Below are 144179 nucleotides of genomic sequence, written 5' to 3'. Positions count from 1 at the left end.
GCTGCCTCCTTCTGTTACTGTTTCTATTTCTCTTCCTCTTTATTATTTAAATACCATTATTATTTGGGTCGTTACATTCTCCCCTCCTTATAAAATTTTGTCCTCGAAATTTACTATTCATATAATTCATCATCCCTTATTAGGCAAAATGGTCTACCTATTTTATTACTTACCCTCACTTATGGCAGAAGAATACAGTGGTTACATTCCAAGTCTTCGGAGATTACATACACAAAAAAAAAATTTCCCCAAAAACTAAAATACCACTTACTAACTAAAGCATTACATATACCTGCAAAAGAAATACTACATATTTATTTACATCTCCTAATTACATTTGATCTTCCTGGAACAGTTGCAGGTATTTTTGTCTGATCTGCTCCTTGAGCTCCCAAGAAGCTTATTCTATTGCATGATTCCTCCATAGAACCTTTACCAGAGGAATTTTCTTATTATGTAGTTCCTGTCCCTTTTGGTCTAGAATCTGCACTGGTACCTTCTCATAAACTAGCGAATCACTAAGCTCCAACTCACCATAACTGATAATATGAGAAGGATCTGGGACGTATTTCCTCAACATGGATACGTGGAATACGTCATGCATCCTGGATAGTGTAGGTGGCAAAGCTAGCCTACCACTTTCTCTAAAATCTCAAACAAACCAATAAATCTAGGGCTAAGTTTACCATTCCTACCAAATCTCATAACCCCTTTTAACGGAACTATCTTCAAAAATACATGATCACCCACATCAAATTCTAAATTCTCGCGGTGATTGTCGGCATAACTCTTTTGTCGGCTTTGAGCTGTACTGATTCTATCTCTGATAAGCCGAACTTTATCGTACACCTGCTGTACCAGCTTTGGCCCCACAACTCGCCACTCACCCATCTCATCCCAATACAAAGGAGATCGACATCTCCTACCGTACAAAGCCTTAAACGGTGCCATGCCAATACTGGACTGGTAACAGTTATTATACGCGAACTCTACCAGCGGCATGAATTGAGTTCAACTACCCCCAAAATCTAAAACACATGCTTAGAGCATATCTTCTAGTATCTATATCGTCCTCTCAGTATGCCTATTTGACAAAGGATGGAATGTCATGCTGAAAGATAGTTGAGACCCTAAAGCTTCCTCCAAGCTTCTCCAGAACCATGACGTGAAACGCGGGTCTCAATCTGACACAATAGATATAGGCACTCCATAAGAACGAACTATCTCCTAGACGTAAATCTCCACCAAACGGCTGGGGGGATAGCTGATCTTGATAGGGAGAAAATGGACAGTCTTAGTCTACTATCACCCAAATTGCATTCTAACTATGCGATGTCGATGGCAGCCCTGACACAAAGTCCATGGATATATGATCCCACTTCCACTCTGGGATAAATAACGGCTGCAATTGATCTACTGGCCTTTGGTGCTTAGCTTTTACCTGCTAGCATGTCAAACATTGGGCTACATACTCGGCAATCTCTCCCTTCATACCACTCCACCAATAAAACTCTAGAAAATCCATATACATTTTCGTACTGCCGGGATGAACTGTATACAAAGATCTGTGAGCCTCCCCCAAAATAGTCTTCCTAATGTCAGTATTGGCTGGAAAACATAATATGGAACGGAACCGTAAAGCTCCATTGTCTGCAATACTGAATTCCTTCCCCTGACCACTCTGCACTCTGTCCATTACCTCTACTAATTCTGGGTCTTCTTTCTAAGCAACTTTAATTCTTTACTGCAGAGTAGGCTGTACCACTACACTGGTGATACATACTAAAGGATTACTCTTGATCAATTCAATGCTGAGTCTCTCCAGATCCATCAAGGTAGGACGCTAGATCTCCATAGCCGTCAATACTGATTCCCCAGACTTCCTACTCAGTGCAACAGCTACCATGTTTGCTTTCCCTAGGTGGTAACTGATAGTACAGTCAAAATCCTTAATCAACTCTAACCATCTTCTCTGCCTCATATTCAATTCTGTCCGGGTGAAGAAATACTTTAAGCTCTTGTGGTCAGAGAAAATCTCACACTGCACGACGTACAGGTAATGCCTCCAAATTTTCAATGTATGTACCACTGCAGCCAATTCAAGATCATGGGTAAGGTAGTTTTTCTCATATTCTTTCAACTGTTTGGACGCATACGCCACCACCCTGCCATGCTGTATCAATACATAGCCAAGTCCTTTAAAAAACGCATCACTGTAGATAGTATAACCCTCACCCCCTGAAGGGATGACCAATACAGGTACTGTGACTAGCCTCTACTTCAATTCCTAAAAACTCTGCTCATAGCTGTCGTCCCATTCAAATCTGGCATTCTTCCTAGTCAATTGTGTCAGAGGCCCTGATAAAGTTGAGAATCCCTTAACGAAACGACGATAATAACCGGCTAACCCCAAGAAAGTCCTAATCTCCTAGACATTCCTCAGTCTAGCCCAATTCATTACCGCATCAATCTTACTGGGATCCACAGAAATTCCATCTCCTGAGATAACATGCCCCAAAAACACAACTTTCTCAAGCTAGAAGTCGCATTTACTGAACTTTGCATACAACTTCTTTTTCCTGAGCATCTGCAAGACCTGCCTCAAATGTATCTCATGCTCCTCAGCTCCTCGAATAGACTAGTACATCATTAACAAAAACAACAAAAAATTGATCTAAATATGGATGAAAAATCCTATTCATCAAATCCATAAATATCGCAGGAGCATTCGTTAGGCCAAATGGCATAACCAGGAATTCGTAATGCCCATACTTGGTCCTAAAAGCCGTCTTCGATACGTCTTCTACCCTCACCTTTACTTGATGGTAACCTGATCGGAGGTTGATCTTAGAATATACTCGTGTACCATGGAACTGGTCAAACAAGTCATCGATACGGGGTAAATGATACTTGTTCTTGATAGTCACTTTATTAATCTCCCTGTAATCTATACACATCCTCATAGACCTGTCCTTATTTTTCACGAACAACACTAGAGCTCCCCACGGAGATACACTAGGTCATATGAAACCCTTATCAAGCAAAACTTACAACTGATCTTTCAATTCTGCCAACTCTGCTGGTGCTATTTGGTACGGTGCTTTAGAAATCGGCGCTGTACCTAGAAGTAGATCAATGAAAAAAATCTACCTCATGATCAGGTGGCAAACTTAGTAATTCATTTGGGAACACATCTGTAAATTCTTTCACTACAAGCGAATTGATAAGTTTCAATTCATTTTCTGATATTTCCTTCACAAAAGCCACAAATCCCTGACAGCCACTCTAGAGCAGCCTCCTTGCCTGAACAGCTGAGACCATCTAAGGTAAAGATTGCACTCGTGACCCTGTAAATCTGAATTCTGGTTTCCCTGGAGGCCTGAATATTACTTCTCTTACACGACAGTCTATAATAGCAGAATTAGCTACTAGCCAATCCATGCCTAAAATAATGTCAAACTTGTGCATATCCAGCACCACCAAATCAGCAGATAAAATTCTCCCCTGAACATCAATTGGACAACCATGAAGCATCCTACTACATCTCACCGCTGACCCGATCGGTGTAGCCACTAATAACCCGACATCAAGTGATTGTGTTTCAACCCCACATAATTTAACACACCCCAATGACACAAACGAGTGTGTGGCACCAGAATAAAAAAGTGCAATAACTTTAAATGAAAACATATTGATCGCACCTGTCACCACGTCGCTGGCTACCTCAGTATCACCCGGCGTCAAAGCAAAGATCTTGGCTGGGGCCATATTCCACTGCTGGCCTCCACGTGGTGCTTGGTAGCCTCCTCAAGCAGGTCTAGGAGCAAGAGCAGCACCAATCTGTGTTGGACACTCCCTCATCATATGTCCTGGCTCCTCGCACCTGTAGTAAACACCTCGCCCGACACGACACTCCCCCAGGTGTCTCATCTCGCAAGACGGGCAAGCTGGAGATGGCTGCACACCTTGAAAACTGTGATTCCTGGTCTCTTACCTCCGATCTCTATAGTAGCCACCTCTCTTCCACGAACCATGGCCGATTCCCTATTGGGAACCAAAAGGTGTGGATCTCTTCTTCTGCATCTACTCCTCAGCCTCCAATCGCTCCCCAATCTCCGCTATAGTGGCTTTATCCACTAGCTCAACAAAATCCTGCAACTTCAAAATCGATACTTGCTTATGTCTTTCTCTCCTCAGACCTCTCTCAAACTTCCGTACCTTCTTTGCTTCATCTGGTATGATGTACGGGGCGAAGCGAGATAATTCGATGAACCTCGCCGCATACTGTTGTACGGTCTGCTGTCCCTACTTCAAATTTAGGAACTCCTCAATCTTCGCCCTGGACGAAGCCAAAAAATACCTGTCAAATAATATCTCCTTAAACCGCTCTTACGTCATCTTTGCAGGTACTGTCCTCTGCTGCTCTAATAATCTCACTGCCGACCACCATCTCTCGGCCTCTCCAATCAGTTTATATGTATCAAATAGCACCCACAGATCCTTTGAACACTGCAGCACCGCAAATATTTTCTTTATCTCCTACACCCAGTTTTCAGCGACTGCAGGATCTGTTCCCCCTAAGAAAGCTGGAGGATTCATCTTTATAAATTTCTTTATCAAACTACTATGGCCTGCCGATGGACCACCTTGTTCCTTGAACTCTTGGCAATTTATGCCATAACCTGCTGTGCTACGCTGCATAAGAAGGCCTCCGAATCACTACCCGCAACGCCTGAGGGTCCAGCTCCCTCATTCCCACTGGCATGGGCACTATTGCCACCAGGGTCTATCCTGAAAAACAAATAACTTAACTTAAAACCCTTTTACTATACATATCACCCAACCAACCAATATAGTATATATTCCTAATTAATTCATCCCTCCTGATCTTAATTCAAGGTTCAATCCTGCAACGTAGATACCCAACCTGACGATAGTTTACCATGACTTTCCTGAAATCGTCACCCTAGGAAAATCACAATAACCACCACGGAAGTCCTGCATCTAAACTACAAAACTAGACCTCAAATTTCCTAATCCTATACTTTGGTATTATTACTGCTACACTCTAGAGTTTATAGAACCTAGTATCCTAGACTCTCATACCAAACTGTAACGACCTGCTTATCTTAATATAAAGTGAAACATAATAAATAAAATGGTCAACTCGAACCCATGGGTATCAGAGACACTTGTCAAACACAGCGGAAACCTAAGCAGCAGTAAATTTAAATCACATTTTCGTAACCATAAAATCCAAACACCAGAGTTAGCTACATTACCAAATACCTGTGTTTATATACAATCTCCCAAAAATACCAAAATAAACCTAGGATCTCACAACAAAAATCTCCTGATCCTAGATCAGAACTTACCCTTCTAGCAGGGAAGTTCAACTCACTCAGCGGCGGCCCTGACCCGCCGGTCCCTCTGGGTTTCCTGAAAAATCATTTAATATGCAGGGTGAGACACCTCTCAATAAGGGTAGATAAATTAAAATCATCTGTGTGGTAACATGAATATTTAATGTTGTAATACATATACCATATATTTCACATACCGTAAACATAAATCATAATATGATTAAATAAACATATAATTTCATACTTTCAAGTAATCATACTAATCATGTGTTATCTGATATAATCTATAATACTGAAAACTGCCCAAGATATATATCTAGCTGATGTCATGTATTACTCCCCATGATGGGTTGTGCAGCCCGAAGGTGAGACTCGACATTGGCTGGCCGACCACTACCAAATCAAAAATGTCTGTAAGTATGATGGGCCTGCCACACCCTGGTCCGGACTACCAAGTGGACGTCTATACTCTACACTAAAAGCCACATCAATTATCATCTCCCACCCCCTCATGGGGTGAGCACCAATCTGATCATAAATATGCGATCTATAGGCTATGGTACCGTGCTCCTGAAACTAAACTAAACTAACATCCGGGTTCTGATAACATATAGTACATAAACATATACAGTTTATCGTAAATCAAATAATAGCATTTTCTAAATCTTACATCAACATAATAATTACGGCCTCATGCCGAAAACATGAATAAATATGGCCTGGCACCGAAAAACATAAGTAAATATGGCCTCGCGCAAATCATCAATTACGGCCTTGCGCCGAACATATCATATATTCCGAAATCATAATTTACTGTGTTTATCACGTTATTCTGAAAATATCTATCAACATACTTTATATTGTAAATCTAACTTAACATGGTATAATATATACATAAAATAATATTCATGCCACACAAATTAAATAAAACCATAAATTCCGTTCTGAAAACATATTTTCTGTACAATTGCAGTATTTTCTCAAACTTACACTTTCTCAATTATACTCATATATAGTCATATGCTTTCTGAAAATATTCTACTATTAAATAAAAATAATTTTAACGAAAGGTAACTGTTTTAATTTAACCCCTTACTTGGCAACTGAAAAGCCCCTCTATAATACTGGCCTTACACCCATAGGAAACCCTAAGTAGTACCCTGAAAATGATATTTCCCAAAACTAAACTTCTGTATTTATTCGAGTACGTCATTTGCTTCAACTGTGGAAAGACCAGATTTCGAATAAAAAGTCTTATCTCAACTCAGGGATGAATTCCAACTTGCTTCTACCGACGATCCGCTCCGGCAGATTTGGAGAGAACTTCCCCAAGAGCGTCGTGGTGGCCTCAGATTGTCGATCCGGCGAACGACGGAGCCGAAATCAAAGAGAGAGGAGAGAGAAACCATAGGGAAAGAGAGAGAGTGATTTTTTTTCTAAATATCTACGTTAAAAATATGAGTTTTACTATTTATAGGGCCGAATTCATCGATGAGACACATCATCTAGTTGACGAGTCCTATAGAAAGTTCGTCAACAAACCTACACCATCGTCGATGAATTTCAGATTTCCCCAAAATCCTTTCTCGATATCTCCTCATCGACGAAACTTGTGTTCGTCGACGAGGCCTTTTTGTACCCTCGTGGATGAATCCCTTATGTTCATTGATGAGAACCTAATGAGTTCCCTCGGTTAATACTCCCAAAGTGCAATCACGTTCGTCCACGAAGTCTGCTGCCTCCTTCTATTACTGTTTCCATTTCCCTTCCTCTTTATTATTTAAATACCATTATTATTCGGGTCGTCACACGACACCAAACCTCTGAAGCCACCTCGCCTTTACTAAGAATGTAATCAATATTTTCCTGATTTCTCTGGATGCAACAATCATATGTTGAAGCCATCGATATTCCTTTGGCCTAAATTCTATCATCTACTGCCAGGCATCTGAACCACGCTTTCTATAAACACATTGAGATTCTTCTGAGTAATAAAGAATGCCAAAACCAGTCACTCCACTCAAAATTATCACTTCTGCTCCTCACTGCCTCCTATGCCGTTTTTGTAGAGAAATTACCATCATGGGCAGGCTTCCAAATGAATATATCCTGACCATTTTTACCAATCGGCACATTATGTAAGATTTCCATTGTTCTATCAACCCTAACTAATTCCAATAATAAATCAGAGTTCCAATTGTTATTCAGCCAGCAATCCTTAATACACAGTTTCTTGTTAGAAATATCCTTAGTGTGCACAGTTAATGGGCTTGATGTAAGCCACCTATCGAACAAAAAAGAAGAGTTCCCACCTCTCACCAAAATTTTAACATTATCCATAACTTGCAGAATGGTGACCATCATTGATCTCCAGAACCAAGAGTCATTTCGTCTCCCCTTCCTTATTAATAAATGATCATTTCTACAATATTTAGCCTTAAAAAAACCGGACCATAGATTGTTAGAAGTGAGTAATCTGAAGGAAAATTCCATAAGAAGAGATTTCTAGACTTCTTTAAGAACTCTTAAGCCCATATCCCCTTCCAAGGTAAGGATACGAATTGAAAAGTAAGGTGTACTCCCAAGAGGGGGGAGGGGTGAATTGGGATTTAAAACTTTCTTTGAACTCTTTTATTAATTCTTTCTCAACTCTTCACACATGTATTGTTTGACTTTCAATCACAAATTCAGCCAAGCATCAATTTGATTTTAAGTCTTTATGGATGAGTATATCAATTTGAATGCTTTGCAAGTTTCTCAATACTTCTTTCAGAAAATTAAACCAAAACTGAATAAGTCAATTCAATCAATCAAGATAAGCTTTACAATATGAAATACTATAACAATTCCAGCAAGCTTCCAAGATTCAGTCTTTTGATAATAAGCTTTAGCTGATGAATGACCTGTATAATGAACGTACTCCCTTAGAAGGTTTCCGCGAGATTCAATCAACGTACTCCCCTTTATTCAAGGTTTCCGCAATTCCCAATCATAAAATAATTTCCAACAATTTAAATAAGCATCCACGCAGTTTATATGTGCTGAAATTTAAAAGAGAATAGGGGAAATAGTGTCATCAAGATTTTTACGAGGTTCGGCTATACTCGCCTACATCCTCACCTTAGGTACACCACCCAAGGATTTCACCATACCACTCCTTTAACCGGGCGGAGCAAACTGTTTACATACTCCTTCCAGTAGGATGGAGCCCTCCTCTCCTAACGATACCCCACGCTTGGTAATCCAACGATTCAACAATCCTGAACCATCAAAAACAACAAAAACAATAACAATTCTTGTGTACAAAGATCACTCTCAAAATAGAGCTGATTAATACAGGTTAAAGCATGGCTAATATACTTCAATTTAAAATATCAATAAATAATTGAATTGAAGCTTAGAAAATTTATCACCGGGATCTTCTTTCTTTGATTGAAAAACTCAGTATATGTGCGCAAAGAATGGTGAGAATAGATAAGCAAGACTTAGTAAAATCTTAGCAAAGAGTGTGAGCAAGAAAGCTTTTGAAGAGTATTGGTAGTAGGGCTTGATTACTGAATGTAATTCTTGATTGTATGTAGTTGTGTAAAATCTTTTGATTTTCCATGTATTTATAGAGATAAAAAGCATCTATTTCATGTTCCCCAAGTTACTTTGAATATTTCCTAAGTTTTTACAAAGATTGGGGTCCAAGAAATCTATTTTGGAAACTTTTTTTCATTGTTTAAAAATAGTCGTTACAAAGTTCAGTCGACTGGACTCACAGGGGTCAGTCAACTGGGCCTATTCTGTCTTTCGAAATTAATTTAGCATAAATGTCAGTTGCCTGGACAAGCAAAAATTTATGCTTTTATATTGTTTTTTCCCAAAAACTTTTGTGAGCTTTTACTTGCCAAATTACTATGAGTCTTTTAAAGATATTTTTTGGGGTTTTTCAAAATTTGGTCTCTAAGTCAATAATTAATCCTAGTGAGTTTCAAAGCATCCATATTGACTTTTAATTGAAGTACTTACATAAGACTTTAAGACTTAAAAATAATCTAAAAGCGAAGTCTTCATGTATGTCTTTCTTTGAGTCCATCTTGACCTTAAGCTATAATATTCTTTAAACTTGCATCAAATTGGTCTATCTTTGAACAATTAGTTTGTAGAGATCTCGAAAATATAAATAATAAGAAAAACATAGAAAGGAAGGAATTTGGTTGGTGTAGACCAAACCATCTACAGTTTGGTGGGGGTGCAAAAAACCGTTGACGGTTTTGCATTATTACGGCCAGGTTAAGGGTAAAATGGTGAAAAGGTTAGGTTAAAAAGCCAAACCGTTGATGGTTTTGTCCGGGGATAGCTTGCATATAAAGGGAACTTAAGCTCATTTTGAGAAGGAAAATTAGAAGATTCTCTCTCTCTCTCTCTCTCTCTCTCTCTCTCTCTCTCTCTCTCTCTCTCTCCATTTACTCCCTCAAAACTCGCCCAAATCGACGATCGGACACCACTACGGGGTTCTAGGGTCAATCCTTGTTAACTTAATCGGTGCAGAATTGTGTTTTGAGGATCCTAAACACCACTCTAAAGTTGAGGTAAGGGAGTTAATTATGTGATTGTTATAAGATTTTATTGATTAATGGAGTATGTGGGCCTAGGAATGTTAAATAAGTAAAATTTTGTGGTTGAGCTATTTAAACTTAGGCATGTGAATACAAGGAATTGTGCGAATGCCACGGGCGTCAGTTTAGGATACTTGCATGCACATTCTCAATAAACAGGTAAGGGGAATAGGTTATGTCAGGGAATTTTCAGAAATATTAAATATATGTTTTTGTGAATATACATGCATGTGGGAAATGATATTTTAGCAAAATATATATTTTCTTGGGTTGATATAATATTATAATTTACCAGACAAAAATTGTGTGGCATGAGGGTGATGTTTTTATGAATTGGATAAATATGATGATTTTACTAGTGATGATATGATGGCGATGATGTCGAGTATGATATGTGATTTATACTAAAACTGAAAATGATGATTTTATATCGAGATATGTTTTAACTAGTTGTTGATTTATACTGAAATTGAGAATGATGATTTTATATTGAGATGTGTTTAAACTGGTAGTTGATTTATACTTGAACTAAGAATGATGGTTTTATACGAAATGTGATTTGACTGGTTGTTTACAAATTTATGAAAATGAGATTTTGGTAACTGTTGATATGAAAACCATAATATAACGTTAGCAGAATATGAGGAGTTCGTTATATTATATGTTTTATGAATTTATGGAAACCGCAATATGACGTTGGCAGGATATGAGGAGTTCGTATATATTGTTGGTTATGAATATGATGTTGGCAGGATATGAGGAGTTTGTTAAATTCTTCATTATATATACCAATATAACGTTGGTAGGATATGGGGAGTTCGTTATATTGATATTATATAACACTATGTAAATGAAAATATATATGAATTAAGAACCCTGGTGGACGATTGATGTGAAGAGCACGGTGTCGTAGCTGCAGTGTTAAAGGAGTAAGTGTAACCACACTGACCTAAGATGGTAGTGTAAGTGATTGATAGTCGATTGGGCTTACGTAGAGATGTTAACCGCCCTAGGTCCGGACCAGTTGCAGTAGGCCAATCGTACTATAGACATATATTGAAGTTGACTTAGCCCGATGGTGGCCAGCCTCGGCTAAGTCCAGCTTTCGGGTCGTGCAACCCTGTCATTGGGGGGGGGGGGGAAGCATGACGTTAGTCAGTGAAACCCTACAGGGGAGGTTCTTGATGGATTATATGTTTTATTTATATGGAGACATCTTTATTGAACTTAAACATGTTTTGAGAAAAGTATATGTTATCAAAATATATGTTTATATACGCGACTACAATTTTATACCTTTTTCTTTGTTGAAATTAATGATTAAATGGATGTATTTTATTATATTAAAACTCATGTTGTCACACACTGATAATAACCTATCCCGTCTTACTAAGAGTTGTCTCACCCTGATATTTAATCCGCTGAGTTATGCACTCTACACGTTACTACCTTATGCCTTTTCTTTTTATTTTTCAAGTTTTTAGCCAAATGCTCTTGATTTTCAATGATTTATGCTTAGCTTTGTAAGATTAGGCTCAAAGGATCAAAAAGTCACGATGAATATCTCTTTAGGTGAGCTAAGCCTATTATGCCTCTTTTCTTATAAATCTCAACTCGTGAGAGGCTTAGGTTTGAATGACTTTCCATTTTAACTGCTCGTGCATAGGTCTCTTTGAACTATGAATTGTTCTCTAGATAGAAACCTATTGCAATCTTCTTAGCCATTCAATATTATTCAAAAGCTTTAATTGATTTGATTTAAAGACGAGAGCTTGTAAAGGGGAATATGAATAACTACTCTTAAATAATTCAATAATGAGTTCAGAAGACTGTTCAGACGAGATTTTCTTTTTGACTTAATCATATTGCGCATAAATACTTTGTAGTTAATGATTGAGTGTGGGTTCTTGAATTAGAGTTTGGAGAGCCCATCTTTTGATACCATCATCCAAACTTTCCACTAAATATGTTCAGAGAAAAAAAATGTGGAAAGCTAGCAACACTAGATTATGATTTAGCATTAAATCTCCAAGATGAGTTTGGATTAGGTGATACATAGTCTATGATTTGTTCCCAAAAGTTCAATATTATATAATGGACAAAATATGGTATATTTAAGATGTTCATATTTAAGCATGTATGTAGCATTGTGAATCATTTATCAAGTAAAGATGCATTTGCCCATTTAGAAGTGGATTTTCTTAAGCAAATATTAACCAGTCATTATGATATATATATATATATATATATATATATATATATATTAGGTGAATGGTTTTTATATTTTCACTTTAATTATCAAGCACAAACTACTTCCCAAGCCTTTACTTATCATAACCTCTTTTTATATCAAATTCTAAAATCTAAGGAAGAATAATTCATTTAATTTCTTTTGGTGCCCAGTTTTCCTTGATTCTTAAAGGGGCTTGCTTTCTTGACAACCCAATTTTCTTTGAGTCTCTGCAGGTAAAAACCCGGTGTTTCTTTGACTCTCTAGACTTGTTTGGGTTTTACACCTTTTCGTTTGAACGGGCAATCAAATTTGATATGACCCTTCTTTTTGCACAAGTAGCAAGTGATGTGAGCATAAAGACCGGATGAGGTACTAGCATAATGTTTGGTTGCTTTCACAAACTATCCCATGTATAGGTTCTTTCTTCTCCTATTTTCAATTCCATTATAATCTATACCTTCCTTATCTAAGGTCATCTTTTGGGAACCTAAGAGCTTATCAAAATTTTCTTTGCACCTAGTAAATGTGTGGATGATCTTAGCTTAGTCCTCTAACTTTCTTTCTAAGCCTTAAATTTTTAAATCCTTTAAGCCTTTGCAAACAGCTTGTATTTTACAAATTCTTTGGTCATTTTGTTTGCTTTACTTTCAAGTTCAAAAATTTGAAGATCCTTTGCATTATCACTAGAAATCTTGGATCACAACTCTTTTAGCTCTTTTGCCATCATATCATTCTTGTTTTCTAATTTCATGATTTTTAAATCCTTTTCTTTTTCAACAAAAATTTTTTATTCTAATTCCTTTAGTGATGCCTGTTGGAATTGGTGTATTCCCAAGAGGGAGGGTGAATTGGAAATTTAAAAATTCTTCCTAAGTTTAGATAATCCAACGGGTAGTATTTCACAAACCTAGGATCTTTCTATGTATTTACAATCCCAAACAAATATTCAAATAATAAACATAAACATATAAGTGCAGAACGTAAATTGCAAAAAATAAAATCAACCCCAGATATGTTATTGGGGTTCGACCAATACTACCTACATCCCCACCTCTAGCTCGCAAGTCCGAGAATTCCACTACTGCTCACTTACCGGGTGGAGTGACACCGTTTACAACCAAGTCAATTAGCGGCATTGACCTCAACCTACAACCGCACCTTACCAGAATTGTGCACTTAACTTTCCTAATTGAGTCTAAGCCAATCTGGGACTATTCAACAAGACTAGTCTCCCTCTTCAGGCCCGCGCCTGGAATAAAACAAATTTATACGATAATTTGCATACACGTAAAATGCTTCTTACACTAAGCAGATATGTACCAATAAGATTAAACAAATAATGCACTCACATATGATAGGATATTAAGGTCAAGTGAGATTTTGTTAACCACTGTGTTAACTCTCAACACAAGATATATCAATGTGTGTATGTGAGAGTGAGACTTTTGATCTTAAGCTAATATTCTTCTTGTGTGAATAATCAAACAGCCTCTACAACCCTAAATAAATATCACAAAAATATTTCTCAAATATAAGACACAGTAGATAATAGGGTTTTAAGCTTTCTAAAGATATTTTCGTCAAAGCACAAATTAAGCTTATGAATCTTGCAATGAGGATGTAAGATCTTAAGCCAAGCAAGGATTTTTCCCAATCTTATTTATGAGTGAAAATATTATGGGAAAAATCTTAAGAAACTCTCTAAAAATCAATACATAAGTAAATATAAATGAGAGAGAGTTTAAGCTTGTATGAAGATTATGTAAAAACAATCTCACTCAAAATAAATAGCTAGATGAGTATAGGAAAAGAGATTTTGGCAATGAGTATGAAAAATATGGAAGTATAAATGATTTTGGCCAAAAAGATTTTCAGACGAATTTGGCTAATCTCAAAACCCTAATCTTATGTTAATTTTGCAAATGAGGGCCTATATATAGAATTTGGAAAAATTATAGTCATTGGGGACACCCTGGGTATTTTATAAAAATATTAAGTGAGTTTAATTAAAATTAACCTAGTTTAAACTCGATAAAAATTGGGCAACCCAAGAGGGTCGGTCGACCATCTTGATGGTTCGGTCAACCGTGGTGCCCAGATCAGTCAACCAGGGATAATTTAAACTACGAGTTCGGTCGACGACCAGACTTGAGGTGATTTCTAATCTCCGAGGTTCGGTCGACCAAGGTCTTTTGAACTTGAAGTTTCGATCGACCAGAGCGTTGGGACATCCTCAGAGGTGGTTCGGTCAACCAGAACGCTGCAGCTCATTTATGGTCGATTGACCAAAGAGTCAACTTGTTGACCCCAGGGAGTTCGGTCAACTAGGACGTTGGAGTACATTTATGGTTGGTTGACCAAAGGGTCAAAATGTTGACTCGGTGGAGGTTCGGTCAACCAAATGCTTTTGTGCATTACAGTTCGGTCAACCGAACATGCTTTGTTTGAGCATTTCGGTCCTAGTCCCTTTATAAAATTATCCCTATTCATATGATGATTGAATTTAATTCAATAGGGTATATTTTAATGTAGTCATGAGGGTCCTATGGTCATCCTAAGTCCTTGAACTTATCTATCCTAAAAATCCGACGTCGATCGACCTTTGGTCGACCGAAGGGTGCCCTAAGGTCATTCGGATCTGTTAGCTTTACAAGGCTTAAAATCTTTTTTTGATGCTAACAAACAAGTGGAACTTAACATTTTCGGTTGAGTGGTGACATTTCAGAACTCACAAGGATCACATATGTGAAAGCAAGGTCAAAGTGCTCACAAGGATCAAATGAAGTTTAAAAGAGTCAAAGCATGGATTTAAAGATGATATTTTAAAGCCTGAAGAAAATGAGGACAATGATGGTTTGTTAAAAGCCAAAGAAAATTTAGAAGTCAAAAGAGCCAAAGAAAAGCAAAGTGAGAGAGCTCAAAGAAAGACAAAGCATGAAGACTTCAAGAGTTGAAGGAATCTTAAGAAAACTTTATGTAAGTACTTCATTCGATTTCAATATAGATACAGGGAACTCTTAGGTTTATTTATTAGACCTAGAAACCTTTTAACATACTTGCAAAATATTTTTATAAGGTCAAAAATTATTTCAAAAAGGTTACAATCATTTTTGGAATGAAAAGCACAAAAAAGAGGATTTCACAATTGCTGTCTTTTTTTAAACATCCTCATTGAGGTGCATTTTTTTCTATCAAAAACTCATTATTTTAAAATATGTTCAACATGATAGTTGTATTATTTTCTCTTAGATTTCTTTTGACATCAAGAAAACCTAATTTGGAGTTGTATATAAAAAGTTATGACTAAAATTCTAAAGCGGGGTCGAAGTTATCAGCCAACTGAACACTGTTCACAGCGGAACATCAGAAGATTGAACTGGACACTTCAGTCGTCTGACCCTTGACCTCGGTCATCTTAAGAATATCTTCAGTTGACTGAAGATTAAGTTCAGTTATCTATAGTTTTTGCTGAAGGTTTTTTAAAGAGGCAGAACCACCTCACACGACTAAACCCGAAAGTTCAGACGTCTAAACACTGTTAACGGACATATGTTTTAAAAGTTTTTAAATTCAAACTTATATTTCTTGTGCTCCAAAATTTCTATAAACTTTGGAAACACTCCAAGCCACTTGGGGAACACAAAATAGACTTGATTTATCATCTATAAATAACCCCCAAGGCTAAGGATTAATTACACCAAGAAAATACAGCAAACAAGCTTTCTTGCTCTCAAATCTCCCAATTCTCTCAAAGCTCTCTTGTGCAATCAATTTCCAAGCTTCACTACTGAGATTTTCTATGAATTTATTAAGAAAATTCTGAGTCTACTCTTAATTCTTTCAACTTAGAAAGAAGGCTTATGGTGATATCTCCTTGAGCTTCATATTTCCATATTGTGAATTTGATTGAAGTATATAGATTTAACTTGTACTAATCAGCTCTTTGTGTGAGCATTCTTTGTACACATCTTTTGGTTTTATTTCTTGTAGATTAACGATTCCAAGGATTGTTTAGGCGGGCTCTAGCCTATTTGAAGGAGTGACTGAACGAGGGTACATCATTTGGAGAGGCGGGTTCTAGCTTACGAAAGGAGTGTATAAACGGTATTGTTCCGTCCGAAAAAAGAACTAATTTTAGTAATCCTTTGGTGGTTTGCCAAAGGCGAGGACGTAGGCTGGGTAGAAGCTGAACCTCGTAAGAATCCCGGTCTCACTCTCTCTTTTCCTTACTCTTTAGTTTCAGTACATATAAAATTGTGTGGATGTTTTAAATTTCTAAATCATATAACCTATGTAATTTGGAAATCAAATAAACTAAAAGTTTAATTTTGATTTGGGTTGCGGAAACCGAAAGGGAGTACAATGGTTATACCATATCTTGCGAAATCCATACGGGAGTACGTTACTTGGTTAACATTTCAAAGATAAATTAATTGAGAGTTTAGTTGAGTTCTAAATATTGAGAAGAGTGTGGATATTGTGTTGATTGATTTTATATTACACATCATATTAAAGAGACAAATCCATTCATACAGGGCTTAATTTAATTTTATATCCAGGGCTGACAACATAAGTTATATTGTGATTGAATGGTTTAAAGTTTGATATTGAGTGATTTGTGCTTATATTCCAAAGAGTGTTGAATCTTCCATTAATCAAATAGTGTTGCAGTTAACTTATACTTGACAAATCATTTGGTTGTTTGGTTTAAACATTGTGCTTGATTGGTTTGGTTGAATGATTGATTACTTGTTTGACTAAACAATAGTGTTGTTGATTGGATAAAAGAATCTAAGTTCTTTTGTGATTAAAGAGTTAAACAAACAAGTCAAAAATTGTTTAAAATAAATAAAAGAAGTTTAAGAATTCTCAAAAAGAATTAAATGAAAGTTTTAAAATCCAATTCACCCCCCCTCTTGGGACTATACTTTGCTTTTCAATTGGTATCTGAGAGGGGTTATAGCAAATCTTAATTAGAAGCTATAAAAAGATCTTAATGGCTCACTTCAGTGTAGTTCCCTTTGGAGAGGGACAATCTTGAACTAGGCCACCAATCTTTTGTTGACACAACTATGTTGGAAAAAAAGAATGCAAATATACCTTCAAACCATGGATTGGAAAGTTTGGGAGGTTGTCCCGGATGGTGATCTAATTCCTACCACATTAGTAGACGGAGAACAAATACCTAAGGAAAAGAAAGACATGACTAAAAGAGATTATAAAATGTTGCAAATAAACTGTAGTACTATGAATGTTTTATATTGTGCTTTAGATGCTAATGAATTTAATAGAGTAATGACTTGCAAATCGGCTAAGGAAATATGGGACAAGCTAGAAGTCACTTACGAAGGCACTATAGATGTTAGGAATAATAGGATCGATATGCTTACAAGTGAATATGAAGCTTTTAGGATGAACCCGGATGAATCCATAACTAATATGTTCACTAGGTTCACTTACATAATAAATTCCCTAAATGCAGTAGGCAAAACCTACACTACTTATGAGATGATAAGGAAAATTCTTAGAGGGCTGTCACCTAAATGGGAACCAAAAGCTACTGCCATAACAGAAGGAAGAAATCTGAAAACCACTTCCTTAGATGAACTTATCGGTTCTCTCCTAACATATGAAATGACAATGAATGATAGAAGTGGAAAAACTAAAGCCCAAGAATCTATAGCCTTCAAAACTTCAAAAGAAAACTTTAGTAGTGAAGAAGAGATGGATGAAGATGAAGTAGCCTTCATATCTAAGAAGCTAGCAAAAATTCTAAGAAGAAAATATAAATTCAAAAGAAAATCCAAATCTGAATTAGATGAAGAAGAAGAAGAAGAAGTTAGCAAGAAATCAAAGAATAAAACTCCTACGTGTTACAATTGCAACAAAGTTGGATATATAAAACCAAAATGTCCACTACTACTAAAGAAAGAGTCTAAAAAGAAAAACAAAAATGTCATGAGAGCCACTACTTGGGCCAACATGAGTACAAGTAGTTTAGAAAATGAATTAAGTGACCAAGAGGTTGCTTATACTTGCTTTATGGCTTGCGACAATGAGGAAAGCTCCTCATCCAAATCCTTAAATAATTCTTTTAGTGATTCATCAAATGAATCCAATGATGGGTGTATGCCATCTTATGATGAATTAAAAAATGATTTATTCAAAGTCCATAAGATGCAAATGAAAGTAACTAAACAAAATACTTCATTGAAAAATAAGAATGAAGGTATAATGAAAGAGTTAGAATCTCTTAAAACTGTTGAAAGAGAAAAGGATTCAAGAATCAAGAATATAGAAAGTAAGAATGAAGCTTTGAAAAAGGAGTTAGAAGCTAAAAAATCTTGTTGAAAATGAAAAAGAGTTAAAAATTAAAGAATTAGAAAGCAAGAATGAAAAAATGATAGAAGACCTTCGATCCCTATTCTCTATAGAATATAAGAAAGATATATATATTTTTGAATTAGAGGATAAGATAAGAAAACTATCTCTAGAATTAGAAAAATCACTAAAGAAGGTTGACAACAAGAAAGAGATAGAGATAAAAGATCTCAAAAATCAGGTCGAAGATAAAAAAAAAATCATTTATAACTTTACAAAAGGAAAAACAAACTTTGACAAGATGATAGACTCACAAAGGATGACCTTAAATAAAGAAGGCATCAGGTTTAATGGGATTAAAAATAAAAAGAAAAAGAATCTTTATATGAGATATTTTTCAAAAGCAACCAAAAACTATGCTATCACATCTAGTAATGCCTACACTAATACAATATGCTATCAATGTAAGAAAAAGGGGCATATCAAGTTTGAATATCCATTCAAGAGGAATGGTGTGAAAATAAAACAAGTATGGAGAATAAAAGAAAAATCAAGTCTCATAAAATCAACCGGACCCAAGAAAGTATGGGTACCAAGATGAAAGACTAGTTCATAAACAAAAAACTCCATAGATTAAGTCATTCCCCTTTAAAAATTGAGAAAACAACTTAATTCATGATCAACAAATGAACTAGTTGAAATAGAAAAACTTAAAGATGAGTTTAAAAGCTTATTATAACAAATTCAAAATGATATTGTTGGCCAAAATCATAGGATGATTTTTTGCAAGGCTTAACTTAAGAAAAATATTAAGAAATATCAAATTGAGTGTATTACATAAGTGCTTTGATTAAGAAAAAGATATTTGAGAATGAAAGCCTATATGCTACATGCTTACATGCTTATATGATATGCTATATGCTACATGTGTATGACTTGACTTGATTTAACTTATATTGAAATTTTATGGCTCGCTATGTTGAAAATTTGAGCATGAGATTTTTGAGCAAAAGCATGAATTTTGATATAAGATTAATCCTTGACCATGCATGCTATTAATGAATCACATGGATATACTTACTGCTCTTTATATTGGTATCCATGAGCTATGAATGATATTTTTTATATCCATGAACTATGCATGATGTGATATTAACTTTGGTATCTATAAAGTATTTTTGGTATCACATTTTAAAAATTTTAATTGGTATCACAAATTGATATTTAAGAATGATAAGCATACTTGAACTCATGAGCATGTTATGATAGTGATGATAACATGAGATTAGTATTTGATGATTGTGTTCATGAGAACATACAAGATATGAATCAATATATGAAGCATGGATAATAAACTTAAAAACATAATTGGTATCAAATCTAAATGTATTAAATTCAGGGGGAGTATTATGACTTATTGCTTGTATTATGTTTCTTCCCTAATTATTAAATTGGAATCATGGAATAAATAATTGGTATCATGAATTATTATGCATGCTGAAGTTTAAAGTACTACACTTTTTATGGTTGCTCATAGTCTTAGTACTTAAAATCTTACTCTTTTTGATTGATGTCAAAAGGGGGAGAAGTTTTGGGCCGCAAAAATTGAGCATGATATAAAAAATTGAGCATGATATATATATATATATATATATATATATATATATATATATATGTATATCAAAAGGAGGATAAGTACTTGATATTGATTGATATTGATATTGAATAATGTGACCAACATGATAGTAAAAGAGTTTTTGAAATTGATCATGATATTGTTAAGTTTGTCAATATGATGCTTATTGTAAAGGGGAGTCTTCTTAAGGCTTACTCAAATTTTTGTTTCTTATTTGTCATCATCAAAAATGGGGAGATTGTTGGCTTTACAAGGCTTAAAATCTTTTTTTGATGAAACAAGTGGAAAGCTTTATGTAAGTATTTCATTCGATTTCAATATGGATACAAGAAGCTCTTAGGTTAATTTCTTAGACTTAGAAATCTTTTAACATACTTGCAAAATATTTTTATAAGGTCAAAAATTATTTCAAAAAGGTTACAATCATTTTTGGAATGAAAAACACCAAAAAGAGGATTTCACAATTGCTATCATTTTTTATACATCCTCATTGAGGTGCATTTTTTTCTATCAAAACCTCATTATTTTAAAATATGTTCAACATGATAGTTGTATTATTTTCTCTTAGATTTCTTTTGACATCAAGAAAACCTAATTTGGAGTTGTATATAAAAAGTTATGACTAAAATACTAAAGCGGGGTCGAAACTGTCAGCCAACTGAACACTGTTCACGGCGGAACATCAGAAGACTGAACCGGACACTTCGGTCGTCTAACCCTTGACCTCGGTCATCTAAATAATATCTTCAGTTGACTGAAGATTAAGTTCAATTATCTAAAGTTTTTGCTAAAGATTTTTTAAAGAGGCAGAACCACCTCAGACGACTGAACCTGAAAGTTCAGACGTCTGAACACTGTTAACGGACATATTTTTTAAAAGTTTTTAAATTCAAACTTATATTTCTTGTGCTCCAAACTTTCTATAAACTTTGGAAACACTCCAAGCCACTTGGGGAACACAAAATAGACTTGATTTATCATCTATAAATAACCCCCCAAGGTAAAGGATTAATTACACCAAAAAAATACAGCAAACAAGCTTTCTTACTCTCAAATCTCCCAATTCTCTCAAAGCTCTCTTGTGCAATCAATTTCCAAGTTTCACTACTGAGATTTTCTATGAATTTATCAAGAAAATTCTGAGTCTACTCTTAATTCTTTCAACCTAAAAAGAAGGCTTATGGTGATATCTTCTTGAGCTTCATATTTCCATATTGTGAATTTGATTGAAGTATATAGATTTAACTTGTACTAATCAGCTCTTTGTGTGAGCATTCTTTGTACACATCTTTTGGTTGTATTTCTTGTAGATTAACGATTCCAAGGATTGTTTGGGCGGGCTCTAGCCTATTTGAAGGAGTGACTGAATAAGGGCACATCATTTGGAGAGGCGGGCTTTAGCCTACGGAAGGAGTGTGTAAATGGTATTGTTCCACCCGGAAAAGGAACTAATTTTAGTAATCCTTTGGTGGTTTGCCAAAGGCGAGGACGTATTCTGGGTATAAACTGAACCTCGTAAGAATCCCGGTCTCACTCTCTCTTTCCCTTACTCTTTACTTTCAGTACATATAAAATTACGTGGATGTTTTAAATTTCTGAATCATATAACCTACGTAATTTGGAAATCAAATAAACTTAAAGTTTAATTTTGATTTGGGTTGCGAAAACCGAAAGGGAGTACATTGGTTATACCATATCTTGCGAAATCCATACGGGTGTACGTTACTTGGTTAACATTCTAAAGATAAATTAACTGAGAGTTTAGTTGAGTTCTGAATATTGAGAAGAGTGTGAATATTGTGTTGATTGAGTATATATTACACCATATTAAAGAGACAAATCCATTCATACAGGGCTTAATTTAATTTTATATCCAGGGCTGACAACATAAGTTATATTGTGATTGAATGGTTTAAAGTTTGATATTGAGTGATTTGTGTTTATATTCCAAAGAGTGCTGAATCTTCCATTAATCAAATAGTGTTGTAGTTAACTTATACTTGACAAATCATTTGGTTGTTTGGTTTAAACATTGTGCTTGATTGGTTTTGGTTGAATGATTGATTACTTGTTTGGCTAAGCAATAGTGTTGTTGATTGGATAAAAGAATCTAAGTTCTTTTGTGATTAAAGAGTTAAACAAACAAGTCAAGAATTGTTTAAAATAAATAAAGGAAGTTTAAGAATTCTCAAAAGGAATTAAAAGAAAGTTTTAAAATCCAATTCACCCCCCCCCCCTCTTGGGGCTACACCTTGCTTTTCAATTGGTATCAGAGAGGGGTTATAGCAAATCTTAATTAGTAGCTATAAAAAGATCTTAATGGCTCACTTCAGCGTAGCTCCCTTTGGAGAGGGACAATCTTGAACTAGGCCACCAGTCTTTTGTTGACACAACTATGCATTTTGGAAAAAGAGAATGCAAATATACCTTCAAACCATGGATTGGAAAGTTTGGGAGGTTGTCACGAATGGTGATCTAATTCCTACCACATCAGTAGATGGAGAACAAATACCTAAGGAAAAGAAAGACATGGCTGAAAGAGATTATAAAATGTTGCAAATAAACTGTAGTGTTATGAATGTTTTATATTGTGCTTTAGATGCTAATGAATTTAATAGAGTAATGACTTGCAAATCGCCTAAGGAAATATGGGACAAGTTAGAAGTCACTTACGAAGGCACTATAGATGTTGGGGATAATAGGATCGATATGCTTACACGATGGCATGTTATCATTATCGGATTCACCATGAGATTCACTACAAGAATTATCACAATATATATCACAAGATTTATCACAATTATCGCATGAATCATTATGAGAATCATTATGAGAAATAGAAGAAGAGGAGTGTACCTCTTCGTCGATTAATGCAACTAGGCCACCATTTTCCACCACTTGATCATTTGAGCATGAATCTTCCTAAGTGGTGGACTTCTTTTCTTTGGTCTCTCCAAATCTTCATGGCACCAAAATTTATGGCACCGAAATTTACTTGCATTAATTCCATGTCATTTTTATTTAACTCATTTTCTAATTTTGGAATGTCAACATTATTAACAATTTTCATGGGCAAAAAATTCCCTTGAGCAATTACTCTCCAAGTCCTCCAATCCATTGATTTGATAAAAAACAATCATTCTTAGTTTCCAATCGGTGAAATTTATACTATAAAACATTAGAGGCCTTGCAGAGATTTGTCTCACACAAACCGAGAATACACCAATGTGAGCCATTACGATCTTTTACAAAAACGTTTAAGTATAATGCAACGAGGCTCTGATACCAAATGTGATTTTAGCTGTAATCCTAACGGGGGGGTGAATTGGGTATTTTTAAAAAATCTAGGTCTTTAAGTCCTACTTTTAAAGACACACCCACAAACAACACAAGCTTGGAGATATATGGATTTTAGTATTACACAACCAATCTCAAGTGCAAGGAATATTTAAAGCAATCACAATGAACAACTATGAAATAAATATAATCATACACAAACTGAAATAAAAGAGATATGGGAGAGAGATGCAAACTCTAGATTTCACAAGGTTTTGCCAAACCCGGCCTACGTCCTTGCCTTGGGCAAACTGCCCAATGATTCCATTATTCCGCTCCTTAAACCCGGGACAGAGCTTCCCGTTACAATATGTTGCTTACACGAGGTGTAGCTACCTCCTACAATCCGCTGCTTACACGAGGCATAACTACCTCTTCCAATCCGCTACTTATAAGAGGCGTAACTACCTCGTCCAATCCGCTGCTTACATGAGGCGTAGTTACCTCTTCCTCCGGTTCCCAATCTGAACCGCAAATTCAAATGATATAAGAAATTTGAGTACAAGAAGGTTAAGTTAAAGCTTAACACTCAATCAAGCAAGTTTGTACAACCGTAAACCTTAAACACTCTCACAAGATTTGAGTTAAAGCTCAATAGAGTTTCGTGTATATCTCAAATGGTCTTTAGCAATATAGGAGAGAATATAATCTTTGAAATATATACATATATATATGATGAGTGCTTCAAAGATTCAACCCAAAAAAAATAATTTCTCCCAAAAATGATATTTCAAAAGATGAGTGTAGGGAGTCTATGGTTTTTCTCTCAAAGAACTTTTGCAAATAGAAATAGAAGAGAAGATGAGCTTTGATGTGCAATAATGAAAACCAAAGATGAATGCTCCTTCACAAACACAAGAGCAAGAAAATGATTTTTCAAAACAGATAAGTGAATGCTCTTACAATGAAAGTAAGAATGCCCAAAATATGTTTTTATATGAAGAGTATACTTGCAAAAGTTATAAAATGACTTTAAGACATGATATTTATAGATATTTTTGGCATATAGCTATTTTATGGCCATTGGAGCATTAGAAAAATATTATTTTCGAATTTTATGGCCATTGGGGCACTAGGGCGTCAGTTCTGCCCGTTGGACTCATCGACGAGTGGCACACTAGTCATCATCGACGAGTGGCCTTCATGTGATCATTGACGAGGCCAAGACACCAGTCGACGGGTGCTCTTGACTAAGAAATGATAAGCCTAGGTATTTACTCGTCGACAAGTCTCCTACATTCACCAGTCGATGAGACCAGGGGACTGGTCGACGGGTGACCTACTTCTCAAGCCAATAATGCCTTCTAAATGACTTAACTCTTTGAGTAAAATATTTTCATGAAAACTTTGATTACCTAGGGTCAATCTAAGGTCATTTTTTAGCTTTATCAAATTTTGTGTAGCATGCATATACAATTTAAATTAAAACAATACAACTGAAGCAAAAAACATGTATTCACTCCTTTGCTCTTGCATTCTCATGGAATACACCATATGAATTGATCTTTGTGCTCCTGGTGGCTTCCATTTTGCCTTTGCCATAAGTGTGTGCTTAAAGTATGAACTTGTTCAAGTACAAAACGCACAAATGAGATATTTGTGTTTTGTCATTATCAAAACGGGATCAGATTCAAAAGTTCAACAACTAACCTAACTTAATCTATTCGAGTATCAAATAGATCCAAATTGCATCTGATAGGATTTGACTTAAATTTGAATTCTTTCTCAAATTGACCTAGTCATATTGGTTAAAAAATTGAGCTAAACCTAACCCATCCCAACCCACGAATAACCTTACCTTAATCTCCTTTATTCTTAAAATTCAATGATTTACAACAGAGTATGTTTGATAGACACCCCACAAAGGATGAATCTCATTGAATATTCTAAAGCATCTACCACATGTTTGCAACGTCATGCGTTGTTTGTCTTCTTATGCTTTAACCACGAGTTCTGAACTCATGTGGCCTACAATTTATATTTTTTTAACATTAGATGAGCTTTGATGTGACATTTTTTCATTGGAGGATGATAATTCTCTCAAACATGCATCCCCTAACCTTACAATTTTCTACAAAAACTTAAAGTCTATAAATAAGATTTTCAATTTTTATCAAAATTGATAAAAGAAATAGAAAACTAATTGTAGTGACCCAAAGAATTGTGGTATTTAAATAATGAAAGAAGGAGAAAAAGGAATCGTATTTGGAGTTTTTAAATAGAGTCTCATCGACGAACACAGGGAGTTTATCGATGAGCACATATGAGGGGCTCGTCAATGGGGACACGTGTCTTGTCGACGAGAAGATGCCACGAAGTTGTATTCAGCTTTGAATTTCGTCGACGAGTGATAGGTGTCCATCAACAAACTTCTTTCGTGGCCTCATCGACGAAGTGATGTGTCTCGTCGACAAAATCCAATGTATAAATAGTCCTAAACTCGGATTTCAGTACAGATTATTCAACAAAAATAGACTTTCTCTCTCCTCTTCGGTTCCCCTCCCTTCTCTCTAGGTTTCTAGGTTTGTTCTTCGTCGGATCGACGATTCGAAGCCTCTACGACACTCCTGGAGAAGTTCTCTTCAAATCTACTGGAGTGGATCGTTGGTGGGGCTAGGTTGCATTCCATCCCAAGTTTAGGGTAAGGCTTTTTATTCAGTGTTTGAATTTTCTACATTTTTAGAAAATGTAAAAGTCGAGAAAATACTGAAATTTTGTTCTACGAGATGTTGTTTTTAGGGTGTTGAACGGGGAACCCTGCAAGAGCAGGATCGGTTTATTTTGGGGGCTTTTTCAGGAATCAGGTAAGGTGTAATGACCCGAAGAATAATGGTATTTAAATAATACAGAGGGAGGAAAATGGAAACAGGAACAAAAGGAGGCAGCAGACTTCGTCGACAAACGTGAAATGTTGCACTTTGGGAGTAATAACTGAGAAATTTAATCAAGGACTCGTCGACGAATACAGGGGATTCGTCAACGAGGACAACACAGGGTCTTATCGACGAGGGTATGTATCATCGACGAGAAAATACCGAGAGAATTTTGGGTGACTCTGAATTTCATCGACGAAGGGGAGAGTTCGTCGACGAATTTTCTGTTGATCTCATCGATGAGGTGACGTGGCTCGTCAATGAGGCCCAGTGTATAAATAGGGCTAACTTTCATTTTTGGCCAAAATCTTGCACAAATATTTCTCTCTCTCTCTCTCTCTCTCTCTCTCTCTCTCTCTCTCTCTCTCTCTCTCTCTCTCTCACGCCCCTCCTACCTTCTCTCTACGATCTCAGGCCGGATTCTCGTCGGTTCGACAATATGAAGCCACCACGATGCTCCTGGCGAAGTTCTCTCTAAGTTTACCGGGGCGGATCGTCGGTGGGGCTGAGTTGGAATCCATCCCAAATCGAGGGTAAGACTTTCTACTCAGTATTTGGCTATTTAATAGTTATAGAAAGTGTAGTATGCGTAGAAATACTAAACTTTAGTTCTGGGAAATGTCATTTTTTAGGGTGTTGAGAGGGGAACCTTGCGGGTGCAGGAGTATTTCTTTTAGGGGCTTTTCAAGAATCAGGTAAGGAGATAAGCTAAGCTAATATTTTATGAAAAATATGTATATTGTTATAGCATTTGATTTCAGGAAAATAAATATATTTATATATGTTTTACATTTAGGAAATACTACTGAAAATGATGGTATGTTAAATATACGAAAAACCTGTTTAGTGTGGCATGAGTAGAAATTATAATGAAAAACTGTTTTTTTGGAATGTGTTAATGATACAGATTTTTATAATGAAAAAACCGGCGTATGGGCCGAGATTTTTATATATTTGCCGACGTACGGGCCGAACTATGTGTATAATTTGACGGCATACAAGCCGAGTTATGTGTATGATTTGCCAGCGTACGGGCCAAGCTATGGATATGTTTTGCCCGCGTGCAGGCCGTGCTATGTATATGATTTGTTGGCATACGGGTCAAGCTATGAATATGATTTGCTGGCGTATGGACCGAGCCATGGTAAATTGTGAAATACCGGCATACGGGCCGATGATTTTCATGATATACGTATATATGAAAAATGATATGATTGATTTGATAATTAATGGTATGAAATATCCAAGTATCACAGTTTCAGTATATGTTATATAATATCATAACCTGGTTGGCTTGGTCTAGGCTAGCACTTGCACGGTACCGCTGCTATGTGTCCATGGTCATCGTGATCATGATATCTGTGTTAATGCCACTGTACGTAGTGGTGTGAGATTGGATGGTTGATGTGGTTTTTAAGAAGTGTGTAAGCACCCCTCGTGTACGGATCAGGTCTGGCAGACCCATCTGACTTACAGACTATACTTTTGACTTGGCAGTGGTCGGTCAACCATTGTCAGGTCCCGCCTACGAGCCACACAACCCAGTCATGTGGGGGTAATACATGACAATAGCCAGTTAACCTACCAGGATTGTTTTATATTATTATTATTATAAAAGATGAAATATGTTTATGAAAATGCAGTATGTTCTGCCATGCTATGATGATATATATGTTTTCCCAGATATGATATAATAGTTTACTAAATATATTTTGTATGGTATATGTATAACACGAAGTACTCATGTCGCCACACACTAGTATTATTTTATTTCCCTTACTGAGAGGAGGTGTCTCACCCCAAATTTCATAAACATTTTAGGAGCCCCTAATAGGGGAGCGGGTAAAGCCCCGTTGATCTAGTACGGTTGATCTGTCCTTCCAAAAGGGTAAGTGTTTTGATAGGGTCGGGTGTATTTTGTGGGATGACCCTAAGATATCTTTTGGGTTGTGTACTGTGTGTATATAAATATAGTGGTTGTAGTAACTCTGGTATTGTGATGTATGGTATAATGAGATGTATATGATAGTATGTTTCATGCTTAGGCTTCCGTTATATGTTCTGATATGTCCCTAGTACCCATGGGTCCAGGTAGACTATGATCTGCTAAGCTTTGTAATGTTGTATTTATATTTTGAAAAAAAAAAAAGGAGGTGAAAATTAAGCAAGTCGTCACATAAGGGGATAAATTAAGTCAATTGCTTTTCATAGAAATATATGTATAATTTTATAGCATTTAATTTCAGGAAATTAAGTATATTGTAGTATTATGTTTGGAAAATACTGTTGTAAATAATGATATGATTTAAATATGAATAATACTTAATTTGTGTAGCATGGGTAAAATTTACCATGAAATATTATGTTTACAACAAATATGGTTCACTATTTCAGGAGAATGTTAAAATGATGCAGAGGTTTTTATATAATATGTCGGCGTATGAGCCAAGGGTTTTGTTATGATATACCAGCGTACAGGCCAAGGATTATCTTTATATGATATATCAGCGTACGAGCCGAGGCTTCTATATGATATGTCGGTGTACGGGCCGAGAATTTTATTTAATATGTAATATGGCGTACAGGCTGTGGATGATAAAATACGAAATGCTGGCGTAAGGGCCGAAGATTTTCATGTTATATTATGAAAATGATATGATGATATTAACTTGACAAATATTATTATGAAATAGCCATGTATCATTATTTGGAAATATGCTATATGTTATCAGAACCTGGTTGGCTTGGTTTAGGCTTTCACGAGCACGGTACTGCAGTTATATAATCATGATAATGATATGTTAGTGCTACCGCTAGTCATACGGGGTAGTGGGAAAATGGCAATCGATGTGGTTTATTGTTGTGTTGGTGCCCCTAGTGTAAGGACCAGTAGAGGCAGACCCATCGTACTTACAAACTTTGCTTTTAATTAGGCAGTGGTCGACCAACCATTATCGGGTCCCACCTTGGGCCGCACAACCCAGTCATGTGGGGGTAAGACATGACACCAGCCAGCTAACCATCCAAGATGTTTTCTATTATTATTATATGAGATGAAATATGTTTATGGAAATTCAGTATGTTCTACCATGTTATGATTATATATGTTTTCTCAAATATGATACAGACTGTTTTACCAAGTATGTTTATGTACTGTACATGTATAACACAAGAATACTCATGTTGCCACACACTGGTATTAGTTTAGCATCCTTTACTGAGAGGTGTCTCACCTCAAATTATATAAACATTTCAGGAGCCCTAGATAGAAAGGGAGATAAAGCTCTGTAACACTAGAGTACGATAGTCCTACCTTACCTGAGGGGTAAGTATTTTGCTAGGGTCATACGGATTTTTGGGTAGCAACCCTAGGACTCTTTTTGGATATTCTTAAGATGTATATATTTATATGATGGTTGTAGTAAACTCTGGTATTGTATTGAATGATATTTTGATTTGTATATGATATCACGTTTCCTACTGTTTAGGTAATGGTAATAAATTTTAAGTTACCCCTGGTATCTTGGGTCCAAGTGGATTATGGTTTACCAAGATGTTATTATGTGGAAAAAAAATTATGGTAAATAAGCAGGTAGTTACAGTTTGGTATCAGTCTATCAGAGGCAAGTTTGCTAGGTTTTGTAGACTTTAGAGTGCAGCGGAAATGATACTAGAGTATAGGAAAATGATTTAAGGTTGTGTTCTACAATCTAGAGGCAGGACTTCCGTGGTGGTTTCTGTGTTTTTCCCGGGGTGACGAAATCAGGAAAACCATAGTAAACTATTATTGGGTTGTGTTCCTAGAATGTAGGACTAGAGCTAGGAATAAGCTGAGGATGTTAAGATAAAGGGTTAGGTTAGGTGAGTAAATTATAAGGATAGGGTTTCTAAGTTACATTTATTTTTTTTTCAGGATGGATCTAGGAGGAGGTAGTGCTCATGCGAGCGGCAGTGGTGGAGCAGGGCCCTCGAGTGCAGGCGGGACTGATTCTGATGTAGTATTACGCGGTGTGGCTCAATAGGTTATAGCTAAGATCTCTAGGAGCTCTAAAGAGCAGGGAGGTCCGTTCGCAGGTCATGGGTGCACAATAGAGAAGTTTACTAAAATGAATCCTCCTGCATTTTCAGGAGAAGTTAATCCTGCAGCCACCGAGAATTGGATGTAGGAGATCGAGAAAGTTCTGACTGTGTTACAGTGTACGGAGGAACAGAGGGTCCTCTTCACCACCTATAAATTGACAGGAGAGGCCGAGAGGTGGTGGACTGCTGTGAGACTTCTGGAGCAGTAGAGGATGACGCCGATAGTTATGACATGAGACCAATTTAAAGAATTATTCTTTGACAGATATTTTCCAATTACTGTTAGGAAAGTTAAAGTGGAAGAGTTCCTAAATCTAAAGCAGGGACAGCTGTCGGTTCAGTAGTATGCGGTGTGGTTTATAGAGCTCTCTCGCTTCACTCCACATATTGTTCCTGATGAGGTAAAGAAAGCGAGACAATTTGAAAGAGGATTAAGGCGAGGCATATACAAGCAGGTGGTAGTGCTAAAGATACAGGACTTTGCTGTGTTAGTCGATAGAGCAGCCTTGGTAGAGGTTAGTGAGCATATGGATGCAGAGGAACAGGGACAGAAGAAGAGAACTGCATCTTCAGGCTACCAGCAGGGTTCTAGGCAAGGTCAGTGGAGAAAAGGAAACCATGGTAGAGGACGGAGGTAGGAGACTGGGGGTCGTGAGGTTTAGATAGTGCAACATCCTCCTATCTGTCAGACTTATGAGAGGAGACACTACGGAGAGTTTCGAGCAAGGAGAGTTGTCTACTATCACTGCGGTAGATAGAGACATTTGGTGCGAGATTGCCCTACACCACCAGATGCTGCTCCTGCTGCTAGACCGTACTAGGGAGGCTATCAGGAACCACATAGAGGCCAGCAGAGGAATATGGCTCCAACCAGAGTTTTCTCTTTGACACTGGATGATGCTGAGACAGCCGGTGATGTGGTGATAGGTATGGTTAGCATGCTTTCTTTTAAAGTTATTGTATTGTTTGATTCGGGAGCCACCCATTCGTTCGTGTCCATGGAGTGTGTTAAATTGTGCGGGGGCAAAAACACAATTGTTAGATACTGAATTATTAGTGAGTACACCGACCGGGTCAGCAGTGAGGTGTAGTAGGGTTTATAGAGTTGTCTAGTTGATATTCAAGGAAAAATTTTGTTTACAGATCTGATAGTGCTACATATGCATGGGTTTGATGTAATATTCGGTATGGACTAGTTGACAGCCAATTACACCAGCATAGACTATCATTTGGAAGAGGTAATATTTAGACCTCCGGGGAAACCAAAATTTAGGTTTGTAGGGTCGCGAGTGCAATCTTCGCCCTAGTTAGTTTCAACTATTCAGGCGAGAAGACTGCTCCTGAGTAGTTGTCAGGGATTTATAACATTTGTGAAGGAAATGACAAGAAATGAATTGAAGCTCACTAGTATGCTAGTAGTAAGGGAATTTACTAATGTCTTTCCAGATGAGTTACCAGGCTTGCCACCTGATCGGGAGGTAGATTTTCCTATTGATCTGCTTCTAGGTATAGCGCCGATCTCTAAAGCACCTTATCGAATGGCGTTAACAGAATTTGCAGAATTAAAGAATCAATTACAAGATTTTCTTGACAAGGGTTTTATACGGCCCAGTGTATCTCCGTGGGAAGCTCCAGTGTTATTCGTGAAAAAGAAAGACGGGTCTATAAGGATGTGTATAGATTATAGGGAAATTAATAAGGTGACAATTAAGAACAAGTATCCTCTACCCCATATAGATGATTTATTTGATCAGCTCTAGGGTACACTGTTGTATTCTAAGATTGACGTTAGATTAAGCAATCATCAGGTGAAAGTGAAAGCATAAGATGCCTCGAAGACAGCTTTCAGGACCAGATATGGGCATTATGAATTTCTCATTATGCCGTTTGGTTTAACGAATGCTCTTGCGGTATTTATGGACTTGATTAATAGAGTCTTCCACCAATACTTAGACCAGTTTTTTTTTTTTTTTATTAATAATGTACTGATCTATTCGAGGAGCTATAAGGAGCATTAAATGCACTTAAGACAAGTTTTATAGACACTTAGGGAAAAGAAGTTGTATGCCAAGTTCAGTAAGTGTGAATTCTGGCTTGATAAAGTTATGTTTTTGGGGCATGTTGTCTCAGGGGACAGAATTTCTGTGGATCCTAGTAAGATTGATGTTGTAGTGAATTGGGCTAGACCAAGGAACGTTTAGGAGATCAGGAGTTTCTTGGGACTAGCTGGGTATTACTGTCGTTTTGTTGAGGGATTCTCAGCGCTATTAGGGCCTCTGACACAACTGATTAGGAAAAATATCATATTTGAATGGGACAATAGCTGTGAGCATAGTTTTCAGGAATTGAAGCAGAGGCTTGTCTCGACACCAGTGTTGATCATCCTGTCAGGGAGTGAGGATTATGTTATCTACAGTGATGCGTCCTTGAATGGACTTGGCTGTGTATTGATGTAGCATGGTAGAGTAGTAGCGTATGCTTCCAAACAGTTGAAAGAATATGAAAAGAACTACCCTACCCACGATATTGATTTGGCTGCAGTAGTATATGCATTGAAGATTTGGAGGCATTATTTATATCGATGTGAAATCTTCTCTGACCATAAAAGTCTAAAGTACTTTTTCACTCAGAAAGAACTAAACATGAGGCAGAGAAGGTGGTTGGAGCTTATTAAAGATTTTGATTGTACCATCAGTTATCATCCAGGGAACGCAAACGTGGTAGCTGATGCGTTAAGCAGGATGTCTGTGGGACCAGCGTTGGAAGTTTTGGAGATCCAGTATCCGATCATGATGGATCTGGAGAGATTCAGTATAGAGTTGGTTGAGAGTGATCCATAGGCATGTATTTTCAGTCTGGTGGCGCAGCCTACTCTGCAGCAAAGGATTAAAGCTGCTCAAAAAGACGATCTAGAATTAGTAGAGGTATTGGTCAGAGTGCAGAATGGTTAGGGAGAGGAATTCTTTATTACAGATGACGGAGCTTTACGGTTTCATTCTAGATTATGTGTTCCTACCGATGCTGATATTAGGAAAACTATTTTAGAGAAGGCTCACAGATCTTTGTACACAGTTCATCCTGACAACACGAAAATGTATAGGGATCTGCGAGAGTCGTATTGGTGGAGTGGTATGAAGAAAGAAATTGTTGAATATGTAGCGCAGTTTTTGATATGCCAGCAGGTAAAGGCTGAGCACTAGAGGTCGGCAGGCCAGTTGCAGCCTCTTTTTATTCTAGAGTGGAAATGGGATCACATATCTAAAGATTTTGTATCAGGACTTCCGTCAGCATTGTATGGCCAGAATGCCATTTGGGTGATTATGGATCGTTTAGCTAAGATCGCCCATTTCCTTCCTATCAAGATTAGCTACTCCCTAAATCGCTTGGCAAAAATTTATATTCAAGAGAAAGTCTGTTCTCACAGAGTGCTAGTATCTAAAATGTCAGATCGGGACCCGCGTTTCACGTCACGATTTTGGAAGAGTTTGCAGGAAGATCTAGGGTCTCAATTATCTTTTAGCACGACATTCCATCTTCAGTCAGACGGGCATACTGAGAGGACGATACAGATATTAGAAGATATGCTTTAAGCATGTGTGTTAGGTTTTGGAGGTAGTTGGACCCAGTTTATATCGCTAGTGGAGTTTGCATATAATAACAGTTATCAAACCAGCATTGGCATGACACCGTTTGAGGTGCTCTATGGTAGGAGATGTCGTTCTCCTTTATATTGTGATGAGATGGGTGAGTGGCGAGTTGCGGGGCCAGAGTTAGTACAACAAGCGTATGATAAGGTTCGACTCATCAAAAGATAGAATCAGTGCCGCTCAGAGCCGACAGAAGAGTTATGCAGATAATCGCCGCAGAAAGTTGGAGTTTGATATTGGTAATCATGTGTTTTTGATTAAAAGGGGTTATGAGGTTTGGAAAGAAAGGTAAACTTAGCCCTAGGTTCATTGGTCCATTCGAGATTCTGGAGAATGTGGGGCCGGTTGCTTACAAGTTAGCTTTATCACCTGTGTTGTCTAGGATACATGACATATTTCACGTTTCTATGTTGAGGAGATACGTCCGAGACCCTTCTCATGTAATCAGTTATGGTGAATTGGAGCCTAGTGATTCACTAGTTTATGAGGAGGTACCAGTACAAATTATGGATAGAAAAGAGTAGGAATTATGTAATAAGAAGATTCCTCTAGTAAAGGTTTTGTGGGGAAATAACGCAATAGAGGAGGCTTCTTGGGAGCTCGAGGAACAGATAAGACAGAAATACCTGCAATTGTTCCAAGAGGTTTAGTCATAACCAGGGAAAGTGTAAGTGATTGTATAATATTTCTTTTGCAGGTACATGTAGTAATTTAGTTAGTAAGTAGTCTTTTGGTTTTGGGAGAATTTTTATTTTGTATATGTAATCTCCCAGAACTTTGAGTGTAACCACGGTATTGCTCCGCCATAAGTGAGGGTAAGTAATAAAATAAGTAGACTGTTTGTTTTCAAAGGATGATGAATTGTAGGAATAGCAAATTTCGAGGACGAAATTTTATAAGGAGCGGAGAATGTAGTGACCTGAAGAATTGTGGTATTTAAATAATGAAAGAAAGAGAACAAGGAATTGTATTTGGAGTTTTTAAACAGGGTCGCGTCAACGAACACAAGGAATTCGTCGACGAGCACACATGAGGGGCTTGTTGACGGGGACATGTGTCTCGTCGACGAAAAGATACCGAGAGGTTGTATTCAGCTCTAAATTTCGTCGACAAGTGATAGGTGTTCGTCGACGAACTTCCTTCGTGGCCTCGTCGACAAAGCCTAGTGTATAAATAGATCTAAACTCGAATTTCAACACAGATTATTCAACAAAAAATATAATTTCTCTCTCCTCTTCAGTTCCCCTTCCTTCTTTCTAGGTTTCTAGGTCTGTTCTTCACCGAATGGACGATTTGAAGTCGCCATGACACTCCCGGGGAAGTTTTCTTCAAATCTGCTGGAGTGGATCGTTGGTGGGGCTAGGTTGGATTCCATCCCAAGTTTAGGGTAAGACTTTTTATTCAGTGTTTGACTTTCCTACAGTTATAGAAAATGTAAAAGTCAAGAAAATACTAAAATTTTGTTTTGGGAGATGTTGTTTTTAGGGTGTTGAACGAGGAACCCTACGGGTGCAGGATTGGTTTATTTTGGGGGCTTTTTTAGGAATCATGTAAGGGGATAAACTAAGTCAGTTGCTTTTCATAGAAATATATGTATAATTTTACAACATTTAATTTCAGGAAAATAAGTATATTGTAGTATTATGTTTGGAAAATACTACTGTAAATAATGATATGATTTAAATGTGAATAATACTTAATTTGTGTGGCATGGGTAAAATTTACCAGGGAATATTACGTTTACAACAAATATGGTTCACTATTTTAGAAGAATGGCAAAATGATGCAGAGGTTTTTATATAATATGTCGGCATATGGGCCAAGACTTCTATATGATATGTCGGCGTACGGGCCGAGAATTTTATTTGATATGTAATACGGTGTATGGACCGTGAATGATAAAATACGAAATGCCGGCATAAGGGCCGAAGATTTTCATGTTATATTATGAAAATGATATGATGATATTAACTTTACAAATATTATTGTGAAATAACCATGTATCATTATTTGGAAATATGCTATATGATATCAAGACCTGGTTGGTTTGGTTTAGGCTTTTACGAGTATGGTACCATAGCTATATGATCACGATTATGATATGTTAGTGCTACCGCTAGCCGTACGGGGCAGTGGGAGAATGACAGTCGATGTGGTTTATTGTAGTGTTGGCGCCCCTGGTGTACGGACCAGTAGAGGTAGACCCATCGTACTTACAGACTTTTGCTTTTGATTCGGTAGTGGTCGGCCAACCATTGTCGGGTCCCACCTTCGGGTCGCACAACCCAGTCACGTGGGGGTAAGACATGACACCAGTAAGCTAACCATCCAGGATATTTTCTATTATTATTATATGAGATGAAATATGTTTATGGAAATTCAGTATGTTTTATCATGTTATGATTATATATGTTTTCTCAGATATGATACAGACTGTTTTACCAAGTATGTTTATGTACTGTATATGTATAACACAAGAATACACATGTTGCCACACACTGGTATTAGTTTATCTTCCCTTACTGGGAGGTGTCTCACCCCAAATTATATAAATGTTTCAGGAGCCCCAGATAGAAGAGCAGATAAAGCTCCGCAGCACTAGAGTACGATAGTCCTACCTTACGTGAGGGGTAAGTATTTTGTTGGAGTTAGACGGATTTTTGGGTAGCAACCCTAGGACTCTTTTTGGATATTCTCAAGATGTGTATATTTATATGACGGTTGTAGTAAACTCTAGTATTGTATTGAATGATATTTTGATTTCTATATGATATCACGTTTCCTTCTGTTTAGGTAATAGTAATAAATTTCAGGTTACCCCTGGTATCTTGGGTCCAGGTGGATTATGGTTTACCAGGATGTTATTATGTGGAAAAAAAAAATTTATGATAAATAAGCAGGATGTTACACTAATAATGTAACAAACACATTATTATAACTATTTTTCACGATATAGAATCTTTTTTTTAAAAAAACATGATACAAAATAACCCTCATTTATTTGTATCTCTCACTATAGAAAACTCACTTTGAACCAACATTAAAATAGTACAAAAATTCTTTGAACTAATGTATATTATTATGTTCAATCTCAAAAAGATTATCTAATTTTTCTCTCTACGTCCTCTATATTACATGTTATATTGATTTATATCATTCATTACTAGCTTTTTCCTTTCTTTTTTTTTTTTTTTTCTTTAAGAACTCTTACTTTGAGTTTGAAAGCATGAATTTCAGTCTTAAATTTGAATTTATGTAGAATTAAATGGAGTTCAATATAATTGTATATTATATTTTATCCAAATTCATCCAATTTCAAATTTAAGGCTTTTTCTTAGTATGGACTTATAAAAATTCAAACTTTCCTTGGGCAATGTACAATTTCTAATTTTGAAGAATTTTACAACAGGGATATGGAAGGGCAGGGGATCCCCTACCTCAAGGGAATGTGGAAACTTCCAGAAATGGTGAAAGATCAAATTGGTCTAACCTAGGCTAGAAGAAAAAAAAGAAAAAGAAAAAATGACAGGGGTGGGGGGGGGGGGGGGGATCTTGTTGGCTGTTCAAACAACAGGGCAAATCCCCTACCTCAAGGGAATGTAGAAACTTCCAGGAGTGGTGAAGGATCAATTTGGTCTAACTTAGGCTAGAAGAAGGGGGAAAAGAAAAAAAGGAGAGGGGTGGGGGGTTAGGCTTCTTATTGACTGATCAAACAACAGGGCAATTTGGGCAGGGAAAGCCTTGCATCGGTGGGCAATGGAAACTTTCAGGAGTGCTTCAAGGGTCCACGGCCGGCTCAATGCAGCTTCGCTCCCCATTGGGTTATTTTCAAATTTCAAACTTGGAAGTTCAAAGTTCAAAATCAACGCACACACCCAAATGGCCTCTCTCTAAAGCTAAACAGTCCGTCTGTCCACTCTATTCTCTTTTGTCCTTTTTTTCTTCCCCACATTAAACCCTCTCTCTCTCTCTCTCTCTCTCTCTCTCTACATCTCAGAGATGGAGAGCGCTTTTGTCTTTCTCCTCCTTCTGTGACAAAGCCCAAAACCCTTTACTTTTCATACACGGAGAGAGAAGAGAGAGAAAGAGAATGGAGACTGAATCTATGGCAGTCGAAGTGAAGGGTGTTCCGACTTATGGCGGAAGATACGTTCAATACAATGTTCTGGGGAACCTTTTTGAGGTCCCTGCTAAATACGTTCCTCCATTGCAACCGGTGGGTCGCGGAGCATACGGCATCGTTTGGTAACTCCTGCTTTTCTTTCCCCGCCCCCAGCTCGGAATCTCAACTTTCTCCCATCTTTTTTTGTTAGTACTTTGTGCGAATATGCTGTGCTCATGCCGGACGGAAGGGCTTGTTGATTCTGCATCTTTGCCTAATGTTTCTGTTTGGTTGTTAGGAAAACGTTTGAAAATGAAAAGGAATCGAGATTGGGGATATTGGGTTTTTCATTTTTTGATATGTCGATAAAATTAATTGTAATTATCGTTATTGTTAAAAAAAACCGGGGTTAACTGGGTTCAGTACCTGCGTAGTGGCCGTGAGATATTCATTTTACGGAATTGTAATTTTAGTCGAGTAGGAAATGTAATTTTAGGGTCTTATAATTTTGCATTTGCTGTTCAAATGAACGAAATTGTAAAATATTGCATTTTTGTAAGTCTATTTCGCTGCTTTAGTTCCTGGGATTATAAATGTTGGTTGATGACTTCTTTGGGATGTTCTTAGATTCATGTATAGGTCAAAATTTTTAAACCATCTTGTCAAATACATGAGGTTGTGTTTGGGAGCATGGGTTTTGTACCTTGGATTTGGATTTGTATTGATTTGGATGAAACTCAATACAACTTTCTTCTATGTTTTGTCCAAATCCAAGGCCTGAAATTGATGCTCCCAAATACAAGGGAAGCAAATTCGAAATGCATACATACACCTGTTTGATTAAATTTGGAAAGCCCAAGCACAAATACACAGTTCAATTCAATTTTAGAGAGGTGAATTTGAATTTGGATAAAATATTCAATGGATTCCCTGATCTAGGGGTGTCAAATTACCGATAAATCTAGGAATTTCAAAGCCAAGTCCATCCTGAAGCCTCTTGACAGTTGCCACCTTCAATAGAAGCCCCTCCTGCAGGCCACAAGTTTTCAGCTGAAGCTTCTACCCATGTACAGTCTTCATCTCCTCTCCCAACAGATGCCCCGCTGAGTTGGCCATGAGTTGAAATGCCAGGCTCAGCATTCCTCAATGATTCATAAGGTCCACTTGAAGGAGCTGAACTGGTAGGTGAAAACACTATATGCATAGCATTGTCACCTCAATGGTGTTTGCATTGTTGCTGCTCATCCCTAATCCATGTGACATTAGTGATTAGTCACATTACACTAATTACTGTTTTTAGATTAAAGGAGTGGGCATGGAGAGAGAGAATCATGACAATGATGATTTTATGTAAGATTATGTGAATTAATGTTGGGCGGTGAAGATTGTACTAATTTCTTATTCTTGAAGAGAAGATCAGCTGTACAGCTCTCACTATAAGTTGACGAAGATTGTAATTTCTTTTTTGTTGAAGAGAACAGTTGTACTCACCACCTACTCTCTCTCTCTCTCCGGGTGCGCGCATGCAATCTTTCATGAAATTTTGCTTCCTGCCTCCTTATATTAATCCTCGCAAATCTCTTTGATCCTCTTCATATAATTTGAGGCTTCTTTCTGTGTGTGATATTGCAATAGTTTATATCTTTAGATTAGAGGGGACATGGGATGACCATGAAGAGAGAATCACGGTGATGATGGCCCTTACATAAGATTCTGGGAATTAATGTTGAGAGATGAAGGTTGTACAATTCTCAATTTTGAAGAGAAGACCTGCTGTCCTCTCACCATCAATTGATGAAGATTGTATTTTTTTTTTATAATGTTGAAGAGAACAGTCATCACTTGTCCCATAATCACTTTCTTGAAGTGTTACTCTATTCTCTCTCTCTCTCTCTCTCTACACGCGCACACAATCTTCTGTGGAAGTTTTGCATCCTTCCTCCTTAGATGAAGTGACAAATCTCTTTAACCTTCATCTTATAATTTGAGGCTTCTTTGAGTACTTTCCTTGGTTCCAAATTCAAATACACAGGTTTTTAAACTGTCCAAACATGACTTTTTAAACTCATGCTTTTCAAATACACAGTCCTTAAATATTACCCAAACAATGCCTTTGTAAATGTATATATTTCAAATTCAAGAACTTGAAATAAATGTATTTAAAATATGCATGACAACTTGACAAGTGCAATTTTTGCATTCCCAAATGCTGCCTAAATTTGTAAAGATGTAACAACTTATGATCTCTGGGTCAATGCTTACAGTTTTGTATTTTTAAAATTCTTGCATATGTGACTAAGATGGTTACCATTTCCTTATGACAGCTGTGCAATGAATTCAGAGACAAATGAAGAGGTTGCAATCAAGAAAATTGGGAATGCTTTTGACAATAGAATTGATGCTAAAAGGACACTGCGTGAGATCAAGCTCCTTAGCCATATGGATCATGAAAATGTAATAACTTGAGTTATAGAATTCTTTCTTTTTGGGGTCACATCTTTGCCAATTACTTCTTCTATTTCTGCAATGTGTTAATAGTATCATGCTACTGTTTGTTGTGGCTGATTTGTTTTTCATTCTCATTGGTTTTATGTAGTAATAGAAATGTTTAAACACATAATGTTATCATTAATAGCTGCAAAATACACAAAAAAAGAATAATAATAATAATAATAATAATGGAGAATTATTTGTGCTTCCTCCCTTTCTTTAATCTTATGCTGTCCGCTGGAGATGATCTGTATGATACTGTTGTGTAGATTATCAAAATCAAGGATATTATATGGCCGCCGGATAAGGAAGCTTTCAGTGATGTGTATATTGTTTATGAATTGATGGATACTGATCTCCACCAGATAATACGTTCTAACCAGGCCCTTACAGATGATCACTGTCAAGTAAGTTGATTCCTTTTCCTCAATTGCAAACTGCAAATGATCTCTATAATGGCAGAGATTTATGTGTGGTCACTAAGTCCATGGACACAGCCCATGATGTATGATTTTTGTGTGATTCTATGCTGCGGAATAATCAATTCTGCACCTTACCCCACTTCAAATGTTTACACTTGAATTGTGAAATAATTCATTTTGTTGCTCAAACTGTATTTATGGGTATTGGCAGTATTTTCTTTATCAATTATTGCGGGGACTGAAATACATACACTCTGCAAATGTTTTGCACCGAGATCTGAAACCAAGCAACCTGCTTCTCAATGCAAACTGTGACCTCAAGATTTGTGATTTTGGGCTTGCCAGAACCACCTCAGAAACAGATTTCATGACAGAATATGTTGTTACACGATGGTATCGGGCCCCTGAATTGCTGCTCAACTGTTCAGAATATACTGCAGCCATTGATATTTGGTCTGTCGGGTGCATTTTCATGGAGATTATTAAGAGGGAGCCACTTTTCCCTGGCAAAGATTATGTTCAGCAGTTGGGGCTTATAACTGAGGTTATTATCCTTTCTTTTCTGTACCTTGCTAATTTTTCTATTTGATGGATGCAATCTGAATAGGTATGGCCATGGCCTGGGTTTTATTATGGACTAATATATTTTTGTAGAACATGGGCTGCATATCTTCAACGGATTTATCTTATGAAATACTGTGACATGTGATCGATAGAACTCTCTGTCTGATATTTGCCCTGAAACAGCTTTTAGGTTCACCAGAAGATTCAGATCTTGGATTCCTAAGAAGTGATAATGCTAGGAAATATGTAAAGCAGCTTCCTCATTTCCCAAAGCAATCTTTTTCACAAAAGTTCCCAAATGTGTCCCCAGTTGCCATTGATCTTGCAGAGAAAATGCTAGTATTTGATCCAAGCAGACGCATTAGTGGTACGACTCTCGGCAAGTGTGTTAATATGTAAACATATTAGCATCTGATTTTTGCTATTTCTTTTGCTGATAAATATTATTATTTCTCGCAATGTCTAGTTGAGGAAGCATTGAAGCACCCCTACTTGTCAAGTCTCCATGAGATCAACGAGGAACCGACTTGTCCATCTCCTTTCAATTTTGATTTTGAGCAATCATCCTTGAGTGAAGAAGATATAAAGGAGCTCGTATGGAGGGAGGCTATGCACTTCAACCCAGATAAGATGCTGGAGTAATTGAGCAATTATCCTTGAGCAAAGAAGATTTAATGGAGTTCGTATGGAGGGAGGCTATGCCCTTCAACCCGGGTAAGATGCTGGAGTAATTACATCGACAAGGTTCCCTACTTGGTTTCAATCTTTTAGTTTTTGTAGTCCTGATTGAGAGTTTAATTTGGCTTGGAAAGTAATTTTAATGTATAATATGTTATTGGGGTTTCTGTATGAGCCATAGTAAATTGGGAGATGGGTTCTCCCTTCTCTGTCCAGAGGCCAAAATGGCAGTTTATGTATTGGTATGATGTGGGTTACTGGATTCACTAGGAGTTTTCAGTACCTCAATAGGGTTGGTATGCATAAGAGAAAGCGAGCTCCTAGCTTTGTTGTCTTTAGTTCCGTTATGTATATTGTGTACTTGTTTGATCTATACAGCAGAAAAAAGATGCAAGAAGGCAAAAATAGTATGATTATTTTGCTTTCTATGAAAATTATGGAATGCATCCATGCCCATTTACAAACTTCCATCTTCTGTCTTTTTTTTTTTTCCCCCCTTGATTGTGACATGTTAACATCCCTTTTTCTTAGTGTGACCGATTAAATTCAATTCATTGAGTAGCATTTTGATTCTTTGTTTTCTAAATTTTAAAATCTTGCACTTACCATCTTTAAGTTATTGAATTTGCATGCATTTTAAAACGACAATTTAAAATAATGTAGTATTGGCCAAATTTGTCAGTCTAAAAAAATTAGATTTTTAAAATAGTAAAATTAAAATTTTAGTTGAATATGAGGATAAAATTGAGACTTAAAGGATTTAGAAATGAAATGTCACTTTATTAATGGCCAAGTGAGGATATAGGAGTTGACTGCAAAACAAATTAAACTTGAGAGAATGATTTTTGCATACTTAAAATTTTAGGGGAGGTTCATGCAAAACACAAAACCTTTGGGTGACATTGCTTCATTTCATCATAAAGTGGTTTTTGAAAGGCTAACAAATAGAAAGAAAAAAAATTGAAATTAAAATTGCAAAACACAGTGTGGCTCATCTCGGTCCAAGTAAGCCCCACTTCAAGTATAAACCAAGCTTTAACTAGCTTATTTGTTAAATGAGGAATAAAATCAAGCTTTTAAAAATCTCATAAACCTTTTCTAAAATTTTCGAAATTAGACCTCTCTTTAAATTTGATTTTTGGAACCTCATGCTTAACATCACAAACCACTGTGTAACAGTCTTACCCTAACTTCGGTGAGGTATTGTTTGCCTTGAGCCACAGGCCTCATGATTTTATCTTTAAGAAGACATTTAATATAGTTGAAGTCCGAACAATCTTTGTAAGCCCAAGATCCATTCTGCACACGTTTGATGTGGAATCGTGGTAGACTCTCTTGTTTAATCTTTGATGCCCTCATGCTAGTGGCTTTATACTCCTATGTGACAACTACACTTCAGCATAGGATTGGCCCACATACCCCTCCAAGGTGATACTGATACCAACTGTATCAACTTAACTTAGGTGAAGTATTGTTCACTTTGGTCCACTAATTTCACGGTTTTTCCTTATAAAAGACTCCTCACATATGACAAACCTTGTTCCAACTAAGATTGTCACTAAAGAACCATGACTCGAATAGTAAGTATGTTCAACTTGCAATCCACAAGCATTGCAAGTAACTCCCATCTCATAGCATGATCCTCATGTAAAAGCACTCATCACTTGCCACCACTAGCTAGAGTTAAGGGAAGTGATATCATAGACTACTCGAGTCAAACATACAAAGGATCAATGTCCCTCGATAGTTTAATTAGATGCGAGACAGCATTGCCAAATACCTAAGAGTCAACATGAATGTAAGTCCCAACTTTTGGGTTGAGAGTGACGCATGACTTCTTTCTCAAATAAGTCATCCAAAGGGCTCTTGACAACCCTTGAGGATGTCTAGAGCCCGACCCTAATCGCTCCTCAAGGTGCTTAGTTAGTACCCAAAAGGATACTAGGGAGTTAGGTTATGCACTTGGTGTTCTCCTAAAAGATAAGTCCTTCCACATTTCCACTTACATACAAGTAAACCATCCCCATAGGTCTAATGATCAATGCATCACAATTCGAGAACACAACCATGGCAATTGTTAGGATTCACGACAACGTCTTAGTGACATTCAAAATGCAACTCATGACATCTCCATAATCAAATTCATTTAATCAAAATTCCTTGAAGAACCTATCCAACATGAACACAATATCATTCCAAGATTATTCAACAAGTCGTTCGACATCTCTCTCTCTCTCTCCCCCCCCCCCCCCCCATCTGATCAATGTTCTCATTAATTAAAACACATCTTTATCTTCTGCAGAAACTTCCATAAACCATAAGTAAGAATTCTTGAAATAATCAAGCCTACACAACCTAGAGTGCATTCTTGCACACAAAATCCTCTTTCGAACTAATTTCCAAACTAATATTCAACTTCCTTTGAAAACCACACTATGATCTTTTATTCCTCAATGAAATTTCCATGTCTACAAACATTGTTTAGCCTTTCTAGCCATTAATCATCCTCACCACTACAAAATTCCTAAAGATACAAATCAATCCTCCTAGAACTACACCTCATTAATCTTTGATGCGGATCCCTAAAAAACCCAAACTCCCTCACAAGTATAGAAGGTTTGTCATCTGATTCACCAAAGCAAACTCCTTTGCCAAATTCAACCTCATCATTGAAATCATTAAGATCCACATTAGTTCAACCCAAGAAAACTTCATACTTGAAATTTCATGTTATGACTTTTGTCCCAAAATCAATATTTGGAATCCTTTCCAAATGCACACAACTTGGAGGTTGTTATAAATACTCTTCGTTTGCAAGGAAGTCCATCCTATGTCTCATTTCTTAGAAAGTTATTATACCAAAGGCATCATTATTTTACTTCTTCCCATGTTTTTGTCACTGACAAATAATTCCCACGCATGATACAACATAATGGCTCAATTACAAAATTACACTCAAGGATAACACTCCAATGTTTAATTCAATGGTCAAGTCTTGCAACATGACACCGCTTGTTCAATTGAGATTTTCATTGAGGAATCATGACCCAAACAACAAGGGTGTTGAACTCATAATCCAATAGCACTAAGGGTATCTCTCATCTTAATCGCACAATTTTCGTGTAAGAGCACTTCTCACTTACCACCCATTAGTCAAAGCTAAGGGAGCGAGACCATACACTTCTCAGGTTAGACATACAAAGGACTAACATCTCTTGATGGTCCAATCGTGTATAAGATGACACCACCCAACAACTTATCCAAAGGCCAACATGAGTGTAAGTCCCAACCTTCGAGTTGAGAGAGATGTGTGACTTCACTCTCAATTAGTCGTCCATAAGACTTTTAATCCCACATGAAAGCACCCCTTGAGTATGTTAGAAACCCACCACAAATGCTCCTTAGGGTGTTCACTTAGTGATGTAATTGGTGTAATTCCAAGAGGGAGGTGAATTGGATATTTAAAATTTTTAGGTCAGGTTTATTCAATTTCTACCCACAACCAATATAACTCAACATAGGGTCTTTTCTAAACGATTTCCAATTCAACAGATACAGAGACATTCAAATAAGCAAGACAAATAAAGCAGTTAAAGTATTTCTCAAGCAATTACAAATATGTGTCTAAATATAGTGCAATGAATCTAGCAGGTAAAATTAAGCAAGCAAGTGCAAGTATGTAAAGTAAATATAAGAATAGTGACACACGATATGTTACCGAGGTTTGGCAATAGTGCCTACATCCCCGCCTCTAGCTAACCAACCTGAGGATTCCACTAATGCTCACTTACAGGTGGAGCGACACCAGTTACAACCTCCTCTCCTTACTGAGCGAGGAATATCCTAGCTCACATTCACAAGACTGAGCCCTACCTTTATAACTGATCCTTATAGGCAAAATCAACACTTCCTCAGGTCACTCCTGGAATACAATAGCAAGTATAAATTTTGTGTACAATACAGGTGCTTCTATACTAAATAAATATGTACCACAATATAACCAATGCACTCTTGTATGAGAAAGATTTATGCTCAATAAAGTCTATGTGAATATATTTCTTAAAAAGGAATTTTTGTGTAAGAGCACTTGCTCAATGATCTTTGAGTTAAAAGGAATTTTATATATTAAGAACTTTTCAAAGATCTAATGCACAAATAATATCTCAAAAATATTTTAAAGGAAAGTGTAGGAGATATTAGATATTTGCTTGACAAAAGATATTTAGCAATAAGCACAAAGTAGGCATTTGAGTCTTGCAATGAAGATGCAAAAAAAAAAAAAAAACAGACTCACAAGCAAAGAGGAGATTTTCCTAACAATATTTATCAATATGAAATAATATAAGAAAAGTCTCAAAGCTGACTCTCAAGAAAGATTTTCAAATGTATATGGATGTGTGAGAGTATTAGCTTAACAGATAATGTATGAATAAGTCCACAATAACAAAAAAACAATCACTCTTTAATTTGCAACTGATATGCAAATAAGAAGTATGAAGATGATGATGCTCTCTTCTCAAAAATTAATTTTGCAAGAAAGAATTTTGAAAATAGAAAGTATGTAGCTACAAGAGAACAAAAATTTCAAAGAGAATTTTACTAATCAAATTGCTAATCTAGTTCTAATCAGGAGTAATGATGGGGTATATATAGAATTCCCAGAATTTATGACCGTTAGGGACACAATGGGAATTTCCAAAATGTTTAATTAAAATTTGAACTCGAATTAGTGCAGTAAAAATTTGAGAACCCGAGAGGTTTGGTCGACCCAGGGTTTCACCGGTTGATTGTCCTTTGTAAAAATTTGAATTTTCAAGTAGGGTCGGTTGACCAAGGGAGACACCGATTGAGTGGCCGAAGGCTATTCCGAACCCTTTGTAGGTTCGGTCGTCCTAGGCTCAAGGCTGGTCGGCTGTTCATAAAGGCTGGTCGGTTGTGGACAATATGAACTAAATTGTCGGTCGACCGAGGCAATTGACTTTGGTCAAATTCAAAGGCCGGTCGACTAAGACTTTCATGCACAAAGATGGCCAGTCGGCCAACCTTGCAATAGTCGGTCGACCGGGGCAAGTAAAAATATTATTTTTAACCCTATTTTTGACCCAAAAATTTCACCCCTATGTGTATGAGTATGATATTTTAAATGAAGGGTTTTGAATCCTAATGGTCAATCCACGGTCTTTAAGTTTGAGCATTCAATCCTTATCATGCATGAGATGCAATTATTACAAACCAAGAATTAAATACTTTTACAATTTGAACAAAAATTAGGTCTGCATTCCCTTTGTTCTTCAAATAGCCATCACGTGATGTGAGCTTTTGAATTCATTATGACTTCTATTGTGTCCTTATCATTTGTGCATGCTAAGAGTTAATCCTATTCAAAAGCTCAATGCACAGATAAGAAATAAAGTGATTTGTCATTATCAAAATGGGATCAGACTCATAGAGTCAACAATCTTCCACTTTTTAATAAGGACAAATACACGAGCAAAAATAGGTAAAACCTTAAAAGGCTCCCCCTAAGAATATGCATTTAAATAAAAACTTAACATTATAGTTCAAGCATATGCATAATAGAGGACATGAAATTAGGAATAGCTTCCCAAGGGAGGGGGTGAATTGGCTTATAAAAATTTCTTTTAATTCCTTTTTAGAATTCTTAAACTTATTTTATTTCTTTTAACCAATTTGTGACTTATTTGTTTAATTTGTTAAGCACTCAAGAACTTAGTTTCTTTATTTAATCCTTAACCATACAAACAATCATTCAACCAAACCAATCAACTATAATTAGAAAGCAAACAAACAAGCTAATATACAGCACTTATGTAATATAAAAACTCAAAATGGTTGTTTGTTGATATTAGCCAAATTTGAACCAAGCCCTATAGTGAATGAGAATTTATGCTTGCTGATGTAAAGCTCTGTATAAATGAATCCAATCACTCTTTCCAAATATTTAGAATTCAAATAAACTCTTGGTAAATTTATCTTTGGGGTGTTAACCAAATAACATACTCCCGTAGGGTTTCCGCAAGATATGGTGTAACCAACATATTCCCTTTCGGTTTTCGCAACCCAAATCAAAATTGGACTCTAAGTTTACTTGATTTCCAAATATGTGTAGTATGTATAATTTAGATATTTAAAACATCCACACAGTTATATATGAATTGAAAATAAAGAATAGGGAAAGAGAGAGTGAGATGGAGATTTTTACGAGGTTCGGCTTATACCCAGCCTACGTCCTTGCCTTTGGCAAACCACCAAAAGATTCACTAAACCTGTTCCGTTGACGGGTGGAACAAAACCTTTACGAGCGATACCCCACACTCAAACACTCCTTCACTTAGGCTAGAGCCTGTCTCTCCAAACGATGTCCCCTCGTTCGGTCACTCCTCTAGGCTAGAGCCTGCCTCTCTTAGCAATATCCCCTTGCTTAGCCAACGATCTAAACAATCCTTGGAACGTTAAAGAACTACAAGAAACACAAGATAAGATCTGTGTACAAGTATACTCTCTCAAAGAGCAAGTCAGTACAATTTCAATACTATATACTTCAATTTAAAATATCAATATGAAATACAATGAAACGTAAGTGTAGAATTCACCAATATCCTTCTTAGATGAAGATTAACAGTAGGAATTCAGAGAAGGAAGGATTAGCACTTCAGAATATCTTAGCAAAAGAAATTTGCAATGAGTGAGGAAGAGAACTTTGGAAGAACAAGAGTGCTTTCAGCTTCTTAAAATAGAATTTTCAATTCTTGGATGCATTTTGATTTGCAAAACCATGTATTTATAGGCTTTCAAACAAGTTTCCTTGTTGCTAAAGTTTCTTTAGAGAGTTTCCCAAGTTGTTAGAAAATTTGGAGCTCAAAATGGCTATATTTTAAAATATTAGAATTTAAAAATTTTCCCGTTAAACAGTGTTCAGATTTCTGAAGATTCGAGTTCAGTCATCTGAAGTTCTTGAAACCCCTTAAAGAATGAACTAGACACAGGGTCAGATGTCTGAAGTAGGGTTCAGACGTCTGAGGTGTCAAGTTCAGATGTCTGAAGATGTCGGGTTTAGACGTCTAAACAACTACTGCCTCTTTATTTTTTTTTAGAAAATATTCAGACATCTGAAGTGACGAGTTCAGAGGTCTGAGGTGGTTCTGTGTGCTGTTCAGACAGTTGGAGTCCCTCCCATGAACAGTGTTCAAATGTCTGATAGCAGTGACCCCGCTTCAGTGTTTTGGCCATAACTTTTTCTGTATAACTCCAAATTAGGTGTTCTTGGTGTCAAAAGAAATATAAGAGAAAATAAGACAACTTGCATGTTGAACACTTTTTAAAATGAGGAGTTTTAGATAGATAAAAATTCACCTCAATGTGTATGTATAAAAACTAATAGCATTTGGAAAAACTCTTTTTGATGCTTTTCATTCCAAAAATGACTCTAACCTTTTTAAAATAAATTTTTTGTAATGACCTCAATTTCTTAATAAGAATTATAACATAATAAATGGAGAAGTCAACCTGAACCCGTGGGTAACGGGGACACCTGTCAATCACAGCGGAAACCTAAGCAGCAGTAAAATAAAATCTCAATCATTCAACCATGAAACATAATACTAGAGGAATTTACATTCTCAAAATACTGTATTTATTTACAATTTTCCAAAAAGTCAAAATAACACTAAGATCATTCAACACTTACCCTTCTAGTAGGGAAGGTAAACCCACTTAACAACGGCCCCGACCCGCTGGTCCCTTTGGGCTTCCTGAAAATCATTTAATATTTGAGGGTAAGACACTTCTCAGTAAGGGGAAATAAACTAAGTACAGCTGTGTGGTAACATGAATATTTAAGGCACTTATACATATACAGTACATTTCATAACTCTGTAAACATTCATCATATCATATTGGATAATCATATAATTTCATATTTGTTAATAAATCATAACATACATAAAACATTTGTTATAACTGTAATACTGAAAATATACCCAGGATGAATAGCTAGCTGGTGTCATGTATTACCCCCCATGACGGGTTGTGCAGCCCAAAGGTGGGACCCGACAATGGTTGGCCGACCATTGCAGAGTCAAATATGTCTGTAAGTATGATGGGCCTGCCACACCTTGGTCCGGACTGCCAGGTGGATGTCCACACTCTACTGAAAGCCACATCGACTATCCATCTCCCACCCTCTCGTGGGGTGGTTAGCACTAATATGATTATAAACATATGATCTATAAGCTACGGTACCGAGCCTTTGAACTGAACTAAACTAACATTCTGGTTGTGATAACATATAATACATGATCATACTTAACATCATTACGGCCTCGTACTGAATATATCGTAATTACGGTCTCGTGCCGAACAAATCATAAATACGGCCTCGTGCCGAATACATCATAATTACAGCCTCGTGTTGAATATATCATAAATACGGCCTCATGCCGAATATATCGTAATTACGGCCTCGTGCCGAAATCATCTCAGGTATATACATTCTGAAAATAAATCGATTATCATACATTCGTCAAAATCATCGTAACATAACATATCTTTTCATAATACCTGATAACATACTTTGCTCATATAATCTTTCATATCATAATACGTTCACATAAAATAATATTCATGCCACACATGCGCTGTATAAAATTATACTTCTTATTCTAAAATCGTAATTCTCTGGCATCTCATATATACATATACATTTCAACATAATAGCAGTATTTCCCAAACATACATTTCATCCGTAATATACAAATATAACATATGCTTTTCTGAAAATAAATTTACTCATAATTAATAATAATTTGCATAGAAAATAACTGCTTTAATTTATTCCCTTACCTGACTATTGAGAAAGCCCCTAAAATATCCTAACCTGACCCCCGTAGGATTTCCTGATCAATATCCTGAAACTGAAAATTCTCAGTATTAAACCTTAGTATTTTCATGCGTACATCATTTCCTATAACTATTGTAAGACCAAATTCGGCTTAAAAAACCTCACCTCAACTCAGGGATGATTTCCAACTCGCTTTCACCAACGATCCGCTCCGGCAGATTTAGAGAGAACTTCCCCAGGAGCGTCGTGGTGACTTTGGATTGTCGATTTGACGTAAAACTAGCCCGAAATTAAGAAGAGAGAGAGAAAACCGAAGGGAGGAGAGAGAGGGAGAGAGTAGCTTAATGAAGAAGATAAAATTTTGGATTTTGATACTTATAGAGCAGGGAATTCGTCGACGAGCCACGTCATTCGTCGACGAATCCTTCATTAATTTCGTCGACGAAATTCAGTCCTCATCGACGAAATTTAGTCAGCTTAAACCTCTCTCGGTATTTCTTCGTCGACGAATCCTGTCTTTGTCGATGAATTTTCTAATACCTTCGTCAACGAATCTCCTGTGTTCGTTGATGAATTCTCTTACACCTTCGTCGACGAATCCCCTATATTCGTTGATGAAGTCGACTTCCTCCTTCTGTTACTGTTTCCCATTTCCATTCTTCTTTATTATTTAAATTCCATTTTTTTATTCGGGTTGTCACATTTTGACTTTATAAAAATATTTTTCAGGTATTTTAAAAGGTATCTAGGTCTAAGAAGTTAACCTAAGAGCTTCAAAATATTTCAAACGATATTTTAAACATGAAAACTTCTAAAACTTTTCTCATTCTAGGTTCTTGAGTCTTCATGTTTTGTCCTTGGATTGAGTCCATCTTTTCTTCAAACTTCCATCTTTTCTTCAAGCTTTCATATTCTTTGAGCTTTCTCATTTTGCCTTTCTTTTGCTCTTTTGACTTTAACATTCCTTGACTTTCAACAAATCATTCATGTCCTCATATTCTTCAAGTTTTAATATATCATCTTTAAATCCATGCTTTAACTCTTTTAAGCTTCATTTGATCCTTATGAGTACTTTGACCTTACTTTCTCATATATGAGCCCTGAAACATCATTACTCACACAAATATATTAAATTTTACTTGTTTGTTAGCATCAAAATAAGATAACATGATTTTAAGACTTTTAAGGCCAACAATCTCCCACTTTTTAATGATGACAAACAATGGGCAAAAATTTGAGTAAGCCTTAAAAAGGCTCCCCCTTTCAATAAGCTTCATCTTAATTAAATCAATATTAATTTCATCAATCATGCTCATCACTTTCTTTTGGTTTTACAAGCTTTTTCAATCAATATTAAATACTTAAATACTTCTTTTGAATAGATATTATGCTCATGCTTGATTTTTACTTCACAACTTCTCCTCCTTTTGACATCAATAAAAAAAAATGATTTAAATTCAAATACAAATCATTTTAAGCATATCAATAACCATGTATTCCAAAAATATGTACACACTCAAGTTATTGTCTTTCAATATAACATGGGTAGTGTGTAGCTCACTACATTTATTCAAGATACCAGCTGATATTAATTTGATGGTTTTTATGATACTAATTTAAAATTTAAAATTTAATTTATGATATCAATTGATTAATGATTCATGACACTCCCCCTGAATTCAATACATTCAGTTTTGTTATTAATTTTTCTTTTATCATCCCATGTAAAATATTGAATCATATCATGTATCAAATATCAATATCATGTTAAGATCATCAATGACACATCATGCTTATAGACATAATCATGCTCATAAATAATTTGACTTTGTGATACCAAGTGAGTTTTCAGATTTGATATCTATTGAAATTTTTGACATGTGATACCAAAAACACTTTAGATACCAAAGCTTAATATCACATAATATATAGTTCATGGATATCAATATAACTACTATATCTTTCATAGCTTATAGATAAAAAAACAGTATGTTTATCCATGTGATTCATTTAAAATCATGCATGTACAAGAACTATCCTTATATAAAAAATTTATGCTTAAGCTCAATAATCTCATTCTTAATTTTCAACACAGTGAACGATACTTTTCAATGTAAATCAAGTCAAGTTTAATTAATACACATGTAGCATATAGGATATCAACACATCACATGTAGGCAAGTAAGCATGTAGCATGTAACATCAAGGTGCTTATATAATAAGCTTAGATTTGATATTTTCTTTATATTTTCTTAAGTTAAGCATTGTAAAAAGTCATCCTATGATTTTAGCCAACAATGTCATTTTCTATTTTATATATGTGTGAAATCATTATTTCATTTTTGGTACCCATATTTTCTTGGGTCCGGAGGATTTTTCAAGGGAGGTTTCTTTTATTTTTCATACTTGTCTGGTTTTAACACATTTCCTCTTAAACGGACATTCAAACTTTATATGCCCATTTTTCTTGCATTGATAGCATATGATGTTTGTGTAGGCATTAGAAGATGTGCAAGTATAGTCTTTGGATTCTTTCGAGAAATATCCCATGTAAGAATTCTTTTTCTTTTTATTTTCAATTCCATTGAAACCAATGTCTTCTTTATTTAGAGACATTTTTTGTAAGTCAATGATCTTATCAAGGTTTTCATTTCCTTTTGTGAAGTTGTAAATAATTTTATCCTTATCTTTGATTTGATTTTTGAAATCATTTAACTCTATGTCTTTCTTGTTATCAACTTTTTTTACTGATTTCTCTAATTCTAGAGATAATTTTCTGATTCTATCCTCTAATTCAGAAATATACATATCTTTCTCATATACGGTAGAGGATAAGGATCGAAGGTCTTCTATTATTTGGTCATTCTTGTTTTCTAGTTTCTCAATTTTCAAGTTATTTTCTTTTTCAGCAAGATTTTTGGATTCTATTTCTTTTATCGCTGATTCATACTTATGTTCTAATTGCTTGAATTTTGAGTCTTTATCTCTTTCAAAATTCTTTAGGAATTCTAATTCTTTCATTAAACTTTCATTCTTATTCTTCAATGAGGTGTTTTGTTTATTTGCTTTCATGAGCATCTTATGTACTTTGAATAGATCATTTTGAAGTTCATCACAAGATGGCATACCTTCATCACTTAATTCATCACTACAAGAATTATTTGAAGATTTAGTTGAAGAGCTCTCTTCGTTATCCCATGCCATAAAGCACGTGTAAGCAACCTCTTGGTCGCTTGATTCAAATTCCGAACTACTTATACTATCCCAAGTAGTGGCTTTCATGGTCTTTTTGTTTTTCTTCTTAGACTCTTTATTTAGTAGTGGACATTCCGGTTTTATATGTCCGACTTTATTGCAATTATAGCATGTTGGAGTTTTATTTTTAGATTTCTTTTTGCTGATTTCTTCTTCTGATTCATCTAATTCAGATTTTTGATTTCTTCTCTTGAATTTGTTCCTCCTTCTTAGTATCCTTGCTAGCTTTTTAGATATGAAGACTTCTTCATCTTCATCCATTTCACTACTTGAGTTTTCTTTTAAGGCTTTAAAGGCTATTTTTTCTTGGGCTTTAGTTTTCCCGCTCTTTTCATTCATTGTCATTTCATATGTGAGGAGAGAACCTATAAGCTGATCTAAAGATGTGTTTTTCAGATTTCTACCTTCCGTAATAGCAGTAGCCTTTGGTTCCCACATGGAAGGAAGACCTCTTAGAATTTTTCTTATCATCTCATAAGTAGTGTAAGTTTTTCCTAATGCATTTAGGGAATTGATTATGTGAGTAAACCTAGTAAACATATTTGTAATTGATTCATCCAGGTTCATCTTAAAGGCTTCATACTCGCTTGTGAGCATATCAACCCTATTATCCCTAACGTCCGTTGTTCTTTCATAAGTAACTTCTAGCTTATCCCATATTTCTTTAGCTGATTTACAAGCCATTACTCGATTAAATTCATTAGCATCCAAGACACAATATAAAACATTTATAGCGCTTGAATTTGTTTGGAGCATTTTATAATCTTGATCGGTCTTATCTTTCTTCTCTTTTGGGATTTGTTTTCCATCTACTATTTTAGTGGGAATTTGATCTCCATCTATAACAACTTCCCATACTTTCCAATTCATCGTTTGGAGATAGATTTGCATTCTCTTTTTCCAAAACGTGTAGTTCAAACCACAAAAGATAGGAGGCCTAGTTAAAGATTGTCCCTCTCCAAAGGGAGCTACACCTAAGTTAGCCATTACGATCTTTTTATAGCTTCTAGTTAAGAGTTACTATAACCCCGCTCTGATAACAATTAAAATTAGGAATAGCATCCCAAGAGAGGGGGTGAATTGGCTTTTAAAAATTTCTTTTACTTCCTTTTTAGAATTCTTAAACTTATTTTATTTCTTTTAACCAATTCGTGACATATTTGTTTAATTTGTTAAGCACTCAAGAACTTAGTTTCTTTATTTAATCCTTAACCATACAAACATCCAATCATTCAACCAAACCAATCAACTATAATTAGAAAGCAAACAAACAAGTTAATACACAGCACTTATGTAATATAAAAACTCAAAATGGTTGTTTGTTGATATTAGCTAAATTTGAACCAAGCTCTGTAGTGAATGAGAATTTATGCTTACTGATGTAAAGCCCTGTATAAATGAATCCAATCACTCTTTCCAAATATTTAGAATTCAAATAAACTCTTGGTAAATTTATCTTTGGGATGTTAACCAAATAACGTACTCCCGTATGGTTTTCGCAAGATATGGTGTAACCAACGTACTCCCTTTCAGTTTCCGCAACCCAAATCAAAATTGGACTCTAAGTTTACTTGATTTCCAAATATGTGTAGTATGTATAATTTAGATATTTAAAACATTCACGCAGTTATACATGAACTGAAAATAAAGAATAGGGAAAGAGAGAGTGAGACGGAGATTTTTACGAGGTTCGGCTTATACCCAGCCTACGTCCTTACCTTTGGCAAACCACCAAAGGATTCACTAAACCTGTTTCGTTGGCAGGTGGAACAAAACCTTTACAAGTGATACCCCACGCTCAAACACTCCTTCACTTAGGCTAGAGTCTGCCTCTCCAAATGATGTCCCCTCGTTCGGTCACTCCTTTAGGCTAGAGCCCGCCTCTCCAAGAAATATCCCCTTGCTTAGCCAATGATCCAAACAATCCTTGGAACATCAAAGAACTACAAGAAACACAAGATAAGATCTATGTACAAGTATACTCTCTCAAAGAGCAAGTTAGTACAATTTCAGCACTATATACTTTAATGTAAAATATCAATATGAAATACAATGAAACTTAAGTGTAGAATTCACCAATATCCTTCTTAGATGAGGATTATCAGTAGGAATTCAGAGAATGAAGGATTAGCACTTCAGAATATCTTAGCAAAAGAAATTTGCAATGAGTGAGGAAGAGAACTTTGGAAGAACAAGAGTGCTTTCAGTTTCTCAAAACAGATTTTTCAATTCTTGGATGAATTTTGATTTGCAAAACTATGTATTTATAGGCTTTTCAAACAAGTTTCCTTGTTGCTAAAGTTTCCTTAGAGAGTTTCCCAAGTTGTTAGAAAATTTGGAGCTCAAAACACCTATATTTTAAAATATTAGAATTTAAAATTTTTTCCGTTAAACAGTGTTCAGATGTCTGAAGATTCGAGTTCACTCATCTAAAGTTCCTGAAATCCCTTAAAAAATGAACTAGACACAGAGTCAGTTGTTTGAAGTAGGGTTCAGACGTATGAGGTGTCAAGTTCAGATGTCTGAAGATGCCGAGTTCAGACGTCTGAACAACTACTGCCTCTTTATTTTTTTTTTCAGAAAATCTTCATACGTCTAAAGTGACGAGTTCAGACGCCTGAGGTGGTTTTGTGTGTTGTTCAGACAGCTGAAGTCCCTCCTGTGAACAGTGTTCAAATGTCTGACAATAGTCACCCCATTTCAGTGTTTTGGCTATAACTTTTTCTATATAACTCCAAATTAGGTGTTTTTGGTGTCAAAAGAAAGCTAAGAGAAAATAATACAACTTTAATGTTGAATACTTTTTAAAATAATGAGTTTTAGATGGAGAAAAATTCACCTCAATTCAGATGTATAAAAACCGACAGTATTTGGAAAAACTTTCTTTGATGCTTTTCATTCCAAAAATGATTCTAACCTTTTTAAAATAATTTTTGACTTTATAAAAATATTTTTCAAGTATTTTAAAAGGTATCTAGGTCTAAGAAGTTAACCTAAGAGTTTCAAATTATTTCAAACGATAGTTTAAACATGAAAACTTCTAAAACTTTTCTCATTCTTGGTTCTTGAGTCTTCATGTTTTATCCTTGGATTGAGTCCATATTTTCTTCAAGTTTCCATCTTTTCTTCAAGTTTTCATAGTCCTTGAGCTTTCTCACTTTGCCTTTCTTTTGCTCTTTTGACTTTAACATTCATTGGCTTTCAACAAATCATTCATGTCCTCATATTCTTCAAGTTTTAATATATCATCTTTAAATTCATCATTTGACTCCTTTAAGCTTCATTTGATCCTTGTGAGTACTTTGACTTTACTTTCTTATATATGAGCCTTGAAACATCATTACTCACACAAATACATTAAATTTTACTTGTTTGTTAGCATCAAAATAAGATAACAAGATTTTAAGCCTTGTAAGGCCAACAGGACATCTTAAACATTTTTGCATTCAAGTTTGACATTAAAGCTTAAACACCAAGCATGTACATGGGAGAAAGAAAAATCATGAAAGTTAGATTACTCCAAAAAAAAATGTACCCAATTTTGCATACTTCTCCCCCTTTTGGCATCAGCAAAAGGGCTAAGGTAAGAAGATATAAGCATGAAATTAACCTTAGTTAGAGAATCATACAAAATCATACACGAAGTCATAGTCATTTTTAGTATGTGTTTTATTTTGGGAAGAATTTAACAAAATTTCGACAGCATGTCATCTGTAAATAGAGTATTTCTAAAAAAAAAATCTATTCAGTAAGAACCTAATTGTTTGCAGTAAGCAGTTTACAATATTGCACATTATTTAAATCAAGCATGCAATTCAATATCACTGCATCAGCCATGCAAGAGACATTACATACAAGCATGCAAAGTATTCAGTATAATCCGAGGCAGTTAATGCTATGATTGATATACATCTAATATCCATAAAATAATTTAAACATGCATTTAAATCTGTCTAAGTCTGAGAGAGAGAAAGAAAGAAAGAAAAATTCAAAGTCGTAGTGCTTTTAAGTTAGATGCTCCCCCTCAGTTTATGCATTCCATCATGTCACTAGGCAATTTCTCTACTGTGCATTAGGCCTAATTCACGTCTAATCTGTATAAATCTATCCTCTTGAAGAGGTTTTGTGAAAATGTCAGCCCATTGTTCATTAGTGCACACGAATTCAAGTGCCACATCCCTCTTTTGCACATGGTCATGAATAAAATGATATCAAATTTCAATGTGCTTAGTTCGTCAGTGTGAGATGAGATTCTTAGAGATATTAATTACACTTGTGTTATCATATTTTATAGGTACTGTTTCATAGTGCAATCCATAATCCATGAGTTGTTGCTTTATATAAAGTGTTTGAGCACAACAACTCCCAGCAGCAATGTATTCAGCCTCAGTTATGAATAGTTCAACTGAGTTCTGTTTCTTGGAAAACCAAGAAACCAAGGATTGCCCTAAATGATGACAAATGCCACTAGTGCTTTTTCGATCTAACTTACTACCGAAAAATTCATTATCTGAATAACTGACAATCTCAAAAGAAGTGTACTTAGGATACCACAATCTAAGCTCAATAGTTCCAATAAGGTATCTAAGTATTCTCTTAATTGCTAACAAGTGGGATTCTTTGGGTGTAGCCTGAATTCTAGCACACATGCACACACTAAATATAATATCAGGCCTGCTCACAGTTAAGTATAATAGGCTACCAATCATCCCATGGTAGAGCTTAACATCTACCGGTATTCCTTACTTATCTTTATCTAATTTTGTGGAAGAGCTCATAGGAGTTCCAAGAGTTTTCCCATCTTCCATGTTAAATTTCTTGAGTAGGTCTCTAATGTATTTTTATTGGCATATGAATGTTCCATGTTTGACCAGTTTTTTTTTAAGACCTAGGAAGAAATTAAGTTCGCTCATCATGCTCATTTCGAACTCATTTTGCATGCATTTAGCAAACTCATTACATAACTCATCATTTGTAGCCTCAAAGATGGTGTCATCAACATAAATTTGTACAATGAGAGCATGTGATCATTTTTAGACTTTATGAAAAGAGTTGTGTCAATCTTTCCTCCAGTAAAACCATTATCAAGAAGAAAACCACTAAGCCCCTCATACCAAGTTCTTAGAGCTTGCTTCAATCCATACAAGGCTTTAGTCAATCAAAAACATGATTAGGGAATTTATGGTTTTCAAATCCTAGAGGTTGTTCTACATACACCTCCTCATTGATGTAGCCATTTAGAAAAGAGCTTTTAACATCCATTCGATATAATTTGAAGTTTTTAAAAGTAGCATATGCTAATAACATACGAATGACTTCCATCCTAGCTACAGAAGCTTATGTTTCCTCAAAGTCTATTTCCTCTTCTTGGTTATAACCCTGGGCAACTAATCTGGCTTTGTTTCTAATTACAACCCTATTTTCATCTTTCTTGTTTCTGTAGACCCATTTGGTTCCTATAATGGTATGATCATCTGGTCTAAGAACTAGGGTCCAGACTTTGCTTCTCTCAAATTAATTTAGTTCTTCCTGTATAGACATTACCCATGATTCGTCCTCTATAGCTTTATTTACATTTTTAGGTTCCTCCTGAGATAAGAATGCAAAGTGGTTAACCAAATTTCTTAGGGATGAACGGGTAGCAACTCCACATAAGGGTCCACCTAAGATTTGATCCATAGGATGATTTCTTACAAATTTCCATTCTCTTGGTAGTTCGTGAACTTTACTTACCACTTTATTTTCCTCAGTTAATGTTTCTTTATTTTCTAGACTCTTTTCAATATTTTTAATGGAAATATTTTCTAATCCCTTTCCAATTTTCATTTCATCCTCATCATGCTTTTTAGTGAAGGAATTGGACTCATCAAAAACTACATGAATAGATACAATAACTGTCTATGTCCTTTTATTAAACACCCTATAGGCCTTACTATCAAGTGAATAACCTAGAAAGGTTCCCTCATCGGATTTTTCATCAAACCTACCTAGGTGTTCATTATCCTTAAACTCAAAGCATTTACAGCCAAAGACATGAAAATAGGAAATGTTTGGTCTATGGTCATTCCACAATTCGTAGGAGGGTTTTGTTGAGAGTGGGCCTAATCAAGACTTTGTTCATTACATAACAAGTAGTGCTCACTGCCTCGATCCAGAAATATTTTGGTAATATATGTTCATTTAGCATTGTTCTACCCATTTCTTGTAAGGATCTATTCTTTCTCTCAACAACACCATTCTGTTGTGGAGCCCTAGGTGCTAAGAAATTGTGGGATATACCATGTGTGTCATAAAATTCTTCTATGTCTTTTTTTTTTAAATTTTTGTACCCCTATCACTTCGAATGTGTGTTATTTTATAGCCCTTTTCATTCTAAATCTTTCTACAAAGTCTAGTAAATTGTTCACATGTTTCATCTTTATGTGCAAGAAAAATTACCATGTGAATCTAGAATAATAATCTAAAATTACAAATGCATATGATTTCCCTCCTAGACTCTGGATTTGATCAGGACCAAATAAGTCCAAGTGTAGCATTTGAAGTGGTCTAGTAGTGGAGATAATTTTCTTTTTCTTAAAATTGGATTTTGTTTGTTTACCTAATTGACATGCATCACATATTTTATCTTTCACAAAATGAGTCTTAGGTAAACCTTTAACTAATTCATTTTTACTAGTTTTGACAATAAGTCCATGCTAGAATGCCCTAGTCTCCTATGCCAAAGCCAACTAGCCTTATTTATAGCAGAAAAATATGTCACATGTTGAGAGACTAAGTTATCAAAGCTGGTGGTATAAACATTTTCATGACGATCATCAGTAAACAAAATTTTGTTGTCAGATTTATTCTCTACAATGCATTTGCCATGTTCAAAGGACACCCTATAGCCTTTATCGCACAGTTGACTTATGCTCAATAAGTTATGCTTCAATCCATTAACAAGTAAACATTATCTATAACAAGAGAGGATTCCTTACCAACTTTACCTACCCCGATGATTTTGCCTTTTGCGTTGTTGCCCAAGGTCACAAATCCACCTTCTTTGGATGCGATGGAGGTGAACTTGGCCTTATCGATAGTCATGTGTTGTAAGCAACCGCTATCCATGTACCACCTATCCTTGGTGGAGAACGACCTCAAGCACACCTGTAAAAATTTTCAAGTGACTATCTTGGTATCCAAATTCTCTTAGATCCAATTGGGTTAGTGCCTGAAATTCCCTTTACTTTCCAAACCTTTTTAATTCTAACATCTCTATTTTTAAATGGATAGTCAAATTTTATGTGGCTAACCTCTCTGCATTTAAAACATGTGGTGTTCCTATAGGAGTTTTTAGATGGAATAAAAGATTTTGATTCTTTTACGAAGTATCCCATATAAAGATTTTTCTATCTTCTATTTCCAATTCCATTAAATCCAAGACCTTCTTTGTCAAGAGAGTTTCTTTGGGCCCCAAGGAGTTTTTCAAAGTTATTTTGGCCCTCCGTGAACTTATAAATAATTTTGGAGCAATCCTCCAATTTTCTTTCAAGATAGTTATTTTTCAAATCCCTTTCTTTCAATGAAGCAAAATGAGAATGTTTTCCTATTTCAAAGAGTTTTGACCAATTTTTACATTTATTTTCCAAATCATTATTTTTCTTAGTCATTTTCTCAAGATATTTACAAACACGAATATATTCAAGTTGCAGTTCTTTATATGTAGGCATGCTGTCATCATTAGACTCATCACTAGAATAATAAGACGAGAAAGAACAAGATGATGATACCTCGTGGTCACTGTGTGCCATTAAACACAGGTTTGCTACTGGATTCAATATCTAAGCCACTAGTACACTGTTTATCCCAAGAAGCACCGGCTTTCATTGCTCTTTTCTTCTTTTTCAAATCCTTTTTCAGCAGTGGGCATTTGGGTCTGATATGGCCGGCTTTGTTACAGTTGTAGCAGATTAGAAGATCTGATTTTTCCTTTTTCCTACTTGACTCTCCCTTTTCAAATTTTGAGTTTTGGAAACTTCTGGACATTCTCCCGTTATTTCTAAAGAATCTACTGAACTTCTTAGTCAGTAATGCCATGTCCTCATCTGGCTCCTCATCACTGTCCTCACTTGAGCAGCTGGTAGAAGCTTTAAGTGCTGTCATTTTCTTTCCTTTATCGTGCTCACTTATTCTTTCATTTATAGCCATTTCATACGTGATGATTGATCCTATAAGTTCATCAAGTGTCATAACTTTCAAATTTCTTCCTTCGGCAATAGCAGTAGCCTTGGCTTCCCATATTGGCAGAAGACCCTAAGAATTTTCCTCATCATTTCATATGTGGGGTAAGTCTTGCCAAGTGCATATAATGAATTAGTGATATGTGTGAATCGAGTGTACATGCTTTGAATAGATTCACTAAAGTTCATCCTAAATGCCTCAAATTCACTGGTTAACATGTTTCAACAATATATACTTTCAACAATTTACCAATAACCACAATACTATTGATAATCAATTAAGTTTAACCAATATTCAATCTCTAGTTCAAATCTTTAATATTGACACTCAGTTGATTAGATTCCAAAAATCATATTAAAAATAAAACTCAGATTTCAAATTTAAATACTCAAATTTTATTCCTTGTCTGCAACACCAGTCTCAAATGATGCTCGTGCTCCACAGAACTTTTCGAGTAGACCTGTATATTATCTATAAAAACTACAATGAACTGATCCAAAAACTGATGGAACACCCGATTCATTAAATCCATAAATACTGCTGGTGCGTTAGTCAACCCAAATGGCATCACTAGAAACTCGTAATGCCCATATCTAGTTCGGAATGCGATTTTTGAAATATCTTTTGCCCTAACTTTCACCTGATGACAACTTGACCAAAGGTCAATTTTAGAATAAACCTGGGTCCCCTGAAACTGATCAAACAAATCGTCGATCTTGGGAAGAGGATATTTATTCTTGACTGTTAGTTTATTTATTTCCCTATAATCTATGCTCATCCTCATGGTCCCATCTTTCTTCTTCACGAATAGAACTGGTGCTCCCTATGGCGACACACTAGGTCTGATAAATCCTTTATCCAACAATTCTTGCAACTGATCTTTTAATTCCTTTAATTCAACTGAAGTCATACGATATGGTGCTTTAGATACTGGTGCCCACCCCAGTAGTAGATCCACGGTAAATTCAATTTCTCGGTCTGGTGGTAAGTTAGGCAATTCTTTCAGAAAAACATATGGAAATTCTCTAACTACTGAAATATCAGTTTGTTTTAATTCTTCTTTTGGCAATTCCTTTATGTAGGTAACATACCCTGGCAACCACCTTGTAGCAATCTCCTCACTTGAATAGCTGACACTAGCTGTGGCGAGGCACACACACGTGAACCAATAAATCTGTATTCTTTCTCACCCGGGGGTTTGAAAATTATTTCTTTCAAATGACAGTCAATACTGGCATGATTAACTACCAACCAATCCATACCTAAAATTACATCAAACCCTTGCTTGTCTAATATCATAAGATCATCTGGCAGTACTTTTCCCTGAATGGTCACTAGAAAATTCCTAAGTACCTTCCTACACCTGACCACCGATCTAGTCGGCGTAGCTACAGCCAACTCGACATCTAACAACCGTGGCTCATACCCAGTCAATTTAGCATATCTCGACGAAATAAAAGAATGGGTGACACCTGTGTCAAACAAAACAACAACTTTATACGAAAAAGCGGTAAACGTACCTGTAATTACGTCTCCAGCTATCTCGGCATCACCTAGCGTCAATGCATAGACTCTTGCTGGTGTAGTGTTCCTTTGTTGGCCTCCATGGGGCGCCTGATAACCACCCTGAAATGGTTTGGGAGTTGGTACCTGGGCCGGCAATCCTTGACATGACCAAGATATTTTTCGAGTTTTTGAAATAGGTCTCTTAGTCCAATTTTATCCTATGAGCTTCATAGACAATCTTAACATTGAGAAGTACTTACATGAGACTTTTAATACAATACACATCAAATAAAAATTAAGCCCTTATATCTTGAAACTTTAACTTCATCCAAATTTTAGCCAATCTTCATTTAACTTTTATTCTTCATGGCTTTTAAACTTTAAATGAGTTCCATTGTGCTATCATTTTTCTTGTAAGATATAAAACCCGAAACTTCACTTGAATGCACAATTAGATTCATTTGTTTGTTATCATCAAAACCGAGATTAAGCCTTGTTAGACCAACAATATGCAGTGATTTACCTTCCATCCAAACCGAAAAAAAAGTTGACAGTGAGAAGATTGCAAATAAAGCTCGCCCAATGGGGAAGGTATGAAGCAAAAGTCAATTGACAAAAAAGCTCCAATAATTAAGATGATATGTATTTAATCTATTTTGAAGGAAATCCTTCTACCAAATTTATACAGTACTAATGATTAGTGGGACTTTATATACATCTCTCTCTCTCTCTTCTCCCCTTAATCCATTTCTTCTTTATTTTTTTGCTCCCTTTTTCGAATACGTATCTAGTCACCTCTCTAGTTCTCTTCCTCCCTTCTATAATTTTTATGATTCTCCTCTCTCAATCTTCTTATATCATTATTTGTTCTGAAACCACTAATAGAGATTGACATAATGCTCCCATCCTACCTCCACATCGATTAAAATTTTCAATTTTCATTTTGAAAAATATTGGAATCAAAGTCAAATAAAAATTTTTCTATTTAGTTAAAAAAATATTGCATTTATTATAATGGTTTAGACTCAATACATTTTAAGATAAAAAACAAATGCATTTATTAAGAGCTCGTGCTAACACATTTTATTTACATTTTTTTTATAAAAATGATACATGCTATAAATTTTTTATTTCTTACTTATGATTCCAAACAAATTGATCACATGTTATTAGTTGATAATATGATAAAATTGTATTTGTAGTCAATTATTTAAAGATTAATTATTCAAGTTGAATTGATTAATTAATTCTTGTGATAAATAAGAGAAAGAATTTTTTTTTGTTATATTAAATTATAATTTTTTATATTTTAAATTATAATTTTATAATAATATTCTATTATTAAGACCATAATGTATCATGTATGTATATTAAATATTACTTAAAAAATTAAATACTGAAACATGTGCTGAGGTCTCTATTAATTTATTCAAAAATATAATTAAAAAAAAAAAAAGAACTCATGTGGCGCGATCTGATTGGCCATAGAGTCGAAGCTGGTCAGACGGAGATCACCCGATCATAGCCAAACACCTTCAATTCCACTAACCCTAACCATAATTGCCACATCTCATGACCTCCCTCGTTTCCTCCACCTGTCGAGTCCTTCTCCCTCCCCTCCTCAGGCTGTCAGAGTCCAGCGTTCACAGGTCCCTCTTCCTGCCGCGCGCATCGCAGTTTCCACCACCCTCTTCTCCCTCCGCCGTCGCGCGCCCCACTTCCTTTGTCCTCTCCAATTCTCTGCTCGCGCTGATCTTGATCTCGATCTGCTCGTCCCGCTCCCGTTTCGAAATCTCCGCTCTCTAATTTATCCGAAATTTTGCTGCATTCGTCGAGCGTTGGAGCAATTCGTTCGATGGGGGATACGATAGCGTTAGAGCAATCGCTGAAAAATGTAGAGGAAGAAGTATCTCGAGTATTGGAACAGGCGAAGGAGTTGGAGGACTCAGCTTCGTCTTTCCTCTCGAAGACATATCACGAAGAGCAGGCTCTTTGCCAGCGCGCCCTCTCCCTTGACTCTTCGATCAACCGGCATCGTTCTTTAATCAATTCTCTCCTTGGAAATGAACTGTTGGATTCCGCCGTAGCAGATAAGGTTTTCTCTGTTCCTGGTTTTCTTTGTAATAAATGCTTATTGATTGATTGTCTACTTCACTGTGGGTGCGTAGTTGGTGTATATGGGGTTGGATTTAATTGATTCTTCTTTTAGTTCGGAGCCAGATCAGTCTCTTCATTTCCGCGATTTATTCTCCGTATTGATGGTGTGTGTTTGTCTTACACAGCTAGAAGACAAATTGCACAAGGCAAGATGTATAATGGCCGATGGAGTGGCGTCTTCATTTCTTCCTGCCAAAGCTCAAGGTGCCCTAGTTGGATTTTTATCTTTTATTTTATTAAAATCACTATACACCATCTTTTAATTTTCTTTATCTTCTCCCTTTTATACACAATTTCTTTTCTGGGTTGTATGAGTTGCTAATGTTTGTCACTTTTCATGTGATCTCTTATATGTAATGATTTGAAATGTAGGTGGTTTTCTGAGGATGTTTCTGGGTCCTATCAATGTGCGTGCCACTAGGAAAGATGTCCAGTTGAAAGTTAAAGAAGAGTACAACAGTTTCAGAGTATTCTCTCCAACCTTCTTGGCTAGCCAGCCTCATTGCGCGCACACTGTTCAAATTAATAAAAAAGAAATTTGCTCCTTTAGTTTAAAATTCAATCATTGTTGCCACCCCCCCACCCCTCCCCCACAAAAAAAAAGAAAGAAAAAGAATTCAGTCACTGGCAATATAAGCACTCCCTTATACTTTGTCATTTGGTTCAATATTGGAAGTATGACTTAGCGAGGTCTTATCTTTGTGGACCATGTTGGTGCTTCTACACTAGACCTAGACAAACTTGTCATTGCGTATTTCTTATTTTCTTGCCTAGTCAGATCCCTTTAACCTGAAATAATTTTGTAAATCCTCACTTATGATGCTATTTTGAGCAGGACAGAACGGCCCTTCTATTTCTTCTTTTTCCATCAACACTATTAATCCTAAGATCTTGGGTTTGGGGTGGATCCTTGCCAGCATTTCCAGTTCAACTGTACCAGGTAGCTGCTTGATGAGTTAGGCATTTTTATCTAATAGTTGGTTGATTGGTAATGTTACGCACAGTTTATACATGTCTCTAATGATGAACTTTCACATTTTCAGGCATGGTTGTTGTTCCTCTATATAGGTTTGGCATTGCGGGAGAATATCTTGAAAGTGAATGGAAGTGACATTCGTCCATGGTAATTGCATGTGATCTTGTGCCATTAAATTTGTCCAACATACTTGATCTTCATTGTATTCCATAAAGTTATTTATTTATTTATTTTTTTGTTTCCAATCATCTGCTCCCAGAAAATATTTCATGTATTTTTCATGTGCATAATCATGATGGAAGGCTTTATGCCTAACAATTAAAATTTAGACAACTGACGTATGGTGTTTAAGCTTTTCTACGTTGCTTTATAAAATGAATTTGTGACAACGAAAGATAAGGTTTTTTTTTAATAATGGTTTACAGTTGAGATCCTTGGGGAATCTTAGTTTTCTCGTCTAACTTGGAATCATTATACTCTTCTCCATTCTTGTCAACATTGCTAAACATGTGTATGCTGTCACACAAGCATACTTTTTGCACAAATCAGTTAATGAGCAAACTGTTCTCAAGTGTAACTGATTAATGATATTATGAGAGGATTTTATGATACTGTAATAGTCTTTATAGTGTTTACTATGTATACTACTTATGAAGCCTAGGCACAGGGTACAGGCATGGGCTCTGCGGCAAAACAAATCTTTAAAATGTATGGAAGTAGAGCAAATATGTAATTTAAAGTATAAATATATGACAAGTTGTTAGCATTTATGAAGCAATACATTATCTAAAATATTATGTATAAATTCAAATATTTCTTCTGATTTCCATTCCCAAAAAAAAAATCAAGCAGCCCTTTTCCCCAACTTAGAAATTCTCAATATGTCAAAATCTTCCATTATAAATTTTTCTGAAATGCCAAATTTCTAATAATTTTAGATAAATCTTGATGCGATTCTTTTTTCTGTACAATTAATATTTTTCATAAATAAGATAAATGTTGTATAACGTTGTATAACGATATGTCATCACTGTGTCTAAAGCACATTGAAAAAGTGTTTAAGTAATAGTTTAATTTCGTAGTGCATAGTGTTCTATAAAGGCGAACTTGAAGCATTGCCTGGAGAAATCTATTTTTGGGAAATTGCTCTCAGGCAGGTGTAACAAATTAATAACTTCAGACTTTTGAAGCCATATTCTCTCTCTCTCTCTCTCTCTCTCTCTACCACATAAGTTTTAAGAGCTGTTGTAGCAAATTACCAGCCCATTTCTCGAGGCCCTTTTTGGGTAGTGGGCGAAGGGGGTTTTATTGGTGGTGATTGTGTGGTTCCTATTGTTAAAGATTAATTACTTTTTCAACATTTGGTTCTACTTGGCTACCCGGCCTTTAGGGTTTATTCAGGATGACTTTTTATATTAATAGAATCGAAAGCTTAATTGATGTCTGCTTGCATGAGATGTTATTTGTTTGTAATGGGTCGCAATTGTCCTTAATAAAGCTTCATCTAGTGAATTATTTATTTACTTTTTTGTTTTTGAGACTTGTTTGAAGGTTTCCTTCAAGGGCTTTTTCGGAACCATTCATTCAGAAATTGCTGAACTATACAAAATTATGAAGAAAAGCTAGTCCTAATACATATTTACTCAGGCTCATATTTAGTATTGAAGTTTCTAGCATTTCTTATGTGTCATGATGATGATGGCAATATGGAGATCAAATTTTAGTGCCTTTTTCTCCATTGGACAGTTGATCTATGGAATTGTTATCTTCTCATTGAAATCTACAAAATTTAACGATGGACAAACAAACATGGCTGGTGAATACAAGAGGACAATATCATGACTCGTAAATACAGTATCCATATGCCTTGCTGGTTAACATTGTCACAGATGTTTGCAGCTATGTAGACAAGCTTAGGTACGTTGATAGTTGAGACAAAAAAGAGGAATCCTTTTTTTTTTCCCTCTTTTAGTTTGGGATAGGGGTACTTAGAGTTCCAATTTCCCCACCTCCCCCCCTCCCTGGGGGTAAAAGAACATGCCTTTTTAACCTTTTATATGAAATGTAGTACCATTTGGATGTTTTTTGGAAAGATTAGAAGATTACCTTTCTATGGAAAAATGGGAATATAAGTATATGGCGACAGCCGTCTTTGCTTTCAAGGATTGTGGTAGATGTTTCGGGATGTTGTGAGATTTCAGTTCACACACAATGGGGATCCATGGGAATATTAGAGTTGACAGGAAAATCTTCAATTTTGATTTGTTGGGTCAGCCGGTGATAGTAAGCTTTTTCTTCATATGTCTGAGTTTGCATTCTGGAGATCATCTTTTATCATCTTGGAAGAGTGATTTAATTGGGTTGAGTTGATGAGTTTTTCATGGAAAATGAGGAGACCCCTTGGGCAAAACCATTTAGGGCCTTAAGCTATCTCTTACATTTGAAGCTTTTGGTGAATATGAAAAGAAAAACTCCTTCAGTTATGGGTTCTCACAGAGAATGCCATATGTGAGGAGGCATTGGGTTGGTGGAGGTTTTCAAGACAATGGAAATGGTGGTGTGTAAATGTTTGAAAATGATTGCAGTTTTCTGGTGAAGTTTTGAAATGAGAATGCAGCAGAGCTGCAGGGATTTTAGCTCACGGAATGTGGTAGAGGTGCAGGATTCTTGTGATGTTGGAGAAAATAAGGGTCAAAGTCACTCTTTTAACATTAACTTCAGGTCATAAGCTAAATTTGTGGATTTTCTGAAGAAAGAAGCTTGCTCCAACCATCAATGGAGTGCTCTTGATGTCTCTCATTGAGTTAAGGTTGGGAACAAGTTCTTTTGCAAACTGAGGATCTTGGGATCGTGATTCTTGGCCCAAAAATTAGATCCTTATCTTGTTTAAATTTGAAACAACATTTTCTATTTAGACAGATAGTGAGCTGAACTCCATCAAACATGTTATTGTGGCCTGAAGGCTTCATGGTGCAGTCTGCTTATTCAGCCAAGAGAGTTGAGCCATGACCGCCTAATGACAACTGAGCTCAAAAGATGTGGGAATATAAAGTTTAAGATAAGCCCACAGATAGGAATCCTGTTGCTGCCTTACCCATTTCTTTTTCAGATTCTTCTTTGTCAGACGAGGCAAGGTGTTTCTTCACCATATGGTAGACTTGGCAAAATGGATAAAAATCCATTAATCTGAACCAAATCCGTCCCGCTTAAACCGACTTATAACTGATCCACACATTAAATGAGTCGAATATAGTTTAAACTTTTTTTATCCACCTCCAAATGACTCATTTGGCGGATTTAAGATTTTATCCTGTGGATATTCGCTTATCCATGAACAACTAATGTTTAAATTCATTGATAATCCCATATGCCCATGCTTATTAGGCATCAATTCAATTAAAATAAGTTCTATTGGCCAAGGCCTAGTCCCACACTCTCAACCCTTGCATTATTGGCCAAGGCCTAGGTCTGCTTCATGCCCACATTCAAACTCAAGCCTAAATACTCAATTTTCTCGTTATCAAAACAAAAGCCTCTAAATTAATGTTCTAAAAAATTTAAAAATTATAATTTTGTGATTACTCATTAAATGTTTAACAATTACCAAATTATAATTTTTAAAATAATTTCAATTATATGTTACAAAATAAATTATTCATCAGATGGTAAAAAAAATTATATTATGGATGAGAAGGATGGATTATCTGCCATCCGCCATGGATTATCCGATTCGAACTGCCATAAATCTGCAACTTAACTGATTCGGTTTTCCTCCGCCATGGGTGAGGGGTTTTCTAATAAAGAATGGAGGTGCCACCCTCTTTTACAATATATATATATATATGTATGTATCTATGTATGGATTGTAATATTCTCATTCGATAATCCACCTAATTTGCCATGGGTTATTCGACTTGATCCACTTTGCCAAGTCCACTAGATGACATGAGGCGTGAGAGAGCTTCTGACTAGAACAAGACAGTGATAAAAGGGGAAGTGATTTCTAGGAGGGCTTTCACATGTACATAAACTGATTGTGATCATTGATTCCACTGGGGAGCGTGATTTGAAGAAGGCCAAGTGGGTTCGGATGATTTCCATAGTTGTTGGGAAGGGTTTGTGTTGTCTGCCTGCTGAAGCCATGATAGGAAGTGATGTTGCTGAACTTACAGAAAGAGAGTTTTTTTGCAGTGGAATTGAATTCAGTCTCTAGAATGAAGTGATGGAACAAAGACAAATCTGAAATCTGCATATGATGTAGGAAGGATTGCCACAGAGTTGTGAGGGAAAATATCAAATCTCCAAAAATTGGGTTTATGGAGTTGATGCAATGGGCAATTCAATTGGAAGGGTTTCACTAGTTTGCGTTAAGCTTTGGCACATAGGAATTCAACTGCAGGTCTCACCAACTTTTAAAAAATGACGAGGAAGTTGATGGTAGTTTTGCTACTATCTCTATTATTGGAATGAAGGAGAGAGAGGAATAATTGTTTGGAGGCTCAAAGTTATTTGAAAGGGAGGTTGGAGCTTCACAGTGTGTTGATGAAAGAGAATGGGATATTCTTTCCAAGGGGATGAAAAAACTGTTGGGAAAACTAAGAATTTATGAGGATGTTTGCAATTGTCTTTGTGCCCTGGCGTCTTACTTCGCTAAATCAAGATCCCTTTTGGAGGGTGTACAGGTTGGGGGGAGGGGGGATGGAGGGATCGTGTAGGGTTTAGCTAGAGCAAGTATAGAGTAAGGTTAACCAAGGTTGATTATGGCGAAGAATGGTGGGTATAGTTTTAAATGGTCCTTATTTGCCCTTGGGGCATAATGATGTTGATATTTTAGGGGGGTGGTTGCAGAACACATAAGGAGTCTTAGTTAAGAGGGCATCTCCCTCTCTATAATTTATTTCTCCTTTTCCTCTTCTCGCAATTTCACTGCGAATGACTTTTTAGGTGCTTGTGGTTGACGCAATTTCTAAAAAATAAAATTTACCTATGATGGCTGGAGCTGAAATTTAGGCAAGTTAACTAAATTCAAAGGGAGCCTTATTTGAAAGGGAATGTCTTGGCTATGGAACCTTGAGGGGGTGAGTGGGGTATCTGGGTACCATGGGGGTTGCTCTATGGTTTGTGGTTGTGATTAGTTAGTCCAAGTTCATCTGGCTCTAATTATGAGGGCTTAAGGATAGACATAGAAGGGTTAGTAAGATGTTAGGATGTTGTTGTTGAGTTGAAATATAGGGTGTTTAGGGGATCCTAAGAAATGGGAGTGAGCTTTGGATTGACGATATGGTTGCTCCTTTGTGACCAGTTTGGTCACATGTTTGAGTCCTAGGAAATGACCTCTTTGTGTAAAGTTGGTGTAAGGCTGCATACACTATGACTACCCTTCCCCTCCTCTCGCAAAGTGAGGAGTTTTATGGCTTGGGGACACCCTCTAGGGGATCCTAAGAAGCACGGTATAAATTAAATGGAATGTTTCAAAGGTTTTCCTAGACTTGGTTATGATTCACGAATCACGAGTCCAAACTAGAGTTGGTGTCTGGTTTTATGGTTAGGAGCTCTGCTGCCTAAGTTGTGATTTCAATGACATTAGATTTTCTTGTAAAAAATAATGTGATTCTACAATACTTCTAGTATAAGAGGGTTTGATAATTTTGATAGGGAGTGTGATTTGAGCGATATTGTTTTCCAATGTGCAATTTACTTGGGTTTTTTGCCAATCATTCTATGGCCACTTGCATTTGTAGATTCCTATGTGGACTGGGAGGATAGGACACTTTTCCTAATTTGTCTTAGGAAGCTTTTCCAAGGCTTGTGTATGATCACTGACCTATTTTTATTGATTAGCGTTGTGATACATGGGGCCCCACTTTAATTTGTCTCAGGAAGCTTTTCTGAGGCTGGTGTCTGACCACTATCCTATTTTTATTGGTTAGAGTTGTGGTACGTGGAGTCCCACTCCTTGAGGTGTGAAAACATGTGGGGTGCTTCATCCTTATTTTGCCCACTTATTTAATTTTTGGTATGTTGGAGGGTTGGGTAGGCTTTTGAAGCATGAATAATTTGAAGTTTGTTATGGCAGAATCAAATTTCTGAGAATGAAGATGTGTTTGTTGACATGTGTGAAAAAGAGGGAGTTCTTGCAGGATATTGGTGGTTTGAATAGGTTGTAGGAGGGCCTTTGTTTATTTATTTATTTATTTTATTTGGCTAGTAGAAGGGTTCAACTTTCGAATGAGTTTAATGAGATTATTTTGAGGGAAAAAAGTTTAGTCAGATGCAGAACGCTAGATCAAAATCGTTTTTTGGTTTTGTGGGAGTTGAATTATAGTGCTAGGCTTTTCTGCCTGTCGGCTGAGGTAAGAAAAAGTTTCATCAAAGAATTAGAGGGCATATATATATATATATATATATTTTTTTGGGGGGGGGGGGGGGAGCGGGTGTTAATGTAGTTGAAGATCACATGGTTATTGATGAGGAAATTTTATGGTATTATAGGACTCTATTCAGAGTTGAAGAATGGAGACTTATGATCGAAGTGTTATCTTGATGTTTGATTTCCACAGACAAAGCTACATGGGTAGATAGACCATCTGAGGAGGAAGTGAGGAGGGCAGTTTTGTGAAATGGGGAGGGAGAGCTGATGGTTTTACCATGGCATTTTTTGGGGGTTGGAATATGGTGAAATGTGATACCATGAGTGCTGCGTGAGTTCTTTTGCAACAATGTGATTGGAGGAGTACTTTTTTGATAAAAAAAGAAGCAATTTCATTAAAGAAAAAAAAGGGGGGGCAATTAGAAACTTTCCTGTGAGAAAAAGTAAAAAAAAAAAAAAAAAAACTGCAATCAAGATAACTCTACTTTCCAATCTCATTGTAAACAAGTGCTTTCATCCCAACCAGATTTCCCATAAAATTGCAAAAGACCACATCCCACGAAGTGGATCTGTCTTCCTCCTTCCTGAAACCTTTAAAAAACATAATCAACAAATTCTCCAACTTCCCTGGGCAAACCCAATTCTCTCCAAATATATCAAGAGAAAAAGCAATGCAAAAAAAAAAAAACGAGTGTGAGAAAGAAAGAAGAGATGCAGATTCTGAGCTGTCAAAACATAAGGTACACTCATCCAGATATAATGTGCCTTCAAAGATCTCCTAATTTGCAACAGATTGTTGGGGCTAAAGAGCTTAAAATGGATCTCTCTCTCTCTCTCTCTCTCTCTCTCCCTATGGTCTCTCCTCTCGTAAATGCTCCTTGGCATCTTGACTGCCATAAAACATGAAAGAAGTGGATTGTTTTCACTTCTTTCAGATTGAAGGAAAAACCTTTGATTTGAGATCATTGGATAAAGTGGGACAGGGAGATTTTGTTTGTTCTGAAATGTAATCCAACTCGTAACCGATGGGTGAGGCTTTCTTTGGGGATTGAAAATTGGTTCTTGGATGGTTTCTTTGACTTTTGGCAAGGTGTGAAGGGGTTTTCGACGTATTAGATTTGGTAGTGAGTATTGGTTGGTGATTCAACCGGAAGCTCTTAGAGGTAGAGCTTGGATGGGAAGGAAGAAATTTTTCAGTGTTCATTCCTGGTGGCCAAAAAGGATGTATGGTGAACATTTATGAAAGAACTATGTGCATTGGTTAGGGGTTTTTTCCCTAATGGTAAGGTAATGATGTTATAGGTGAAAGTTTATGGAGAGTCGATTGTTCGTGAAGCCTGGTAGCCATGGTGGAGATTTGAAATTGCTCATGATCATGTTTTATGGAGGTTTCTTGGTGTTGGCAAGGAAGGGTTTTGGGGGTAGCTGGAGGAATTAAATCAGGGGTTGCCGTCCATATTTCATGTTTTTTGTCATAGTCAATGTGAAGTATAAGCCTTTGTCCAAGGCTTTGAGAGGTGTTACTTAAAGGGGATCCCTTAGCATTGCTTCTCTTAACTCTAGTTGTGTGTTTGTGACTATGGGTAGGTTGATGAGTGGAGGGATGGAGAGGAGTGTAGTGTGACTGTGTAAGAGAGCATGTTTCCACACCACAATTTGTAGTTACCATTTTCTCCTTTGTCTGAGGACTTTGGTAGTTTGACTAGTTTCTCTAATGTGCTGTTATCTATTGTGCAATTTTTTGAGGTCGCTGGTCTGGAGATTAATTTGATCTGTCTAAAAGTGGATTGTTGGTAGCAGTATTTTAAAAGTCGCTATTGAGGAGGCGCACCTCGAGGCGATTTGGGCCTAAAATGCACTAAGGCGCAGGTAGAAATGTGTAAATCCTAAAAGGCGTACGCCTCTCCTGTAAATGCTCGCCTTTTACGCCTCAAATCTCCAGGCATGCGCATTTTGGGCTTCTCGGTTTAAAGCATAAATTAAAAAAGAAAACCCAGAGCATCTAAAACCCTTTCCTCCCTCCCTCCCACAAAGCTTCTTCCCTTCTGCTCTCTCGACGAAGCCACCAGCGAGTTTTCTCCTTGACAATAGCCTCTGTTCTCTCTCTGACGATTCCTCCGGCACCTCTTCTCTCTCCAAGGACTCGACGACTGCTTCCAACAATTCCTCCATGCTTCTCGTCTCTCTCCGAAGAGTTGACGTTCCCTTCCAAACTCTGATCTGCCTCCGACAACTCCTTATGATGTATTTTTTCCTTTCGAAGAACCCTTTGGAGCTGTCGTCTCTCTGCAGCGACCCCCTGCAGTCTCTCGTCTCTCTCTGCGACCCTCTCGTACTCTCTGCCACTGTTGGCTGCAGCTGGCTTTTAGAAATTAGAATCTTGAGAGATTTTTAATTTAGCTTTTTCTTATGGTTCATGCTTATTTTTTTAATATATATTGTTTGTGTTTGTTAGTTAAAACTTAAAATTGGCCTATATGATATTTAAAAATTATGTTTTTATATTTTTCTCTACTATTTTAAAAATTTTCACATTTTTTATTATATATAAATTGATTTTATTCATTAATTATTTAAAAAAATATAGTCCCAAAATGCTTTCACCTCAACGCCTTAAGGCTTGCACCTCGCCTCGTGGAGGGTAAAACGCCTCACCTTACACCTTCACCTTTTAAAACACTGGTTGGTAGTAATGTGACTACTGACTAGTGTTTTCCCCTGCTATGCTTTGGCAGCAAGTTGCAGTATTCTTGATTGCCTCCCTACTGTGTTCCTTTGGATGGTATTGCCATTTCTTTTCAGTTATTGGTGTTTGACGATTTATAGGAGATCAGAAGGACGGAGAGGTTCTTATTTACGTTGGGGAGTCGAGTCACGTTGATTTAGACCTGTATTCTTCTATTTGGTGTGGGCCTTTTTGATAGGGGTCATCTTGTTAAGTGGGAGACTGCTTGTAGCTCTAAGAGTGAGGGATGGTTGGGCTGGGTCATTTTCGTGCTACAAACATCTCCTTGGTGGGGAAGTGACTATGGTGTGCGGGTTCCCTGTGGCATAAGGTAATTCTAGAAAATATGGTTTTAATGGGTAGGATGCTAGACTTGGGGGGGTGGGGATGCTCATGGTTGCCCCAGTAAATTTGTCTATCAGGCTTTGCGTCTTTTCCTTCCTCAGGCAAGGTGTAAGGTTGCTACTTGCAAGTGGTGAGAGGGTTCAATTTTGGGAAGATCATGGGTTTTGGATTTGTTGGGGATTTTTCAGGCAAATCATATTTTACTCATTGGACACATTTTCCTAATATTGCAAATTGTTCTTTTGTTCATTTGACACAAGTTCCTAGTATTGATTATTTCCGGTTACATTGAATTATTAACCTGAGTTTTCATTAATTAATCTAAGATTCCCTCCAAAACCAAGGCTTTTATGTGGACTGCAGCCCTTGAAAGACTTGGAAGACATTTGATAAAACTAAACCTTAGATGCTGAATACTAAGTGCTGTTCTGAATCTGTGAACCATTCTCAATCTTGTTAGATTAGCATCTGAATCTGAATTGTGGATCATTTTAGCCGTTTGGTAACTAACTATTGCATATGTGTGGAATGGGGTTTGGGAGATAAGAAGGGTGTCATGGATTATTTTGGAATTTACATTTTTAGGGGTAACAATGTTCAGAAAAGCCTCTGAGTTGAACTCTTACTCATTCAGCAATGTGGATCCTGAAGATAATTCAGCACACATAATGAACAAAGATGGTCATGAAATTTTTTACCATTAAGAGCCTTGCCTCTATTAGAAGGAAGTTAAGTGAAACAATAGGACCTTAGTACTACTGTACAAGTGATTTCCTTTCCTTTGGAAAGGCCAAATAAAGCTGTCTCTGATATTTGTTTGCTTTGCTATTTGGGTGCTCAGTGAGACTACTTCTCATTTGTTCTTAGTTCTTACGTTGCCTTTTTTTTTTTGTGGGATATTTGGAACATATTTCTGGTGTTTTGGGTGAGAAGTAGGTTTTCCTTCTCGTTGGAGGACATCTGTTCTATTTCTTTTAGGGATTTTTGTATAGGGAAGGAGAAGTGCTATGTTTGCAGTAGTTTTGCGCATCTTGTTGGAATGATGAGTGCATGCTAGAATTTTCAGGGATTATGTTCTTTCTAGGAGCACTTGTGGTGTAGGGTGGTGTTCTTGGTGTCACTTCAGTTCCGGAAAATGGCTGCTTTTGAGGAATTTCTGATAGGTCTGCAAAGGGAGTGGAGTACTTCATTAGGTATTGAGGAAATCCCTTTGTTTCTGTCTTTGATTTTGTTGTTTTGGAGGATGCCTCATTCTTTTCCTCTTTTATGTTCTCTCTTTGCTTGTAATTTCTTTGTTTATGTCGAGTTTTTTTTTTTTTTTTGGGGAAGAATCAGCTAGTGGGCAAACTGTTCACAAATTTTTTTATGTAAATACATTATGAGTATGGAATTTGAAGTTGTGATAGTTGGATCCTTGTAATGGTTGCTGTGTTTACTATCAATGAAGTGTGGACATAGGATGCAAAATGGATATGAAGGTCCAACAAATCTTAAAAAATCAGGACTTAAACACGATGGGGATTATTTTATACATAAATATATGAAAAAAAAATTAAAGAAAGTAAGTTCTTAGCTATTTGGAGTGCTATTGTGAGGAGTAGGCAAATTGGGGATGCCATTTTGGTTAATGAGATTGTGAAGGATATTCGTAGAAGGAAGAAGATTTTGAGAAAGCTTATTATAGAGTGAATTGGGAGTTCCTGGATAATATCTTTGTGAGTAAGGGGTTTGGGGAGAGATGGCGGCATTGGATTAGAGGCTTTTTGATTAATGTGAGCTACTCGGTATTAGTAAATGGTGAGTTTAAATCTTGGTTTAAAGCTATGAGAGGGATAAGGCAAGGAGACCCTCTTTCCCTGTTTTTGTTTGTTTTAGTGGCTGATTCTTTGAGTAGGATAGTGGATAGGGGTTTAGTGAAAGGCTTGGAAGTGGGAAGAGAGAGGGTCAAGGTTTCGCACCTTCAGTTTGGTGATGATACTATCTTTTTTCTAGAGGATCATAAACCATCCTTCAAGACTATTTTTCGATCTCCTTCGCGTTATTTGTAACGTTTTTGGCTTAAGATTAATATGGGTAAGAGTGGTATAATGACTATCAATATGGCTGTTGAGAATGTTAGGGAGCTCTATGTGGAGGTGAGGTGTAGCGTTTTGGACTGGTCGCTATCCTATCTTGGGGTTCCTTTGGGGGCTTATCCTAGATCTGTTAGCTTTTATGATCCTATTGTGGGAAGGGTTTCTAAGAGATTGGATGGGTGGAAAGGTGCTCTTTTTTTCTCTTGGTGGTAGAATTATTCTTATCCATGCCTGTCTTTCTAGTATCCCTTTATATTTTCTTTTGATTTTTAAGATTCTGGCGGGAGTTGCTAATAAGATTGAGAAGATTATGAGGGATTTTTTGTGGTTGGGGGTAGGGTTAGTAGGGATCATTTGGTTAGTTGGTGAGTGGTGGGTAGGTCTAACCGGGAGGGCATTTTGGGTATTGGAAATATGTTAATTTGGTGTCTAAAAACACAGCCCTTTTGGCAATGGCTTCATCGGTTTCCACTAGAGAGCTCCTCTCTGTGGCATTTGGTTGTTAAAAGTAAGTATGGATTAGACAAGAATGGGTGGGATACTAATTTTCGATTTAGATGTTCTTCAGAGAGTCCATGGAAAGCTATCTCTCAGAGTTATCCCCTCTTCATTCCCTGTGTTAAATTTCTGGTGGGTAGAGGTAGTAACATCCGGTTTTGGAAAGATCCTTGATTGGGGAATTTAGTTTTTGTCCACCTCCTTTCCATGCTTTTTTCACCTCAGCTTGGGGTAGGATAAGGCCATTGCTTCTTTTTGTTGTTGATTCAGGTGATCCCTTGCCTTCTCGGGATTTCCACTTCCACAGATTGTTAAATGATAAGGTGATGGGAGAGCTATCCTCTTTGCTAGTCTAATTGGATAACTGTTATTTTCATTTATAGGAGGATTGGCAGTCTTGGTCTCTAGATCCTTCAAGGGTTTATTCATGCAAATTTTTTTGTGATTTTTTGAATAGGTTGAATTTTTCTTTTCCACTCTGTAGTTCCATTTGAAAGGCCAAAGTCCCATTTAAAATTAAGGCTTTTATCTGGTTGGTTGCACTTTATAGAATTGAAACCAATAACTTGCTGCAGGTTAGGAGACCTTTGAAGGCTATATCTCTGGATATATGCGTTCTCTGCTTTAGTTGTTCAGAATTATCATCACATTTTGTTCATTCATTGTGATTATGCGTGGGGTCTTTGGAATAAGCTATTTGGTATTTCAGGCAAATGTTGGGTGAGTCTAAGACAGTGGAGGATTTCTTGGCAGGGCAGCACTTTGGAAATGTGCTTTTTTTCTTTTTATGCAGTTTTTTGCGATCCTTTTTTTTTAACAATTACCATTTTAATTAAATAAGATAACAGTTGTATAACAATATATTGTGTCTAAAACACAGTAGCAAGATGTTGAATAAATGTTTGGAACTGTATGAAAAATGTCTGGCAAAAAATATATATATTTTAAAGCCATGGGTGTATGTAGTGATGGATATGTGTCTGCATGACACTACACAAATACAACATGGGCATGGTTTCTTTATGAAAATGTTCATACTTTGTTTATTACTTAGTACTGTAGATTAGATTGCTTCTTGTCGAATACATTGAGAACATTTATTCTAAAGAAGTGAACTTGAGATGTTCCTTAAAAAAAGCCAGTTTTCGGAAATTCACTCTTTGGCATAGAAAATACATGATTCAATCTTTTAAAGCCAATGTCTCATTTATCTTTGGTAAAAAACTTCCTCTAGTGAGGTTTTCTTTGTTTTTAAGACTTGGTTGACGCTTTCCTTGAAGGAGTTTCAGAACCGTTCATTGTAGAAGTGAAAAGTTATGAAGAAAATGTTGTCTTTAACTCTTAATTCATATTTGCTCAGGGCACTCATTTTGTGTTTATGTTTCTAGCATTTGTTGCATGTCATGATAACAAGGGCAATGAAGTGGCAATTTTATTTCCTGCTACTCCATTTTCAAGCAGAATGACAAGGGTTAATGAGAATTTGTTTTCATGGCGAGGAAGATGTTAGGACTCATAAGATCTTAGTTGAATGGAAGGGTTCTCATTTAGTTTAATTAGGAGACGGCTTATGTGTATTGTCAGGTTGTTTGTAATACATTTATGTTTTGAAGGCTCATTTGTAATTTCTTGTATCTTTAGGGCTTTCTTTGTAATTTTTTTGCATCTTTAGGCTTGCTTATAAATAGGGCGTGAATTGAGAAGTTGAACATGTGTGCTCCCCCCATCTTCTTCTTCTTTGTCCTTCCTCTACCCTCTCCTCTATTTCTCTTTCCGAGCCAGAAGTTCTAGTACATCTACTCGTTATCTGCCCTCCTCCCCTTCCTTTTTAATTCCAACAAAGCCCCGGATTTCATCTTTATTTGCAATCATTAATAGAGCCACTATTCTGTTCTTCTAAACCGTAACTAGACAAGCCAGCTAAACCACCCAATAGCCTCACACTGCCATGCCACATCAGCTTGTACATTCAGCACAGCTTTCAGACCTGACTTTGATTGTACTCCATCTGGTTCTAATTTCTCCTTCCCTTGCCTTATTATTATTATTTCTTTCATTTGCCTCTTTTTTCTTACTACACTCTGACAGAGTCTTTGACATCCCCCACCCGCACCCCTCTAAATCAACACAGCCTATTTTTGGACTTCTCTATAGATTTAATCCAACACCCGAGACATACATCAGCTCAGTTCCCAAAAAAATCCAGCAACATGGTGACAATTTATTGGAAAAATGATTGCCTTCTGTAATACTTTGGGCACAATATCAAGCCATTTTGTACCTTTCTCAAGTGTACCATGGGTAGACCCTTGTCGGAAGCTAATTCAAAAGAAGTGGGTCAAGGAATTGTTGGGCCCTAAACCCAAATATGTTTAGTTAATTAGTAGTTTATTATGTTTGTTTAGTCAATTAGTAGTAAGCATATGTATTAGTGGTTTGTTGAGTAATTTCTTATATCTTCAGGGTGCATTTTGTTTGATGGCTAAGCTTGACTGGACTGAACTGAAGCGGATTGGACTGGCTATAAAAATTATCCTGTCCCATGTTTGATTTTCCATCTATAAAGAGCAGGATAACAACCTACTAGTCACTCAAAAGATAAAAATACCCCCAGTAGAGGAACTAATTACTAGATTAAGGAAAAACCAAAACAAAGTACTATTTCCATTGCCATGTATTTCACTTTACTTTCCCCTCTCTGCTTCCTCTTTTTGATGCATTGTATTTTCTAGGTGACAGTTATCCTTTCCTCAAATCATGACTACTTGCGTGTGGATGGGCCCCAGCATCTTTCCCATCACTTCACTCATCACAGCTGTACATGTGGCCTTGCACTTCCCCCACCTTCCCTTCTCTCCCCGCATGTTTCTTCCTTCCTATTTCACCACCCTGCTCCCCCTCTTCCTCCTCCCTCTCTTCTCATCTCACATCTTGTGTGCATTTGCATTTCAGTGATTGGAGTTTTAAACATAGCATCAGATCCTCCCTTCTGCTCTCTATTCCTCCTCCGCTGATCAGCCTGATCTGCAGCACAACCATCAATATTGGCATCAAATCCCAAGTAAAATCCAGCAGAAGAGAAATCTTCAGCGCAAAGGCCTCGCATACTGTCAGAGCATTGACCGGTGATGAATTTTTTGGAGGAAACGTCAGAGGTTTCTGACTTCTGAGTTTGATTCTGTTGGCGGCTTCACAAAAAAATCCAGAGAGTTTGGGTTTGATTCTGTGCTGGTTATGGTGAGAGAGAGGATGAATGATAGAGCAGAGCAGGTTTGGGAGGTGGGGGGGGAAGACAAGGTGGCGTCCTCATCCATTTCTTCTGGCCAGTAGGGGGGGGGGGGGGAATTGAAAGGGCTAAGGCCCACTTCCTTAGCCAGTGCAATCCTATTTGTTACACCAAACGTGGGCTAGATCTTTAGCCTAGCTACTAAACCAAATGCACCCTTAGGGCTTATTTGTAATTTTCTTGTATCTTTGTTCTCTTAGAAATAGGATGTAAAACCTATGTAAGAGTTGGATAAATGTGAATTTGAATGAGAAGTTGAATGGGTGTATTTCCCTCCATTTTCTTCTCCCTCTTCTCTTCTTCCTTGTTCCCTCTCTTCTTTATTTCTCTTTCAATTTCTCACTTGGCAGTAATTCCAGATTGCTGTCATGCATCTGGTTGTCTTCTCATCAATAGCATCCAGATTTAGCCATGGACAAACAAATGTCTTAGTTTTGACTTGGAAAGCATTGCTAGGAAACGTACAAAAAAAATGTCTTAGTCTATTCATAGGAAGAATGTTGATAGTATAGGAATTCAATAGCTGTACAAAAAAAATGTTGCCATCATTTTATTAATCTATAACAAGGAATGGCTACTTCCAAATTTTACCATGGAAACATTTATTCCTATCCTATTCCGTGTTGGATAGCATAACACAAGCTTTTGCATGAGTGATTTTTTTTCCTAATTTATTATTTCCCTTTATAATTTTTCTCCCGTGGAGCCTTACTCCATTCTATTCCTAGGAATAGACATCCCGTAAACCAAATGTAACCTAAATTTTCATTCATGGAAAACCAATTTTGAGAATAAGAAAATGTAAAATTTGGATGATTATGGCAGTTAAAAGGCTTTATATGGCGAAAGTCACTTGGTAGTCTAATTTCCCTCTGTGATTGAGAAGATGTGTTGGACTGATCAGATTTCCAGTTTCTAGGTGTTCACTATGAAAGAATCAAACAAAGTCGAAAAAGATGAGGCTGATAATTGGGAAAGATTTTGGAGAAGACTTATCTTTGCAGTATAATTTCATAGCTTTATAGCATAACTATGAACAAAGAATAATATCAAAATTAAAGGCTCGGGTATTGGGGCTAACATGAAGAAGAGGAATTCACGACTCCTTCTGATCAGTTCCTTTGTGCTGGAGGAGAAATGTCAAAATCATTTACAAATTAGTTACAGTTTGAAATATTGGTTGGTGGGTCCCAGTTAGCATTAGGTGGCGGAAATTGTGATTCTTAGGAATCTTGTTGAACAATCAACAGTTTGCATATTCCATGAATTTAGACTTTTAGCAGAATTTCCAAATGAGGAATTGGCCTTGAATTATTTTTTAAAGGAGAGAAGCTATCAATTCTTGCTTGACAATGAAATTTTCTCCTTTTTATTCTTTCCTCTATGTATTAAATTGTCCATATTTTTTGCAAACTTATGCACCTGGTGATGGAGCTGGGAATCTTCTATTAGGGCCTTAGGGGACTGAATTAGAATCTGTATATATTCGTAAAACAATAATGACTCAGTAAACTATCTCAGATTTTAGGGGGAGTGGAAATTGCCACCTCCAACCACCCCTATGCTTCCCATCTGAATACATGAAACAAAAGTTTGATACCACACATGAAACAAACATGTGAGGGGATTGATTTCACATCTTATTGTGTGTATTCATAGCTAGATTTCATTTCACTTCAGCCTATGCTTGCTAGCTGGGCGTACAACTAAGCATGATAAAGCGTGCTTACCGTATTATCAGCTGGACATGTCTACCATTTAGACCACAATATATATATTTTTTTTTAAAACTTTTTATTCTTGTTTTTGGGGTCCTATGTAGCATATATTGATGCAAACTGTTATTGTTTTCCAATTAACAGAGAGCAAAATGGATTTCAGTGGCTACCTTGATTATGCTTTTGCAGGTGGATATACCATCACTATTGTGCCTTGGTGATGGCCCTCGCTAGTCTCACATGGGATTTCAGAGGGCAAGAGGATTGCATCCAGAAGCAGGTTCTTGTCTTGCCGTTAAATGCTTAATTATATTTGTTTTCTTTGATTGACTATCACCCACATCTTACACAGAGAGCAGTACAACTTTTCCTACAATGGGCTATGATGCAAGGAGTTGCAATGCTTCTACAAAATAGATATCAACGGCAAAGATTGTATACTCGCATTGCTCTGGGAAAGGTTACGCTTCAAAGTTACTTTTATGTTTACAAGTTGAATGCTTTTGTGTTAGGTGTTCCATTTGTCTTGATGTCAAATTTTTCTTGGAATTGACAATCATTTTGGCCTGTACAATTTTAGAAAACAGATTTATGTTTAATGTCCAGTTTTTCCAATAATTACAAAAATATTACCTTGTTTTCCACTTTTCCAGCTTTTCAAACTCTATGAAAGCTGGGAATTTTCTTTTTATTGTTTTCTAGATTTCCTATAAAATCCTTGGGAAACTGGAAGATGTTTTCCAACTTTACAAATTTGGAGAACTGGAAAACATGTTGGCATTTTTGCAATTATTTAGAAATCTGGAAGTGAAAAATAAGGCTTTTTTCTCCACAACTAAACAGGCTGTTGAATATTATATGAGGGTTGTTACTATCCATTTTCCAATGCAAGTAGTCTGCTAAAAATTTGATGCATACTCAGTAAAATGCTTGCTCCACAATATTGATGCATGCTCCCTAACATGTCAAACCCAGCACAAATACTGCACCACTGTGTAGGGGTGAGCATTCGGTCGGTATGGTTAATTAACCGAATGAATCGATAATTTTCAGTTAAAAAATCTCATTAACCAAACTGAACCAAACCGAAATTTCATATTAATCGAACTCAAAACCGACCAAACTGAATTTCGATTAAGTCAGTTAACTGATTTAATATTTTAATATATATAAAATATAAATAATATATAATATATATAATTATTAATTATTAATTTATACTATTCAGTTAACCGAATATATTAGACTCAAAAACTGTACCAGAAACCGAAAATCAAAATTTAATGAAAATGAAAATTGAACCGAACGAAATAAATTTTAACCGAACCAAACCGACCGAGTTTACTCAGTTAATTCGGTTTTCACCAAATTATGCTCACCCCTCCCACTGTGCCACACTATCGCCTAGGTGCCAGCATAGCTTTTGTCCCTGCTACAGCAGCTACTGCCATGAAGCCATCACTGCACTTTCTACTCTGTTGATGCTTCTGCCAAGCACATGTGCTGTTGCTATTGTGACCCCTGCATGTCTCACTGCCCATATTATTGCCACCAGATCAGTGCTACAACTGACATCTTCACAAAATATTTCCGCGCCACTTGGAAAGACTCAAACTAGGTTGTTGTACCACATTGCTGCCGCTGCTGCAGTTGAAGCCACTCCAGCTGCTATCCGGCTTGTTATTTTCCTCGTTGCAGCAGCTGCATATCTAAGTCTCCGTTTGGGAGCACTTAAAAAAAAGTGCTTATAACACTTATCGCTTAAAATAAGCAGTCGCACAAAAGTGACATTTGGTTATATTACAACACACACTTATAGTAAAAAGTACTTTCCATAACCACTTTTTTAATGCCTATTTAAGTGAATTTTGAGAAGTAATCTATGATAATTTTTTGGACTATTTTAGAATTAATAAAATACATTAGAAGATAATCATATATTATTTTATTATGTATTATAATATATTAATTATTAATGAAAGACAATTCAATTTTGGAATAAATAAAAAAACCATCCATTAATTGAAATTAATATTGAAAATTGAAAATACTAATTTAATTAATAATATTATTTTAACATAAATTAATATGATAAATCATATGTTATAAATATAAATTAAGAACATGATTATTATTAATCAAAACTAATATATATTTTTTAATTAATAAAAATATTTAAATGTTGATAAAAATAATAGTTAACATAATTATTAATTGAATTGTTATAAAAAATTAATTATATATTATTTTATTATGCATTATAACTTATTAATTATTAATAAAATATAATTAAATTTTTGAAATGTATAAAAAGAATCATCTATAAATTTAACTTAACATTTAATACACTACAAATTTAAATTTCTCTATTAATAACATTTTTACCATAAATAAATTTCATAATCATATATTATAAATATACATTAATAACAAGATTATTGTTAATTAATAAATATTATTATATTATCTTAGTTAATAGAAAATATTTAAATTTTAATTATAAAATTAATATAATTAACATTTAAATTTTTAATTATAAATATAAAACATTTTTTTGAAAATATATTTAAAACTACATATTAGTTTTTATAATTCAATCCTAAATTGAACAATAACTATTTATTAGTTTAAATTAATATTAAATAAATTAATTTTTTTAATTTAATTAATAAAATTTTTTATCATAATTTAATATGACTTTAATATTTATAAATATATATTAAAACAAAATTATTATTAATTAAAAATAATAATCTTATATTATTTTTTTAATAGAAAATATTTAAATTTTAATTATATGTACTTAATATTATTATTAATGAAATTTTTAATTAAAAAATAACAATATTTAAATTTAAAATATGTTTAAAAGTAATCATGCAATATCCTATAATAAAAATAAGTATTCAAATACCGCTTATAACTTTCACCACTTTTCCAATTGTACACTTATTATCAGCGTTCTTTTCTAAAAAACACTTCTGCACAAGTGGTTTCAAACGATACCTAATTCCAATACTTCATCCACGTATAACCTTTTGTAGCCATCTGCCTCTTTTTTATATGTATATATATATGGTTCTCTGCTCCCCTAACCCCTCTTTTCCCATATATATATATATTTTTCTATACCCAAGCTTTTCCAAAGTTATAATCCATACTCTGGTCATTAGAGAAATCACCAAGAAAGGATAATGTTTACTAAAAAGGAACATTGAATATATTATAAATCACAGATCTTTTCTGAATGTAAACTGTTGCACATTGAAACTAGAGGCTTAATTAGCTATCTGATTTAGGATTGCAGATTGGGTGGGTTGGACTCTACTACACCCAAGCAAAAGTCAGCTTGTGCTAGTTTTTCTTTAATATTTGACTTTCAGTTTTTTGTTGTGCTTGTTGAGGTTTTGAGAGACCCACAAGACTTTCTATAGTTCTAGTACCAGTTATTATTCGAATGTCTTCAGTTAATACACTATTACACTTGCACCCTTAAATTAACTAACTAAAAAGCCCCTTCCTGCCCTGATAAAAAAGAACAAAAGTCCAAATTAGAATGCAAAGGAACCATTTGTACTGTTTAGAGTTTGGTTTGTTTCTTGTGAATGGAACCAGTTTTGGAAAATCCATTAAATATTCTCTTTTTCTGTCCTATGGAACTGCTTACTGCCATTGATCTGGCCAACACAACCCAACCCAAACAACCATGGAAAGCCAGCCTTCACTCTCCATAGTTCAATCATGGCCTACTAGCTATGAATTTGTTTAACATTTGCGAGATCCAAAATGTGTAGACATAGTTTGTCATGAAATTATGAATCTATATTTTAAATTGTTATTGTTACTTTCAGGCAAAGAGAATGGATGTGGTCTGGGGGGAAACAGCTGGTGTGGATGGCCAATTGTTGCTGTTGTGTCCCATACTTTTCACTTTGCAGGTGATTAAGCTACATCTTTCCAGTTATTTGAAGATTTAATGAATGCACGACAATTTCTTCTTGTTTTCTCGCTAAAGAATAATTATTAACTAAGGTTTCAAGTTTCTCGCATTATTTTTTTTCTGGATCTTCACATTTTATTGCATCTGTTCTGTGTATAAGAATTTCTTGTAGGCTAAAGTTCTAACAAGTACAATTGTGCCACACTGCCCACATAGTTCTTTTTTGCTTTACTCATTTGAATAAGCTGCAGTAACATAGTTCTTTTTCGTGTTCTTTTGGACATTATGCTTAAGGTCGCATCAAGCACTGTATCCTTATTAACTACTCATTTCCAATTGCACTATTTGCGCTTGTTAGAATGAAGGGCACATCTCCTTACCATTTTGTTTACATAATGACAGGTAGATGAGTTTAATCAGTATTTATACATGTTTGTGCGTCTGGTTTTAGGGTTTTGAGGCATATCTTGGACTAATGCTGCTTAGGACTGCATTGGTTGGGGTTGGTTCCGAATGGCAGGTATCAAATACTTGACATTTTCTCTTTCATTTCTGAAGGTGCATCGGACATTCATTTGTTTTTTTTCTAGTAACCAATGAAGCTGCATGGCTGGAACTGAGTGATGCTAAAAATCTTTTGGCAGGTAATTTTTTGTGGGCTCCTTTTGTTCGTAATGGCAGTTGGGAACTTTGTGAACACAATGCAAACTCTTATTGCAAAGTCCAGGTTCAAAGCAAAAGCCAAAAAAGGCAAAAGCAAGCAATAACCAGACTAAGCGTCCTTGACCAATGTCATCAATCTTTCCAAAGCTTTACAGCATCATATTTTGGGTTTCTCTTTTTGGGGTCTGAGACTGAAAAAGGAGGGGGAGGGGGGGTTTGAGATGAAAAGTTCTTTCTTTGTAAGATTTGCATTGTGACCATCTGTTTATTTTTACTGACACGCCATAGGCTGTTTCCCATGGGCCTGATCACTGTGCCTGAAAGATGCATAAGGAGTGTATTTAACTGGAATGAAGAAAAAAAAATTGCTCCATGGTTGCCGGCAGTACTAGTTATGATATTGCTGCACTTGTTTTTATGCTTTTTCCTTTGGACAAATTTTGGATAGATGGGCAAAATCTCAATGATTGTGTTGAAAAGGCAGATTGTACCCATGAAACACCTTTGTCAATGAAAGTTGTGTAAAAATCAATAATTAGAATGCAATTCTCTTTTGAGGGCAAGGTGGGGATTGTCATGGGAGTCTGTAACAAGACAATTCTTGCAAATGAAATTGTGGATATTGACTGGGTTATTAGTTTACACTTGTTTGCCTTTCAACTTTATTCGTATCATTATTTTGAAATTTGTAGGTTGGCTCCAAGAAATTGCGGAGGGTGCAATTATTTCGTAGGTCATGGCTTTGTAAGACTAGACTGGTGTGTGTGTGTGTGTGTGTTTTTTTTTTAAAATCTGAAGTGTGGCGTTGGGGTTCGGTTCCTCTAGGGCTTATTTATGAGAGATGGGATTTTGTAATCTCATATTTTAATTGCTCAAGTCAAAGACGAACTATTAAGAGTTTAGTCGAGTCATTTGTTGTTGCAAAAACAATTTACGGAAGAGAATATTACAGGACTGGGAATCAAATTGATAATTACATGGAGAATGAGTAAACATTAATATTTCTTTCGTCCGATGGATTTCATTCTATTTTTATTTATCGAATAAAATAAAATAATATTTAAATTGGAGATGCAGAAAAACATTAATAAGATTTTGCTTGTTTTGTGACATTTTATAAATCAAATGCTTCTTCTATTCTTCTTCTTGGTGCAGTCAAGTACCTTAGACTTGAACTACAAACCTTGACCAAGGCATTGGAGAAGTGGCTAATTGCTTTTGACAAAATTTTTAGAAGGCTGACTATTGTATGCAGAGATCCATATACTAATCATAAGCTATTGAGAGTCAAATATTAGAGCATTTGTTGATAGTTTTGAATTTTCTTTAAAATTTATCTATCTCTAGTTCAATAAGTAGGAATCTAAGAGGTTTTTTTCTTAAAAAAAAAAAAAATTGTCCTCATAATAATGAAAATGACAACAAAAAAAAAATGAAAAAAAAAAACTCAACAATGAAATAGAAAAAATTTAAATAAGATTTTTTTTTTCTAAGAATAAATTATATTATTTTTATTTATAATTATTAATTAAATATATGATAATAAAATATTATTTATATTAAATTAAAATATTTTTATTTAATATAATTATACTTTAATTTACTAAAATTTTATGTTGTTGAGAAGGTAAACTCAAAAATGGCCTTCCATCTTCCAAAAGTTCTGAACTTACTTAAATTTGTCCGTGTGATTTGACAAGTGAGAAATTCAGAGTTTTTTTTTTTTTTTTTTAAATTATCTTCATGAAAAAAAAAAAAAAAGAAAAAAACACTGAACACTGAAAATATACTTTATATTAAATTAAAAGTATAGTAATTTATTAAATATTTATGCTCTTTAGAGTTAAAGGTTAACATAATGCCTCAAAAATGGCCTCCCTCCTTCCAAAGAGTATTAAAATTTAAAGAACCAAAAAACACAGTTTTTTTTTTTTTTTTCCCCTTTTTCAGTTTTTTTATATTAAAATATAAAATAACGGTTCGGTGGAAATTTTATTTCTCACTTTAATGCATCTTAAAACTCGTTGAATGCTTCAGTGAGTTTTGCTTAAAAATCACTGGACCATCCAGCAAATTTTGCCTAGAAAACTCAATTGGCGTTTGACACGTGGCAAACATCACTATTAAAAATCGTTGGACCATCCAGCGAATTTTGCTTGGAAAACTCAACTGCTGGTTGACACGTGGCAAAAATCACTGGATTATCAAGCAAGTTTTGGTCGAGTTTTTGAAGTCTTTCTCCTCCATTTTCCTCACGAAATTGCAGAGTCAGAGTGCAGAGCATAGCAGCAACAGGTGGTCGGACGATTGGACTAGACATTGCGCAAGTGACCATTGCAGGAAGGAGCCAAACATTGTGAAGGAGGAGCTGAATGTTGGGAAGGAAGATATATAAAGGGGAGATGAGGTATGCTTATTCTGCTTAAGCTAAAACTCTTATATTACTTCATTAAGATTCGTTAGTTTGATTCAAAAGTTGTGTTGGTTTATGGTATAAACTAATATTTGATACTTTCAATTTGGTTGTATTGAACCAAATTTTGTGATTGAAACTATCATTTGAAAACCCTCTATTTGAGGTTAGGGTTTATTTTGTTTTCCTATTTAATTTACTTTAATTTGTTATTATTTTCATGTGTAATTGTTCGTGTAATTTGTTGTTAGAATTTTTTTTTTTGTTACTGATTTGTTTACTATAACAAAGAATTATTGTTTATAGTTTTAAAAAATAATGCTTAATCTTCTGAGTAAACAATGATCAAATTATATCATAAATTTGTTTAATTTAACGATGTGCCTTCATTTTATTTGATTATATTTTAAAGTTTGATCAAAATAATCTACCAAAGTAGACCCAATAAATTTATCTAAACTTTAATAATTTTCTTGTAATTTTATAATTTTATTATTTTATAATTACATTTGTTTACTAAGTTTGAAATTTTAAAATTAGTAGTTGAATTAAAATCGTTTTTAATATGTATGAAATTAATTGAGTGCTATTAAAAATTAAAAAAAGTTAATAATTCGATTCATTGGGAGTGTTGGTGCACTTTCACCCCTAAAGGCGTAAGAATTAAAAAGAGAAAATGCTACATAATAGAAAATGCTTCAAGACACGTTATAGTGTCATTTTTCTTAAAACGTTATTTGCCCTTACCAAATTGGTATGTGTTGAGTCAGCAAATATGTTTTCAGGATACAATGAAGCTTAGAACATAATTTGATATCAGTTTGCGTTATACACAAACAAAAACTGATCACAAACACTCTTAAAAGAATTTGAAATAAATTTTTGGGATTCTATTTCTGCAGAAAATAGAACCTAGATATGAAGAAGATATAAATTGTGAAGACTTTATATGAGAAAAGGAAGGAGAGAATGATGAGGTTTTCTATATATTTCGTGGTGTTAATTTTATATTTAAATAGACAGAATTATGTCTTTTCCAAAAATTACAAAGGTATGAATAGTCACAACTGTTCAAAGCGTTATGTGCATCAACCTGGTCGCACCTCCAAAATTTCCTGGTCAAGCCCTGGTCGACACAATTTGGAAAATTTCTGTGTGCAGTTGATAGCCCGATCAACTAGGTCGCACTTGCAAGATTTCTTGGTCGCACCCTGGTCGAACCATTCCGTGAATCTGCTATTATTTAGTACTCTTGAATCTTCTTATTCGACCTAGTCGCCCTTTGTGTCTCCTTAGTTGCACCACATGATCTTATAAAAAATATACAAAATTAATATTAAGTCATCCGATCATGATCAACGATCTCGCAATGATGCAAGCGTGCAAAGTGTTAAGTGTTTGTGCGCGATCTAAATGCACCACTAACACCCTACAGCCCACGCCACGTGTGCACGCACGTGCGCGTGTATGTTTGAACCGTCTTAGGGTACACTCTAGCACTATCTCTTAACTAATTTTAAGAGAATATTTCACCTTATCATTTATTAATGACTTTTCTTTTTTCACTCTTTCCAATATGAGACAAATCCACATAACATTAAATATATTTTAGAAAATATTTCAACAAAAGCCTTTTGCATTAGGGCCTATATGAAAATCCCCTTCTCTCATCCGACTCATCCTGTATAAAGAGACGAGCATCAGGGTTGTACTTGGATAAATACGGGTTCTACTTGGATCAACAATTTTATTCGAGAAACAAAAATAATAATTTTATTATATTTTCTCTTTATATAAAATTTAGGAAATATAAAATTTTGTTCAAAAAATATTAAAAATTAAAAAAATAAATATTAAGATGTGTCAAATAAACACAATAATTTCGTGTTATGTCATATGCTTATATATACATTTTTATTTTTCATAGGTCTCAACTATTTCTTGAGGGTCGGTTTTAATGGTAGGAAGCTCAAGTAGTGTTTTGATGATTGTGTTGTTGTATATAGGAGGAGGGGGGGGGGGGGGATTATCACAGGAGTAGAAAGTGTTAGTTATAGTACTAAGCCTGTTCGAGCAATTTGAATTGGCAATAGGGCTAAATTAAACAAATTGTATGCGAATATATATAAATGTTTACATATTGATCGAAACCAATATATATTGTGGGTGACCGCAAGATACCCTATATGAGGGGGTTAAATGATACAATACTTTATGAGGTTGTTTCAATAACAAATAACTATAGTATGCACATCTTGTTTGATGCACACAGCACATATAACTTTGCAGTTATATGTGGAGATCGAATAAAATTATATCAGTATTTTATTAAGGTGAACTGGTTATTTACGAGCATATGAAATTTATTATTTATCTATATGATTTTTTTTTTAAGAACAGCTTGAGTACTGGAAAATGATGATTTTTTTTAAGATTTATATTTTGGATAATTGCATATAATATTAAATTCGTGTGACATGAGAACAATTTTTCTTAATAAATTGAATATGAACTACTGTAGTGTTTGGATTTGCTTGTGGAAATGTAATGATCTATTGGACTACTGTGTGAGAATGTATTAGTCTGTTGGATACCTGTGTGGTAATGCATTGACGTGTCTATGTGAACTAATTGGTATGGTTATTCTTATGCATCTCAATATAGCGTTGGCATGAGGATGTTGTTATATTGCCTAGATATAAATCATGATATGAAGTTGGCAGGTCGAGAAGTTCGTCATATTGTCATTTATATGGGGTAGAACATTGGTAGGTCGAGGAGCTTGTTCTACTGATGTACGACGGGTGGGTCATGGGAATTGGATATTGGTGAATAGTGGTGTCTGTGTGGGCTACGTGTCGCAGAAGTTGGAATGGTGCCTGTGTGGGCCACGTTATATCCTATGTGGATAATGGCGCCTGTGTGGGCCATGTTATGCATCATGTATGGATGGTGGCACCTGTGTGGGCCATATTATGTACCTTATGTGGGTAGTGGTACCTGTGTGGGCCACGTGTAGATAAGAAGTACGTAGGTGCCTGTGTGGGCCACATACTGATATGTACGCAGTTGCTCTGTGTGGGCCACATACTGAGGACATTGGAAGATGAAATATGAGAAATATGATTCCTGTGTGGATGTGTTGTGCGCATGTGAATTTAATTATAACATAAAAATAATGGTATAGCATATTGTGAATGCATGTGTGTGCATGCAGCGAGGTAAACATACCATCGGGGGCTTGATGAGAAAGGTGAGTGCTCTGCTAAGTAGTTTCTTGGTATCAGTGCAAAGGGATGCTACTTGTATGGGTGGGTAGACATCCCAATCGTTGGAAACCTTCGCCTTTAAAATAATAAAGATGTGTGTGCTGGCGGTGAGGTAATACTTCACCTGAGGGCTTACTGAGTAAGGTGAGTGCTCTGGTAGGTAGTTTTTAGTACCAGAGCAGAGGGAAGCTACTTGTATGGGGCTTCCCTATCCTCGTGGAATTTCGCCTGCATAAAAATTATATACTTGTGCATATTGGATGTGTGTATGATATTAGATGTTGGGGATGCTATTAATGGTACATTTTCTCATTTGTTATTGATATTATGTGAGAAGCAGTTTATTTTGATATGTAAATATTAAAATTCATTTGTCACACACTATTATAATTTATTCCACCTTTATTGAGAAGTATCTCACCCTAATGGATTAACAACTTTTCAAGTTCTTCTGGAGATCGGCTTTGAAGGCCTAGGCTGTTGTTGTTTTTGGTGGTTTCTTTTTGGGGTATTGTGAGATACTGGTACATATATATACAGATATATTTGTATTGGGTTATGTTTTAAATAGTGGTTGTGGATACAAATATCTGGGTGTTGTAGTGTTTGTTTTTTGGGTTGTTATATAGAACTCTGGTATTTATTTGAGGTTATTTATTTATGTTCCACTGTGTGCATGTTAATTATGGTATCAGATACAGGTGATTGGAACACGTGGCACCCGAGCCCCACTTGGCGGGTTCTGGGCGTCACATTGTAGTATCAGAGCATTAGGTTATAGGTTCTGCAGACTTTAGGATTGATGAATACCAGAGTATAGGTACGAATAAGGATAAGGATAGGAATGGGTAGATTAGGATGTTGATAGGAGATTTTGAGTTTTGTTTCGTAGCTTAGAGGCAGAAATTCCTTGATGGACTTCTGTGAGTTTCTGAATCCAGCCAATTTCAGAAAACCATGGTAAATCCGTTGATGATGATGTTTCTGAGCAGAGAGACTAGAACTCAGAATTAGAACTTGAGGGTTAAGTTGATTTGGGGATAAGTTGGTTGTTTGATGTTTTAATTGAGGATTTAAATGTTAAACTAATTCATTGTACTATAATTGTACCTAATGTGATATGAAGGTTCTAAATTTGCTTTTGTCTTGTCCAAAGAATGGATTCCAGGGGAAAGGATGTTGATGTTGGAGGGGAGAATGAGGTAGGAGCTACTAGTGTGAGATCAATACCTCCACTCTACTATGGGGTTTAGCTCGGCAGGTTTGAGAAGAAATTAGTCAAGACTCTAAGGGCAGAACTGCCCATCTATGAACCAGGATTGTCTGATTGACCAATTTACTCGCCTGAAACATTCTACATTTGCGGGCAGTGTTGACCCACTCGTAGCAGAGATCTGGGTGCAAGAAATGGAGAAAATGTTGGCAGTGTTATCTTGCACTGAGGCACAGAAGGTTCTCTACGCTACCTTTAAGCTAACATGGGAGGCTGAGCGCTGGTGGCAAGTAGTGAAGCTGTTGGAGGAACAGCGGGTAGTACCCACGGATATGACTTGGAGTCGATTTAAGGAGCTTTTCTACGATCGGTACTTCCCTGCCACCACCAGGGCCACAAAAGCAGAGGAATTCTTCCACCTGACTCAGTGGCAACTTACTGTGCAGCAGTACGCTGCGAAGTTCATGGAGCTCTCCCGTTTTGCACCTTTTATGGTTCTAGATGAGTTTCAGAAGGCAAGGTGGTTTGAGAGGGGATTAAGACCAAGAATTCACAAACAAGTGGCAGTCCTGAAGGTACAACGCTTTTCAGAGTTGGTGGATAGAGCCACCGTGGCACAATTGAGTCTGCAAAGGAGTGCAGAGATGGCAGAGCAGAGGAAGAGGCCTATGCCTCCCAATTTTTTCGATGATGCCAGACAGGGATCATGGAAGAGGGACAGATATGTTGGGGGATAGAGATCTGATAGAGGTGATCGAGGACGTCAGAGCGATTCGTCACCTCCCTATTGTGCTCGTTGTAAGTTGAGGCATTGGAAAGAATGCCTAGCCAAGAACATTAAGTGCTATCAGTGTGGCAGATACGACCACATGGCCCAAGATTGTGAGGGACTGCCAAACAACGCACCCGCTCCTGATCAGCACGAGAGGAATGAGCCACTGCCTTGTGGTGGTCCAGCGCATGTATATACCGTGGTTGCAACTGATAAGGATATTGCTCATGGTGCAGGAGTAAGTATGATTTAATATTAAAGATTGATTTAATTTTAGATTCATATGCTTAATTAGAATTGTGGAGTATATTGAATTTGTGGTGTAATGATGATTAGGTAATTTTAGAATTTTGTAAAAGGATTGATTAGCGAATTTCGAGTACGAAATTCTTTTAAGGAGGGAAGAATGTAACGACCAAAAAAAAAAAATTATTATTATTACTATTAATTAATTAATTATTATTAAGAAAATTAATTAAATTAGGAAATTTGAGGATTGTGTGTGTGTGTATATATATATATATATATATATATATATAAGTATATAAAAAGTATAAAGTAAGGATAAAAGAAAGAAAAAAAAAAAAAGGCTTAGTGGTTAAGTTCCTGGAGCAAGCCGGAGAGGAAAGAACAAAAAAAAAAAAGAAAAACTTCTCACGCTGCGCAGAATAGGAAGGAAAGGGAAAGAAAGAAAGAGAAAAAAAAAAAAAAACTCTCTCAGCTCACGCTCTCCACTCCTCCTCTCTCTACGATTTCGCGGCGAATTCTTGCCCAATTGAAAACCTAAAAATACCACTAGACTTCATTCTCCGCCACCGACATATCTATCGAAGTGGATTTGTCATAGGAGTAACGTGGGTATATCTCTTGGGATAAGGCAAATTCTCATTCTTGTCTCAATTTTTCTTAAATTTTAAGTCAAATTGACGATCGGACACCACCACAAGAATCTAAGGATGATCTTTTACAAATCTAGAGAGCGAATTTCTCGTGGGATCATTGTAAGTATAGCCCCAAAACTAGGATAAATAGGTTATTTAAAAATTAATTGTTAAATAATTATTGTAAATTAGGAAAGGTTAAAATAATATTTTATTGAAGTTGATTTGATTGAATTAGGGTTCAGGTGAGCGCTATGGGTATAATTTTGGGAGCCCTGTATGCGTGGTTCAGGGAATCGGGTAATGAGGAATAAAATTATATCAGTATTTTATTAAGGTGAACTGGTTATTTACGAGCATATGAAATTTATTATTTATCTATATGATTTTTTCTTAAAAACAACTTGAGTACTGGAAAATGATGATTTTTTTTAAGATTTATATTTTGGATAATTGCATATAATATTAAATTCGTGTGACATAGGGACAAATTTCCCTAATAAATTGAATATGAACTACTGTAGTGTTTGGATTTGCTTGTGCAAATGTATTGATCTGTTGGACTACTGTGTGGGAATGTATTGGTCTATTGGATACTTGTGTGGTAATGCATTGACGCGTCTATGTGAACTAACTAGTGTGGTTATTTGTATGCATCTCAATATAACATTGGCATGAGGAGGTTGTTATATTGCCTAGATATAAATCATGACATGACGTTGGCAGGTAGAGGAGCTCGTCATATTGTCATTGTCGTGACGTCCCGGGAGCGCGTGTGCTCTGGGCGGCGAAATAAAAATCAATTTTAATATTTTCAGGAAAAATGGTTATATCGGAGTCGCCACTAACCTTTTAGTGTGGTTACAACATATGATTACTACCCTGTTAAGGGTAGAATGGGTCTATGTTACTAGAGTTGGGTTCGGGAGTTCGGTTACGCGAGGGGAAGGTACGAGCACCCCCTACGAGCCCGTTCTTACGAACGGTACCTAATTAATTTGGAATTATCCCTAAGTCAATCTAATAAGTCTTTAAAATTACTCCTCTAATAAATTTACTAATACACGTACAAAGTGGATAAACAAATAAATAAATAAGTAAATGAATAATGCAAAAATATATATAAAATATAAATATTTACATATTCCCTCAGAACCAAAGGTACGTAAAGCCCGAAGGCTCATACCCCAGCATTAAAATCATAGGGATAAAGAAAACCAAAATTATTTAAAAATAATAACAATAATACTAATATAAAAATAAGTACCATAGTACAAAATAATAAATATACAGTATAATAAGTAATACTAACCACAAACATAGTAATAATACCATAATATATACCATATATACTAAAAATACTATAATAATGCTTCCTACCATAATAATAATAATAATAATAATAATAATAATGATTATGATGATACTAATAATAATAATGATGGTACGCACATCGAATATTATATATAAATATGACAATACAAATGTAAAAATAATTAAATCCCATAAATAGTATACAATATATGAACATGCAAACAAAATTATGGAAATAATTCAAACTACAAATCTATTATGCAAGTGTATACATATACAAAATGGAAACAATGTGATAATTAGGAAACATAGCAAACATCTAAAATAGAAACACAATAAAATGCTCGGTCAATTATAATATAAATATGCAAATAACTATATGAAGCAATCACTATAATAAATATGCAAACTACCCATGCAATTAAATGATAATATAAATATGCCAATAAACAATTAAGACAATGAAAATAATACATATGCAAATTAAATATACAATAAAATACCAATAACATAAATATATCGCACATTAATAATAACACAAATATGTGAAAATATATACAAACATACCAATAGCATAAATACACCGTACTTTCATAATAGCATAAATATACAAAATAAAATAACATAAATGTAGAACACCATAATAATCTGAACCTACAGAATAAATAAACATGCAATATAAATATAGAACACCATAATAAAAACATTCTGAATATACCATAACATAAACATACACTGCAATAACAATAATATGATGATACAAAATAATAATAATAATAATAATACGAAAATAACATGAATACACACCAGTGATTTAATACCTGCAAAAATAAATATACAATCCCGCATATATACAAAACATAACCAAGTAAATAATAATAAAAAAAATTCCCCTAAAATACATTCAATACCTAAAAATCAAACCTTTGGAGAAGGAGAGGGCTCACGGCTGTCCTTGGTGGCGGTGGCTACCTGCAGGGAAGATGACAATGCTGGATGGTTGTTCAACTGGACGTTTGGGAGCCGTGAGAAGCAGGGGTCGCTGGAGTTGCTGGGGATGACAACAAAATTTTCTGTGACGCTGCAGTGGTTGCGGCTGTGATTTCGTACAGCTGCTGCCAACTGGATTTGAGGGCTGCTGCTACTACCGGAGAAGATCGCCGTGAAGTGGCGTGGCAATGGGAGACGACGGAAAGAGTGAGGGGGCGACGGCGACGGCAAGGACGATGACGAAGCTGCTGAGTCGCTGTGCATGGCCGGAGGCTGGCGTGACTGGATCTGCAGGAAGCAGCGGTGGTGCTGCTGCTGCCGTGTGTTACGGACGGAGGTTGGTCTGAAGCAGTGGTTTATGCGGGTGATGGCCGAGGATGATGGCTGGAGAATCTCGTGGCCGGAGTTGCAGGCGAGGTCGGTTGGTGTGTTGCTGTTCATGATCCGGGACCTCTGTCGTGGCTGGGAGAATTGAGGAGTGGCTCGTGAGTGTCGTGAGAATGAAAGAGAGAGAGTGATGGAGAAGGTGGAGTTGGCCGGGGATGATGGTTGCGTGAGCGTGAGCAGGAGGCAGCGGGAGACTATCAGGAAGAAGAAGAAGGAGACGAAGAAGAAGAACAGAAAAGTTGTTTTTTTTTTTATTTGGCTTTGCGTTGCGCCTCCAGCCCCCATTATATAAAAAAATTCTGAAAAACCCTAAAAAAAAAACTTCCTTTTTTATTTTCTTTTTCTGCTTTTACTATTATGATAATAATGAAAATAGTAATAGTAATAATAATTATTATAATAATAATAATAAAATCAATAAGGTAATAATAATAAATAATTGTAGTAAAAGTAAAAATAATAAAGATACTATCAATAAAATAATAATAATAAGACTAATAATAATAATAATAATAATACTAATAGTAATAGTAAAAAATACTAAATGACAATAATAAAATAATAATAATAATAATTATAGCAAAAAATGAAAATAAAAATAAAAATGAAGTAATAATAACAATGTAAATAATAATAATATAGTTATAATAATAATAATAATAATAATAAAAGAGTAATAAATAGTGATAATAGTAATAATAATAAAATAATAAAAATAATGGTAATATTAATAATAATAAAAATTTTGTTATATTGGGCTTGGGAAAAAATGGGGTGTCTACAGTCATTTATATGAGGCAAGACATTGGCAGGTCGAGGAGTTTGTTCTACTGATGTACGACGGGTAGGTCATAGGGATTGGATACTGGTGAATAGTGGTTCCTGTGTGGGCCACGTGTCCCGGAAGCTGAAGTGGTGACTGTGTGGGCCACGTTATATCCTGTGTGGATAATGGCGTATATGTGGGCCATGTTATGCATCATGTGTGGATGGTGGCACCTGTGTGGGCCATGTTATGTACCCTATGTGGGTAGTAGTGCCTGTGTGGGCCATGTGTAGATAAAAACTACGTAGGTATTTGTGTGGGCCACGTACTGACATGTACGCAATTGCTCTGTGTGAGCCACGTACTGAGGACATTGGAAGATGAAGTATAAGATGCATGATTCCTGTGTAGATGTGTTGTGCGCGTGTGAATTTAATTATAGCATAAAAATAATGGTATAGCATATTGTGAATGCATGTGTGTGCATGTAACGAGGTAAACATACCACCAAGGGCTTGCTAAGAAAGGCAAGTGCTCTGCTAGGTAGTTTCTTGGTATCAGTACAAAGGGATGCTACTTGTATGGGCGGGCAGTCATCCCGATCCTCGAAAACCTTCACGTTTAAAATAATAAAGATGTGTGTACTAGCGGCGAGGTAATACTTCACCTGAGGGCTTACTAAGTAAGGTGAGTGCTCTGGTAGGTAGTTTTTAGTACCAGGGCAGAGGGAAGCTACTTGTATGGGCGGGTAATCTTCCTTATCATCAAGGACTTTCGCCTACATAAAAATTATGTACTTGTGCATATTGGATGTGTATATGATATTAGATGTCAGGGATGTTATTAATGGTACATTTTCTCAATTGTTATTGATATTATATGAGAAGCAGTTTATTTTGATATGTAAATATTAAAATTCATTTGTCACACACTGTTATAATTTATTCCACCCTTACTGAGAAGTGTCTCACCCTAGTGGATTAACAACTTTTCAGGTTCTTGTGGAGATTGGGTTTGAAGGCCTAGGCTGGGGTTGTTTTTGGTGGTTTCTTTTTGGGGTATTGTGAGATACTGGTATATATATATATACAGATATATTTGTATTGGGTTATGTTTTAAATAGTGGTTGTGGATACTGATATTTGGATGTTGTAGTGTTTGTTTTTTGGGTTGTTATATAGAACTCTGGTATTTATTTATGTTCCACTGCGTACATGTTGATTATGGTATCAGATACAGGTTATTGGAACACGTGGCACCCGGGCTCCACTTGGCGGGTTCGGGGCATCACATAGGCAGACGCAGACACCTGCCGAACATGTGGCTAAAGTGGAAGAAGACATCCAACAAACACGTCGTTATGAAATGACTACGTGTGATATGGATGAGCAGTATAGGAGTGCAGAGTTTGGTGGGACGTTTTTTGTGGATTTGAAAGAAGGTCTGAGATCGTTGTTCGAGCTGCCAACATATGAAATCCCTATATATCACACAGATGAATAGGGAGGTGAAGTCCCCGCTGATTTTTTCACCATTGCGAATATTGCGTTAGATGAGAGGATGAACATTACGAACGATGTTCATTTAGAAAACGAAGAAATGTACGAGCAAGAAACTGTTGAAGGGTTGAATGAGTTCACTAATGATGTGAATCCACACCACCCCCCATAACCCCCGCGCGCGCGCGTGCGTGAAACAAATGATGCCATCTACAATGCACAGTTTATGGATGAACCTCGAATGTACGCTCAAATTGATGTAGATGTCGCGGATGTGTCACGCCAAGAGAAGCTTCCTATACAAGTGACTCGTTGGGATGAGTTGTCTGAGCTGGGTAAGGGGATGCTCTTTGGGTTGAATGATCAGTTGATAGTTGCGGTGCAAATTTATCACGCTCGAACTCACCATGACTTTTATGCGGTGCAGTCTAACCCAATGTTATGAGTTGTTAAGTGCAAGGAGTTTGACTGTAGATGGAGATTCCATGCAATGTTTTAGAAGAAACACAATTTATTCGAAATCACTTAATATGGTAGTTCACACACGTGTTTGAATGAATTTCTATCACAGGACCATAACCAAATCACATCATCCGCACGCTGCAAATATTCCTTCATCCTCCAGGCCTTCAGGTTTGTCCTTGTTTGACTCTGCTAGCACCCCATCCATGTCATTCTTGTTGGACAACAGTCTAGACGCGGAGGACGTGGATGCACCAATCATGTCACCTCATTCCCGTACATCATCATTATATGAGTTCTCTCCCCATCCACTTCATATGGATAATGATGATGTAGTACCTCAGGGCAAAGTTAATAGACATACAGAACGATGATAGGGTAGGAGATCAGATGGAGATGACTAGTAAGGAGAGGGCGGAAGCAGATGACAACCACCCTGACACTGAAGACGACTTGCGCGTGTCACTTGAGTGGGCATTTGTTGTATATGTAGTTTGATTCTTTTAATTTCATTTGTATAGCATCGATTCTTTTGATTTCATTTGAATAGCCTCATTGCATTATTCCTGTATAACTGGGGATGTTTATTTTTTGTTGCCCAATATGTATATGTAATTGAAAACTACTGCTTTCATAGTCTCAATGTATGAAATTGTTAAACCTGGCAAAGCGGACCAGGTCGGATAATCTGTGGTGGATAAGACAGATTATCATGTGAAAAAATCATAATCCATATTCGACTCGTTTAAGTGGTGGATTAGGCGGTTTCTAGTCAGATAATTCATGGCGGATGGGCGGATAATTCGCCATTCTCAATTATAATTTTATTAATAATTTATTTTGTGTCATAATAATTTAAGTTGTATATGATAACTTGCGATTATTTTGTATATTAACTTTTTTAGTAATTATATCAATCATTCGGTCTTCAAAAAATGTGGATTTCATTTTTAGTAAAATGCAAAGCTCAGTAAATTTCATTTATAAGAAAAAACACTTAAGGCCCTATTTGAATCAAGAACTTTATTTGAGATAAAGAAAAAAAAATGTATTTTCCATTATATTTTTTCTCAACATCTAATAATATTAAAAATAAAAATTTACTTTTATCATTAAAACTGAAGAAACTCAAATGTTAATCATGCATGAAATGAAGAAAACATTTAGCCTGCAACTTATGCAATGAAAACTAAAAACTCAAAATAGGTATAGATTTCTATTATCTTTTTTTTGTTTTTTTCTAAAAAAAAATCAAAAAGAGTAAAAGAAATGAGAATCATGAGATACAGTAGAAAGGCAAACCACAAAGTGACTGGACTCTGGAGTCACTAGATGAGGCCTTGAGGGAAGATAGGCGAGGCCGCGAGGGAGTTGTCATTGGCGAGAGACGGAGACAACTGACGAGTTCGCAAGCCGCAGGGAACGAAGACGAAGACGACTGGGCAAGGCCGCAAGCCACAAGGGAAGACAAAAGATTGGGCGAGCCGGCAAGGCCGTGAGGGAATCGTGGATCGTGGCTGTGGGTGACAGTCGGCGATGGCAGTGGCAGTGGGTCGTCGTGGGATGTGGTTGCGCAACTGGAAATGATAGTTTGAAGTTTGAACTTTGAAAATTGAAACAATGAAAGTTGAAACCCTAATAGGATTTGAGACTTGAGAGGGGCTGCTTCTTGCTTGTGTTTGTGTGGGCTACTAGCTACTGGGCTGTGAAGGCCTGGCAAAATGGGTCGTGTGGGCACTGTCGGCACATTGGGCTTAGTAATGGGTTTTCAAGTAGTCTGACGGAAATTCGCCGGATAAAACCGATTCGACTCACTAAGGAGATAGATATGAAAATTGAAAATCATATTGGACTCATTTAGCAAGTGGTTGATTTTAAGTCGATTAAAACAGATCGAATGCGGGTCAGATTAACGGATTTTTATCCATTTTGTCAAGTCTAGCAATTGTATATGAAAGTTGTGAAATACTATTATCGATTATCGGAATTTTTACATGAATTTAAGGTAATGTGAATGTCAACATTGGTATATGAAAGTTTTGAAAATGCTGGTATCGATTGCTAATGAAAATTGTTTTCTTTGAACATGTGCAAGTATGGATGGATAAACTCGATTTTAAGAGGAGACTTTGTCGAAAATTTTACAGTAATTCAATGTATTGTGAATGTCAATAGTTGTGTATAAAAGTTGTGAAAATACTAGTATCGATTGCTGATGAAATTTCTTTTCTTTGAACAGGTGCAACCATGGACTGATACACTCAATTTTAAAAGGTGACTTTGTTGAAAATTTTACAGTAATTTGATGTAGTGTGAATGTAAACACTTGTGTATAAAAGTTGTGAAAATACTGGTATCGATTACCGATGAAAATTGTTTTCTTTGAACATGTGCAAGCATTGATAGATATACTCCATTTTAAGAGGAGACTCAGTCGAAATTTTTACAGTAATTTATCGATTCATATATTCTCAAAAAGTTGAAAACTAAGTGATAACGGCTTTTATTCAAATTGCATTATTTTGATCATTTATTTTCATTCAGCGAAATCAATTGAAATCAATAATTATTGATCCAAATAATTCCAATAAAAAAAATTACATTTTGTAGGCATTGCAAAACTTGTTAGACCATGTGTCAACCAGTGAGCAACCCTCCTTATTTAAAACTTGCTGAATGGTCCAACGATTTTTGCTTAAAAATTGCTTGAACGTAAACACTTGTGTATGAAAGTTGTGAAAATACTGGCATTAATTGTCAATAAAAATTGTTTTCTTTGAACAGGTACAAACATGGATAGATATACTAAATTTTAAGAGATTTTGTCAAAATTTTTACAATAATTTATCAGTTCATATATTTTCAAAAAGTTGAAAACTAAGTGATATAGACTTTATTCAAATTGCATTCTTTTGATCATTTGTTTTCAATTACAATCTTTTGATCATTTATTTTTATTCAATGAAATCAATTGAAATTGATATCTATAAATTCAAATAATTCTAATAAAAAATTTTCATTTTGTAGGCATGGAAAAACAACTTCGTCGCCTGAGAGATTCGAACTCTCGCGGGGAAACCCCACGTACTTAGCAGGCACGCGCCTTAACCACTCGGCCAAAGCGACGTTGTTGCCTTCCTATTGCCAAAAATTTTTATAACCTGCAAAAACGACGGATCTGCTTCAAGCCTGCCAGGCTACAACATCTAACCATCGCATCTTCTTCCCGAGTGCAAGAAATGAGAATTGGAACCAGCTTCGCAAAGAATTCCAAAAATGGAAGCAAAGCTTCTTCGTTACATCCTCTCTTCTCCATCATCTCGCGTTCCTTCTCGCAGCTTCTCTCGCATTCCCGACGGTTCGTCCGTATTCCAATCAATTCTGCTAAGTCTCAAATTCATTCTATTGTACTTGCGTATGAGCTTATTTCTTACTCCCCGAGAGCTCTTCAGGCCTTCTTTCGGCATTGCGTTTGATATCGATGGCGTCATTTTGCGAGGCAACACTCCGATCGGAGGCTCTCCGCAGGCTCTGAAAAGGCTGTATGACGATAGTGGTACCTCAAGAGTACTTTTTTGAGGATCTATTATTGCAATAATCTTTGTTGTTTCATGCATTGGTTTCAACTGTAGTTCTTGAATTATATGCTGAATTTGCTACTTTTTTCGATTGGGAACAGAAAAAAAAAAAAAATGATGATGTTTATAATGTATTGACGTGCGAATGGCAATTACGAGTTGCAAGGTTTCTGGTTTTCCTTCTATTTTCCAGCAATTTTTTTGTAGTCGAATGGACCATGATTGATGTCGCTCTGTCTAGTTTGGATGTATTGTGATAGTTGCTTGCGATTCCCTATGTGGCTATGTTTGAATGCATTGTGACTAAGTTTGTTAATGGATGCTATAGATAGAGAGACTTCTCCGAGTAGTAAAATTCGCTTTATTCTACTAACGGCACTGGTTTTTGTGGGCAGGCACTTTGACAATTCCTTATGTTTTCTTGACTAATGGTGAGTTGCATATTTTACAATGTTGAGTTGCACTCCATTTTGCGCCATAGAGATCGTTTTGCATGTTAAAATGAATCATGATTATGACTTGAGTGTTAAGTTGCTAGTTATCTTAAATGCCTAAGCTATTAGTTTGTGGGCCAACAATATGTAAAGCCTTGATACTCTCCCTGGTGAGTGATCCACCCTCTTGTGTATAACTGCCTGCGCGTGGAATGATACATTAATGGGGGTATATATACTCACTGAGAATTGAACTTTGGACCACCTGGCAATGGCTTGAACCTGGGATCACCATGTTATCGAATGTTTTGACCAAAAAGCTTCAGGTATTAATTGTTGGTCAATAATGTGTATCAAGCCTCAAATATACCCCTCCAAATTTGAGCTTTTTCTTTCTCTTAATGAATGGGGCCCTGTATGTGGTATTTTTGATTTTATTTGGGAGGTGAAGTGAGGAGAGGTGAGGTGAGGTGAGAGGGGTTCAAACTGAGCTCGTCCTGCTTTCATAATTCATACCATAGCGAATTACCACTAGTCTCATTAGCCTAATCTTTTGGGCAGTCTTCTATCTTGTTATAAGTAGCATGATGACTGTTCAAACAGTTATTATTAATCTCATAAGTCCCCTACCCACTTTTCTTGCCGTCTTCCTTTTTAGAAGCCTTTGTTCTACTGCTAATAGAATTTCAAGTCCATTGAAGGAATACAAATGTTCAAAAAAGTAAAAAATTGTATTACTTTGACTTTACTTTTCAAAGTCTAAAATGAGAAGAGTTTCATTTTTTTTAATGCATTGTGCCAACTAGGCTTTTTGATTTGGAGAAGCTGCAAGTAACTCATTAGTAGTTTGGGGATGAACTCCTTACATAGTTGTGCACTCGGTGAAAATAAGCTTCTTTTTCTTTAAAAAAAAAATTTCTTTCTTTTTCCTTTATGTGAGTTATATGCACCTCAGTTTCTCGTAATTCGGTTGCTCACAATACCTTGTTTGAAATCTTCAAAAGGCTGAGTGCTGCTTAGCAAAATTGCAGCACTTTCAGAAGGAGGAGATAAAACTATTGACATAAATGCCTCATTCCTTATCTTGATTTAAAGAGAGACTCTAGAATTCCATGTGGCTTCACTTATTTTTCCTCTCAACATCTCCTAGTGTTAAACAAACTGTTGTGGTGGTGTATGTGTTAGAGCAGGAAATAACTTTTCAACTCCCCTATTACTGAAAAGCCATAAACATGTGTTCTGATTTTGGGGCTTTTAAATGAGACTTGCAGATGAAGTTCTAAGCTCTTGGAACTTCTGAAAAAATATTTGATCTGTTTATTGTGATGTATGGATGTATTTAATTGGTTGAAAGTTGGAAACTTTGGTGGCATTTTATTTATTATAGTTATCTAGTTTTCTTGGTTCTATTTTTGATTGATATCCAATGAAAAGCATATTTTTTACAGCACTTTCTTTACAATTAAAACCCAAAATGATCTAATCAGTAATTCAAAACAAACTTTTTATTGTATTTTCTTTTTATGTAGTGATAGATCCAGAGTTGGTGGTGTCCACCTTCCTGGTCTCCCAAAAATCTTCTTTTACATTATGATGATTTAAAACAAAGATTTTTTTTTCATTAATATTATGCTCCCAACAACAACAATAACAACAAAACCAAGTCTTAAGTCCCACTAGGTGGGGTCAGTTATATGAATCTTTTTCCGCCAATTTATGCAACATGGACCATTTCTTTTGCCAGATTCAGGAATATTAAATCCTTACTAACTATCTCCTCTCAAGTTATTTTAGGTCTACCCTTACTACCCCTTCAACTACCCCCCCACAGTAACTAACTTACTCTTCTTCACTGGTGCACTATGTGGTCTATGTTGTAAGTGTCCATACCATCTAAGTCATCCCTCACTTATCTTATCTTCTATAGGAGCTAAACTTAACTTACCACGAATATGTTTGTTCCTTAATTTATCTTTCAATGTTATACCACTCATCCATTTAAGCATTTTCATCTCAGAAACTTTTACTTTTTGGATATTTTGTCTTAAAAAAAAAATTTTTTTTGGATCATTTAGAGGTTTACAAAGATTGAGCAGCATAATGGAAGAAGGACATCTTCTTTCACAAACCCTTCCCTATCCTATCCCAAGTTTTGAATCTAAGACCTCAATTGATGATGTGGGAAGGAGGAATGGTCTTCTATTCAATTATTGGGTGAGAATATAACTAGAGTAACTTACACATTTTAGCTTCTTTTTTTTTTTGTACAACTTAGTATTACTTCTTCTCTACCTAAGCTTTAAGACTTTAATCAAGAGTGCACTATCATGGCACAAATTGCTTCAAGAAAGATGAAAGGATAAATTTTTAATTTACACTTTTTCTCCTAAAAGTTTTGGCGCTAACAATTTTTTTCTTTTTTACTTTTTATTATTTTTTTATCATAGACATAAATTGATCATGACTAATCGTATGAAATAATATGATAAGTAGATCAGGTAACATGAAAAGTTTGTGACGAATAAATTAATGAAATAGAACAAACTAAGTATGTACTTAATACACACAATTAATCTGTTATGCGCATTAAAAATATAATAAATTTTACATGTTCTGTTATTTGATTATTTATAGTCTTCAACTTTTAATGATTCTATATCAACTTTTTTATTAATTTATTTAGCTATATTTATATTATCTCAGCCATAAAATTATAGTATTAAAATCATAAAACTTGCTATTGAAAAAATAACTTTCTAAAAATTTTGAACAAGATAGAAAGTAGAAAAGAAAAGGAGGTTGGAGTTGAAAAAACAGAAAATAAATACCAAATTTTGAATGATAACAAAATAAAATAGTCTTTTAACTGAAATTCTTTGTATCAAATTGTCAATTAAAGCATCTCTTGTAGGATTTACAAACCTCCTCCTCCTCCTCCTTTGAAGAAGAAGAAGAACAAGAAGAAGGAGAAGCATAAGTTATAATGATTAAAAAAACAAAAAAGGTAGTTTTACTGATGTAGCAATTGTAGTGACCTTAAGAGCAGCTGTTATGCAGTTTTGATTTCCATTCTCACCACTACAAGCAGTGTATCACAGATGCTGTTCAAAACCTTGATCCAAAAATATGAAAAAGAAAAGAAAATAAAAACTAATACATGTAAGTAGAAAAGTATGGAACTATGGATGTTAGAATTTTAACGTCTGCACTGCTTAAAATATTGCATTTTTCGTACAATCTACTCTATTGCATTCACTCTCTGTCAATTTTCAACAGGAGGTGGTGTCCGTGAGTCTAAAAGAGCACTTGAGCTAAGCGAACTGTTGGGTTTACAAATTTTACCTTCACAGGTTCTCTTGTGAAGAATATCCAAATATCTTTGAATTGTTGTTCTCTTTTGAAACAGTTACTATTGTTAATATCAATTTGCTTAGAAGTTGCTTAGAAGTCGAAGAAAACTGGGGCTTGACAGAGTTTTATTACCTCTGCACATATAATTGAACGCGTTTACCCACCAAACTCCTGCATTTTTTATTTTTTTTATACTTTTTAAGTGCAATGACTCCTTAGGTGTAATTCTCTCTTTTGACTACAATATTGATGCAGGTTATACAGGGTCATACACTTTTCAAACAACTGGTAAATAGGTATGCATTGTCACTAAAGACTGATCCATGATAAGAATCAATTTAATATGAACAATTTTCTTTTGCAAGTAGAATGAAGTATTAGCAATTATGCAAAAACAGACAACAATAAGATTAAAGTTCCTATAAATTCTTGGAGAAGTTAAAGACAGCAGAAAAATTAGTAGAGTCGAAAAAAACACCAAAAAACCACCACTTCGCTAATAAAGTTATGATTGAGGTAGAAAAAAATCAAAATATAATATAAATGGCCAGAAAACTATTTGTTGCTATCAATAGGCAGATGAGAGATAATAGTAGTATGTGCTTCCATACCAAGAGTGTTCATTATGCTTTAGTCAATGGGAACCCTACAGCCCACTTCCCTTCTTTGCAACCTCTTCACTTAAAGTGGAAACCATTTCTTAGCCACCAAACAGATGACACCTTGTTACTTCAGTAGGGTGAGCTGTTAGATGGTAATATCTTTCATTTGGTAGATGATACTGAATCAGATCAATATCATGATACATGAACTACCAAATCAATTCATCTCTGAGAATTGAATTGTATAATCTAGGAAAATCCTTCATCCATCATGAATCAAAAATTTGATTCCTTATCCAAATCAATTCCTTATTTATTGTTTTTTCCGTTCTTTCTTTTCCATTTTCCTTGTACAATCATCTGCTAAAGTGTTGAACTATCATCTGATCACTTCTCCGCTTCTGTTGGTCACAAACCCAAACAATAGAAGTGAAAAATAAATCCTGTGAATTAGCTTTTCTGTGTCTAAAACTTCTTGCAATAAAAGTTTGCTTGACTAGCTGATCCAATCGAATATATTTAATGGTACGTGCATTTGAATCAATATTTGAAAAGATTTTGGTTCACACCCACAATGATAAGCATGAATCTCCAGGCAGGTTGATTCTGCCCCTTAAACTTCATTGAAGGCTTTGCTGAACATCTGAGAGTCTGTTAATTGATTGTTTGACACAGAATATAATTGGTACCAGAGAGGACATACATTTCATTAGCCACCAAACATGTGGCACCTGGTAATGTTATACATGTAAAAAGTTACAGGAAGTATTGAGTTCAAATAAATTTAGAGTATGAGCAAAGAAGACCATGCATAGGAAACAAGAGATGGGATTTACGAGATGTTATCCGAATGGATAAAAAATTGAGGTTCGTAAAATCATAAAATGTCTTACCAATAAAGGAGCTCTGCTTCCTTCGGTAATGAAATATACATCTCATCATCTGCACCTCTTCTTTATTAGATTTATAATTTCATTTTTGTACAGGTATGAGAGTGAACTTGTTATTGCTATAGGAAAAGGAGAACCTGCTGCAGTTATGCCTGCAGTTCTTCCTTAATAAATTTATAATTTCATTTTTGTACAGGTATGAGAGTGAACTTGTTATTGCTGTAGGAAAAGGAGAACCTGCTGCAGTTATGTCTGAGTATGGCTTTAAGTAAGTTTTGGCCCAATTGTCTGGGTCAATCTAATTTGTGTATGTCAATTTTCATTATGACAGTTGATTCTCTCTCCTATATTGTTTACCCTTGTGCTTTAGATTTGTTTGTGTGCTCATTGACTTTATTTGCAGAAATGTTCTTTCTATTGATGAATATGCTTCCTACTTTGACAACATTGATCCTTTGGCACAATATAAGAAATGGACAACTAAGCAGGTTGGGAAGAGCAGTTTCAAGGATATGGACCAAGGAAACAGTATCAACTCTCAGAGAGTTCAGGCAGCATTTATTGTAAGCGATTCTGTTGACTGGAGCAGGGACATTCAGGTTCTCTTCAACCTAAAATTGATTCATATATGTAAATGATTTTCTAATTCTAATTCTAAGAGTGTACTTGACTTCATGCGTGCTACTATAATTTTATGGAAACGTCCTTCAAATTTCTGCTATATGGATGATCAGAATTAAAATATAAAAAATTGCTATGATGGACATCCCTTGACCATCAATTGTTCCAATTTCTTATTTCTGTAGGATGTCCAAAGTTACACCTGATTAATGTGTGTGGTGCATGTACATTTTAATTCCTTGCTTTCTTTTTCTCCCAAGTTTATTAGTGAAGGCATGAAGCTCTAAACTTGCTGGTGGTTTCAGGTTCTTTGTGACATTTTAAGAACTGGAGGTCTTCCTGGAAGGGATATTGGACGCCAACCACCTCTGTATATTGCGAATGACGACCTTGAATACCAGGTTGGTATAATGTTTTACAATGGAGGTTTGTCGTGTTCTTTATTTACTGAAATTTTTATGCAATAGTTTTTATGAAACATTAATGTACTGATAAGGTGCCACTAAAGATAGGCTGCTTTTCCTTCTGAACGTCTGGGTATGGGAGCTTTCAGAATTGCATTGGAGTCCATCTTCAATAGGTAAGGCTAAAGGTATACTTGTATCCAAGAGTAGAATAAGCAATGGAATTTACATTGTTATATTTGTCGTCTCCTCCAATTTTTTGTTTCTATTAAAAAGGCATGGTTGACTATTTTGTATGGCCAATCTTGGATGGGCCATGAGCTTATATTAGCATAAATTAGTTTACTAATATCCCTAAAATAATTGACTGCCATACCTCTATAAGGGGTGGCAGTAAGTCATTTCAAAGATGGGTAGTTGGTTAAGAAAGGATGAAGTTTCTAAAGAATATGTTAAGTAATTTTAATATGCTGTAATCCTGCTTGTTATTTGGATTGTAAAGTGACATGTCTTCTGTATTTCTTTTCTAAAAATTTTCTATGCTGTTCTAATAGCATTTGTTGAAAATTGCAGAATCCACTCTAATGCTCTGGAGTATACGTCTTTTGGAAAGCCAAATCCATTTGTTTTCAAGAATGCTGAAACTGTACTGAGTCAACTTGTGCCATCTCTTTATCATGATGTTCAGGTTATGGACCATAGAAAAGCTGGACTTCATCCTTTCAAAACACTGTATATGGTAGGAGATAATCCTTCAGTTGACATCAAAGGTGCACAGCAGGTTTGTCTCTGTAGGACTGGGATGGGGATTTATAATTCACTGAAAGATATTTGAGTATAATGCAATGGACATTCTGTATTATTCCATTTCAGGCTGGACATCCTTGGTTTTCTATTTTGACAAGGACAGGAGTTTTCAAGGGAAAGGAAAACCATGTAGAGTTTCCCGCAAATGTGGTAGGTGAATGATGAATGTCTCTAGTGTGCAAATATTGATTTTTTTTTTCACTTTATCTTTCAAAATGCAAATGCATTACCTTTTTTGGGTGGAGTCGAAGTGTTCTCTTTCTTTTTTCTGAAAGGTGATCCCTCTTTGGGATATTCTCTAAAATAAAATTTAGGGCAAAAGATATTAACCTCTCCTAAGTTTTGGTAAAAAGACAATAACCTTCTCTCAAGTGTCAAAAATTTTAAAGATCTCCCTTAAGGTTTTCAAAATTCTAGGGACCTTTCCTAAGGTTTGTCAAAAAGACAAAAACCTCCCCTTGTATTTTGCTAAAAGAAAAGTTTTTTTAGGGGAGGTTTGTGTCTTCTTGGCAAACCTTAAAGGAGGTTTGTGGCATTTTTGAAATCTCAGGAGATGAATGTCTTTTGTCCTAAAATTTATGGTTTGAATTCTCCTGAAAAAGTACAAAAAAAAAACTGACCAACAAGATAAATAGCAATCAAATTTTGGAGCATATATGATCTACCCACAGAGCAATGAAGAGAGAAAAAAATTTGTTATTTGTAGAAGCCATTAAGATATGCGTGTATCCATAATTCTGGGAGCAGAAACACAGTTTAGGTCTGAAAGTGTGTTTATAACTTCAGCTCTGCAGCAAGACCAAAAGACTTGTTTTGAGCGTGCTAGCAGATGCCACTCAGACTGGCCTATGTCCAACATCAGATAATATATAAATAATTTTATTGAATTAGCTAGTTGCATGCTTCATGCTTGACATCTCAGCTTGTATATTTATATAACGTGTTGCTTAGCTATAGCAGTCAGTTATTTTTAAGCCATTGCTCCTGACACGAAAAGGCTAGGGCCCAAGGCTTTGGGTTTGTATTTGGGCGTCATATTGTTCAACTACAATGGGCAGGGGCAATGTCCAAAACACCAATTAAGCACACAATTCGTGCATGAAAGATAAGGAGGGCATGATCAGTGGTGGAAAATATTTTTCAAAAATGCTATCTTGTTTTCTAGTTTTCCAATGGTGATATGAAACAACGGTTGCTTTGTAATTATTTGAAAATTTCAAAGTGAGACTAAATAGTCTAATTTTCCAAGGGATGCTATTCTTTCTATCCCGAGAAATAGTAGCCCAGGTCCGGATGGTTTTGGCTAAGCTTTTTTCCAGGATTACTGGGATATTGTAAAAGAAGACGTGATCGATGCAATTAGAGATTTTTTTGCTAGATCCCCTCTTCCTAGATTTTATTCTACATCTTACATTGTTCTAATCCCAAAAGTTCAAAATCCTCAGAGTTTTGACAAGTTTAGGCCTTTTAGTCTTTGTAGTGTTATTTACAAAATTTTTTCAAAAATTATTGTTGCAAGGATGACAGGTTTATTGTCTGCTTTGATTTCTCCGGAACAGGGAGCTTTCATTCCTGGTAGAAGTATATTTGAAAATATTTCTTTGACACAAGAAATGGTTCATTCACTGCATAAGAAGTCTAATGGTAGAAATGTAATGATCAAAGTAAACATGACTAAGGCATATGGTAGGGTCGATTGGGATTTTTTAAACTTGGTTCTGAAAAGTTTTGGTTTCTCACGAAGATTCTGTGGTTTAGTGGTGGAATGTGTTTCCTCTCCTTGGTTCTCCATTATGATGAATAACATTTATAAAGGTTTCTTTAAACCTTCTCGAGGGCTTCGCCAAGGAGATCCTTTATCTCCTTATCTATTTATTATCCTACAGGAAGTTCTCTCTCAGCTTCTAAAGAAAAATTTTATGGAGAATAAGATAAGGGCTTACCATCATCCTCATGGGGTGCCTTTGGTATCTCACCTTCTCTATGCGGATAACATTCTTATTTTTGCCAATGGCAAGAGAAGTTCTATTCGAATGCTTATTATGACTTTGAAGAAGTATAAGGATTGGTCTGGTCAATTGATAAATAAAAAAAAGTCAAGGATTTTTTTGTCAAAGAGAATTGCTTTTGCTCGGAAAAGATCTATGTTAAGGACGATTAGTTTTGCGGAAGGAGGTTTTCCTGCTACATATTTGGGTGTTCTTTTGGTATCGGGTCATCTTACGGGCCGTATTTTAGAGCCCCTAGTTGATAAATTGAGGAAAAAGATAGCGGGTTTGAAATTTAAGCTTTTATCTCAAGGGGGGCACCTAATTTTAATTAAGCATGTATTATCATCAATGGCGGTTCATCAATTGGCGGTATTGGACATTCCTACTACCGTCTTCAAAAAGATAAATTCTATGTTATCGAAATTTTTTTGGAGTGGAGTAAATGACAAAAGGAAAAGGAATTGGTGTTCCTGGTCTAATATATGTAAGCTTGTTGGTGAGGGTGGTTTGGGGGTTAGGGATTTGGAGGAGGTAAAAAAATCATTTCATATGAAGTTTGTGTGGAGATTGTTAACTATGGATAATCTATGGACTCAATTCTTTAAAGCCAAGTATTTGCATAAGAAACACCACTTGAGAGAAATGAAACTAGAGAAAGGAACTAGATTTTGGAGATCGATTGTTCGTGTGATTCCTGAAGTTTTAGAGCATGTCCGTGTTTGAATTAAAGAATGGTTGGCTTCTTTCTGGTTTGATCGTTGGTTAGCCTCTGTCCCCCTTTGTGCTAAGGTTCAGGAAATCAGTAACCATAAGCTTCAAACTCGAGATTGTTAGGATAGAGATAGGTGGAATGTTGATTTATCAGTGGATTTGTTGGGTGAAGATCAGGCTAAGGAAGTAATGAATTCTGCTATTTCTTGCAAGGAGGATCTAGATACAGTAATTTGAGAACCTTCAACAGATGTGAAATTCACCACAGCAAGTGCTTGGGAAATTATAAGGGAGCATAAAGAGGAATTCTCAGTTGCAAAATGGATTTGGCATCCTATGTTGCCAAAAAGGGTGTCAATTTGTATGTGGAAGTCTTAGTTCACTTGTCTTCCGGTTGATACTCGTATTAAAGAAGTAGGTGTCCAGATGACCTCTCAATGGGATTGTTGTTCAAATGCCAAGATTGAATCTCTAGACCATGTGTTTTGCACCAAATCTTTTGCTCAGGAGGTATGGAAAAAAGCAGCTGTGGCGTTAGGTGTTAGTTGTATGGCAACGAGTACTTGAAAAGGCAGAGTTAATGTCTGGTTTAGTTGTGCAAGACGGGTCTCATAGTTAGGCATTTTGGTAGGTCTTACACCTAGTCTCATCATTTGGAGACTCTAGACTCGTAGATGTAGAGTCAGGATGGAATCAATTCATGATTCGGTGAGAACTGTATGGCTTGATATTAAATATTGGCTGAGATCCATTTCAGACAAGTTAAATAAATGTGCACCTGCTTCTTGCACGGATATTGCAGTCCTTCATGTTTTGGATCTTCAAGTTAAAAATGTGAGGATTTGTTTTCCTCATGTAGTCAGATGGTGTAAACCTGGGATAGGTTGGGTTAAGTTGAATGTGAATGGGAACTGTAGAAGTAACCCAAAGAATTGTGGTGGTGGAGGTGTGATAAGAGATGAAAAAGGTTTATTTAAAGCAGTTTTTTCCTCATTATTGGGTTATGGAACAAATAACATGACTGAATTGAAGGCGATTATTTTAGGGATTAATCTGTGCAAAGATCTTGGATTTGATTAAGTGGAGATTGCATGTGACTCTGCTTTGTTGGTTCGTTGGATAAATTCTGGGAAGTGCTCGGTTTGGAACTTATGGGAATTGTGGGAAGAACTTATGCTAGTATTAAGAGACATATAGTTCAAAGTGGAACATGTTTACAGGGAGGCGAATAAAAGTGCATATTTCTTTGCCAAACAGGGTGAATCTGGTATTTCTCGATCATATTGTTGCCAAAATGATCTTCCTCGGCAAGTCAGGGAAATGATTCGATTGGACTTGTTGGATTTTCCTTCTTTGCGCTCATGATGTTTTGTGTTATTACACTTTTAGTGGTCTAGTTTCTTAGTTTTTCAAGTGCTGGTGTTTGATTTTTTGGTTTGGTTTATGTTGGTTAAGTTAGTTTTAGGGTCTTGGAATTTGCTTTTGTTGTCCCAAAGTCTCAAAATTGTAACCACGGTTTTCTTCCGCCATAAGTGAGGGGTTTTCTAATAAAGTTAGGAGGTGCTGCCCTCTTTTACCAAAAAAAAATTAGTCTAGTTCAATTTTGTGCTCTCTTACCCATTGAGCTTTGAGACACGATATTTCCATGTTAGTGATCTTTGCACGGAGCAGAATTTGCCCAAATACAGTTAAAAGGAGGGACTTCCTACTAAGGTCATTTCTTTACCAAGTGTCTTGTTGCTACCTATTAATTTTATCTTATATCAACTAGCATGTGTGGTCATTTTCTGAGAGAAATAAATTTTATGGTTTTCTTAAGCAGCCTGATTAGGTTTTTTTTTTATTCTGCAACCAGGAGTACGTGCTGGGTTTGAGTAGAAATGTAAATTAACAATTTCTGCAAGTTTATTTCTTATGTTGCTTGTGCAGGTTGTCAACAGCGTCCAGGAGGCTGTGGATTATATCTTGAGAAAGGAGTGCAATTCCTAATTCCATGCCATTTAATTCTCAGATTTCTATTTCTTTTGAAAATTTGGAATAAAACCATTGAACAGAAATGCACATAAGAACACAATTGTTTAATAATGTTCAAAGAGCCATAGCAGCTCCTTCCTTTGTTTGCGAGATCAATTCTTGACACATTTGGTGTCCACATATTTAGATCTTAAATTGTGTGGTCCTTTGAAAAGGCCCTTTGAACCTACGTCGAGTAATTGTGCAAGCCCACCTGCTCCATATTACTTGTGCATTTCTCACTGGATCAAAATAGCATTATTGATATTACAACTGATCCAATACCAATACTGATCCAAACTCAAAAGGAAATCGTTAAGCAATCGAAAAATAATACAGGATTTACACTTATGACTTATCCTTCGGTTGGCGCCACCATAATAAGGTTTGCTACATCAATTCTTGAAGCATTTGTTGTGAAAAGCTGTTTGAACCTATGCCTAGTAATTGTGTGGGCCCACCTGCTTAAGATAACTAGTGCATTTCTCACTGGATCAAAATAACATTTATTGATGATATCAATACTGATCCAAACTCAAAGAAAGATCTTAAGCAATCAGAAAATAATACAAGACTTTGCACTTATCCTTCAATTGGCATCGCAATAATGAGAACACTGTAGTCTAGCACTGTGGCTGCAATGTAACTGTTGAAAACCAAAGGCAAAGCATTTTACTACTGAGCAACTCCAAGGTAAATAATACAGGACAATCCAAAACACACTCCTGCGTGACACTTCATGAGGAGAATTTGATGACTTGTTTGGGCTGGCGTCCTAGTTTTCCAAGTGCCTTATCTAGTGAAGTATAAAAATTGCTAAAAGGAACCAGCTCCATCCTGCAAGGGGGATAGGTTAGTTTATGAAAATAAACATTCTAGAAATAAAATTCATGTAAGAAAATGAAACAAGAGAATCTCTAACATGCAGCTGCATGGAGCAAATCCAATATCACCCATTGATAACAGGGTTCATTTTAGTGATCTTGCCTCTTGAAAGCACCATATTCCAGGTTATATCAATCCACAATCTTTAGAAAGTCTCGAAACCTATGAAACTTTGGAATTTTGCAGTGGATACCATAGGATGTCATTTTACAGCATTTAAAAACAATTTCACCCAGTTTAGATACAAATACTGGAAACAGTGTTGTAATTTTAAAGAAGCAATTGATGGTAATCACCAGACACCATGGCCTGCAAATGATGCGGGTTGGCAATATTATCATAAACCTTGTAGTTTATGCATAGTAGTAATAGAAATGTCTTGCCAAAAATTCCAACAATCTCCATGACATGACTTCACTTAGGTGTGTGTAAGTCAAACCTATTACTCGCTCCCTAACTCAATTCAATTCGATTCTACTCGAGTTCGAGCTACTCAAGCAACTTAATAAGTTGAATTTGAGTTTTATTATACTCGCAACTTTGATTGAGCTTCACTAAAATTTTATTATTTTTATATTATATAAGTCATAACATATATTTTGTACATATATTTACTATTATATATACATTATATTATTTTCATATTAATTTATAATTAAATCAAGTTCAATCGAGCCAAGCTTGAGTTTAATAATTTTGAGATCAGTCAAAGTTCAAATTGAGCTTCAAGCTCAACATTTTCAAGTCTACGTTTACACCTTTAATTTCACTCAAGAAACCAACAAAATAAACCATAAGCCAGAAAGTTGATGCTGCAGGTTTACATTGGTGCAGCATCGACCTCCTCCAGAATGCTAGGAGCATTGCTATATTTAAAATCCAACCGAAGAAAACTTACTCATAGTTTAACTTCCCTTCATGAACAAGGCCCAAAATATAATCTATCATGTTCCTGCACTGTTTTGCTTTATCAGCACTCAACCATTTCTGCAGCCAGAATCCCCTCAGAGAAAGCTCCTGCACAAAAAGGTATCACATATAAAAACAATATATATACATATATATACACACATTTATATGTATATATACACACACATATTTATACATATAGCAATGCAAACAAGATATCATAAACCAAGATAAATTCTGTATAATTCAATATTTATACAAACATGATGTAAAAGTTGTCACGTGCAAGCAAAGATACAGTGAACAGCCATATATAGTTTTACAAGTTGAAAGGAATTGCATGAGCAAGAATCAGAGTACAACACATATAAGAGAGATACCATGAACAAATATATAGCTTATGTAACTACTGATTAAAAATTATAACCTTAAACCGTGCAACTGAGATTGATAAGCATAACATGTCCACTTTCAAACAGACAAAACCACTTTTGAGTTCATGACCCAAAATCTCAATCCATTTAGCTGTCATTTTCTCTGCCCTTCATATCTTACCACCAACAAGCTAACCAATAAATGTCTTTTAAATTACAATATTTTGTTTCAAGTTGGATTATTATTCAAACAATAGTTGATTTCAGCATCATCTCTGTTCATTTATTCTGAAAGTTGGAGACTGTTTTGTGTCAGTTTAAGCAACATCTCACACCAAACAAAGTATGATCTTTTTGAAGTCAATGGATGCTTCCGACAAAATAAAAAGATCATAAGTACATATATTGTTTATTAAATATTGTACAATGGGTGAGGGATAGCAGAATGTTGTGCAAACAGTGATAGATAATGAAAGTACACAACAAAAAGCAGGTAAAAAAATCAATGAAAATCTCCAACTTGTACTCTGCTCCTCGTTGCTTTGATCTCATTTTCGAAGAGATTGAAAAGTGAGACAAAAAGTACTGTGATCTTGCTTGGGATGCACATAACTTATTTTATATACAACAATGGGTAGTTGCTTGCTCAGATGAGGAAGGACTGTGGAGGGGATATAGTGCAGTTATGCGGTTTGCAACAAACTGCATTGCCCTTGATAGCCTCCAAAAAAACAGTAGACAAAATTTAAAATCTCTATTCACGTCAAATGAATGGGCGAGCATCTACTTGGTTGGAAAAAAATTGCGAAAAGAAATTGAAAGCACAGTTTTTAACCACCATTTTGTGGGATCAAGGGGCAAAAGTTGGCCATATTCAGTTGATAGTGAGGCATGGCCAGCACTAAGTGTTATGTTGAAACAATAAGGGTGATGAAAGAGGCCATGGATTTGGAGGAAGAAGTGTGAAATGGGTTCTAAAGGACCATCATAAAATATCGATGGGAGTCGGGAGAGAACAGTTACTAGATTTGAATTTAATATTTATAAATTCAAATAGGTTCTTATGTGTTATCTATTTACTCAATGAAAATTATTGCATCTCATTTTAATTGATTGATAGCTTATTTTCTAAATCAAAATTTTCAAAATAAGGAAGGTAACCTTTCTTGCTTGATGCAGTTCCAAAAGTCCTCAAAACCCTTGAGCCAATTTTTCTAGGTTAGATCAATAGAGTTGAGGTATTTTTTATAATAAAAAATTGAATAAAATAACTTTTATCCATCTTTAATTGTTTAAAGATAAAATTTTTTCTTTATTAGATTATATTATTTAGAGATGCAAATAAAATCTTTGGAGAAGCTAGCAGTTGGGGCAATCATGGCATCTAGTAAGTATTATTTTATATAACATGTTTTACAAAATAAAATGAAAATGTATCCATCTTTAATTATTTAAAGATAATTTTTTTCTTTGTTAGATTATAATTTAGAGATGCAAAGAAAAATTTGAGAAGCTAGCAGTTAGGGTTATGGGCCTATGGCACTTGTTAAATATTTTTTTATCTAATTTGTTTCACAAAGTAAAATTCAATATATTATTTGTAATATTGCATGTAAATCCGCTAACTTATATTTTGGATGAGGTCCAGATCTAGTGTTCTAAGGCAAAGGAAGTTGGCACTGTGCATCTTCTCACAAATTGCATCTTCATCACCTTGTGAACAAAATTGAAGTGCAATTGCAATAGTTCATGCAAAAATAGGCTAGAATACACAAGACTTGAGCAGTTAGCCTTGTGTAATTATAGATGAAGCTTCAAATAAGACATACAAAAGTTGAAATGGAAAAAGTGGCTAAAAAAGATCATGGGGCTTTTTCTCAGGATGCCTTTAGCATTCATGTCCATTAGTAATGGCTGAAGAAGTAGGCAATGGTGATTCATTCATGAATCTTGAGTCAAGGTATAGAACTTCATCCACCATGCTCTCTAGTCATAGTGGTAACAACAACATTGATGATGATGAAACAATAGATGATGGACCTTATCTTAATGGTAATGATGAGAAAGGTGGTGATGGAGGGACAACAAAGAAAATGAAGGATGGGCTAGATTTTAACCCAAAAATATAATATATACATCCTTCCCTAGTTGAAGACAAGAGTTGCACAGGTGAATACATGCATGCAGTACAATCAAAGAAAGCGGAGAGAGATGGTGCCTGGCAAAGAAGAGGAAACTTCTCCCTTAGATTTGAACTTGAGTAAAGGAACTAAGTGTAACTCTAAAAACTATAGCAGTTATCAATCTACCCTCGATATTTTTTTTTTTCCAAAATCATATTCATACAAGCAGGTACAACGACATATAGAAATGGATAAGCAAGGCAATATGGTTAAGCAAGGCAATTATATGGATGTGGCAACCAACAAGACTTCAAAGAAGACATGGTAATAACTCTTTTGGGCGACTAGGAATTGTCATGAATTAGATGACTACCAAGCCTGAGCAACACATTACACCTATATTTGATATTTTGGAAATTATATGACATTGAATGATTATTGTAAACAACATACGTCATCTCAAAATTCAGGATAGGAAAGATGATTTTTAGAAACTCCATGTATGATGGTTATTGGTATTATATATATTTAGAATGATGGTTTTGTATGCTAAATCAATAAATGACTATTTGATTAACTTTGTCATGATTTGAATGTTATTTACTTCTTTGCTTGCTTAGTGACATGCAATCTATATACCCTAGGCCTACAAACTATAAACTGGTCATATATGCATTTTCTTTAATTTATTTTGATTCCAAATTACACATAATCATCTAATTAACATTTTGAAAAGTTCCATCGTAAATCTGTCATTTCTTTAAATTCAAATGAAATTTGAAAAAAAAATTCTATCAAAATTTTCGTACCTTGAGGCCATCAAAATCAAAATTCAAATCCTTGGCTATATGAATCTGCCATTATACATGATCCAATGCAATATACTCAAAAAGACTACGTGTTGTCAAATCCTTTCTTACAACTTCACTCTAAGTTATTCTCGCCCTATCCCTTCCCCTCCTACAATTATTTGTCAACTAAATCACCCTTTCCTCACTGGAGCGTTATTTGGTCAACATTATGCTCATTTCTTATCCTACAATTCCTAGTCCACCCACTAACCTCAAATGTTCTCATACTAATTACATATGCCATAAAAACATGATTACATGACAGTTTCTAGATTGCTGACTGTTGATAATCTGCTTCTATACTAACAACCCCCAAAACACTGGAATTGCAACAGAACAATATGGTACACCATTAATGGCTTACCTTAAAAATAAATGAGGAAGTTGATACTGTGACAGGTTTCTTAGACATTCCACCATATGTAACCATAGTTCCTCCCTGCCTGGAAACAATATTCTAACAGCTTTCTGAGAAAAAATTATGACTTTAAAACAAAAGAATAATGCTCAATTTCTTTATACATTGGCAATGCCTGTCTCACCTCAGGAATTTAAGAACGAAAGAAGCAGAATTACCACCAACACAGTTAAATCCCAATGCAGGTTCTGGCAAATTATCCTAACATGTTCATGAAATACAAAAAGCTTCAATAGAAAACCAACTCAAAATCTGTTTTTTTACCCATGTTTTGGCAGGGAGGATCAACTTCTGTAAAGAAAATTATTAAATGACATGCAAGATCAGAGAACCACACATGACTTTAGCAAGTATTAATTAAAATAAATCATAGACAGTGATACCAGAAGACTCTTGACATTCTTTACTTCCAATTGGGTCTCAGTGTACACTTCATCAGCACCAAGCTTTTTTAATTTTTCTTTGACTTCATCTGACCCAGCCCTGTAGCCAGAAAATGTAGTTGCAAGTAAGTTTCCTACCATAAAACTTCTTTTTTCTGGAAGCATGCAGTATTTTCCTAGTTATAAAACTATGGGTTTGTTGCATTCATAAAGGAATCCTTTCCTTAACCAGCATGTTTCAATTGTTGCTGCCATAAAATGACTTTTTTTCAGATGAATTACCACAGTGCCACTATTTTGTGATATTAAATCTCCTCATCAAACTCCCCTAGTTGCGGATTACTAGCTCTCACCATTTGCCTCAGTTTCATCACATTTCTTCACACACACACACACACATATGCATATATACATATATACATACATATATATATATTGCAGCTCTGAAAAACCTAATAAAGTCTCACGTTGATAAATTAACAGCTGGTAACAACCAAACTTGGACAGAATCATACATACAAGAATTTATAACTTAGGCCCATGGCCATTCTAGCCCCACCAGCTATTTGTGCAGTATTCAATAGTGTTAAAACTTAAAACCTTTTATGAGGTCTAAAGAAACTGAAGTGTCCACATGTAACCTAGAAAATCGATTGCTCACTTGCAGGCAACTGGTTTATGAGCCCTCATAGGCTGCATGCAAAATATTTAAAGCTAAGACTTGGGGGGATTTTTGCAGGCTAGTTATTGGCATGCAATTGACATGGAGGCCATGTCTCATCCTCTCATGTCCTGAATGAAATAAAATGAGCAAGAAAACATGAAATAAAAATACATTGAGAAGAATTATATTTGGTCAAAGAAAACGTAAAAATTGGATTCACTTGGGGAGTTCATATGCATTTTAAGCATGGGCACAGATCATAAATAACAATCAAGTTAGCAATGAGTGCCACAAATTTCACACATAATCCAAGTTCCAAACTTTAGGCGGTCCAGAAATACACACTTCGTCAAAATCCATGAAGGTCTATGAGAAGAAGGCCAACAAATAAAGTAACAAATGGAAAAGTTCTATAAATCTACTTAGTTACAACTACAAAGACAAGTATCAGCAGAGAAGATTGCCAATTTCTCCCTTGCCACCCGGTTCCCTAATTTTCCATTTTAGTTTCCAGCAGGGAAGCCTTGGTTGCCAATTTCTTGGAACCTAAAGGAAAGTTTGGAAGTGTCTGTTGTTCATGGGAGGTGCACATTGGGCTTTGCAAGACTTTGGCACTTGTTTGGGCTTCCATATGGCATTAGGAAAGAAGAGCAGAGATTGATGAAGCAATTTGGAAACATAGGAAGAATGGGCGCTTTGCCGTCTCCTTCTTATGACTTATACTTCATCAAGAAGAAGGAAAGAGGAGCTTTTCCTCAAAGAGTATACGGGAAGCAAAGTCCCCACCTGAAGTGTCTTTGTTATGGGAAGCATCCCAGGGGAGCTGATTCTAAGTTTCTAACCATAGACACCCTGAAAGCTACAGGGCATATTTTGGTGACTAGAAGTTATTTGTGTAAGAGTGAAAAATCTGTTAACCATTTTCTCTTGCTCTGCTCCTTTAGCAGATATTTGTGGAGGTTGTCCATGCCCATTTTTGGCATAATATTGTGCAGGCTAGATCAAATTTTTGATGACTTAAATGCCAGGGAGGAAAGACCGATTGTTTGTCTGGAGGTATTTGGAATAGAGTACCCGTGCTATTATGTTGACTATCTTGCAGGAGAGGAATTGTAGTGTGTTTGAAGAGCTGGAGTCTTCAGCTCAGGAACTTAAAGAGGGAAGGAAAATGCTGGCTTCTCAAAAGGAAGGGTAATATGTCCACTGCAGTGAAGGCTTTTTTTGCTTCTTGTAAATGCCTTTCTTCTTTGAGGCTGTTTTAATTTCTAGTTTTTCTTCTCCTTGGTTTTTCATGTACATGGGTTGAACTCCCTTGGTTCTCTTAATGATAAACTCTTAGTTCCTTATCAAGAAAATTTACGGTCCACAGCTTAGTTTCACTTCAAATTTTCAGATACTTGCGCTCCAGATTTCTGGAATATTACAGAAGTTTGAGATTTGAGAAAATACAATATGACAAAGGCAATAGAAACAGGACAACACACAAGCATGTAAACACACATGCAAAGATACAAGAAACACAAGCAGTTGGCACTAAAATTTCCAATTAGCACCTGTCTCTAATAATATTAATGCTGTGGATGCCTCGAATTCGTGCAAGCTGAATGATGCACCGACCCACAATGCTTGTAGAACCATTTTGTACTATAGAATCTCCTATTCATACCCAAAATAATCAGGAGCAAGTGGGTTTAATGAACTTATTAAAAAGAAAAACCACACAAAGCCTGGGAAACAGCTTTTACCCTACAAATTGGGAAGGCGGTACCTGAATTCAAATTGACAAAGTCTTCAAGCATTCTTAGAGCAGTCAAAGGATTCACAGTAACTGTTGCAGCATATTCCATTGGTATATCTTTATTGATTTTATGCCAAACACTCTCCTCTTTCACAATATAAGTCTGCCATGTCCCTATGTAGAACAAATTTTGTCACAATCTCTAATGGTATTAATTACAGCAAGAAACACATATTAAGATGCAATTTCTTTGTATGTGTTATTATAAAAATTAACAAGACTTTCTCAAAGTGTTGACGTAAAATGTGGTCTGATCTTTGTTGGAACAATCCGCCCACATGGCAAAGTTGAATACTCAAACTGCAGTGGTTGGATGCGACATGGTACAAGGGATTTGAGTTGCATTTTCACTATTAGCTATTCCTTTTGGCGCAGTGGCAACCTAGAAGTAGTATCAAAGCCAAAGTTGCAGGTACAATTCCAGCAGACTGTTGCCTTTGAGGGATTGTTGGCCAGGTGTAGGCAGCAATTTGTGCCCCTGCGGCAGATACACAGGGTGTGGGTCGCAGTCAAATGGCAGTGCTTGGACTGTTGTATGGTAAAAGTGATCTGACTTGCAATTTCTGGTGTAGCAGATAAGCGCTTGGGTCCTACAATCTTCAATGTTGTTTAGTCAAACATGCGACCATTTAGACAAGCATATTGCACAACTTCGTCTCATGATTGAGCTTTTGTGGTAAAAAAATCTTATGTTTATTAGAACTTTTTTACCAGTAACATAGTCATATCATGCATACGTTAATTTATCCAGCTTTAAATTCAAATAAATTGTCGACGCAAAATGCATACTAAAAAGTTTGTATAATATACAACAGATTTATATACAAGTGCACAGCTAAATTATAGAAATAACACCATAATTTCAAGAAATGAAATTACAAAACATGCTACAGCTGCAAAAATAAGCTCCATTTTTTGGACATGGAAATAAGTTGCATTTCAACGAGGACAAAACCAGACGCAACAACTCCATATACTTATTGTATTCTATTCTTATGAATTTCTTAATATGTTTAGTAAATAAATAAGTATATATATATATATATATATATATAATTTTTCTTGATCGCTAAGTTTTTTTCTAAACTTTTTCTTGTGCTTTTTGTATAATTCTGTGTAGTGTGTACTCTAGTTTGCCTTCCTTGACAAGCCATGTAATGTATTATTTAGACTTTTCTTTGTGTGTGTGTGTGTGTGTGTGTGTGTGTGTGTGTGTGTGTGTGTGATAATGAAGACATAAAGATTGCATTACAAGCTTTATAGATAAGTCATGCTAAACTATTTTTTCTTCACATTGCTAAACTAATTTTTCTTCACATTTATAAGCAAATAAAGATGGGCCCTTTTAGAGTGTCAAAACTTGAATCGGACACTAGTGCCTAGCAGACACCAATCTCAAGCAGTATTTGATACTTGTTGACAAACCATTCATTTTGTAAACTGCTAAGCAACTTTTAAAACAATTTTGCAATGTTGTATAATTAGCAATGATACTATACCAAAAGAAGGTGGTGAAGGGATGACCCAATCGCCAGGAGAGAGGTCCTTAACTGCAGAGCCTACTGAATGCACTTCTCCCACCCCCTCATATCCTCCAACTGCAGGCACTTGCGGCCTCACAGGATAGACACCTACAAAATTGAAACACGGATGAGGTAACCGCCTTAAATCATTTCTAGCACATCTGAAAAACATCTGTCTAGTACTCTTAATGCCAGAACCAAGGCCACAATTCATTTCTCAATTCAATGATCACTTTGCAATAACATCAACACCTCTACCACCACCCACGAGACAATAAAACATCGAACTTCAAAGCACAGCCATGTTTCAGAGTGGACATACAATGCATATACTACCCTTACACTCATAACACTGACTAACATACCAAACCTCTTATTTTGCAATTTTCATACAAACTACGCCACCATTTTTTTGGAAAATATCCTTCAAAGTAACCCGCACGAACAAATTTTAGAACAAATTATAAATTATGATTTGATTCAATTCAGATTTTAAAAGAAAAAAAATGGGGATAAGTAGCTAATTAAAAGGAAGCAAAGTAGAAGATTGACTTGAGAACAGAGAAATCAAGTAACGAAGTGAGCACGGGCGTGTCACCCCCGCTATTGTGTTCAATGGCAAACAATGCGACCTTCAATTCTATTGACATCCGAGGGATTGATTGGAGCAGCGAGCATTTTAACGCACACGTCGTTCTCCTTAACTTCAACCGGTGGGAGGTCAATTACTCTGTCAAAATTTTAAAGAAAAGTGCTCGTTTCTATGCAATCGACTACATGAAGCAAGAGGATTTACGGAACATGAGCCGAGGGGAAGGACAAATTCGAACCTGGTGACCGTATCGGGAGGTCCGTGGCGCTCGTAGACAACGGCCTTCGACGGCGGAGACATGATCGCCGCGAAGGCTCGGGCGGCGAGGGTTTGGGCCCGAGGGAGAAGGGACTGCTTGGTATTGAACAGAGAACGGCGCCTATGAAGAGCCTTCATGACCACGACCCTCACTGACGCCATTGACACACACACACTCTCTCTCTCTCTCTCTCTCTCTCTCTCTCTCTCTCTCTCTCTCTCTCTCTCTCTCTCTCTCTCTCTCTCTCTCTCTGCGTCTGGTATAGAACGAACCGCGCCCGGTGAGCTATACGAGAGATCGTAGAAGAAGGGAGAGGAGCTGGAGAAGGAGACGATGTCACAGTCCACAACCACAAGCACGGGAAATTCACACTCCCACTGAATTTGGGCAGGAGCTCTTTTTGGGTTCGCGAGAAGTAAAGTAGTTTGCAGTAGAAATTTTACATTCCGATCCTTTACCATGATTATCACATCATATTAAAATTTTTCATGAATGAAGCAAAAAAAAAAAAAAAAACTGAAAAGACCAAAACACCCTCATTCTTTAGAGAAATTTTATGATTATGCTCTATTATCAGTTTTGTGCTCATTTCTATCAAACATGGAAAATATTGGAGGAGAATGTGCTTTACTTCACCTTTGATCTTTTAGAGATTTGGGTTCAATCAAAGCTTCAATATGCTATTTAAAACACTTGATTAAAATAAGCTAGATTAAGTTCACAATCTAAATAATTTTTTAATCCTTGATTTGATGAATTTTGTGTGAAATTTTTATGTAAAGCTTGATAATTTTTGTTGATTAGGTTTCATTGAAAAAAAATATGCCTATTTTTGAATTTTGGAGTGTACTATAGCTTGTAGTTTCAATTTTTAACTCTGTAGGACTTTATATAAGTCATTTATAGAATTTTCATGAATTTGTGTGTGTGTGTGTGTGTGTGAGAGAGAGAGAGAGAGTTGGGGATTTAGAGGGTGTGAGAGTGGGGAATCTACAAATTTTGAAGGTTAATTATAGGGCAAAAGATAGGGAGCTCCCCAGAGATTTAAAAAATTTTAAGAACCTCCCTTAAGATTTCAAAAATGTCACAGACCTCTCTTAAAATTCACTAAAAAGATACAAACATCTTCTTATATTTTGCAAAAAAAATAGTCTTTTAGGAGGAAGATTTGTGTTTTTTTGACAAATTTTAAGGGAGGTATGTGACATTTTTAAATCTTGAGGGGAGGTCAATAGAATTTTTGAAATTTCAAGTAAAATCTCTATCTTTTTAATAAATCTTATAAGAGGTAAGTATATTTTGCCCTTAATTATATGGTTGCAACAGCATGAATCTAAAAACAAGTAAAAAAGTTACTCCAAATTTATGAGATGTTAGAAGCTTATCAGACATGGGCAGAAATTCAACTAGCTATTTAGACATTTGTATGCTCCTTCTTAATTTAAGTAATTGGAAAATTATGCATTTAAGTAACTTCTGAATTATTTGCAATGTAAAGTTAATTGTCGAAAGTTTGAGAGCAATGTTGTAATTTCCTAAACCTAGCATTGAGGATATATATTTTTTAATTGATCTTGGCATTCGCTTCATATTAGGATTTCTCGCCTTTTGAGCCATAGACACACAGGGTTTAGGGTCTTCCAAGTTCTCTATATTAATGTTGGGGCAAAAATTTTTTTCATATTTCAATGATTCATTTCTTTTTGGTTTATTTGGTAGTAATCAAATTGGTGAACTCTAGGGTCTTGTAAATATTCAAGCTAATCTACCAATCTTGCCAATCTGTGCTGCACTACGTTAGCTTGCTGGACTGCAATAGTAGATTTGAATAGTGTTAACAGAACCGATCGAACGCTGGACCTCACTGAATCGAACCTGACCAAATTACCTTTTTGGGTAATTCGATTAATCGAATTTAACCAAATTTATTTAAAATTTATTACTAAAAACAGAATATAATTATAATTTTTTTTTACCATTTCTAGCTTAATTAAACACCTTATCTATTAATTTTATTAATAAAAAATGATATTTTGCTATTGAACTATAAGAGTAAAATTTACACTATTATGTTACCCACCATCAGCTTAATTAAGCAACTCTTAATTCTCAAGAAAAAAAAATCCATATTGATAGAGGCTCAAATCTAGCCAACTAAGTGTCTTATCCCTACTTAGATAAAATCTAATCAATATAAAAATAGAGTAGTCTGCATACCAAACATGAAATTCTAATCAATATAATCCTGAAATTCTTCCTAAAACAATCTAGAAATTCTTCCTAAAAAAATGTAATTACAAACAAAACATGAAATTTAAAGGTTTGCAGTGTATGCTTGGCTTTGAGTTCAATAGTTCAAAGTCCCTAATATTATATTACAAACCAATTTAAACAATTTGTGCAAAATAAAATCAAAAACCAAACATGAAATATAAATTGTTTGTGAAAAATTAAAACAAAAACTGGGGCTTCAATGCTTCATACATCAGCTGGCAGCTACCACTTCATGCCTTCTTATATCAAAAACTCCCACTCTTCAGCTTCTTATATCACAAACTACCACTAGAATAACCACACAAAATAGATCTCTACACTGCAGCCTTCTTGGCAGGCTACAAACCAAGTTCAAAGCTGCAACCCTCCTACCCCTAACCAAGTTAAGAGGTATCATTACATGAGTTGTGCCAAGCCAGTGCAAATATATATAAACATAGCTCGTGACAATTTTGAGTGAGTCCTCTGTGCAGCCTTTCCCTATGCTTATTTCACCTACAACAAACCAAAATAATACACTGTCATAGTTAAATATAATTTTTATTACAGGCCCGTTGTCCAAAATCACAACACTTCACAAAATTTCCCATTCTAAAACTTGACCATCTTCCTCCTATATTAACAAAAATCTAACTTCCACCAAAACCCAACTCATTCATTTACTGCAAGCCTTCCTACCATCCCACAGCAAGTCGTAACTTGTAAATATATGAAAATGACAAATCATTAAAATTCTTAGTTTTCAACAATTTGTCAAAACAATAAATTATATATTGTCAATAATGATAATTGATAGCATGTAATTTCTATGACAAAACACTTAAGCATAATCTTAATATGAAACTAACCCTTTGTCTTTCTTTGATTGGTTTATTCACCAATTGTGGATTCCAATGCAACCTTTGACAACTCTAAATAATTGTATAGAAGCACTTGTAAGTTGTAATAATTAATCATTCAATGAACAAATGAAAAATTTTGACAATATATAAATATAATATTACCTTTTTCTAGATTTTTAAGGTCATCTATGTCTTCTTCAACCTTAATTGGAGTATATGAACCCTGGATCCAATCTTGTGTACAGATAAGAGCTTGCACAATTTTAGGAGTCAAAGAACTCCTAAAGGCATCGAGAACATGTCCCCCTATGCTAAAGCAGACTTTGAAGCAATTGTAGAGATGGGTACTGCTAAAACGTCACGAACCATATGTGAAAGGACGGGAAACCTTTGACTATTTAACCTCCACCATTCCAAAATATCAAAGCCCTCCACGTCCTTTTCACAATCCTCCCCCAAATACCTATCCAACTCTGATTTACTATCTCCACCTCCAATTTGAGTCTTGTACTTTTGATACAAAACTTTGAACTTTCGTTGTGTTGCTTCCCCTTGACCAGTGGAGTTTGAAGTTTCACTTCTGTTTGATTCTTCATTTTTAGATTGTGACAACCTCTTATACTCAGCAAATAGTTCAAATGTTGTATCCTGAACCTTTTTCCCCATCAATAAACCTTTTTCACCTTCATACATCGTAGAAAGAGTATATTGCACAAATCTCAACTTACGTCTAGGGTCAAGAACAGACGCAACAAAAATCAACATATTCATTTTTTCAATGTTTCCCCAATACTTGTTGTATTTAACCTTCATTTTTATACTCATTAAACTCAACTCCCAGTCATCACTACTTTCCCACTCTTTTAATAGACAATCAATCCCACTAATTTCATCAAAAAATGTATTACTTGTAACATACAAAAAACCTGAAAACTCGTATAGTGAGCTCATAGAAGTGTTCCAAAAACATCACAATTTTTTTGACTTTTTCCCAATCAAATCTACTTGGTATGCCATCCCTAGTCTCAAGCTCAATTCTAAATAAAGGATCTTCATCCCTAAACCAATCAAAAGTCAATTCATATCTTTGAGCTGTGTCTAGCATCAGATAAGTAGAATTCCATCGAGTGCTAACATCTACGCATAACTTCTTTTTGCATTCTAGCTGGTGAATGTCTAACATGTATGACTACGTCTCTAACACGAGTAACTGAATCCCCCATTTCTTTCAAACCATCTTGCACAACTAGGTTAATTATATGTGCAATGGATCTCATGTGAATGAATTTGCCCCCTAGAATGTCTTTTCTCCAATTTGAAACTTTTCCTTTTATGTAGGCAATTGTAACGTCATTTGAACTTGCATTATCTATAGTCATTGTAAATACATTATCAACTTCCCTATCAAGTAAACACCTTTCAATGGTCATACCTATCTCTTCACCTTTATGACTATAAATTGGACAAAAGTTAAGGATCTTTTTGTTCAATTTCTAATCATTATCTATAAAGTGTGTAGTCAAACACATATAATTAACCTTTTGCAAAGAAGTCCATGTATCAGTTCTGAAACTAACCATTTGAAAGGAGGTTTTCAAAAACTTTTTCAACTTTAACCTCTCTTCCATGTAAAGGTCATAACAATCCCTAGAAATTGTCCATCTTGATGGAATTTGAAAACGAGGGCATGCAACTTCCATAAGATGTTTGAATCCCATATTCTCTACAAATTTAAAAGGCAATTCATCAACAGTAAGCATGTAAAATAAAGCCTTTCGAATTGCCTCTTGGTCAAATTTCCAATTTGTAAGAGTTGCCTCTGAGCCCTCTACATTTTTTTAGGCTGGTTGATAATTTAGTTGTGTCTGTTTGGTTTCTTCAATATGTGGATTTTGTGCACATCTAACCATATGATATCTAAGTGTGCTCGTATCATTCTTTTTAGGATCGACACAGTAATCAATATGACAACAATGACACATACCCTCAATTTCACCAGACTCAGTCACAAATTTAGTGAAATGATCCCACACTTCAGATCTTGATCTCATTCTCTTCCTCATTTTTTGATTAGATTAAGTAGGAGAATTAGTAGCACTTTCACTTGTCATGCTGGGATTTGAAGGTTGATGTTGGGAATGGGAATTGACTTGCGTCATTATTGCGTCCTCCAAGTTTGGCACCTCCCCTTCTATAGGCAAGTCATTGTTCATTTTCCTTTAATTCTGGAAAAAACAAAAAGGTAAAGTCCATCAGGCATAGGGTTATGAATTGCAACTTGTGACAATAGTTATGAACAACGCAACATAATAAAAATTATGAATTTTTAGTGGTATGAGGTTTTATTACATGAAACGGGATATAATCACATTAATCAACTCCATTTTCACTAGCAATAATCAAAGCCAAAATAACAAAAATATTAACACAATATGAATGAACAATTATCAAACACAAGCTGCTAGCTTAGCCATTTGTTCGATATTAAAATATTGGCAAACAGTGAATAATAGAAATCAAATCAAAACAAGGCCCTAAATTTTATTTTTCTTTTCCAAATGTACATTACAGACAACACCAACATAGCATAATTATGCAATTATTATAGAAATCCTTCATACTAACAGTATCATTGCAGACAACACCAACATAGGTCACAAGATCAGTTCCAAGAACAACAAAGAAATGAACCAGCATTTACTATAATCTAAGTAAACAATTTCAAAAGAAAAGCACCATTATGGGTTATAATAGGCCAAAATAAGAGCACCATTTAAGCTAAACACATTTCCATAATTTATGGCATTATCCACCAGAAGCTCACAGTCACTGATGTCATACAATCTAACCAAGAAAAGTTGATTGGACATGAAGCATGGAGTGCTGAAATTTACAAACAGAACAAAAACTAAAAACAAACAAGAAAAAAATAAAAATAAAAACAATACCGAACACTCACAGATCTAAATCAAAGTATACCGATGTAAATCTGTGTGGAGGTGCGATGAACTCAACGGTTGAACCGACGCAACAACCAGCACAAACGAAATCCCTACTGAAATTCGTCAATTTGAGCAATAAATCAAAACACATTCCGTCGGGTTTTCCGATGTCAAAGATCTGAATGACGAACGACAATCCCCCATCCGAAACTGTGAATATAACTCACAGATTTAACTACGAATAGAACACCTCTATTCATACTGAAACAAGGGAAGAGGGGAAGGTCGAAGCCTCGAAGGTAACTGCGTCACTGAATGAAGTATTAGGGAAATATTATATACGAACAATTCGAATAAAAAAGAGACAAGAAAATTTATCACGGTTCCCTCAAATGTTGAGAGGTACGTCCACGGGACACGGCCGTCCCAATCCATTATCACCAAATTGATACAAAATGGATACAAAAGGCATAAGCCTTACAAATATACAAGAGTGTATAAACAAATGTAGCAACATGAAAATGTCTCACCAAATATTCTGAACAAAACTCCAAAGAACCAACCAAAATGAGATAATATCTCAATATGCTATTAATAATATGCAGTCGGAGTCGCACGAAGAAGAAGCAGCGGCCGCTTGCTGTAGTGAAGAAGACGACCGGCGCTAGTGCTGACTGCAGGTTGCTAGCTACAAGTGCTGGGAGCTAGGTAAGGTTTTGTGTGAGTGGAAACAGAATGAAAGAAAATGGGAGAGACGGCAGCTTGCTGGTGTGAGTGTGGGAAATCCAAAAAATGAAAGAAAGACGATCGTGTGTGGCTTTGAAAATGCAAGGCAGAAGATTTCATGCTTCCCCAAAATAATAATAATAATAATAATAATAATAATAATAATAAAAAAGAAACATCTTTCGAAGGAATGGGCCCCACAAGGAGGGAAAACCCAACATGAAGAGTCGTCGCCACGCCCACGTGAGGGAAGAGCCGAAGAGGGATTTGAGATGGGTCACAAATTCACATATCATGGGAACTAGGAAGGGAAGAGAAGAACCGAAGAGGGCCAAGAGGCCAAGATTCAAGAAGGAAGTGAGGGAGGGTCAGGGAAGAGGGATTCTAGATTCAGAATCGAGACGGGATCTAGGAAGAGTTGGAAGACTGGAAGAGCTGAAGAGGGGCTCAGGCGAAGCGAAGAAGAGACGATTCGCGAAGAGAGAGAACTGTAAAATTTAGAAATGGAGATGGAGAACCAGATCCAGTCACCTAGAAGCTTCGCTGCGGTGCATAGGAACAGTGAACGAAAACAGTAAACTAAATTTTTATTAGAAATTTAGAACAATAAACCACTAAACCCTAGCCCACCTCCGCTCCGTCTTTTTCCCCCCCCCCCCATCCGGCCTTTAACAAATTCACATATATTTAAAATTTAATCAATTATTAAATCGGTTAATTGGTTAACCGAATTAAAATTTCATGTTAACCAAACTAAAACCCAATTCACCAAACTTTGGTGAAGCCTAACCGAACAGACCAAACCGGTTTTCTTACCCTAACCGAACTGACCAATTTCGGTCAGTTAATTTGGTTGATTTAGTTTTTCCTGAATTTTGTTCACCCCTAAGAATGCTACTGGGTTCATCTATGCAAGGTATATCATATTCCATGTGTAATATTCTAAATATGTTAAGATTTACTAGCTTACCAAGATGAAGGGTGAATTGTAGATTGTTTGTCATTCAATTTGTATCTATGTCCTAACTCTATGTTTGGAGAGATCATGAATTTGGATTTGTATCAAATTTGGATAAAATGTACTATAAAACTATATTCAAATTTATTCAAATTTATCCAAATCTAAATCCAAAGTTCAAAATCTATACTCTGAAAAGTAACATAAAAGTTTTTGCCAACTAGTGTGACTTGTCATGTTAATTTAGTAAGAACAGATATCAAGTTAGTGGTACAACCTGCAAAGGTTATATTGTTTTTTCTGTACAATTATATAATTGAAACTGGTGTTAAGTACCGTTGTGTGGAATTGTGAAAGGGTTGTGTACATGTTGGTTTAAGTTTGACACCTCATTTTACCAAGTCATTTTATCTTCATTTGATGCCCGTGTAAATGGTATAAAGATCTTCGTTTCCCATTTGGATTGAATAAGGAGGCTATCATTGTGCTTCCCACCTATAATTGGATATATGCGAATCAATTTGATTTTGCGAGTGTAGGTTAGCAAACATATTCCTAATTTGATTCTACTAGTATGCATATGTTCTCAGTTCATATAAAGGAGATCAAGGGTTTCTTGAAATATAACTTTAATTATAACAACTAAATAAAGGGTGGAATCAAAGGAGAGTAACTCCCTAATCTTCCTTTGAATTAATTGTGGAGAAAATATCAAAAGGTTTGGCTACTATAAAAATAGAACTTTATGGAAGGTAAGCACCTCGATGCACCCTCTATATTCTCCATTTCTTCACACTTTCTCGATATTGATTTGAGTTTTACAATAAGCCCTCAAAGACTACTAGTGTAATAACCCAAACCAAGAAAATAAAAGAAAAAAAAAAGTAAATAAAGAAAAGAGAAAAAAAATGAAGGAAAAGGATTTGGTTAGGACCAAGCTGTCGACGGTTACATGGTACTCAGAAAAATCGTCGATCATTTTCCTGCAGGGCAAATTACCGAGAGCATATAAGGGTGTTTTTGGCCTCGCTTGAAACCATTGACGGTTTTGTGCAAGGCAGCAACTCTATAAATTGATGTTGAGTTTTTTTTTTTTACAAAATTTCCTTTCTCTCTCTCTCTCAAAAACCTAGGGTTTCGGGATTTGGTCTTCTTTCGAGTTTCTCTCGCTCTCCTAATCCTAATTGGAGTTCGTGCTTGCTCTCCGCTCGTGTCTCTCTTTTCTCAGCTTGTCGGTCTCTGTCCTCGATGAGTTTTGGAAAGCTAGGGTTTTGCTTTCCCGTTCTTTTTGGATCATTTTAAGAAAATCAGATAAGGGGAATAAATTATACCATCTTTTTATTAAATTTGAACCGGTTAAATTCAAGTATATAAGTCTGTGTATATATGCATGAGTTTCTGAACGAGTTGGGTATTTGAAAATGATGGTTTTGATTATAATTCATATTTGGGGAAAAACCAATGTGAGTGGGGTATATTAATTATTTACAGTATGTAACCGTATGATTAACACTCAAATCTTGTGGCATAAGAATAACTCTTCATAATAAACTTGTTGTGATTACTGTGGTAAATGAATTGATATGTTTGGATGAATTGTCTTGTGTAGTTATTCGTATGTATCACAATATAACGTTGGCAGGGTTGAGGAATTCGTTATATTTCCTGGATATAAATCACGATATAACGTTGGTAAGCCTAAGGAGTTCGTTATATTATCATTTATATAAATTGGGTAAAACATTGGCAGGCCTGAGGAGTTTGTTTTGTTGATATACTATGAATAGGTCATTGGAAAATGAAGCAGTGAAAGTCGATTGTGATGGACTTGTGTAGTATGTGGATGTGAAACTTGTGCAGTATCCTATGTAGATATGACTGAAATGTGTGATTGATGTGGAATGTGTGGGTACATGTATGTGAATTTAAAATGTATAAACAAATTACGGTGAAATAAAACTCTCCGCCTAAGGGCTTAATGAGTTAGGTAAGTGCCCTAATAAATATCAGTTGTAGTCTTACCCAAATAAAAAGACCAAAATTACAAACAGTATCAGAGCAAAGGGGTGTTACATGTATAGGCGTGTAATCTTCCTAATCCTCGAGAACTTTCACTTTAAATATTGGTTATGTATAAGTGATTATAGTATATAAGTGTATTAGTAGATATTGTTGTTGATTAACAAACAAATATATTTTGTGTACACTAATACTCATCTATCACACAATGTTATAATTTATTCCATCCTTACTAAAAAGTGTCTAACCCTAGTGAATTATTAACTTTTCAAGTCCTTCAGATGATCGAGCTTAGCATGCTCCATGGCGGGGTTTAGGTTTTGGTAATTGTGAGTAGTTGTAAGATATAAAGTATTTAAAAGTTATGGTCAAATTCCTAGTTATGTAATATAAAGTGAATGGATGCACTTTTTGGGTTGTATAGAATAGAACTCTGGTATTTTAATGGAGAATGTTTAATTATTTTCGCTGCGTGAATGGTATTTTTGGTATTAGATATAGGTGAATGGAACACATAACACCTCGGGCCCCACTTGGCAAGTTTGGGGTGTTACAAAGTGGTATCAGAGTTTTAGGTTGTTAAGTTCTGTAGACTCTAGGACAGATTAATATCAAAGTATAGGTTCGAGTTAGGATGAGGATAGGAATGGGTAGATTAAGATATTGTTAGGAAATTTGGAGTTTTGTTTCATGGCCTAGAGGGAAAAACCCTTTGACGGTCTTCTATGGTTTTCTGAATCAGTTGCGAGTTTCATAAAATCATGGTAAATCCATCAACGGTGATGTTTCTGAGTAGAGAAACTGGAACTTAAAATTAGAAATCGAAGATTAGGATGGTTGAATTATAAGTATAAGCCTCTGAAAAACAATTTTGGTAATTTAAGTGTTTTGATTTGATGATTGAGGTTAATTGGGTGTTTGATGTTTACATTGAGGATTTGAATGTTAAACTAGTTTCTTTGCATTATAACTGTACCAGTTATATTAAGATATAGAAATTCTAAACTCGCCTCTGTCCTATCTTCAAGATGGATTCCAAAGGTAAAGACGTGGACGCTGGAGGAGATAATGATTTAGGGACATCTAACGGGGTTGAGATTGAAACCTCCAGACTGCTATGAGGTTTAAGTTGGCAGCTCAGAGAAGAGATTAGGAGGGATCCCAAGGGATAAAACTACCCACCTGTGAACTAGGGCTTTTTGATCGAGCAAGTTACTCACCTGAAACCCTCTACTTTTACGGGTGGCGCCAACTCAATCATAGTTGAAAATTGGATGCTGGAGATGGAGAAAATACTGACAGTGCTAATGTAACACCCCGACCCCGAGGGGCCTGGGATATTAACTTTTTACTACTAATTTACAGTGGAAGCAAAATAAACTCGATTATTATTAAACCAGAGCGCTAATCATCCATATTACAATCATTTATTTCAAAAGAAGAAAAATTACACAAACATAAATATCTAAAACCATACTAATATTTCTAATCAATCTTTATTTTTCTAATCACCCACATGCTTGCTAAGCTTGATTTCCGACATATCCTTCAGAGTTATCTGAAATAAAATACGATTGGGGTGAGACGACGCTCATTATGTAAATAAGATTATTATTAGTGTGTGGCCAAAATGAGCTTTTAAAGAATTTCGTAAAACAATATTTAATACTATAACTTCAATACTGCTTTTAGAATAAATATAAATTTAAAAATTTCTGCATAAAACTTTTGTCATCAATTTCAACAGTAAATTTTTATAATCATATACTATAACTGCTAAATTAAACTTTTAACTTTAAAACTGTAAAAATATTTTATGATAAACATACATATACTTTTCCTTATACGTTTCCCTTAGATCGTCATTTAAGCACCAGAATGATCCTTTTCACGTAAACTTATACTTTTCCTTCAAATCATCAGTAATTTTGTACACGTAATTAAATACATATAAACATATATTATATAAAAAAAATCACCCTTAGGCCTTTTTGCTGTAAGTCATGTTTACCGCCATGACTGGGTTGTGCGGTCCGAAAACTGGACTTAGCTGGCTGGCCGACCAAACTAAATCAACGTACGTAAACTTTAAGTGAGATTTTCCTTATTAAGTCCTGGTCTGGAACCAGGTGTGCACTCAGGAGAAATCCACTAACATAAATAACCACTCTGTAAACAGTGTGGGTGTACTCTGATCCGTATAAACTTTAAGTTGCGGTACCGAGCATCTGTAACTTTGAACTTTCGTTGCCATAAGGGCTTTTAAAATCATCTTATTATAATTTATGTAATTTAAAATAATATCGTGAAAATCTCATCTTTACTCATAATTTCATAAAAAAAAAAAATGCAACGTAAAAATAAACTCATGCCACACAATTTTTGTGTTAAAAATATATATAATTTTATTTTTGAATAGAAAGAAATGCTGAAAATTTACCCGAGGGGATTAGAACATTTCTTAACCCAAAAATAGATGCAAGTATATTAAAGATAGAACTGGTATAATTAAATACGCGTAAAAATAAATTCATGGAAATTTTGTGGAACTAATTAACATAATTGAAATTTACTTATAAAATAAACTCGGGTATGAATTTTAAATAAAAAAAACTAATATAATCAAAATTTACTTACCTTCTTCTTTTACCGTGTACTACGAATACAAAAACTATCTTTAAGCAATGAGATCGGAAAGAGTGGGTGAGTGAGAACTTATCCCTACTTTCTCAATTTCTCCTTAAATATACCGCTAAATTGATGATCGAACACCACCACGGGGTCCTAGTCACGATCGTCGTCATTTTGGTCGAAGTAAATTTTCAATTTGGGTTTCCTAAGCACCACTCCAAAGTGAGAGTAGGATTTGGGGAATTAAGTAAATTGGTTATATTTGAGGGTATAATTATTTATTTGGAATTTATGAGCTTAGGAAATATTAAAATAGTATTTTATTTAGGGTTGATTTAATGGAATTAGGATTTTTTATTTAGGATTTACGTGGGCGCCGCAGGTATCTTTTTGGGCTCCCTATTGGCATAATTCAAGAAATTAGGTAAGAGGGAATATATATTAAATCAATTTTTTATGAATTAATTGGAAAATAAAATATGTTATGAATAAATATATGTTTATGTTTTTGTATGAGTTTAAAAATGTTAACCATTTAAATTATGTTTTTTGAGCTTAGGGCTGTGTTATTAGATATATATATATATATATATATATATATATATATATATATATATATGTAAAAATTGACTGATAAAAGTGGAAGATATTTTTAGGATAATTTTCTAAGGAATGAAGGTATATTTTCAGCATATAAATGTTAAATGTAGGTTGGGTTATTTTACAGGAGATATATATGAATTTTATTGTTAAATAGTGTGGCATGAATAAAATAGAATACTGTGTGAAATTATGTTATATATAAGATGCAGGATATACAGGAAATGAATTGAGTATGAAAGTGTTATATGAAATATGTTGCATGTGAGTGTTAATGCAACTATGAAAACAATCACGGCTGAAAAGATGTTAAGACTAAACAACCACGACTGAAAAGATGTCGAAACTAAACAACCACGGCTGAAAAGATGCCGAGACTAACAACCACGGTTGAAAAGATGTCGAGACTAAACAACCACGGTTGAAAAAATGTCGAGACTAAACAACCACGACTGAGAAGATGCTGAGTATTTTATGAATTAAAATGAAAATGAGAATGAAATGGAAATGAACGAAGTGAAAATGAAATGTGATATGTGAACGATGTAAAATGGGAAAGAACCATGTAAAGTTAAACACTATGAAATTTCAAAGCTGAGAACATGAACAAATGTGAACCACAGAATAATGACAAACATAATAATGTATTATGGTATTATTTGTATTTATGCTAGTAGAACATGTTATGTTTAGGCAGGGCAGACTCTTCGTCCAAGGGCTTGCTGAGAAAAGCGAGTGCTCTGGTAAGTATCAGATGTAGCAGTAGACTGCATAACGTACTAAGGCAAAGGGAAACTACTTGTATGGGTGGGTAGATTTCCTTATCCTTGGGGCCTTCCCTGGTAAACTTTTGTATTAACTGTGTGAGTACAAGATTAATCTATAATTTTAGGATTTACTGAGTAATGTAAGTGCCCTGGTATGCTTTAGCTGTGACCTTTGGGTTGCCTAATGTATCAGAGTAAAGGGGTGCTACTTGTATGGGCAGGTAATCACCCATATTCTTAGGTAATTTCGTGGGTAAAATACCTTACATGTGTTTGAATAGGATTAGAAAATGATTTCAGAAATTATGTTAATGATTTGCAAATGATGAATAATATGTTATATACAAACCTTACGTTAGCCACACACTATTTTAATATATTGTTTCTTCCCTTACTGAGATGTGTCTCACCCAAATATTAACTTATCTTTTTCAGGACCTCCACAAGATCGAGTTTAGAGAGTTCAAGGTGTTTGTAGCATTTTTGGGATATAGAAAAGAAAGGGTATAATTTTGATAATATTTTGGGATTTAAATATTTTATGTTTTATGTTTTAAGTCTTCTGAGAAATGGATGGTTGTGAATACTGGAAGTGTAGGCTATGTTTTGGAGATATGTATATACGTGAATACAGGTGGATGCTTGGTTTATTATGGTGTGTAAATAGATTTAGAAAGCTCTGGTATTATATTTGTTGGAAGATTATAATTATGTTTTCCACTGCATAAATGATATTAGAATGTCGGTTAGCAGGTTAATGAATGGATTAGTAGCACTCTGGGCCACTTAGAGGGTCGGCGCGTTACAATAAGTGCAAAAGATATTTTAGAAAAAAGATATCGAAAATCTTGTTTCAAAACAAATCTTTACTAGATGGTAAGCCATTCTTTTAGTTTTTTATTTTCAAATTGAATTTATCAAAGGGACTTCAAATTCAATTCTAGATTTTCTTACAAGAGATCTCTTACAATGGAAGAATGCCTTGACAAAGAACAAGTGATTATCACCCAAAAGCTAGTCCTTCAAAAAATATTCCTATCCATAACAAATTCCAACGCCTTACAAAACCTTCAACAGTTCAAACCCCTTCATTCAAAGAAATTATGGAAGGCTGGCATAGTTCTTCTTCTTCCTCTCAAAAGAATACTACAAAAGGTTATGTTAACAAAGATATCATCGAAGATCTGTTTACCATTGAACCTAAATGGGATTCGTCTTCCCCCTTCAATGTTATCAAAAAATATTTCTTTAGAGGATGTCATTTTGACACTTCCAATCTGAAGGATAGGAAATTTTATGAATTAATTATGATTGAAACAAACTCTGTTTT

The 144179-nt window shown here is 35.6% G+C and overlaps 5 protein-coding genes, 1 long non-coding RNA gene and 1 other non-coding gene across 9 annotated transcripts; 4 read left to right on the top strand and 3 right to left on the bottom strand.

Annotated features, from left to right (window-relative positions):
* The first annotated feature begins 37639 nt into the window (after positions 1 to 37639).
* Positions 37640 to 42813, top strand: LOC131148617 (mitogen-activated protein kinase homolog NTF6). Its single transcript, XM_058098453.1, has 6 exons — positions 37640 to 38338; positions 40520 to 40649; positions 40955 to 41092; positions 41319 to 41651; positions 41855 to 42038; positions 42138 to 42813. The coding sequence occupies exons 1-6, from the start codon at positions 38184 to 38186 to the stop codon at positions 42311 to 42313; spliced, it is 1116 nt and encodes a 371-aa protein (XP_057954436.1). The 5' UTR covers positions 37640 to 38183; the 3' UTR covers positions 42314 to 42813.
* A 22929-nt stretch (positions 42814 to 65742) lies between these two features.
* Positions 65743 to 89316, top strand: LOC131149387 (uncharacterized). 2 transcript variants are annotated; one of them, XM_058099793.1, is made up of 10 exons: positions 65743 to 66281; positions 66472 to 66551; positions 66720 to 66814; positions 67183 to 67287; positions 67391 to 67470; positions 84530 to 84620; positions 84693 to 84800; positions 88192 to 88278; positions 88732 to 88800; positions 88925 to 89316. In XM_058099793.1, the coding sequence occupies exons 1-10, from the start codon at positions 66046 to 66048 to the stop codon at positions 89045 to 89047; spliced, it is 1074 nt and encodes a 357-aa protein (XP_057955776.1). In that variant the 5' UTR covers positions 65743 to 66045; the 3' UTR covers positions 89048 to 89316. The 2 variants fall into 2 exon arrangements, with proteins under 2 accessions (XP_057955776.1, XP_057955775.1); XM_058099792.1 differs by having other exon boundaries at positions 65744 to 66285; positions 66473 to 66551.
* A 6466-nt stretch (positions 89317 to 95782) lies between these two features.
* On the top strand, positions 95783 to 96575 carry LOC131148080 (uncharacterized). Its single transcript, XM_058097816.1, has 2 exons — positions 95783 to 95827; positions 95943 to 96575. Exons 1-2 carry the CDS (start codon positions 95783 to 95785, stop codon positions 96573 to 96575), a joined length of 678 nt encoding a protein of 225 aa, XP_057953799.1.
* Positions 96576 to 105953: 9378 nt separating this feature from the next.
* TRNAS-GCU (transfer RNA serine (anticodon GCU)) lies at positions 105954 to 106035 on the bottom strand. Its single transcript has one exon. It is a non-coding gene; the product is annotated as a tRNA-Ser (tRNA).
* A 77-nt stretch (positions 106036 to 106112) lies between these two features.
* Positions 106113 to 118422, top strand: LOC131148859 (uncharacterized protein YKR070W-like). Of its 2 annotated transcripts, XM_058098795.1 has the most exons (12): positions 106113 to 106267; positions 106362 to 106465; positions 106883 to 106918; positions 110198 to 110271; positions 110528 to 110568; positions 111961 to 112032; positions 112168 to 112363; positions 112691 to 112786; positions 112898 to 112965; positions 113363 to 113570; positions 113663 to 113746; positions 118228 to 118422. In XM_058098795.1, exons 1-12 carry the CDS (start codon positions 106149 to 106151, stop codon positions 118285 to 118287), a joined length of 1158 nt encoding a protein of 385 aa, XP_057954778.1. In that variant the 5' UTR covers positions 106113 to 106148; the 3' UTR covers positions 118288 to 118422. The 2 variants fall into 2 exon arrangements, with proteins under 2 accessions (XP_057954778.1, XP_057954777.1); XM_058098794.1 differs by having other exon boundaries at positions 106113 to 106465.
* A 381-nt stretch (positions 118423 to 118803) lies between these two features.
* Positions 118804 to 129538, bottom strand: LOC131148860 (enoyl-[acyl-carrier-protein] reductase, mitochondrial). The gene is made up of 10 exons (XM_058098797.1): positions 129070 to 129538; positions 128872 to 128969; positions 128216 to 128347; positions 126687 to 126830; positions 126472 to 126574; positions 124255 to 124354; positions 123996 to 124072; positions 123818 to 123896; positions 120095 to 120213; positions 118804 to 119148 (listed from the first exon to the last, which is right to left on the bottom strand). The coding sequence occupies exons 1-10, from the start codon at positions 129249 to 129251 to the stop codon at positions 119049 to 119051; spliced, it is 1134 nt and encodes a 377-aa protein (XP_057954780.1). The 5' UTR covers positions 129252 to 129538; the 3' UTR covers positions 118804 to 119048.
* Positions 129539 to 131430: 1892 nt separating this feature from the next.
* LOC131149309 (uncharacterized) lies at positions 131431 to 136526 on the bottom strand. The gene is made up of 3 exons (XR_009135189.1): positions 135166 to 136526; positions 134191 to 134431; positions 131431 to 131859 (listed from the first exon to the last, which is right to left on the bottom strand). It is a non-coding gene; the product is annotated as an uncharacterized LOC131149309 (long non-coding RNA).
* Between the last annotated feature and the right edge of the window lie 7653 nt (positions 136527 to 144179).

This window comes from Malania oleifera, chromosome 2 (assembly GCF_029873635.1).
Source record: "Malania oleifera isolate guangnan ecotype guangnan chromosome 2, ASM2987363v1, whole genome shotgun sequence".
NCBI classification, from domain to species: domain Eukaryota; kingdom Viridiplantae; phylum Streptophyta; class Magnoliopsida; order Santalales; family Ximeniaceae; genus Malania; species Malania oleifera.
Note: the sequence above shows the minus strand (reverse complement) of the source record. Positions and strands in the feature narration are given on the sequence as shown.

What these genes read in the sequence shown, in the direction of transcription:
- LOC131148617 (XM_058098453.1), top strand. Translation starts at nt 38,184, where the DNA reads ATGGAGACTGAATCTATGGCAGTCGAAGTGAAGGGTGTTCCGACTTAT. An exon ending in TTACAGATGATCACTGTCAA is followed by an intron (nt 41,093 to 41,318) that starts GTAAGTTGATTC and finishes GGGTATTGGCAG; the next exon opens with TATTTTCTTTATCAATTATT. An exon ending in AGTTGGGGCTTATAACTGAG is followed by an intron (nt 41,652 to 41,854) that starts GTTATTATCCTT and finishes GCCCTGAAACAG; the next exon opens with CTTTTAGGTTCACCAGAAGA.
- LOC131149387 (XM_058099792.1), top strand. Translation starts at nt 66,046, where the DNA reads ATGGGGGATACGATAGCGTTAGAGCAATCGCTGAAAAATGTAGAGGAA. An exon ending in AGGATTGCATCCAGAAGCAG is followed by an intron (nt 84,621 to 84,692) that starts GTTCTTGTCTTG and finishes CATCTTACACAG; the next exon opens with AGAGCAGTACAACTTTTCCT. An exon ending in GGGTTGGTTCCGAATGGCAG is followed by an intron (nt 88,801 to 88,924) that starts GTATCAAATACT and finishes ATCTTTTGGCAG; the next exon opens with GTAATTTTTTGTGGGCTCCT.
- LOC131148080 (XM_058097816.1), top strand. Translation starts at nt 95,783, where the DNA reads ATGGATTCCAGGGGAAAGGATGTTGATGTTGGAGGGGAGAATGAG. An exon ending in ATGTTGGAGGGGAGAATGAG is followed by an intron (nt 95,828 to 95,942) that starts GTAGGAGCTACT and finishes TCTATGAACCAG; the next exon opens with GATTGTCTGATTGACCAATT.
- LOC131148859 (XM_058098794.1), top strand. Translation starts at nt 106,186, where the DNA reads ATGGAAGCAAAGCTTCTTCGTTACATCCTCTCTTCTCCATCATCTCGC. An exon ending in TTATGTTTTCTTGACTAATG is followed by an intron (nt 106,919 to 110,197) that starts GTGAGTTGCATA and finishes AATTTTCAACAG; the next exon opens with GAGGTGGTGTCCGTGAGTCT. An exon ending in TACAAATTTTACCTTCACAG is followed by an intron (nt 110,272 to 110,527) that starts GTTCTCTTGTGA and finishes ATATTGATGCAG; the next exon opens with GTTATACAGGGTCATACACT.
- LOC131148860 (XM_058098797.1), bottom strand. Translation starts at nt 129,251, where the DNA reads ATGGCGTCAGTGAGGGTCGTGGTCATGAAGGCTCTTCATAGGCGCCGT. An exon ending in AGAATGTCAAGAGTCTTCTG is followed by an intron (nt 124,073 to 124,254) that starts GTATCACTGTCT and finishes TGAACATGTTAG; the next exon opens with GATAATTTGCCAGAACCTGC. An exon ending in TTCGTTCTTAAATTCCTGAG is followed by an intron (nt 123,897 to 123,995) that starts GTGAGACAGGCA and finishes TATTGTTTCCAG; the next exon opens with GCAGGGAGGAACTATGGTTA.